The following is a 144179-nucleotide window of genomic DNA, read 5'->3' as shown; positions in this document are numbered from 1 at the left end:
TAGCCTTTGAGCATAGGCTTACACAAAAGGAATAATTAATCAAATTCAACGTGGGATATTCGAGCACACTGTATTCAAACCAGAAAATGGAAAATCTGTTGTTGCATGATTGATCTCATATTTATACTACGTCGACAGTGAATCGTTTAGCACATTAAACTTGCATTAGAAAATATAAAATATGTAAATCTAATGTATTGAACTGGTAACATGGTGGTACCCACAACATATAATTTTATTAATAATCCACACAAAAGACACGATTTATTGTCATTTAAATTTAATGCCATTTATTCAAAAATATTTACTTTCAAGTAGGGGTTCAAAACTGTTAAGGTAACAAAAATCATGCAAATAATTAGACCAATTTGACAGTTAGACAAAATTAAAATTACAAAGTTGTAAAATGATTTATGACTATTTTCAATTTTTTATTTATTTGCATTTGACGAATAGAGCTCATTAAAGGCCAACAGAGGTAACTGTTAAAATTACATACGTATCAAATAATTCTGCAAATAACTAATTGGTAAATTTTAACATTTTAATAATGAACAAATGTTTGTTTATATTTTATTCCATTTTTACACTATAATTATGTTAATCATTTAAAAAACAGTATGGATTTTTTTAAATATTACTTGATGTATAATGTAGTACTGGACTAAAGGTTCGATTATAAAATAAATAAACAGTTAATTAATTACATTAAAACAAACATTTTAAACGAAACAAAATTAATATCGTATCATATTCACGACGTTCTTTTTTCTCTCACATTACATTTAGATTTTTGAAAAGTGTAGAAATGTGTTTTATTCATATCAATAAAAATATTATTTAATACATAAATTAATTTACATTTAAATTATTATACATACTTATATACAGATAATTGTTATTATTTAAAATAACTATTATTCCTAACCCGTTGTCACGAATTAAACACCGAAATTAATACTGTATTTTATGAGAAAATAATATACCTACAAAATGGCGTGAAATATTGTTTGGGGCTAAAAAATCCGCGCGTATTAAATCGTGTTATGAAATAAAATAACATGATATTTAATTAGGGTTCACATTAACTTAAGTAAACAACATGTAAGAGTAATATAAACATTCGGATGATTGAAAAAACACCTTCAATCTAGATTGTAGGAGTTTTTTTCAATCACCCAGATTACAGCTATAATTACATTAGTAGTGAATTGTTTTTTTTTTTTTATTATCTTTACAATTCGAAGCTCGTCGTTCTGAGAATAACGTAATTATTTTGCATCGCTTTAAACTTCATAGTTTATCCTTAGAAGAAGTTTTCAGAAACGTCTAATGTTCAAGTCGAATGGTATGAAAAACATTTTACCTATCTTTAATGTTTTTGCAACGTTTTTGTTGAATAGAAGAGAAAATTAAGTTAGGACACGCAGTTGTTTACTTGCAAAATGACTTCCCTTATAATGGACCGACTGAAGTGAAATAAATACAATATTTAAGAATTGAATCAAGTAGAACAATTCAAAGCAAATAGAGCGAATTCTCGCGATATTAAATACCATTTGAGATTTTATAAAATGTATCCTCAAGCTAATATTGTTAGTAACTACAACTACGAATGTGTTTTGTTCGTAAAATAAACAGATAAAGCTACGTAATGATTTATAAATAAACTGTTATTATGTGTCTACGAACGTTGAACGTCAATTCTCAAAATGTTTGCTTTTAGCGTTCGAAATAGAAAACGTCAAATACAAGTTAATTGGCCGATTTTAGTTTTCATCGCAGCGCAGCAAACTTTACCAATTTACTTTTATTTAAAAATTCCTGATAATAATCGGAGTTTGTGTGAGATGATAATAATTGCGTTACAATAAATAATTTCGACTGAATTTGAAGGGTTAATCAAAAAGTATAAATGAAGTTCTTTTAAAGTTTTCTGTTTCAAGTCGTTAAGCGTAACACCAAAGACTAACATTAAGTAAACGCTTCAAAAAAATGAAATCAGCCTAAATGCTATGTTTATGAAAATTTTAATCTCTGACATTTTACTAAATAAAATCATAGACAACTACTGTCGACCAGTTGCAGTTTTAGAGAAATATTGATTTACTTTAGCAAGATAAAATAAATCGTAATAATAAAAATCAAATGAATTAGATAACAGAATTTGGACATTTGGACAGTAACCATTAAATGGTACGCGGTAATAACGAAATGAATTTTCGGAATGTATACGTTAATTGTAAAAAATACATATTTTTATCGCGGAATTGGAAGTTCTATAAGACTTTCAATTTAAATTTATGACGATCCTTAAATACCTCTTAAAATACCAGTGTGAAAAAAATAGAATCTGCAAGCAAAGAATAAATTTAATTGTGTAAAAATAACCAAAATGAAATTCTGCCACTTGTATCCATAATTTTTTATAACAAAAATACAACGTTGGGATTATTGATCTTATAATCTGTTTGCCAATAAATAATATGCCTATTTTATCATTAATGTATGTTTTTCTGTACTTAAATATTGATACGGAGCTATTAAAATTAAAAATTTGTTTTTGCTGTCCTAAAATATTGTTAAATATTTATATCTGCTTTTAAAAAATAACTACAGAATCTGATTATACTATAACTTACATAGTTGGTGGATCGCGTGGTCTTGTAAAAATACATACATATACATATATATAAATAATTTTGCAATAAATAAAAACTCAAAAGACGTAAGGTATTACGACTAAAAAATATTAAATAAAAAAAAAAATCTGAGGCCTTCGAAACAAGCAGAACCATTTTATCTTGATTTTTTATCGCCTTACAATCTAAAACTTTAATTATGTTTTAACCCACTCAGTTTGTAAAAGCGTTTTTTCAGATGCCCAAAAAGATAAATAAGAAAATATATCTTGTTTTAAAATAGAATAAGGATAATCACATCTCATTATAAAGGTACAAAGTCCACATTTCACTAATAACATAATTTACTTGCACGGGTTAGTATTTCAAGCGAATTCGCATAACGCCCTTCCTTTTACTAGCAAAAGCTGTAGAGATACCAAAAACACGATTTTAATATTAAACTGTCGATTGATCATTTTTATATAATATTATTTCGAATAAATTTGAATATAAAAATGACACATAGTAATTTGAAATTGAATTTTTCACTGTAATAATGACATAGTTGTCAAAAAATGAAATTAAAGGTGATATTTTGAAGCATTTTTAAAACAACTCTAGCGTACGGTTTTGTTCTATTGTACGGGACGTTTTTTTTATCGATATCATTAAAAATAGTGTTATGCTAAATTAGTGCAACGTATACATTAGTGCCACATAAGTCACTGATAATTCGTGTTTTCCACAAAACCTTTGAGTTTGCTTTTTGTTTTTATAAATCTCGACTTTGCAGGCATTACTTAATGAACAAAATATTGTTTTAACGGCAAATAGGTGCAGTTCGATGGTTATTTTAGTTTTAATACTGTCCCGAAAATACATAATTCATATCCAACTGGTATGCGATTACCATTATTCCACTCGCTAACAACTCTCGGTTGTTATGTGTGGTGATTTCGCACCGGACAGCGGCTCTGGTGACCCCGTTACATAACATCGCTTAAGCGGCAATTCTGGAAACGACGCAAACCGCTGTCGCATCCTGGTTCCATTAGCAGAGCTCAATTAAATACCATCCTGTCGTCAAATGGGTCATCTCACATGTCGTTTATCGCTATTGTTTTTACCGTCACAGACCCGGTGGCAGTACGACGAGTACGCCTCGCCCGTCCGTCCAAGTGGTGCGCCGCATTACAAATCGCAATACGATAGATTAACAGCGATTATTATAGAACTATTATTAGTCCGGTGGTCGGGTCAGTTATTTGGCGAAGCTAATCCGCTACGCGGGCCCCCGTTTTGCGATGTAACGGTACAAGTCGCGGCCTACGCACTCGGTCACGCCGTCTTTGGGGACGCCCCTCCCATCGAGTAGCTGGATCTCGTAAGTGGAATTCCGGAGGGGACGGTCAAAAATCCGCCGACGAGTATTTTCGGCGTAATAATAACATTACGGTCATTATGCCGAGGCGTTGTGAAACCGTTACCGTTGTGTCCTTGACTGAACAAAGAACGTGTCCATGTAAATTTATACCATTGTTGTAAAAAGTCTCAACCGCGCGGAAGTTGTTCCGTGCAAATATTGCCGGCCAAATCAAGCGGCTTCTGTTGGACCCGTCCAATTACGTTTTGCGAATCGTTCTACTCGAATGTGATGAGCCAGCGGCGCAATGCGACGAGAAACGTTATATCCTGTTTCAATTAGCAATTTCTCTGCGAACCACACGTCTCATTCTTGAAAATCATTTTTCATTGTTTTTTGCTCGACGTTTTCTAATCGATGCCAACAGTCATATTGAAATCAATATCGTCTGTGTCGTCATCATTCGAAAACTCTCGAAGTGCATTGTCGTCGAGGCCGTTACCACCGCCGTCACATTGCGCCTATTGGATCCGCACAAAACGTTTCTCATTCTGTTGATTGTTCAAAACTAGAAGATTACATTACACCGTTGATTTCATACGACACGTGTCAATTAGATCGCTGTTTTTTTTTTTTACCAAACCGAGAATGTATTTTCGACATTTTTTACTCGCAAAATCGTCATCACGGTCGATCGAGTCGACTGTTATAGACACCGTTTTTATCTGTGCAACACCGATCGGACGGAATGACGTAAATTCTGTCGGAGACTTTTCAATGTAATTTTATTAAAATATTTCTCGTCATACGACAACAGTCGACTGTAGTGCTTGTCAGCAGTACAAAGTCGAGTTTTATCGTTTTTGACCCATTCGGCCCAGGCAATTACCATAAATATATTTTATTGTCGTTCCGAGTGATATATTATTGTAACGGTGCGTTTACAGGCAACCTGTGAACTCGCGTTTAAAAAAATTATTAATAATAAATACAAATTATTCCCGTGTAAGCGACGGCGGCTAAGCGTAATAGGGCGATTGCGTTTTTTCCAAATGTTATTACGTGTCACGTACTACGGTCGATTGGATAATTTTAAAACGGTATTTAAAATATAGTCTGCATTTTTGTTTTGGTCACGCATACAGAAACTATAATGGATACACCTCAAGAGACCAAGGGCAGGTTTATGGTCACACGACAAATGTAGCGGTAATTTTTCGTGTGGTCATTTGTGTTGTGTGCACATCAGGCTGGTGTGTGTGTGTGGCAGTGAGATGATGTGTGCGTAGTAAAAAAAATAGATTCCCAAAACAGTCATCTTTAACGGTCGCGTCGAGCTCGACTCGCGCAAAACGGTATCGAACATAATACCTAAATAGGACAGTTGGTCTGTCTACATCCGCATTCGTTTATAATAACATGACCATTGCCACTACAACTGACCAGATAGTACATCGGTTGTAATAATAATGATTGTTGTTATTCAACCGTTGAAACATTATAACGTTAATTTTTTAACACTGATGTCACGACAACGCGATAACACAATTCCATATTGTCGCACGCAGTTACACCTGTCTTTTTATCTATTACTTGTCGATTAAAACCTTCAGATAAATAAGAGTAGTCTTTAATAAAAATCCAGTCCGGACTATTCATCTGCACCGGATGATTCTTTCAACGAGAGCCACTCAATTTCTCTTACAACGATAATTATGTCGAGAAAAACATTTTTAGTTTTCATATATTTCTTGATTTACCAGTCATGAATTCATTCCTCAGGATAATTAATTATTATTTTTTAATAAAGTCCTACATATTTGTCTAGTTTATAAAATGAAAAATTGTCTAATCAAAAAAATTACTGATTGATGACAACTTTTAACCCGCTTTTTCGCGGCTTACTACCATTTTGAAATTAAGTATGGCGGTTGTGCATGACAACATTTATGAATAGACACTTCTCGGCCGCACCTCTCCACCCGCCATAATTAAATACAAAGCTATATACCACATAAGCTAAGTAAATATGTATGTAGCTAATTAAAAAATTAATTTGATACTCTTATAAGGGATAAATTAAAAAATTAATAAATAATTAATAGATCGGGAAATATATAGGAAACAAAAAAACACCAAAAAAATTATTTCCTTGACATCATTATTATTTCAAGAGAGTGGCCAGCGTTAAAAGACGCACTTAGTATGTGTATGATACAATTTATAAAGTTTAATATGTAAAAATATTAAAGATATGTGCATCAAGTTAATTGTATACGCTGATATCAAATTCAATAACGTAGTCGGTTTTTTGTGTTGCTTCCTAAAAGCGCGCGATTTCAGAAGATTAAAGCATAAAATACATTTATGAAGTACAGGCAAAAAAATCTATGGTAAAAAAGTCCGACACGAGGAGTTGTTTTCAAAAAAATAACAAAGTTTATCATCAACACTACTAATTATTATTTCTATCGAATTTTGAGATGTGCTATAGATAACGCAATGATTATAAATACCGCTTGTGTTACAACGAGTTTTTCCGGATAGTGTAATTAACGAGGTATTTCCAATAAAAGGACGATTAACATTAAGTTCCGATTGGCTAGTTCGTCGTACACGAAGTCCATTCACGTCATAAATAATTTTAGTGCTTTAGGTACCTGACTGGTGACAAACTGGGACATTGGACAAATGGCGCCTGGTATGTAAACGCTCAGTATAACTGTCAAAACGAAACTTTAATGTGCACGACGCGCATTGAGAACACTGTGGACAATTATTAATAATTGAATTTTAAACAGTCCGTCGAGGTCACCGAAATACCGTCCGAATACATTTAATCACATAATAGTTAAGTTATTTCAATGATTATTAGGAGCCATGTAGAGCAGTGCTCATCAGTATAATTTCTTTTTACCTACTTAGCAGGCACGACGAAATCGTTGTTTGTACACCACTTATTAGTCAAACGTACAGTTAATAATAGACGGGCCAAAGTATAACTCATTTGAGTTTTCGCTCTGTTAATAATTGATAATATTTTTGCTCAAAAATTATATCAGCAGTTAAAAATTAATAAGCTACGAATTAAAAACGTTCCGTTTGCTTGTTCAGCGTCGGATTGCATTTTTTTTTTTTATCGTTAGTTACGGTTTGCACACATTAAAAATTAAGAGTTCAGTGAAGACCTTTTGATTAGTTATATATCAACTCAAATTATAAGTACGGTTAATTAGGTATAATACTTGTGTTTTAAATCAATAATTGAAATAGAGATTGTGGAAAACGCGTCAGACAATTCTTTACTACAATGGGATTTTCATAGCAACTAATAAACGAAATACTTTTTAAAAGACTAATTTGAATAAATCAAAAACTTTTTATGGTTTTACCTATACTGTGTAGCACGTGAACTAAATATTTTCCTATTGTAAAATTTTTAAAAGTTTTCTTTATCCTTCTTGTTATCGATTGTCAATAAGTTTTTTCATCACTTTATTCTTATTTGAGGGAACTATTACAATTCATGTAAAATGTTCACAGGTCAGTACTTCTGGATTATAGTAAAAAATATTTAAACATTCTATTATTTGAATTTCAGATCTGAATCTATGAATATTTTCAAGTTTCTTAAAACAATTCTCAAAAATAAGAAAACTCGATACAACTGCTTAGTTTACGTTGGCCACGCACATGATATATAAGTTCCGTAGGCGTTTTTGGTAGTATTTTTAAACTCCCATTACTATAATATCCCATTACATTACTAGCTGAAATAATATTAGTAAACTTGTTTCACAAGAATCATTAAGCTATGCATTTTATATTAATAACTGTTCGATATTCAAAAATACACATGGAACAAATATTGAACCCGACATCAATAAATTTTCATTGAATGTCAATCTGAACAATTTTTTAGATAACGTTTCAGTGTACGTTCGTTGAATTATCCAGATTGAGTATTTTTAAAAAGTATTTAACACCAAATATACGTGTTTGTTTTATTAATATTAGTATTGAAATATGAAATCAATATGCTCCTACTTCTTTAAGATTCCCTTTATTATCTATATAAAGTTTTTTTTTTTTTAAATAATTTATATATTAATTTTTATTATAATTTTATAGTTAATTAAAATTAAATTACTATAGTTTTGTATGTATTGAATTTCATTTATTATGAAATTTCAATGTTATCACTAAAAATTATTCAAATGAAATTTTTCTGATTGAAACACTTTTATACCACATAAATAATATTAAAAAGTTTCCAAAACCTCTATCCAATTAAAAAAAAAAAAAAACATTTGTTTTGTAGTTAACGATTTGTAATATGTAATATTTTACATATTACTAGATATTATGGAAATTCGATTAAGAATGTTCTTGTTAAGTACGATTTTTATATCTTATCGAAAATTGTATTATAAATAATATAACTAGTTACTACTAAATGTAATAATAATAATCTACTCTTACAAATCTTTAGACATTTTATTAAATTATGACACAATACAAGTAATTAAAGGAATTATTATTTTCAATAATCTTATGAGCATTTGTGATTTGTGTAAGATTCATATTAGAAAGGACTAATATTAACAGCTAAAACATTAAACGTTAAAGACTAAAATGAAATTTTACAAATGCTATGAAAAGCAAATGCCGATTATATGACGATACTAAAATATTTCCCATTAAATTTAATGTCGTGTAACATGCATTATATTTAGTATTTTTTAAGAGTTTTGATATTACCCTGTTATTTCTACTGAAATGAATTTAATTGATTTTATGAACTAGACTTATGAAAGATTATTACAACATAAATTAAAAGCTGAAGTTTATAGTGTTCAGATTTATTTATTTCCTTTGTATCCAGTAATAGTTCTGAAGTTCTGTTAAAAATTTTAACTCAATAAGTTGGAAAGAAACTACATTAAATCTTTTGTAGTTTTCTCAATGTTTAATCATTATTTTATGTTTTTGAATATTAAAAACATTTAACTTTACAGACGTAAGTACACGAATCAGAACTGTAGTAGTTATGAAATAAATAATAATAATAAAAATAATTGGTTCCTAAAATTTTTATAATTTGTTTAAAAGAACATATTTTCTTTCATATGTCAAAGAACTACAAAAAAATTAATTTTAACAGAAAGACAGGTCTTTTGCGTTTTGAAAATGTAATTTTTCACCATTTATATTTTAAAGTTTTCATCTGAAAAATGTCTAAAATTAGCATACATCTTTTGGATAATATCCACAGAAATCATTATATTATTGAAAAAAAAAATTGTCTGATTAAATTATATTTTTAGATAATAGTTATATTTAATATATATATAAATATATAGTTAAGAGATAGTTACAATACGTAAAATACACAGTAAAATTAAATTTTAAATTATAGTTATATATTAATTAAGAATTGAGTATTTTTAAATTCATTTCTTCCGGCAAAACATTAATTTCAATTAAGATCGATTTTTTTTTGTTATTTTCGAACGTGGTGATTACCTCATTCCGATTATTTAATGGCACTATAGGCAAGGAGGGAACTAAAAATATTGTTAGTAAAAATATTGAATCAATAACCATGTTTGGATTTTGTGTTGACAAATACAATTAATATCGTGTGAAATTTAATATCTCCAGTTGTTACAGTCATCATAGAAAAATGCATTAAACTGCACAAAAATACATAACGATATGTGTTTTATTGAAAAAAAAAAACAAAATAAAAACAATTCAAAGTCGAGATATGATTTTCTAATAGCATATAAAGATGTTTTACAATGAATTAAAACGAAATTTTAATATATGGAATAATACATTTTTTAGTCACTGTCGATTTATTCGTTTGCATAATTACAATGTTAAGAGTAAAAATTAAAATTATTTATAATATTATGTTTTAACAGAGAAAATAAAAGGTAATATTCTTGTGTACATATTAAGTGAGTTATTATTAAGTTATGATCTAACAAACACTATTAACATAGAGTGTGATTTATTAAGAATACTGCCTTTCCACTTTTTTTTTTTATATAATAATTTTTCTATAAAAATGTCAAGTAAAAAATTTGATTTATTTTTAATAAAAGTAAATATCAAAAGTAAATTTTAATTTAAATATTAAAAAGTTAGTATTCAGGGGAAACTTTTTAAATTTGATTGGGAACCTATTGTGATTATTTTATTATTAAATTGAGAATAATAAATAAAAATATTGATTAGATGATCATCAGTTATACAGTATTGCATATAAATATATCAGCAATTAAAGAATTAGAATAGATGATGTGTCTTAAGTCAATAGTCTTAAGATATTTTATTTTACTATCAATTATAAGTAATGAAACAATAATAATAGGATGTCATTTAATTTTCAAAAATCTCTCCTAAAATATTTACCATTTGAAATAATATGTTATTCCTTTGTGTTTACTTAAAATAAAAATAAAAATGAAATTTTAGTCTATATATTTGTATGAAAATGGGGAAGGTTTTTTCAATAATATATACTTAAAACTATTTTTTAGTTTATTAAAATGATATCTTGAATTCGGTAAAAGGCGTGTAATAACTTTTGGTGTACTTATTTAATCAAAGCAAAATCAATAAATTATTAAATGTTGTTTACACAGTTCGTATTATTGAATATTAATATTTTAGTGAAATCCTCAACTATTAAGCATATCACATAATGTCATATGACACAATATAATGCAATATTAGCCCTCTTGTAAAATTCCCGTATAGATTAAACAAGACTATTGAAGAATATTTAACAATTCTATATATATATATATATATAGCCAACGTTTCAATTTATTTCAAAATGCACTATTTTCCAAAGTAAAATACTATGTTATTTTGTTGTATCGAAGGTAATAAAATGTAGATGGATGGATTGAAAATGTACGTTACATGTATTACCAAAGTATATATTATTCTCTAATCTTATCCTGCGTAGCCAAAATTGAACGAGCATTAATAACTATTGTGTAAAGAAACGATACTTCAAATTTCTGGCATCTTTTTATGCGTACGCCGGACCCAAATAATATTGCCCCGATAAAAGCTGAGTAGTACTTTGCATATGAATAACACCGTAATAAAAATATTGGGTAACTACTATTTACCGAGGAAACTCAAAAACAATAGTTTTTCATGGTCGTTGTTTGGAAAATACATTTTTTTTTTTATATATTTACCAATAGTTCTTAATTATTACAGCTGTGTAGTTGTTATTCACATGATGTAACGTCTTACGCTTGTCGAACATGGTAATTAATTAATGTTCAAGTAGTTTCATGTTATAGGCATGACTTTGAAATATTATCAAGGAAACTTGATTATTTCGCTTAAACTATGTACTATATGAAACGGTCGTTGCTGTGCCGAGTATATGAATAAATTCTTTAGGGTTTGCCGGTAGTTGGCCCACCACCCGTTCCCCGTTGTCGGTATCGTCTTGGAAGTGATCATAGAACGTGTAACGTTTCATTAATTATAACGTAGTCACCTTACTCGTATATTATTAACAGATTATTAAAGTGCTTAAGATATTTTGAGAGTCAACGGTTATATGAGGTGCAGTTATTTGCCGTTACATCCAAAATTTCATAATATTGGTCTGCCGATTTTCCCTCCACCACACCATTATGTTGTAGCGATCCGTACAAACGGATTCTCGTGTTCCGACATGTTCTTATCTCTCCAACGGGTTAACGTAACGAACGATCTTTTTGTTAGCTGCTCAATACGCGGAAAAAAAGTGCATTTATAATGCAATACCGCTAAAATATAGAAATTGCCAAAATACTGTACTTATTATAACAATAGAAAAGCGCACGTTTCTGTGTTTTTTTGTTCAGCATAAAAGAATTTCTATTATTCATTATACGTCAACGAATATTATGTTCTAAAGTGGTGTCGACACGTTGATACAGTAACGCGATGAGGTTTAAACAAAATTACAATTCGTTTTTTAGATAAATGTATAAATAATGAGCTTTGCCATCAGCATGCTAAGTTCGATCCAAATATTTTATATCTTTGTGACTTTACAGAATGCACATGTGTCAGCAAAGTCGCTGATAATGGTTAGCGATGAATTCATATTGACAATTATATTGAACTCGATTTCGGAGCACTGGTATTGGTTCAAAACAAATGTTCTGTTTACCTTATAAGTTCAATTGACTCCAAATTCTGAACTTTTGCTAGGGTTATATCAACAAAATAAGTTATAATGAAATTCACTTACAAGTTTTCAACCTAAACAGCTCAACATTTATCTACTATTTTATTGGACTGATGTGATCACAAAATAAATTTCATTAATCATTAATCAATGTTATAAAAGTTATTAACGACGAAACTTAAATGAAATGTTTGTGTTGACAGATATTAAATAAGTTTTTTCAATTGACAATTGCATCGATATTATGTAATTCCTTTGTGAATCCTGTTTTCTGGAAACTATTATTATTTCATTCTACATTGAAAAATTAAAAACCTGTGAATGAATATTATTATTATTTTGTTTGATAAACAGAAAAATAATATTCCCTGTTAATAACTGTTGTGTATGCATATTACAGCTGAAAAATGCGTTTTGCTCACAAAAACTACAGAATGCCGTCATCAACTCTTTGACATTTCCTAGAAATCTACTAAATATGTGGAATTCTATTAAATATTCTATGATGTCATTATCAGTTTTGCTCATATATTCATACTTCTCTTATAATTTCTGAAACACATTCAATTTATATATCAATAGTTCGATTTTAATATTCTCATTTGTAGCAAAAAAACCATCGGAACATCTTCAAAAATAAATTAGAAATGTAAAAATAGAGATACTGATATGTTAAAATTAATCACAACGGAAATACATTAATTTAAAAAAATATATTGTTTATTAAATTAATCGTGCTCAATTTAGTTTGAACATCTATTCTTATAACGATTTCTCATTTGTGTGGACAAATTAAATAATTGATTTTTTTCAGGGTATCCGATTAACCTTTAAAACAAATGATTTTTCAATTTTATTTGGCAACATAAAATAAATTAATATATTAGTGTTTTATTGAAAACTATGTGTCAAGTAACGTTGACCTTATTGGATAGTAGAAACCGGTCATACAAATTTTAGAAAAAAAATTTTATTAGTTATTTTAATTCATTGCGCCGTCAAGTAGAATAGAATTTTGAAGCACTTTAGAAATCATTTATGTTCTATTTACAGGTCACGTTCTTGGCGACTCTTTTAACCACAATTTTGAAGAGTACAAAACATTTTCAAAACGAATAAACCATTGCTTTCTAAAACAAACGGATTTAAGGCAAAAAAACTCAATTTTTAATTAAAATATCAAAAGTATTGCCCAAATACACTTAAGTTAAGGACAGTTTTGTCGATTAAATTAGTATTCAATTATTTATTTTAAACAGAATAATCGTTATTTTAACCTCGTTGAACAGAAAATGTTTTCAAATATACTTGATAAAATTGATGAGGACAAAATGGATATTATCTGTTTATTTTTGCCGAATCAATTCAACTTACAAGGGTCAACGACATGGCTGTGCTCTATTGGCGAAAGTAGTATACAAATTTTCGGCAGTCGGCAAGCCATGTGGTATTTTAATATTAATATGCAAATTATACAATACCGGACAATCATCAGTTGAACTCCTATAGGTCTGAGCTGAACTCTACAACGCCTCCGGCACTTCGTAGGTTAACCGTTTTAATATCTATCCAATATTAAATACAAAATAATATATTCATACTGAAATATGATGAGAACATTATTTGAACGACAACTAATTTTATTATTTCGTAAGTATTTTCAACGGTCCAGGCCTTTTAGCTGTTCTTTTACCAAATATTTATTAAATTCTGTAATTGTTATCAAACTCATCATCCGAAATTTAATCAGTCCATAATGGACTACTACAGTTCATAAATGTACTAAATGTCGTTATCTTGCACTTGGGACGCTTTGATTGGTATTTATCTTAATGGATATTTTAAACGAATCCAAAATGTTCTAGCATTATACAAATTCTGCCTTTTTTAATAGCTATAACATTGCTTACGCAAAGCATATTGTTATTAAAAGCGAAATCTTCACTGGGGTCATCGTCCTGAATTCCACGGCGGTCATCATCGCGTATTGGTGAAAGTACCGGCTGTATTATATTACACATAATATGAATTTTTTTGCCATGCACGTTATCTTCTTGCGTTTGACTAAATAACACACTATCATAAGGTGAGTATATAAATTTTGATTAATGGAGTTAAAAATAAAACTATACCGAAAAAACATGATGCTATTTGTAACATTATAGTACAGTTTTGACCACCACGTCTTGAATAGGTTTACTGATTGATTACTAACGTCTTCTAATTACATGAATATATTTTCTCTGACTCAATACAATGAGTGAATTTTATTACATTTTTTATATCAAGATTCTTATTGGAAACAGTGTGAATATTATTTTATTATTATTATTATTATTTTAATAACTCTACGTATCGATCTTTACGTTAACAATTGTCCTTAATAATACGAATTGCAAAAGTTGATAACTACCGTATCAAATATATAAAAATTATAAACCATTAGTCCATTTTAGTTTAATAAACTAATCGAATTAATCCGATACCAATCGGTCATTAGTGAAATAAACGTTAATTTTGTTGTGTTTGCTTTCAAAATCCTTACTATGTAAAATTATACAGCGAGTTTATCCAATTATCTCATTTATTTATTGAATATTAGGCATATATTATATGTCGATTGAAAATATTTTGAACAAATATTTCATTTTTTCTGAATGTTAATTCCTTCTCAATTTTATATTTTATTGTATTTTATCGATTTTTATGAAAATATTTCAGTAAAGAAATTATGTTTTATATTTATAATCTAAATATTCATTAGTGTATACAAAACTTTTGACGAACCGAAAAGCATTACCTAAAAGAATATTCCTTTGTGTGCTGTACGCTTGAATAGATCTTGTCCGTCACACCTGAGAGGTTGTAAAATTTGGTAAAAGGTTTTACCTCAAAGTAACTTTTGCTTAAAGTTATTGTAAGTTTAATGGCTAAACCAAACTTAAATGGCCTTTGTGGAAGTATGACGAATTTAATTAAACAAAAACAATACAGTTTTACCTTTGTTAACCATAAAAGGGACAATATACCAAAAATCATTGCTCGCGTTTGATGATTATGGCCAATGGAATAACCATCAAAGCAGTAAAATAATACTAACGTCCAACAGTACAGTTACAGAGCCAGTAATTTAATGAGTGTTGTATTATTATATTACCATCCAAGTCAGTAACTACCCGAGCTATGATACTTTTTCAATTGCAATAATTATCGCCTTACCAGTAGTTCCATCGAAATTTCACGGTCATTAGACTTGCTAGGTTCATGTATATATATATATCTATGTACCATTGCGGAAAAGAACAAATAATATAGTGTTATTATGAAACAATATTATTAAACACATGGACTAAGTACTGACATGTGCGCGTTATAGCCAATAGCCTTACACGCGTATACCAGGTGAATGATTTACTGTTATAACGATCTTGGGTAGGTGGATTGAACTGAACATGATGTATATTACGTTAATAACATTGCGAGAAATTATAAAAAATTCGTCCGTGGATGCGAAAAGGTGTGTTCTTAAGAGCAATCATCAACACTGATGTACAGTAATTGAACAGACCGTAAACCGATGGCTGTTGTTAGAGACCGAAAGGTAATAATTATTTTCATCGTTTTTGACGTTTATATAGCACTAAATGTTTGAACATATGCCGGCCTGAAGTGTTTAAATTATTTTTAAACGATTCAGTGGGCATTATTAATTTACTTGAAATACGGTTACAGAACACGTAAAAATTAAATATATTGAAGTCGGTGGTTTTTGCATAATTCAAGTTTTTACATAAATTTACTAACCTAAAATGAAAAGTACGTGTTTTTTATTTAAATTATTATTATTTTTAAATTGTTCTACAAGATAAACTCATTTCCAAATTGTGTCATCGTGAATTTTTAAATGTCAGGTCGGTCATTACCAATTTATTTTAGTAATACGAGCTATCTAGTAAAATTGAAATGTTTTCGTATAAGGAAGTGAATAATCAACTCATTTTGATTTTACTAAATAAAACCGTTTAATATTTATTCACCATAAGTTGATTTTCAATAAAAAGTCTTGTGCGGCACGCATAATTCCATTACCACTGATTTCTTATTAAATGTTTCATAAATATGATTATTAAAATTTTTCTTCCGTCTTATAATACAAACACTAGTTTTAGCACAAGATGATTTTTAATTTAAAAAATTTTAATGGAAAGCTCTCTTTGGAAGTTATCTGTATCTGACATGAGCTGTGACGTTACGATCTTACTAAGTACACGCTGAATGATTTGAAATATATTTTGACTTTAAAGAAACTAATAAGTTTTCCATCAGATGCATGGAAAACCGCGTGGTAATAAAAAATGTTTTGTAAATGTAAAAATGAAAGTGACATTATTTTTTGATATTTTTATAAAAAATACATACATAGTACATATTTTGTAGACTTTCAATGTTATCACATTTGTTTCTGTTTTTTTTTCAATATTATACTTTAAAAGCTATCACTTGTATCAGAGAGGACGGAAAACCTACTTAGCTTAGCGAAACGGAATCGAAGTTTGGTACCTACGCAACGAAGCACAAAGGGTTACCGTCGGTAAGCTTTTGGAAGCATCGAATTGGTTATAATGAATCCCTAAAGTATTTATATACTTTTATGAATTTAATTTCTTTCTTATTATTGCACGCTTTACGCGTACATCCGTCTGTAATAGGCTTGTTGCGCTAAACACCAATGATGTTGTATTAATATATAAAGTTTTCAAGTGCCACATAAAAATCTCAGTTGCATTCGCTAAAAAAAAAAAAAATGACGATAAGATTATTTATCGACTAGATGTTCTTCAAATTTACGAAATTTGTTTAAAAAAGGTAACAGTTACTTCATTTGTATAGTCACTGATCATAATCCAGAGACACATGAAAATAATTGACTTGAATGGAATTCTGAGTCATTGATAGACAGTCAATTATTTCCTCTTTCGAGTATGATTCACTAAAATAAACAGCGTCTGAGTCCTTATATATTATGTATAAGATATTATGACTTTATTATCAAGTGAATGCGCTGTGGAGTGCTACTTTTTGCCAAGTAAAAGTCTACTATTGACGTCATTAACAAGTGGAACATTCAATAACTCAAAATATGTTTACTTTGAAGGAAAGTAGTTGAGTGTTTGAAAAAGGAAAAACACTTTTAGTGTATCGCTGTTATGTTTTCATTTCGTTAAAAACCTTTCAAGTGTTAGATCATGGAAAGAGAAGAGTCTTTGTACTCTTTGACAGTAACCAATAACTATAACAAAAGGACGAATTTCCTTTATAGATATCATTGTTTTTGGATATTATACCATTTTTTTAAGTGTTTAATATTTTACAACACGTGTCATTGGCAGAAGAAACCAAACATTATAATAATAATAAAAACCTCAACGATTCACAAATATAATTATATTTCATTCATTATTAAACACACTTGAGATATTTTCAGCAACAAGACAGTTTAACTCTTTACAGCCAATACATCTACAAACCATAGAAATTACCGTTAGACTAATACCACGTGTATATTATTTAGAGTTATGTAAAAATTTATATTATGATGTATGCTCTGTAATAACACTCACTTGTCAGTAGAAAATTTGTAAACTTGTGTTGTATTTCTCTAATAAATAGATATTGTATCAGTAACAGGAATAATAATTCATATTCAAAATTATTTCTCTGAACACAAAGTTAAAATAGTTTTGTGTGTTCTTTTTCATCATTAATTAATGTCCATTTAATTTTTGTTAATACAATGCGCATTTTTAAAAATATTTTAGATTTTAACAAGTTTATCATTTACATTATATTTCAGATGACTATTATTCAGCGTAAAGCAAAAATACCAATATTAGTTAATTTTTTGATGAATACAATAATGTTCTGGTAAAAAATATCCGGACAGTCAAAGAGATTGTATAACAAAGTTAACTAATGATTCATTTGAGGTAAAAATATTTCCTATGAATATGTTAAAATTGAGTCATTAAATGATAAAATCGAAAAGTTATTACAAAGAAAGTGAGCACATAAAGACACGATCAATCATTAATTAACATTGAACAAAGATAATCAATTAAAGCTTTTTGATTCTATAACTAAGATATATATATAAAGATAAAAAATAGTGAAGGTACAGATTAATTTTGTAGGTAATTAAGTTATTAAGGTCACATTCTTACAGTAAAAATAATGAAAACTGAGCACCACGTGGGCATTCTAGTAAGTATTACTGTAAATTACTAATTACAACAAAGCAAGTGAAAACAGTCTCTAATTTACCTAAAAATGATACATATATTTTTGTACATGAAAACTATAAAGCAGTCACGGGTATGATAAATGTCATTATATAAATTTTACGTCAACTATTGTTTTCTTTTGATAAGTATGAAGTGATTACTAATTTTTGTATGTATGAAATTTCTTTGTATTACTGCCACACTTACTGGACAATTGAATTTTAATGACTTTAATAAACATTATGTTTTATAATATTTATTTTTTTTTGGTCATACTACTTTTACTACATTCTTTAAAACACGACTGGGAAACTTTGTAATATTCCGTATAAGATCAACAATGATTTACAATAAAAAGTCAATAGTTCTCCTATATGATTTCTTTCTCTTACTTTTTGATTTTTAAAAATTAAACATTAAAATAACAGTGTAAAAGAACTTCTGGATACTCGCAGTTGCGCATATCTTTTGTACATAGTAATATATGTCAAAACCATTTGTTTGGCTATCTATTGTATTGTAACGAATGTGGGTTACATGTGGAACGGGGGAACCAAAGAAAAAGTTCAAGGTTAATTAATGTGATTTCCTGATAGATAAAACGCGGAAATCATTTGAGCAACAGATGTAAATTTGGTAAAATTTTTATGGTTATCCTGTAGATGATAACATCGATGATGTCGATGGCCAGGCGTATAGAAAGCGCTGGACTGTTGCGGAGAATGAGATAACGACGATGGCATATAATAGTTGTAACGTTCATTTCTGTAGTAATATTACTGTGTTAGTGGAGATAGTAATAAATATCAGTGTCAGGACCGTCTGTGTAGCTCAGTACACGCCGCGGTTGACCGTGTTGTGTGTACGGCCAAGTGCAATGCCCTCTGCAGCCTACTTTCTCCTTGCCCTTCCCCTCGGGCGACCGAAACTGTGTCAATGGCCAAGAACAACACGATCGTCATTGTAAAAGGCAGCGTTGTGGTATCCCCGATGCTCGTGCACAAGGTCTGAGTCATAAACCAATTATAATAATAATATTATTATGCCTACTATATTATGCTACGTGTGGGACTAGGTGTTTTATTTTTGTACTATTACATTCTAAAAATATAGAAAAACATAATGGATCTTCCGTTGATAGAGAAAGAGATAGTAGTCAACGACACACTATTAAATTTGTATGTTACGAAAGTTTGCCGTTCAATTATTTTATCTTATAATGTCCATATGCATTCAAATACTTTTGATGTACATAAATTTTATGACGTGCTGCTAAATAACAAAAGAACTTATTGTCAGAAAAAAATACAAAACCTCAAGACCCAAATGAAAAATAAATTATTCAAACAATTTAATTAAGAACGAAGTTTTTAACTAAAAGTTTTTTTCCCGTTTTTATTAAATAATTCATTAACTCATGAATGTTTTTAGCAATTACACTTTTACAAAAATTTAATGAAAAATCATTCTCTATACTTTTTCAAAACAGCTCAGTTGTAAAATTGAATAAAAACCACTTTTATGTGTTACTGACATTCAGACATAATTTGTATTAGGAAATATTAGAAAAATAGCTTTTTCGTAAAATTAAGTTTTTTTTATGAAGATACTGTACTTTTATTGTGTTCATTAAACATATTACGTGGCGCCCTACAATACTAACCTTAGAATTCTGTTCTCATTGAAGTACATCAATTCTTAAAACAATTTTAGCTCTTGCTATTTTCGATTCGATGTTAAAATTCATATACATTCTACCAGTGATTTCCTATTACGATGCTTTTTTTAGAGCCTTTTATAAAATCACAGTAAAACTATCTTTGAAATTATTCGAAAACTTAAGATTTTTAATTACATATATATTGACCACTTTAAAAAAATTACTAGATAACAACAAAATACTTTTCTGAATTTATAAATCTCAACAAAATGAGAGTTTAAAAATTCATTTAAGTAATTTTATATATGAATAGCTTTGTATTAATTCATCGTCGACTTACCATATCTCATGTCAATTTAATTTCTGGTAATGATTTTGTAAAATATAATATGTTATATTTTTTATTAATGTATTACACATATACAATAATTAATAATTATATATAATAAAATGAATAATTTTTTGATGGAAGAAATTCAACTTAAAAGTTTCATTTAAAGTATATGTATTTGATAAGATAAATTATTCGAGTATTTAAATATTTTATTTTCTGTGTGTCGACAGTAATAAAATTAAAAAAAAAAAACATTTTTCAAAAACCAATAAATTGTTGGTAGTGTTGCTATAAATGACAGTATAGAATGTCATTGGGTTGTTGATCGATCTAATCTTTAAGTTTAATCACTATTAATAATTTGTAAACAGTTGGACAACAATACATGGTGACTCTATTGTGTGGCATATATTTTTCTGTAATTGATACTTATACTTATCATTGGTTTTTAAAAACCGTTTTACTGTAATTTATTTACGAATCTAATTCAAATACTAAGTGGGTAATAATCAATTATTTCTTAACGAAGCCTATTATTGGAAAAGTTTTCAAATATATTTTATGAAATGAATGATATAACAAAAGCAATTGTTCAACTTATTAGTTTTTTTTTATTTTGTCTTTTTGTTTAATCACTGTTATTATTTACTCTAAATTGGTAACAACTTATGGAAAGTTTTTTGTTCTACTTAATAGGGTCACTTATTAGAAAGAAAATCTTTATAATGGATGACCTAATAAAACGCGCTCGTCTTGTCATTGTTACAAGGTTAGATAATGGTTTTTGGTTAAATGTGTTTTCATAAGAGCAGAAGCAGTTATTGACGTCGTGGACGTTGATATGTTAATGGTTTGGTTATAACTAAACTCCTCACAGCGCATATTGTATTTACGTTTGTCCGGATAGATAGTTTTCAAAAAACGTTTATGGAGATTATACTAATATAATCACCGTGGCTTTTTATATCCTGGTTTTTCAACAAACCTAGACAAGTTAAAACTATTTAGGCGAAGATTTTTTTTTTTTTTTAATGCGATGGACTAAATATCTAACACATATGTAAATTTATTCAATTTTTTAATGTACACGCATACCCAATAAGGTTTTGAGACTAAGTTATGAAATTAATACAGTACTTAATACTGACCTTAACACGGAAAAAACGTCAACTCCATCTAAAAAAAGAGCTTGGTACGATTTGAGTTTAAAAAAATGTAGCATTAATTACATTTTTAGACACCGTCAGAAAATATTACGCTATATCTTATACTTATTGTCTTATAATTTAAATGATAAAACGTCATTTTAATATATAAGCAAAGAAACATATTATTTTATTCCTAGCAGTGTTAAAACTTAAGTTCAATTAACGTAGGTATATTTTTCTATGTAAAATTCACCTATAGTCCAAAGAATAATACTCAATTTAACTGTGTCAATAAACTTGCAGTGCATTTAAAATGTTGAAAATACTTAATTTTTTAATGCAGTCACAGTAATCATTTAGACATTTGGCGAGTAAACAATAGAGAAACTAAATTTGTTATAAATTTCAACAGCATTGTTCACAATATCTGCTTAATTGTTGTTGTTATTATATATGCCAAAATAGTCTTAAATAATGTGTTGCCCTACCTATTTCTAAAATTAAGGTCAAACTTTGGTGCCGACAACACATTTCAAAGGCTTGACAACGATGATAATTGTTTTAGTAGATACAAAATTTGTTAAACTATTATATTCAAATGAACTTTAAGTGAGTACACGTTCAATGTAGTCCAACTGTTACAGTTGCAAAATTAATGAGAATAATTGGTATTATTTAATTACATTACACGAGAATATCTATAGAGTGTTCCACCATGATTTACTAATTTATCTATATGGACTAATACTAAAATCAGTAAATAAGTAGTAGTAATCCTATAAATGTTAACAAATATAAAACAGAGTTAATTGTTCTTAACGACCATTGGTTAGTGTTTGGTAATTATAAATCGCTACTACAGATAACTGTTCAAATATATATTAAATAATAAAATGAAATTTTATGCCGTAATTACACTAAAGAGTTTTCCACTCTCAGTAATTGTGTTGGTAATTTGACCTATATAATAATAATGCGATAACCCAGTGACAATATGGATTTGGCCTTGAAAATTTAGACTTGTACTCGATGACCGTTCGTGCGTTACCTATCTGCTTCATTTCAGTTGTGATCTTGTTTTTTTTTTCCGGAGAACGTGTTGAAAATTTTCCAGTAATCAATTTATCCTTACAAAGATTGTGCAATGTCTTCTAGGGCGTTCAAGGAATTCGAAACTATGATTAGCGATCACGCAGTTTTGTTAAATATTGAACACAATTGAAGTAAAAAAAAAAAAAGAAACAAGTGAGCCAACACAATTAAAATCCATTAAAAATAGAATAGTTGTACTTAAATGTATGATAATTGAAAAAATAAAATTTTAAAAATGTTGCAAAATTTTGTTCTTTTTTTTTGCATTACACGTTTATTTTTTGGTTTACCTAAGTTTTTAGATCACGTAATTAAATATTTAAATATTTAATAACTTGTGTTAAATAATAATGAATGTTCTTGACATTTTGCTATAGTTCTGATTTTTATTTTAATTTTAATAGAAAATCATTTCCTGTTTTTTTGTGAAATGTAAAATAGCAGGCCGATAATGAGGTAATTAAGATAATTAGCACTAGTAATGTTATCATGATTTTTAACTTATTACGAAAATAATTTCTTTAAATGTGTACTTGAAAATCGAGAAGTGGGAAAAACCTCGACTACTTGATGTGTATTCATAAATTTAAGTTTAAACAAATGTGTGCCGAGCAATAAACCACCTTGGAAAATTCAATTAAAACATGCAAAAATATAAACCGATAGTTGGATGTTAAAGAAAACCGTAATTTATTTTTATAATTTTATTTAATCGTGTATTTACAAATACTAAACTTTAAAAAGTATATTTTTGTCCCGCTATGAATTACGTAAATCTAACGAGTTTTAAGTAATTTAAATTAGGTATTAAGAAAAACCAAATTTAAATGCTAATTTATTTTATATGTTAAATAAATTAAATCAATAAGAATAAGCAGTTGGTTAACCCAGTTTTTTACGTATTCAATAATTAAATTTTATGCAAACAATTTCCTTAAAATTTGCATTCTTCAAATAATTAATAACGAGAAAACACATTTGTTGTGCATCGCTGCCTTTCAATTTTGCAGACCTTATTGGTTCATACAAAAACTTTTCTAAAACTTGACATGTATTATTCTCAAGGGTTTGTATTTTATGTCACCTTACTACCAGTACAAGTTTTTGTAGTAATTTTAATTTAGCTTTACGGAGAAGTGCTTTATAAAAGTGCAAACATGCAAACATTGTCCGTAACAGAAAACGAATGACTTTTATTTAAAATAATAAAAGAAAAAACTGCGCTGCACATTTATAAGTGCACCAGTCAAGTACTATACTTGATAACCTCGCTAATTAATCATAAACACCTCATGTTATGATTAATATTACGCGAGTAAATGTAATAGATATTTACGATAAAATCGCTTAATAGCTAAAAAAAAAAAAAACAAGGAAAAAAACTTTAGGAAATCGTTATGTAATGAAATTCAAAATATTGTCCTTGATAGTAAAATATGCACTGTAAATGAGTTCAATAGTTTATAATTACACAACGAAGTGCTTCGACATCGATTTAACACAACAACAGTGTGGACATAAAAATTTCCTTTTATGCATTATGTATATAGATGATTCTATTGATAATTTAATTTAAAAAAATGTCAAATCTTTAACAAGGGCATACCATTGGAAACAACTGATTTTCAACAGGAAATTTTTGTTTGACTATAGTTTTTAAAAAATTATTGGTTTATTATTATTATTTTTAATTACAAAAAAAAAAAAAAATACATAAATTTAAAATTGACATCTCATTATTGCTTACTCACTGACATTCAAAATGTATTTTTAATGTTTAATACTTTAATGTCACGATTATCACACAAGATAATTTTTTTTTTTTATTCGGTGTATATAATTTTTTTGTATTAAATCCTGAGATTGTAGCAATTCTTAACGCCTATTTATTTTACTGTTGTCGGGACTCGATCAGGGACTATTTTACTTCCGGAATGTTTCACTAGAGAAGATGTTATGTTATTGTTATTTCTTGTAGTAGTTTATACGGTAGTTTCCCCCTGTCATCCGTATCGCATTGCGGTCATACAATTTTAGTTTTATTAAAATCAGTCGTTTGTATATTCATAACAAATGAGTGTGCTTTATTAGTGCAAGGAATTTAATTAACACTGCGTGGTTTGGGGATGATAAATTGAGTTTTTTTACTGAAAAAATAAAAATTATTAATCTGTAAAACAAATAGTTATAATTAATTACACGATAAAAATAAAAATATTCAACGTTTTTCATGAAATGTAAAAGCAAAAAAAAAAAAATTCTAAAGTAATTGCCAACAATATGTTACAAGTTTTTGCCATACAAAATCTGCCGCTGACATTTGGTCATTAATCTATTTTATCCGTTCAAATGTTTTCCCGAGAGCAAATGTCGATTGTCCGTGACGCGCTGCGGCTCAATTTATCTTTACCATTCCTTTAACTGGTGACTGAAAAATCGTATGATTTATTACTTATATGGTTTTTTTTTTAATTTAACCGTTATATGCATTAGTTAAAAGTCTCAATAGGAGGTCTTCTAAAATGAAAATAACATAAAATCGTCTATGCGATTTCAGTATAGATTAGCCGCCCCCACAGCTATCGAGTCTGTAGGTCTTGGGTTAGATCGTAGCAACCCACAAATGACTAATTCTATTGTTTTATTTGTGTTCTGTCTAATGTAATAATGAATATTGTAAATGGTGGAAGGACCCGATCAGTCCTTGGCAATGCCTTCACCAAGTTCTAGGTTATGTCTGAGCAGTGATGTAAATATTTATAAGTCTTACAATATCGCCGGGTCATCATAATTAATATAATTAAAACGTAGTTAAGACCAACATCTGACAGAATAAATATCACTTAAGAATTTCTCTTCGAGTACAAGCTCAAACATTTCCAGTTTGATTTTTTTCACACAATCGTTGAAAACGGTCACTTATGTTAATCCATGTCATTATTACAACTAGTTTTGACAAGGGTTATAGTTACTCATACACACGCCACTTGACATAGCACAATTAGGAATAAAATATTTCAATAACCGGTTGAATTTTACATTTCTCGTCTCTAATACAATAAAAACAAATCAAATTAGTCCAAGAGGAAGTACAGAGTATTAACAAGTAAATTTTATTAGTTTCATTGCGAGTTAACAAATTTACACTAAACAAGTTGATAATAATGTGTTCATGCCCTAAAAATGACAACCTTCATTAAAATGTATACACCAATTATAATTATTTATAAGCGCAAAGACAATTGTGCAAGTTTTAAGACACAAAGTTTTCATATTAATAGCAATTATAACAACCCGCATGTGTGTTTCATAAGTGTAAGTATTCCTCTGGAAACTTTGCGATCCCAAGGAAATTGTGTCGAAAATATGAAGTTTCCACGAAAGTTTTAAAATGTTCAGTGAAAAACCTTTTGTTGGATAATTTCAACAATACTATGTATTAAAATATTTCTAAAACGCATTGCTAACGAAATAATTATTTGTGTATCTAACAGTTATCAGCCTTAAACAAATCTTACTTGATATTATTTGTTATAACATTATTTTTCGTGTATTTGCATTATTATGTATCGTTTTTTAAATATTTTTCTGTAGAATTAAAAAAAAGTATTGAAATTGACGTAAAAATTTTATTTAAAAAATAGAAATTTATAGCAATTACGTTTACGATTATTATTAGACCATACTTAGCATATATTATTTGAACAACACAATTTTTAACAACGAAAATACTTGTTAAGTTTCTCAACTAAAAAATCGATTATAAAGTAAAGTTTAAAGGAAAAAAATGTACAAATTATTATTTAACGATCAAATATTATGGAAACATGAATACAAATCGCTATATTACTACATTTTCGTGTAATTACTATCATACTCGGCTTATTTCCCATGTTTTTAAATGAATTTGTTCAAATTAAATAATTAATGCGAAGTAGTATAAAACTCAAGCAAAAATTAATGCTCTCTCATTATTTCGTAAAAAAAAAAAAGACACGATACTAATGCACAGGCAAACACTGGGATAGGCATAAAACATTTTTTAGGTGCTCTACATTCGATTCATAATAACATTCTGATATCTATTATCAACATAATTGCCGTGCGAATATATATTTTATAAAAGTGGGTGTATGCGCTACTTTGAGCAAGCGATATATAAAAAACTTAAAATGTGATTACCTTTCTTCCTTTGCACCAAATACACATAAAATATCAGTTGATCATCCTCATCTTGGCATGTCTTTTTTTTAATGATACTATTTTCTCAAACAAAAATAAAAATTAAGAATTTTGGCCAAATGTTGTAATCTTGCACGAATAATTTATTATTGACATTTATTTGCTACCAAACATAAAAAAACTAATGACCAATTATATAAAAACATAGAACAATAGTGATTAGTTTTTATTACCTAAAGTTTCTATAACGTTGTGTAAATTATATACATCTATCACATATCATCATAAAATATCATTACTATTAGTATTAATTAGTACTAACTGTATACTCTTAAAATGTAATTTTCTTGGTGTTGAATTTGGCTTTTTTTTGAATTCACCAAATCAAGTTAAAATTTTAATAAAATAATTATACTTCTATTATTATTATTATTATTATTATTATTATGAGTTGATATGTATATGTGCTGCTTTTATTTTGATTAATAATTTATCTACACTATATTAATATAATTTTGTTTTAGTGTTAACTTCTAAGTATTACTGTTCTTTTTATTTTAATTATGTTTTATACATATTGTCAAAGTATAATCTATGCTCATTTTAGATGTTATAACAAATAAATAAATAAATTCTTCGTTTTTTTTATCATAATAGTAGAAGTTCTTTTTTTCATTAATGCTATTTGTATACAAAAATATTTTTTAGGTCGACCACTTCCGGGCTATAATAGCCGCGTATTAAAGAACAAAAAAACTTTGATATCACAATATATCATATTCATCACTTGCAAAAACAAAGACTACTGCTGTATGTATGGCTTTAAAATTTGGTAGCTATAAAAGTGATACAGTTTCCTATATAAGACTCGTTTAAAAAATAGCCTATAAGTCAAATATATAAAAAAAAAAGAATAGGCTCATTGTAAGTATTTTAGTAGATCGAATCGGATTAGTAGTGCGCTGTAGAATAATATCAGTCATTAGCTATTAATTATGATATTTTGTTTCGTAAAGACCGATTGAATGATAAATAAATAAAAACAACGTAATGACTAGTTTATATTTAACACTGGGTCATGTACGAATTTTTTTGGCACGTGTATCATTAGGACCTACATTTTGTAAGATCAAAAACAATAGTATTTTAGTAATAATTTGTCTGTTCTTGTTGAGCAAACAAACCGCTATAGTTTACTTTACGGTTTTAGTACAGAGAAAAACATGTTACATATTGTGTATGTAAAGATTTAGCAAATAAAATTAATAATTTTATAATATTAAAATATTTATTGAACTTTGAAATAAAAAAATATGACTCGTAAAGATTTGAGTTGCGGTTTCAAATTTAATGTTACACCAACCCGTGTGAACATATTTAGATTACTATGATTTGAAAATATTTTATAACGAGAAAACGACAAGCAACAAACCGTTCGATTTTTTCTAATGATAATTTTTTTCACTCATTTGGGCGGCAGACAACTATAATTCCGTTTAAACGTATGCAATACATTATGGCAACGTCAGTAAAACAATAGATAGATGTTCGTAACGGGATCACTCTGTTATTAAGATTATTATTTATTTTTTGTAACGCGTTTCTGCAGAATCCGACGCCGAATTTCGTTTTATGAGCCTATTAAAATACCGTTCGAAGGTTGTCCTACGGTTTTACAGTAAAAGTCTGGCACGCCAATAAAGTGTGCAGTAAAAAAATAAAAACAACTGTAGAAAGGAGTTATTGAGACAACAGGACGTAATTCGATTAAGACTCGAAATAATAAAATTGGTCTTGTAAACTTGCGCGGTATGACATCCAAATGAAAACCGATGTCACACCACAATAACATGTAAATGTTGTTTTCGTTAAGATGTCATCGATCGGGTGCGTACATGGAGATGCCCAAAACTGTACATTGCAAATATGCAAACAATCTTAAACGGATTGCGAGGGCGAATCGTAGGAGCTCACTTTGGCAATTCTGTATTACTTAGGTGCACATTATGTCCTAATAGGCTTTCCTGGTGCTCAGGAAAATAAACCACTGTGCGCAAACATAAAAATGATTTATGTACACGTATAACGAGAACACAAAGCGACACTTGACCGTGAAACGTGTACGTGGTAGTACCTCTTTGTTTGTTTTTTATTTTTTTTGCCAACAGCCAAAATCATTACCGTGCGTAGTCCACAATAGCCTCCCTCCCAGTGGAGGTGGGACGGTACAAATTACAAATACGCTGACGTCGCCGTACAGCTAATATCGCACTATTATGTTGTGTGTCATTTTTTATGTAACGCGAATTTGCATTTCTATTGAAAACTGAAGGCGTGAGCAGGTTATTTCTAATGCGTGAGATGTCAAGTCAGTCACCTCATCTTACAGACCTACGATGTTTGAATGTATTACTTGACAACGAGCTATCGCATAAGTTCATTATTCCTATTACAATAATTGATTGCAGTTGCAAGCGTCAAGAACATAGTTGTGCTGAAGACTAAACTTCAACTTCGTTACCCTAATATTAACAATTTTTTGTAATTGCAAAAAAGAAATTTGGCAAGAGAGCCAAAAAAAAACATGATGACCGTATAGAATAGTCAGTCAGTCACCCCTTGTGGCATCATTTAAGCCACGGCAAAATTTAAATTGTCCAGTAATCAATCTTGGAAAAACTTATAAAAAATAATAAAATTCTTAATGTATTTTGTGAAGTTTTTAAAATTTATAAACAAAATACAGTTATATGTATTAAAATTACTTTGGAGAGATAATAAATATAGCTACCAATTATTTTTAATAATTTAAAAATGGGTAGGAGCAAATTTTATGTAGCCCTCGATGGCACTTCTTGTAAATAAAAGTCTGTTAACGTCGCATTTGAAACTATGAGTTTTTTTTTCATCATACACAAATGTCTATTTTGAATGATATCTAAAATAAGACACAAAAAGCTTACTGAAAAATGAAATTAGCAAATAGTTAACTAAAATAATAACAAAATACTATAAATAATGAGGATTTTTATTTTTTTGCAGTAAGGTTTTTACGACAGCCGTTTTCTTAAGAAACTAAAATTAATTATTTACTCAACTAGATCTGTCGTTCAATGAAAAACATAAAACTTAAAAGCATTTTTAACCAGAATGATGTAATGAATTTCCTTTAGTCTCATTGATTCGCATCAAGTATGCACTTACTGTAAGTGATCAATAAAGAATAGTGGAAGTATTAAAACTATAAACTACATAAAAGGTGATTTCAAAGAAAATAATTGTATATAATAAATGTCAGCTTTAAAAACGATTCTAAATAGACTTCTTCGTATTCTGCTAGATTTTATTTATGTAAGATTATTAAAAAATCGTTAAATGGTCATAGAAAATAAATGTAAAAAATCTACGGTCAATATAGGTAAATATAAATCTAAATAAAAACAATTTGGTTTACGATCAATCAATTTTTTAGTTGCATATTGACAGTAATATAGTAGATTTTAAAATGTATTTATTCTGTTTACTTCAAAACTGGTAGTAAAACTTTTACATTATATTTATATACAGTGCAGAACTTCTAAAGTTAACGAATATAAGAGATTAATCAAAATACAAACTTGACACATACTACGCAATACAATTTTAGTGTATTGGCCAATCCCATGTGATTTTTCATTTTAACATGAAAATATCTGTATGGTGTACATACATAATTGTCTCCCAACGGAAATGGCACTTAAATAAAGAGTTTGGTTGAAATTCACAAACGTTGTAAACGCATTTGTACCAAAATTAAGTTATTGGAAATAATTACTCATTTCCTAGGACTCAAGTTAATGATAAAGAAGGAATTAAACGAATTTTCCAATATTTCTGTTCCGATAATTTCATTCTCAAATTCGATATTAATTCAATCAACCCAATTGCAATTTTGCTTTATATTGTTTGAAGTGATTTATCAAGAAGTTTACAAGAAAACTTGATTAGACTTTGTCTGTAAAAAGGAAATGGTTGAATCGAAAAATGAATATATATATATATATTTATTTATTGCCGTGTAAGATTTCAATTAAGCTGATTATTCAAATGTTGAGTCTTAAAACTGTGTTATAACATCGAGCGTGTGATTCTTTGAAGTTTCCAGTAGGAGTATATACACAAAATCTGCACTGCTAAACGGTGTAATGACCTGCGCCCGCGTGTTAAGACTAAACACATAATAATAGTAAAATCGTGCGGCGTGACTCAACTATTATGTTTTATTGTATATTATGTGAGAGGCACACCCACAATGCGATTCTATATTTCGTTCAAGGGTAAAGGGTATGGAGACGCAATGATGGATCTTTTTTTAGTGCCCTTGAGTTATTGCTAAAACGCCATTCGAACGTTACAAGAGTAAAATATTGCGCTATTAATTTTTATAGCATCTTCCGAGCAGTGAAGTAATGCGATATTCAATACTTTTATTCACCTGATTAATTATTTTGTTAATAAGAATTACGCAAACATTTTGGCCAAGAATGATTACTTTTCATATAGGAAGGATATCCCCGTGTTAAAAAATGGGAAATTCGTAGACATAATTTACTATTATTTATATGGCCCCGTCAAGAATCATGTTATTTTCATTTCCAAGCCGCTTTTAAAAGCTTTTTAATGCCAAAACATCAATCTTCATTGTTAAGTTATTTATTAACAGATATCATTTTTTCTCTAAAGCAATAACTCGCATAATTTGGATACTCATAAGATTAAAAAATAAAGCACAGATATGATTCAGCAAAATGAAGTCGAGGCATGTTTTAGATTATTATTGATTGATATCTGACAGTAATTAAAACTATTGCTGTAAAACGCTTTAATGGGTATTATGGGAATAAAATAACAACAAATTATTATATTTACCGGAAATTACATAATTTGTGATTTAAGAAGCTAATTACTCATATAGGACGAGTCAATGAAAGTTTAAATGTTTTTGAAACGTTAGAAAAGTTTAAAGAATAGAAATATCGATTTTTTAGCTCGCAAAGTATTAGTTTGGATTTTGAAAAATAGTAAATGGTCGGAAAAGCAAATATCGAAATTATTATTAATAAAAATTTAGCAATAATCCGTTCAGTTTTCGAAAATTTATGTCAATATAAAGTGAAAAATATCAAAATTGATTGTTTTTAACTGCTGCAATTTTTTAATTATTTCCCTTTATTACGGGAAGTGAGAGAATTTTCCAAAGTACATATTGAATAATATCAAATTACTAAATATGTATTGTGATATTTTGACGTATTATTAAGTAAAATTAGAGTCCAATATGAGTGAAAAATCGTGTCTAGATACATAGAAAAAAAAATCGACAGAGTAAATTCAATGAAATCTCACCTACACATTGAATTAAAATTATTGATTTGACTCTCAATTTCGTAAAACTTAAGTTTTTTCCATAACTGCTTTTAAATTTGCATCACGTACATAATTATCATTGAAACTGCCACAACTTAAAATGTTGAAGTTTTGAGTTTTCAAACATATATTATGCTTGCAATACCTTAAAATTTAATGTTATATGTAGGCAAGTTAAGTATAATTAACTATTTTCATAAAATAAAAAGTTATTTGGTATCAAAATCACAAATGTTTTTGATTTAGCATCGTTTTTATTATTTCAGGGTATTAGTCGATAAATGAATTAAAAACTATATATTATTTCTGTAGGCTTGAGGATGAACAGGCGGGCTAGTTATACCTTAAATGGTTAGGTTCTATAGAAAACTTATGAATACAATGTTTGAAGCATAAAATATTTTTCACCTAACGAATAAATAACGTCAAGATAGGTTATTTTATAAATATACAGCTTAATTAAGTTAGAAGTTGTACGAAAACCAGGAAGGAATAAACGATTACAGTAATTTACCATATTCTAAATAAAGACCAGTACATTGGACCGGTTATCAGCAAGTAAAAACAATGAAACTCTATTAATTTTATACTTAATCGTCCGCTTTAATGTGTAATACTATTTCACCTAAAATGTTTCATGTAATCAGTAAAGAGTATATTATGACTCGTAAGTTATATTTTTACATTTCAACTGGATTTTCATTTTAATTTTACTTCAATCTGTATTACATTTAAACTAAATTCATAACATTTGTTATGAAAAATCAGTTGCGACGTGACCAGTTTGACACATAACAACTCGTACACATGAGAAACTTTATGCACTTTCTGTGCTAACGAAATATTTGACATAAACTTTCGTGTTGTCGTTTTGAACGTCTTAGATTCCAGTTGACCGAATGATTTATGTCGAGGGATCATTAAAGCAGTTGGGTAGTAAATAAACGGCTGAAGGTTGTTTGCCCAATAAATTTTCTCGTTTCACTGACTTGAAGCATTAAATAATTTAAAACCACCGCTAGATTAACTGCTTTAATTCAATTTGAGTANCAAGCATTAAATAATTTAAAACCGCCGCTAGATTAACTGCTTTAATTCAATTTGAGTAACATAAAAACGAAATATAGTCGCCACACAGTAATTGAACGTTTCAAATCGGCGGTACTTGACATTTGCTAACCAACGCGACACTCAGACAGCCTGTCTAGACAGTGGAAAACGGCAGAGGAAAAAACTGTTGAAAATTGCTACTTGAAGTGTTGCCAACGAGTTCAATCAAGCGTTCAGACGGTTGGCTGGACGTTTCTTCAGAATCGACCCAATGGATAGACGGGTTACGTCAGTGGCGGCGGGTAATAACGAATCTAAATTGAATAAATTTTGACGGACTTGAGCGATACCAGGGCGAGATGCAACGTCATGGCGGTGGACGAAAACAGATACGAATTCACGGGCAAGGACAGCGGCGACGTGCTCGACAACTCAATGACGCGGCGCGGGGGAAAATAAAACCAAGAGCGCCGAAAATACTCCAGCGAAAATACTCATCTGATACCAACGGTGAACAATGGCGGTGTATGTTTTGTATTGCCGTGTACAGAATTGTGTGCAAAACGCCTTATAATGTGCCGAATTAATCGTCCGTCGTTTTGGAAATGATTAACTGCTATGTGCAGTTTAATTATACAGTGCTTTGGTTCCGAGTAAAACTTGAGACTAATCTGTCTCGCGTACAGCGACCAGTATTTTCGTGACGGCTTAATAACGGAACCTGGTAGTCTCGCCGAGCATAATAAAGTATGTGTTCCAAGAAATCGAATAGGAAAAGAATAACGAGATGAATATCATGCGCGTTTTGCTATTATGTGGAGTTGTTGCGTGGTCGTTATTTATATAAAAATTCACTCCGTGAGCATTCGAACCACATGACAGCTTACCGGTAAAACTTGAAATTATTTTCGTGTAATGCGATCATTTCTTGTTAAGGGCCCGCGCCGGTACGCAAAATACACGTGAACGTTTATCACCAGTTTCTACCCTTATCAATGTTTGATACATGAATGTAAATTAATATTTTGATACCACGTTAGAAACACAATTTTCTTCCACGTTCGTTGATCCTCTTAATTAGCACTGCGTTCAGGCTTTGTTTCCAATTTACAAACTGTCGAGTTTCTCTTTAGTTATTAAGCAGATTATTATTGAGATTTCATTTGTAAATAAATCACACAACACTGAAAATCTTCGAATTCGGATAACTCATTAGTTTGTTAACTTCCTAATTCAAAAACATGCTTCAGTGAACATCAAAAAAAGGGTATTCCAAAAAAAAGGAAATTTACAAGCAAATCAAACAAGATCCTTTTCGTTGTAGACTCCTGAGTTATTACACTGATAAATAATCACTATATATATTTCAAGTTAAACATAATATTATCAAAAAATTGTTATAAGTAATAATAAAAAATTATACTAATTTCAATAAGAGTACAAATATTTGGCATTAATAGGATTTTTTAGGTATGAGAATTCATAAGTTTCCAGAAATTATCAACAAAAACAGTTCCTTGAATCCCGACGAAGAAAATAAACTTTCAAACGAAAGGTTTATTCTAAGTCAACGACTTTTTTTTAGATTTTTCTTTCTATTAAATTCACATACACAATTGTAAATATCATTTAATTACCAACAATTCAACCGAAAATGATCTATTCACAGTACAATTCACATGAAATGCTCTTTATATTTATTAAGACCTGTCATTTACACTTTTTAGAATTTAAGTAATTCAAAAATTTGAGACTGAAAAAAAAAAATCAATCCATTTCGAGTAAATATATTTAAGTCATTTGTTTTTTATTTATTTCCTAATTATTTCGAACATCTCGTAAATTGACAATTAGACATTTATGGCTTAACAAAAACTGTTATTGTATAGAATACTGTTTGTTCAGTTAAAAATAGAAAAAGTGCTTCAAGAAGTTATGATTTATACCAAAGTCCATATACGAATAATCCATAAAGAGCTATTGTTTTATGCGACCTATGCACTTAAGACAAAATTTATGTAATGTTCATATGTTGTTACGAAGAAAATATCGGTAAACATCGTCAATAATTTGAATGCATTTTATAAACTAATAAACCAACGTGCACTTTAATTGTCATAATAAGTAAATATATTATGTGCATTTATAAACAAATTGGATTGGGAAAGTAAATGGTAAATATTAGTCAACAAGGAAGATAAATTAAATTAAACTTGTTTTTTTAGTATTTTTGATGGAACTCATGAATGGTATCAAATGTTAGTTAACTTTAAAATATGCCAAGTTCCCTTAAGTTTTGCTCCAAGCATTATTGTTTTAGAATCGTTAGTTAAGTGACCCATATTATGTGCTCAAACGAAATCTCTCAAGACTTTTCCAGGACTCGAGAGCTTTTTAATCAGCATAAATTAATGTTAGATAATTCATTTAGCGCTGCCTGCGATGTTCTATTTAATACACTTCATTGACGCACAGCTTTTGAATTAGACTGATCATTATGTGGTTACTGAGAGGCAATGTTACCGTTATTAAAAGTTTCCAATATTAATTGGTTATTCATTCTGATTTATCTTGTTTTTGTTCAATTTTTCATAGCCTTGACCGTCCAGTAGGCTAAATAAAACTTATCTTTACAATATTCCATATCTTAGTTATGCTCCCTAAGCAAAAACAAACACTTAATAATTAAAAATAAATATTTTTATCATAGTGCATGAAAATGTTTTTAAGGTTTTCAATTTAATTAAATAGGATTTCTACAGATAAATGAGGTTAAATTAAGTTATCTTAAAAATTGTGCAAATATATCTGCGTAAACTTACTAAAATTTAACATCTAAAAACTAAATTTAAATTTGAACTCTTTATAGCTTATAATTTTCCAAAAATAAAATTTAAAAATCTAACTATTATTAAAATACCGACATTATTATTTAACAATAGTGATAACAACAATAAATTATGACTAAATTACCCATTTGAGGTGAAAAAATGTTAATCCAATTGAACAAACCAAAAAAAACTAATTATGAAACAAATACCAGTATTTTCCTCCATCAATATCATTTAGGTAATTTAAGGAATATTGTACATACTATAAATAAATTATTTTTCAATATAAAAGGTCTCATATTTTTATTTTTGTTAACCGGTTAATAATGATTTGTACAATTAAATACAGTATTGTCTGACTATATTCTTGAAAGTCATTCTTACGCGTAGAGTGACATTTCACTTCATAAATGAATTTTTATTGTCTTAACATATAGTTATTGGAAAAAGTTCATGTTTAAATTAAAACGGAAATATTAGTAGTTAACACAAGGGCACGTTGTATTTTTCACGAACCTTGTGAATTTGTTAGAATTCAAAATTATTATTAAAAAATATATATATATATATTTTTTATAATATTTTAATTTAAGAATAAAGTTATAAAATAAAAAAATGTTACTATTTATCATTGAGGGTTTTTTAGGGGACAAGACCGTTTTAAAAAACATCTTACTCAAAATAAATAAAATCGTGTTGAAACTTAAGAAATTACACTTTTCATTACGCTGACAGAAGTGAAAACTATAAAAACGATTTCGATTCATTATCGGAAAGATAATTGCACGTTTAGCAACTGCTGTATTATTACAACATATGTAGAATCGTATGAGACTATGAGTCAGAATATTATCAATTGTCTCACCGAGTGCTTTTGAAGTGTTTGCCACAAATCGTACCATTTTATGTAAACAATTTTCAAGAGCACTCTCCACTCGATATAAATATCAAAATACGCAAAGTTTTTTTATGTACTATAATGTATTCACGACATAGTGTATTCAATCTACGCGTTGAGAGTACTAAACAGTCGACTTGTGCATTTTCGTCACGAAAAATAAATTATCATTATGATATGACAGTAGAGGTGCAGTAGGATTGAAATAGAGTGTCATGAATGTCTAGTATAATCAGCACTTTGTTCGATTCTGGAATCGCAGAGATCATTAGTATGGCCATCGTGTGTGCAGTTGGGCGCATCGATTAGCCAGTACATCGTTTTAGTAAACTACCACTGCTTACATGAATGAATACTATCGCTGTTATTGCGTGTAGAACACACGCGCGCGTAAAAAATTGTTAGCCAAAAATAATTTAAACGTAAATTCGTTCGAAACTATATTTAAAGTGTGCGGTAGGGTTGATGAAACGATTAAAATTTCTATGAAGCCAAATAAGTATTAATACATAAAAGTGCACTAAATTTAGGTTTTAAATATTGTCCGGTGTACTCAGAACAGACAGCGTATAATAGACGGTAGTAAAATAATGTGTTGTTACACCTTACCATCGTGAGCTTTTGCCAATAACTACTGAACTTTAAATAATCACGAGACTGCCCACAAAAACGCACATATTACCAATAACATTAATTCAATAATTTCTATGTTTTTGCGCCTCTACTCGTTATGTAACTTATTGACACGTGAGCATTGCTATATACAATTTAATATAAATCGTGTTGGGAGCTTGCAACGGTAAAAATTGTGTTGATTGTACTTTGATAACGCGTTGAGTAAATAATTATTTATGTTAAAACGGACTTTGACGCGTTCGTTTTTAGAGATATTGACGGCTAACGTCAAGCAAAAGGGGAGTAAATCGAATTTTGCGGTTATTATATTTGCTTTTGATGTGACATGAAAGGGAAAATCGATCAACTTTAATTAAAATATTTAACAACAAAACTCAAAACTGAAATTTAAAGAATCTACTGTTTACTCGGTACATAATATATTCGGCCTTGACATGTGTCAACCTGTCTATCCCATCGTACACTTTACGGAGAACTACCAATAAAAAGTCGTGTACCAATAAGCGAGGAAAATGTTCAGCATCGAACTTACATTTAATAAAACTCATTGAATATCTTCAAGTGTTCACACATATAATATAAGTTTCTGGATCTATCATTTGCCAAATGTTCCTTTTTAAATCGGCTTCTTATTAACACTCAATCATAGGTTGTAATTAAAAAAAAAAAAAATGTTGTATTCAAAACCGCATGTCTGAATGTTTTTTCGACGGGTCATTGATCACGTTTATAAAAAAAATCATATGCATTTCGTAACACTAATCTATACTGTAATTATAGACGAAACTAGAAAGGTCAAGCTTTGATATATAAGTATGGGTTATTTGATTACAAAACATACAATTTATGATAACTATTGTCTTATTATTAAGCTCTACAGATAATTAACAATATTTTTTTATTAAATCGGTTTACTATCCGATGGCACTTAAATATAACTATTTGCCGTTTAATATTAAGAGTGCGTTACGAAAATATTTCATTGACTTTTTTATAACACATTCAATTTAATCTTGTTTACATTTAATATAGTTGCTTAAAGATACCTCACAAAGTTCCTTTATCTTAATGTGAACGGAAATAATTTGAACAGTTTTATATGGAAGTTACAAAATAAAGAAAAAAACTAGAATTAGATTGATACGTCACCCTTTTATAATATGAGACACATTATGTTAAATAAGAAGTATTTCGCCTTCGGAATCAGAGTTGATTGTTAAAAACTCAATAGTGTTTTACATGTCAGCAAACAAAACGGTATATATGATCTTGATGTAAAAAAAAAATCACGACTTCATTGCGTGGGTGTCCTAACTGATATGTGTTAGTTATGAGTTCCCGTTACTTGCCATGATGACTATCTTTTCGTGCACTCCCCAAATTAAAACAATTCCTTTTACATGTACATCCACTAGATTATGCTTTTCATCGAATATTACACTTTAGATGCAAGCTGATGTGATAAATATATTACCAGCAGTGTAATTATAAATTATAAAACAAACGAATGATATTCATCCTGAAATTTTGGCCGTCTAAAACAAAAAGGTTTCATATACTACACATATTGCAGCTAATTTTTATAACTTACAGGTTGGTTAGTCTATAAAATAAATTACACATTTCTTTTTTGAAAGAATAAACTGTGACAGTTCTAGACTTTTTATTGATTTTGGACAGTTTGAATTTTTGACAGAAATGTTACACTTTTATCTATGTTTTGAAAGATATTAGTTCATAGACTACTATTTTACAGTAGACAATCTAACAAAAACTGTTTTATTTTTCAATTGAGAGTTTTGATTGAAGATTGAGTTTTTTAGTTAACATTTTAAGGGTTGTTTTTACGTTACATGGTTACCGAGCTGAAAATGCAATAATTATTTTAGTGACTGTAGTTGCGACTAAACAATTCAACAGTAACTAAGTATTGCATTGTCATTAACATAAAAATCAATATGATATTAAATATTGAAACGTAGTATGGATAGCTCATTTGTTAACGTGACCGGTGTTTGTAAAAATGACGTGTTTAACATGTTTTTTATTCATCGTTGTTGTTATTTATCTTCAAATTTAATTATTTATACGTGCATATGTATATAAATAAATGGTTAATTATTAAATTACTGCATTTCTAGAAAATATTAGCCAATAGCTGAATAAAGATAACATCATACCGTTAAATAATCATCTAAACATGATGAACAAAATCTATTAATCTATTGGTGAATATAAGTGTTACATGAGCTATATGTGTTTAATTATAGAAATGGAAGAACATATTAAGTAGAAGTAACTACCGTTATTTAAATAATTTAATTTTAATTTTGATAAGCGTTTTATTATCACTAAGAAAAAACTTATATTACCTAAGTTATATAATTGATATATTAAATGGTATTTATTATAAAAAATGTATAATTAAAATGCCCTATTATAAAAGTATTACACTGATATTGAGATATTGTAATTTTTTACTAACTGATAGTTATAATTCACAATGCTGATTAATTTATGGTATTACTTAATTATTTTTGGGTTCGTTTAACAAACCATGTTTTGCTCAATTAGTTGACCAAGAACAAATAATTGAACATTTAAGTCATTGCTTCGATGTACTGTTGCAACAATGAACATTTAAGCAGAAGGACTTATTACCAAATCACAAACAGACTTGTACACATAATAGTCTTGGTGGACAAATCATTCACAAAATTAATATCGAAAACCACAAGCTAACAATGTCAACGATAAACATTACAACTACTCAACAATATATTTATAATGGTATCAATTTCATACGGAGAAAACTTGAGGTTCATGTTATTTATTTTATTTGTTAAAGTTTACCCCTCGAACTTCTTTAAGAAAGTTATAATTCCACCAAATAACTCAAATAAAATATTAGTTTAAATTTCACGGTCATCTTTATTCTGCAAAGCACACAGTAGTGAAACTACTGAAATTGTGCGTTTTTCTTTATCTCAAAGTATTACTAGTTAAATTGTAGTCATTATTCGATAATTAATAATCAACTGTCTGTACAAACGTGAGTAGTGCGATTGAGTCTATTGCATAATTTTACATAACGTGCGCACATTAATGTACACAGCGATAACATATTTTTTTGTAATCGCTTATCTATACTACACAATTACCAACTATTTGAATGGCACGAAGGCGTAAAAAACTACACATGGCAAAGCACTGTGTACAACATAATTAGCTAATGCACGAAAATTATGAAAATATTTTGTCTAATATAGATTGAAGAACAACTTATAAAAACTTATAATTAGATTTGGATAACTTTAGTTTTCATTAAGCTACGTTTCAAAAATTTTCTCTGAAATTTGCTATTTATAATTAATTTAATTTTCAATAAAACATAAATCAAACTATAAAGTGTTTCTTTTTCAATTAGTGTTTGTATATTTTTTGGATAGTGAATATTATTTTTCGTATTTAATAAACTCATTAATAATATTGTAAAATCACTATTAGTAATTAACACTAGATATTAATATCGATGCGTATATGTATGAAAATTTTATGACATCAATATTTTTAAATGACAAAAAGTATAATTATGGTGAAAAATTTAATGTCTGAAAAAAACTTGTGTCGTATTATTTAACTGGTTATTTTTTTTTATATAACTTTCCATAACTGCTTAAAAAACTAGTTATCATTTTTTAATGATTATTATTTTGGTGATAAAAAAATCTATGGGCTTCATAGATCTGTTTCAAATTGCACGAATGAAATTTAAACTACCAACAAAATTATTTTGTATAATAATATTTTCTATAAAAACGATTATCAGCAAATATAGTAATAAAATCTCATAAACAACGATAGCTAAATCTATCATAGAGTTGATAATTGAAAAAATACTAAAACGCAATAGACCGAAAAACTTCTAATGTATAGATCGATTCGTTGTCAAAATCAATTCTTATGCCTATTTCATATTTTTAACGGCCCTATTATTCAACCATTATTTTAACAGAATCAAAAATTGCGTTTATAGTTTCTATTTCAAATGGAAAAATGTTCTGCACCAGCATAACCTTCATACATTTATATCCTTTGCTTCTATCGCTATAAAACTTTAACTTTTTTATCGACGTTAAATAATTTTGAGGTATCGTTTTAACAATAGGTGCTACTGTAATATAACTGTTTTTAATAATTATACGTGGCAAGATACATTGCTACAAGTATGTCGTAATTATATCATTTACCCAGCTGACTTGATAAATTATGACGTTGAATTAATTTAAAATATAGTGTTGTTTATTAATGACAACGGAAATGCAATTGATGAATAAACTAGTAAAATGACTTTTGAGCTTATATGCAAACCTAAGCAAGTAAAGAATTTGATATATTTCTTTATTTTTGCTGAAGTGCATTTTGTGAAAACCTTTATTCTTAGTAATTCTTAAAATAAATTGAAATATTTTAGTTTATATATGTTTATTTTTATATATATAAAAAAAATGCTTTTAAATATTAGTCAAATTTATCAGTTCAGTATATTGAATTTTATTTTATATTTTCCAAAAAAGTTAATGGCAAATAGGAAAAATCTAATTTGATTCACAACATATTCTCATTTGTTATATATACACTACATTAAAATAAGTGTACATCAAATTATGTACACAAGACAAAAATTTTGAATTAAAGATTTTATTATTTATTTTAAATACTTTATTAAATTTTTTATAATCTGTAATCAAGACTCAAAATATTCACCAACTGGACTACAAAAAACTTTTGAAAATTTACATAATGTTATACATACATATCAAACCTAAAAAATATATTTATGCCTTGTTGTTCTAATAGCTGCAAGACATGTAAACAAGCAAAAGTTCTTGACGTTTGTTTTCTTGAAAAAACTATTGTTTTATTGCTCTCTTGAGTAACGATCTGTGAAAAAAGTTTTATAAGCTAAAAATATTTCTCTAAAAAAAAATCTTTAAGCGGCTGCACAAATCTTTAAAACTACAAAATACAATTTTTATAAATAAGTCGATTAATTTTAATAAATATGTGTAAAAATAATTATATGCATTTATAGAACGATTCTTTTAATATTAGTAACTCGATTTCTCAAAAAATAATAATATGTTGAAAAATTTATTTCTAGTATTTTTTATTTTCATATATTCTTTGATTTATCAATTATTGAGTATTTTTATAATTTATAAGTGTGTAAATTTTCTTTTACAATGGTAAAGTAGATACTTAATTAACTTATAAAGTAAAAATGAAGAAAATAACTGATCGATAACAACATTTTGATCCATTATTTTGTTATAACCGTAATAACTATTTTAAAATGTAGAGTGTAAATGAGGTGTGAGTTTTGATATTTTCATCATTACGCACTTTACTTATTTTCCTCTATTTTGTGTCTAAACAATTTCATAACTTACGGAGTACTACTTTAAAAGTTATTATTGACCAGTCCATTTCGTAAAAAGATCATTTTTTATGCTAGAAGGTAGTTCTAAATAAGTTGTCACTATAAAGAAAAAAGTGAATCCCTTATAGATATATAAGAGATGAATTGAAAAAATACTTAATAATTGATGAAATATATGTAAATAAAAAATATGAAAAATAATTTTTTTAACATAATTATTATTTTTTCACAAATCAAGTGGCTAAAATCGAAAACCTCACTCTGTTTAAAAATATGTTATTCTATCTGATACATTAGTATTTATGTAAGATCATCGATGTGTATCGATCATTAAAGATGAATAAACTTGTGATTTATACCTGATATATGTAAATTATAAATATTACTTATGCAAAATCGCTATTTCAATACTTCAATAGCAATTTGAGTAACATGATGTAAATTTTGAAGATTTCATCACTTAAAAAATCATTGGCTCAAAACTAACTCATATTAATATGAAAATTATTTTCAGTTTATAAAAATTAAAACCTACCTTAATTGCGTCGAGTTAATATTAAATAACAACAAAATGGTTTGAAAAAAGCTTTAATCGAATAAATTAAAACGTAAACGTTTGTTAAGGAGTTTTTATGTATTTTCATTGTTTAATTTAAATGTGAGCAAATGGAACTAATTTCTAAAATGTTATTTATTAAAATACTGGAACTTCCTATAACTATCTGATTACCCATTTAGGCATTCGAAGGTCTTTCATTGATACCATCTCATGCTACTGGAGATATAACATCGATCAAATATAATTATATTGTTTGTGGTTTCAAATACCGTTATGTATATCATTTATTTATTACTATTTAAGTAACCACGCAGTTAACGGTTTGGCAAAACAAACAATGGAAATAATAGCAATAATATTACTAATAATTGGGCGGGTTTTTACTTAATTGATCCAAAATAATTGTAAATAATACTTTGCACGACAAATAGGTCAATATCCGCCACAAGTCACCTTGAGTGATTGTTATACGTAAGTAATAACCACCACGATTGCCATTGAACCATTTATTGTCAGTTCTTGTCTGTCATCTTATTATAACTGTCTTTAAGCTCTGCCGGACCATTGGGTAGGTTACAGTAAATGTTAGCCCCCTCTTTGGGGTGTAAAAAACTACTAAAAAAAGTATTTTGTACGTAAAATATTGATTTTAACGATTTCTACTAAAAATTCTGGATTCACCACCGCCTTAATGAATATTAAGACGTTTTTTTTTTTAATATTTTACTTAAATACGAATGCAAATTTTGAAAGTTATAAAACTCGCGAGTCTTTGTAATTATTAGACAGTAAACAGTAACATTGATACAACGCGCTAATGATGATATTGATTAGAATCAATAACGTCACCATTATAATTATAACAGTTTATGCATAGAAAATAGATATATATATATATATACCGATGATATTACAATAGCTAATTCTCTATTTCAAAAAAAAAAAACATCGTGTTTCAGGTCAGAAAATGACACCATTGCGTGTTTTTGTTATCATATTTATGTTTTGGGGTAATGTTCATAATCTGCTGATGAAAATCAATTATCAATAAGAATAAAATTATTCACATTTATAATAAATTCAAATCAAGAAATGTTTTTATTTTTATAAACATTTTGCAAAATTGATAGAATTATAATAAACATTTATTAGCTAAATTACTTTTTACAGTGCATGACATGTTGAATGATTTTAATTGAAAAATTGGCATTCAAGTATCGTACAATTCTAAGTAATAGTCTTAGCACACAAAGCAAACAGTTATCACGACGAAAACATAAATTGTGCTACTGATATGTTTGAATAAATTTGAAACTAATTAAATAAAGCTAATTGATAAAATAGATGGTGTAATGTTATTTAAAAATGAGCATACGTTGAATGTACATGAAAATGTTATAATCGGTTTAATAATGTTGTTACACATTATTTGTTGTAATTTAATAATTATGTTGTATTAAAAAATTATTTTAAATTAAATTAATTTAATTTAGAAAATGTAGTCAAACCAATGACAACTCAGGTGTGTTTCATATTTTATGTGATAAAACAAACAATTATTATACTGTTGTAAAATCCAAAATATTATTTTATTTTTATATTGATTGCAAATTTTGAAATAATCACTGGAAATTATAAAATATCTTTATTTGAAGACTTAAGTCAAAAGTCTTAGAAATATTACTATTATATTAAATTATTTACAAAAGATATTTTCAAGTTCTGTATTAAAAAAAAAAAATTATTTGTTATGCAATGTATAATTGATCTACCGAGTAATTAAAAAAAAAACCTAGCACAGTGGGGTCGCGGCATAGTGGGGATGTTGCATAGTTGGGTCCAGTATAGATTTAATCTGACAGTGATTAAAATCACTATCATAAGAAACGCTTCGATGCAAATCAGTAGATAGTGTTTAATTCTAAGAAATTGGTGGATAATTACAAAAGCTACATTATCTGCTAGTTTCTTATTAATACCCTGATTAAGATAAAGTATGTCGAATGAAAAAGGGATTATTAAAAAATATTATTTCTCATAAAAAAATTGTGTTGATTCGTACACTTTTCAATGAGTTATAGCATTATAAAGTTAAAAATGTAACCAACCCAACCCAACATCAACTCCTATTTCCTTAATTATATCCAGATTAGTAATTATTTTAATTATATATTATATAATTTTTATAATTAATTATTTTCAAATTATTATTGATTTTTAATATGTTAAAAGTAATCATTTTGAACCTACTTCTTTTTGTTCTTTAAAGTGAAAGTTTTAATAAAAAAAAAATGAATTTATTACCATAACTTTTAACTCAACTTGCAAGTTTGAAATAAATATTATTAAATAGAAAAAAATNTTATAAGTAATTTATTTTATTTATAGGCATTTCATACACTGTAATAAATGATAAAAAAATTCCCACACGTCAATTTTACATATAAATGGTGTAATTTTGACATAAAATATCGAAAATCCGTACACAAATATAACATTTTTATCATTATTTATCCCAATTATCCATTAAATATGCTTTAAAAATTTTACAATAAGTGTATGTGAAAGCTTTTGGGGTATTTTTTTTTTTTTTTTTTTTTGGGNTTACAATAAGTGTATGTGAAAGCTTTTGGGGTATTTTTTTTTTTTTTTTTTTTGAGAGAGAGAATATCAAAATAACAAAAAAAAATTTTTCTTATCTCATTTTTATTGAAAGATTCCCGTAGTAATTTCCTAATTTGAGTAAGACTTATAATTTCAAATACTTTTTACTAGTGATGTTTTTTTTCGCTGTTACAATAAAAATAAATTATTTATTCATACACTCAAGTAAAAACCTTAGGTCGCAAAGTGATTTAAAACAAACATATGTTCATTTAAATTATTTTCTAAAAGTTTGTCATTATTTGGTTAGTTTGTTCACAAATCATTCAATAAAAAGTTTGCAATTATTTAGGACTAGAGTAATTTTAATAGGGTTGTCTTTAAAACCAGCGTTAAGTGAAAAAGTGTATAATTATTACGTTTCTCAATTGACGTGCAATTGGATTCCAAATAACATAGAATACATGTAACATTATTTTAATATTAAAAAATGTGTGTAAATATGTACATAAATTTAATATTTTTCTATATTAGAAGACAAAATTTATCTTCTGTAATTATAATGTTGTATTATAGTGACTGGTGGTATTAATATTTAAGTTTATATGAAAACTTTGAAATATTTATATTTAATTTGTATATGAAATATCTCATTAATTTAAAAATAGATCGTGAAATTTTTCAGTAACATATTTCTTTGTTTTATGAAATTTTAAATCACTATTTAGAATATATAAGGTTATCATCTTTTATAATGCTTTTTTCGCATTTGTTAGTCATAAATATTTTAAGAAAAGCTTAAAATTATAAAGAATAGGTAAAGTAAACAAAAAAATTGTCTCTATAATTAATGTGAAAGAAATCATCGTTGCAGTAAACAAGATTTTCTACGTTTCCATTGATAAATATTAACAATAACACTTGGGCACGAGGCATTAAAAAAAGAAATATTTAAATATGTTGAATATGTTTAAAAAAGAATTAAACTATTTAACAAAAATAAACATAATAAAATTTAGTTTATTAAGGTTATTTTAAATCACTAATAACAATAACAGCAGTGGTAATAAATAATATTTAAGGTCAAGGTAAAAATTATTGTCAGTATTCTTTAACATTGTCACACCCAAAAAATTTAATTAACCCCCCTTCTATATTGTTAAACATAATTATTATAGATTAATATTAAATTATAGAAATACTTAATTTAAACTTTTTATTTGGTTTTTATAAGTTCGTTTTTAAAATAAACATATTTTTATGTTTTATTTAAAAACAAACGCACAAATTTCTCGAAGATTCACTCTCACCATACAAAGTAAGATTGCGCCACGTCAACAGCCGATCTGACCCGTCGTAAAAATGTTTCACATTAAAAAATATTCATAGCTTAAAAAAAATTTCCTGACGCTAATTTCCTAAAAACTGAGTTCTTAATTTTGTTTATTAATGTTATATATTTGTTTATCTTGCAGTAAATTCATTTATCAAACATGATGTAATTAATTGTTTATTTTTTTATTAAAAATATAATATTTATATTAGAACAAATTAGCTCATAATATCTTACTAAATTCAAATTACATTTTGTTATAAATTCATTTCATAAAATAGAAACAAGTGTGCTAAACACAATTTGTTTTTATTTTCATGGTTCTTGTATTTTTTTCGGTAAAACATTTGTTTTAGATTTGTTTTGTTGTTAGAATTTATCGTAGTACTGTAAGATTTTCAAGATTGCTACAATAAAAATTTTTTGTCACAAATGTCTATGAGATTAGGCATTAGATTAGTTAAATTATTTATAATTAATATTTAAGAATAAAACAAAAATATTACTCGGAAACCAACTTATTATTTTGTTGTTGTAGTACTATTAAGTTTACTGTGACACTCGATAAACCATATAATACGAGTTTAAAGACAATTACAATATTGTAAAAAAAAAACTAAAAAAAGATACTTTAAACTGTTAGTTGTTTTTCTTTTTACGAAAGTAACTAAGATGTTATCTACCAATTCTGCAGGGGAGTATAAAAAAGTTCAGTAGGTTTAATGCAAGTAGACATTTTTGATAGTTCTCAATAAAATTTCTTGATAAAGTTAAAACTTAATTTTTCAAAAAAAAAACACAAATCGTTATATAGACTATGAAAAACCTATTTTTGAAATCAATACTGCCACATTTCATTTATTTTCTTAGAATGTTGAAAGTGTTTTAAATCAAAATAAAGCTGTTATTTCGAATTTTGTTATACGCATCATATGTTTTTTTGTATAGTATAAGACTAAATAATAAATCACATTTTAATTTTATAAATTGCCTTAGGTCATCTAGCAAGTAAATTTGATGATTTTTTCATTGTTAGTGATTTTATATAGAAAATAATTCACTTTATAATCCTCTTTGTATCACCAAATACCTCTAGATAGTAATTATTTTACAATAATTATGTTTACTTAATCTCATTACTTATAGTCTGGTGATTTTTAATCAAGTTCTTGTTATTGGGGCAGCTATTTTTCAGTTCATTTCACAGATACCAAACGACATTAATGAAATGTACAACAAAGGTATAAATACACGCACGTTAATTTTTTTTTTAACGAAATTAAGTTAATTTTTGCACGAAAACAAAATAAATTGCTATTTTAGAAAAAATCGAATATTTTAATTAATTTTAAATTCACTGTGCAGCGATATAATAAAAACAACTTTGTGGTTTTGAAATAGCTTCAATGAATACATTTGACAATACCAAGGTAACATTATCTTTTGGAAAAGTTAAAAAATATAGATGGACTACAAAAGAAAAAGCTTATTTTTTCCTAGAGAATTTAAAGTCAGATGAAATTATCGCGGTAATAAAGTATTTATATTCTTTTTGTTTGTCACTATTGCAAGTTTGAAAAACTTCAACTGTATTATTTTCTGTTTACCCATGACAGTGAGATTACTATTTTTCGAACGTGTTTAGTATCGATTTATCCTTAAAGCTTAACGTCGTTTTCGACTAGTACTGTCGATAAGAATTTACAATACAGAAGCGTTTTTCGCGTCAAGTTAACCAGCACATTTTCAGAGTCTTATTTGCTATATAGAAAATACTTATTCACCCAAAGCTAAACATGAGATTACAAAAAGAAAAACACTTCTCTTCAATCGCCCTCTATAACTTTTAGGAATGGTATAAAAACTCAATTTTTTTATATTTTCTACGTGTACCAGAAAATTTTATTTTCACCTCAATATTTTTGAATAGATTGTATTAGAACTTACAATAATAACCTAAATAATTCTTTATATTGGTTTTTAAAATTATTATCCAACTTTTCAAAGATCAAATGAGTGCAATAACCATTCTTAATGTTTTAAATCGATGACATTTCTGAATACTGACTGACACAAATATTATAAATATATTTTAATTGTTTATACTCTGAATGATTTTTTTAATATTAGCCGCTCGAATTCTCTTAAAATAATAAGCCATTTAAGAAAATGATTTTTGCAATTTTACTAATTGATACCTTCATTTTATAATTGTTATTTACCTAATTATTTAGAAAGATATCGAATGGCTAATATTAAAAGTCACTCTGTATAAAAAATAAGTACATATATTTATGTAATGATTAACTATAATTAATATAAATAGAAATATAATATTTCAATATAAAAATCCAATTACCACTAGTACTTTCCCTAGAAAATATGCCTATTTGTCATATTTTTTCTTTGATCTTTGTTTTTAATGACCCATTACAATAATTATTTTTAATACTTATAAGAATAATTTATAGTTGTACATATTTGGTTTTAACTACTTATTATAAAAAGTTTTTCAGTTTTGTTTACAGTAATTTCCATTATGTCAATGAAAATTTGAAATAGTTGAATTGATAGCTCGAATAGTTAATATATCAATAAACAGTTAACATAATATTTACAAAACTAAAATATAATCATTTTAAGTGTCCTTGAGATTTTAGTACCACGTATGATAATTTTATTTATGGAACTTACTCATATTAGTACTTAAACAAATCTAATAAAATCTATCATTTTTAGTAAACATTAAACTTTTCATAGTTAAAGGAGAAAAATGTTCTAAAATCAATATTTCTATCAAATGTCCAAGTAAAAACGGATATATTTATTAGAATGGATTCTACTATTAGAGTATGAGAAATGAGTCCACAAAAATAAGAATTATCTTTGTTGATAATTTGGTGAACAAAATCTCTGAAAAATGTAAACACTGAAACAATGGATTATCTTATTTAGTTACACGTCTCCCGAATGGTTTATATAATATTCACTCAAGATTTAAACAACTTTGGCCAAGTACAAATGATGCAAACATTTTTAAATGGATATATTATAATAACCCCGAAAATCTCAAGAATATTTCAATATGATTACTAAAATTTAATAAACGTCATAGTTGAATTTATACGTGTAACCTAAGTTTGCTTTTTAATATTACAAAGCACTTTTCTATGAAACTTTTTTTTTTCTGTTACTGCTATATAAATGTATATGTTCAGACATTTCATTCTATAAAAAAAAAAAATTGTAACATAACTTAATTCAACACATTTTTTAATAACTTATTTTCTTTTTTTTAAGCATTTTAGTCAACATGGATATTTCCCATTGGTACGCTATATTGAACATTTTTCTAGTTACAAAATTTAAAGAACTAAATTACTGCATAAATCTATCGTTTAAACAAATTTTTTATTATATTTTTACTTAGAGTTAAAAAAGAAATCTAATTAAATACAGTTAGAATGTTAAAACTCGTATAATGGTACACATCCTTAGAAATAATTTACCAACTCAAAAAAAAAACAAATATTATTTTATATATAAAAATTATTATAGTTATAACTATTAATAATAATAATTTTAATGAAAATAATAGTTAAAATAATAATTAATGATTTACCAAATAAATTATTTAAATTGTAGTAAAATTAAAATATATATATATATATATATATATACTAAATAAATGCAAGTCCTATAACATAAAATCTTAATAAGTCAACCAATTTACATTTTTAGAACAAATTTTGAAGGATAATGAAATCATCATGGACCAATTAAAATATGTAGAAATACTAAATTAAAATACCTCAAGACATTTTTATATCTTAAGTATCTATCCCGATTCAAACAGCCTAATTTGAAAATATACTGTCAATAAATATTTGACAGTAATGTGTTTAATGCTATTAATTTAGAGGTGTTTTTTTGTCAAATTTTTAAAACGAATCGTGCCAAACTTAAAATGATTTAAATTCAAATAAATTTTTTCTTTATTAACATTGGATTTTACTAGACGTTAAAAACATATATTAAATTAAAATAGATAAATTCGTTAATATTTTCGTTATATCTTAAATAGTGTAGCACAGATTTATTTTGTTTACATAAAAAGAGGTCAATGGATCTTATTAGGTAAAACATATGGACCGTCATGACGTCTGGTACGTGAAATAGCATAATAATTTTTTTAGCCAGTTGCTGAGAATTTTAAGCGTTAAAAATAGTTAATATTCTGCTGGTTTGTACTTAAGAAAATTGATACAACATTATTGTAAATATTTGTTAATCTAATGTTTACCAATTAATTTGGCCCCAGATTAAAGCATTGAAACGTGTTAAAACGACCATTGGAGGAAGTGAATGCTACTGTGTTATGGTAATAGAAGCGTATTCGACGGTTTAATGTTATTAAATTGGCGAAATTCGTATTTTGCGTTTGAAAGACGTTATTGATATTTTAAACAAGAACACTATCGAGGAAGTAGTTTAGTGTTTTTGAATTTCCAACAAAAATAAGTGTGAATCTCCATCCAAATTTACAAAATAAAACCGGTGCAGTTGACCTTGAACATTTCCAAAATAACAATCGAACAGAGGCAATGTGAATTATACCATCTAATTGTTGTTTTATATTTATTATTTTAGTATTATTAGCATAACACGAACGCTGCCGACTGTTTTGAAGAACTTGATCAGTCTTTGAAGGACGGAAATACGCTATACAACTTTCATAGTGATATTAACTAACTACAAATGTCACTTTTATATTTTCATTGATTTTTTATTGCACGCAAATCAAAATTGCCTGTTATATAACCTACGTGAAAATATTTTAATTATTATAAAACGACGGTGGTAAATAAACGTCATTCACTTGATCATTTTTCTCGATTATATTACGTGGTTTCCCAACAATTGGGTTACGAGGTGTTTTATTGGGACGTCATTGGTCGTCAAGGTTAGATTTCATCTTGTGACCGATTTGCACACATATTAAATTGTTCATCATTCAGGCATAATCAATTAAGTCCTGTAAACTGCGGTCCAAATATGACGCAAACAGACTCCGAAATAGCTTGTTCAATTTGTCACGCATCCATACAACAGATTAGAACACATTACACTGTATCTCAACATGCATTTAATTATGATATTTTATCTTTTACCTCGTTGTTCAAAACTTATGTCGAATAATGTATTGACTGCGACGGTCTCGGTTCCGTTAAAAACACTGTGCGTCCAATTAGAACTGTTTCGTCAAATACCTTTAAGGAAAAATCTTTTCGACAAAAAAAATATTAGTTACACACAAATATCTTCAATTATTTCGTACTAACCGCCGGATTTAATATTTAAATCAGTTTGAATTCGTTGGCCGTTATGTGTTTTAAATTTTTTATAAGTGTATTTAATTGTTACAAGCCACAATTGAATCATTCTTAACTGATGTCTCTCTAATAGTAGTAAATTTTAGAAATATTTCAGATTAATAATACTAAGTCGACGGTTTGTCGAAGTTATCCGGAAACAAAAAATTACTCTTTGCTGAACCAAAAAAAATAATGTTATTATGTGGATGCTGATTTTTTTATCAACGAATTAATCCCACGAGCAATATTTTATTCACCTCCGGGCACCGGGTAAGCCATTGCTCTGCTTTTGATTGTGTAAATAATGGTATATAAGTTTATTTATACTCTGCATGTCTATTATAATAAGTGAAAGCCTTTTTATTGTATCCTTTTATCTGGCCTCTGGCAAACGGTGTCTTCTTTTGTGGCAGGCGTTGCGCTGTTCCAAATCCCTTCATTCGGTTTCAAATTTCCGTTGTCAAGATATACTTGTTATGAAGATTTTTCTTAAGTGCTGTTTAGTATTAAATGAAAAAATAAAACATAGAGGTAAATGTTTTTCAAAACCCGAGATAGAGCTAAACAAAAGTATTTTTTTTTTTTTTGAATCTTTCAATCCGTACAAAAGGCAAATGCTCCAGTATTATCCAAACGGTAAAATAAGTTATGCGCGACCAAAGATATTTATAGTTAAAATACATAAAAAAGTGTTTAAAAAAATCCGACATTTTTTCTTTAAATACGATTTGTATCATAAATATAACTTTTTATAATAAATGTTGTATATATATTGTTTGAATAAAGAATTACAATGAAATATGAGAATGAGTTATAAATACTGAACATAATTACGATATAGAAAAAAGGCTTTTTAATAGTCGAAACAAATCCGTACAGTTTTTCATTTCCCGTTCAAAGTATGCCATTAATTTCTGTATACTTTGAAAGTTTGCGGTAGGGCCGTGGCAGAAAGCCGCCGAGTGTCCTCCAGACTGGCCAAATGACGCCTGTGACGTTAGGTAAAAAAGTCGTTATTATTTACAGCGATAATTTTCGTAATGAGTGGAGATTTTGCAGGTCGAGGGCAGTAAGACTGGGCTTCGAACGGTTACGACCGAGGTCAGTGCAGCGTGGGCGTGCCACTTGGCGTGTAACAGATAACGACGTCGGTAATAGGCAGTAATAGTGATGGGAGCGATGCGGTCGGCGTGCGATTCGAGTCGTCGGTTTTCGGCCGGTCCAAGTTGCAACCGGAGAAAAACATGTGTGCCGAGAGAAAGCTCCTGTGGGGGGGGGGGGAACTGCAAGTGCAGGGACAGGCACATACATAACATAACGCTGCCGCATATTATAACAGGTCGTTGCCCTGGTCCGGCACCGGCTGTTATGAAAATGCTTCCTAACCGGCTCTCGTTTACACGAGACTTTCTTCTCCGACACACTCGCACGCACAAACATCTTGGAACACAACAAACAGTGTAATTTGCAACCGCATCTTCTCGTGTACTTCCACACGCACATTGCCGGAGTGCGGTCGCTTTTCATTTCCCCTCGAATTTCCACTCTGCTTTTGTTTCGGGAAAACTCTCCGTGTGCAGTTGACCATTGCTCAACTATTGGCACACGTGTTTGATCCGTGTAAGCTATTAATGCTAATTAAATTCTTCAAATCAACATTTCACTTGGTCTGCGCATTAGTAATCCAATCAAATTTTGATCACTGCACTGCCCTAGTACGACGATATCACTAAGCCCTTCGCGGGCTTCCCTTTGGTAATTTATTTGTTTTAGTTTATTCCAATTGTTATTACCATTATTATTAATTTACTCAGAATTATGACTAAGCCTCGACGAGATAAACGAGTAATTCGAGGTATTGAAATCAAATCACGTACTCGTTAAACGAAATACAAACTCGGTTGAAATTAATGAAAAAATTTCTATGAAATCAGCGAAAAAAATAATAATTCTAACTCAATGCAGAAAAAAAAGAAACTAAAAAACAACTATGTTAAAAATAAACATTTAAAATGATGGATTGCAATTTAAATTTTAGAACTGACTTCAACGTAAACAACTATTTTTAACTCCGTGGAAAATAACCTCAGTGTTTTTCGTTTTCCATTAAAATGAAATTATAAATAATAATAACGTCTCCAGACAAAAGTAACAAAACATTAACCTCTGAAATTCACATTATGTATTCTGGGTAGAAAGGAAAAAATAGATTTACCTCGATTGCGTTATTTATTGAATTCATAATAAAAATAATACGATTGAGCTTTTTAATGTGACAAACCGTAAATAATTCATCAAAGACAACCTTTGTCAGTTACATAAAAATTATACGCTAATGGCTTAAATCACTATAATTCGTTTGAAAGCCAAATATAAAGTACACATAATGATTTCAAAGTACTTGACTTATTCACATTTATTCAACTATAGAAATTATCAATTTGGTGTTTCTCTTCAACAAAATGTTTTTTGAATTAGAATTATGATATTTTTATCGACAGTCTTTTTTTCTTTTAGTTCCAAGAAATGCAAAAAGGATTTGATATACATATATTATACAAGGTGATTGACTTATTATTAATATCAAAATTGTGTGTTTTTTTTTAGTTTTCTTGAGTAATATTTATTTGTCGAATTCGAAATGGTTACATTATCCCCTTTTATCTTGTATGAGTATAAACTTGGTTTATTTGGTGGCCATTTTCATATTTCAAACATTTCTTAAATGGCAAAAAATGTTCTATTGAACAATATAATTCGTCAATAACAAGTTTTAAACTGGTAATTCGTGAGCTATGTATATTTTTACACCTGGGCAGGAGTAGCGCAACAATAAAAAGGATGATGGTAAAAATAAAATAACTCGTACTTCATCTTAAACAAAAACATTAAAGTATTAACAACTTGCACAATACGATTGCAAAAGACACTATCAATCAGTCATTTCTGTAGTTAGATCCTTTTCTCTTATATGAGCTAGTTAAATATATATATATATTTAAGGAAAATGTATGAATATAAGATAAATTAATCATCATGTATACAATTTAATAATATTTGTAGTTAAATTGTACTTTCATAATAAAACACTATAAACTGCTATATTTGTTTAAGTGTTAGTCAGCCACGTAACTGCTGAGAGGTTCACATATTTGTTTTTTTTTATGTTGAAAAAAATATTTAATTTTTTATTCTAAGAAAAAATGACGGTACTGGGAAAAATACGAGTTTAATAATTTAATACGCTAAAAATTATTAAAGTTTTAACTAAATCCAATTGTGCGTATAATATTTGACGATAATAGTTTGTTTTAGTCGTTAATAATTACTTACACAAGTGTATTTTTAATGACTTTAGTAATATAAAAAGAAAACATGAATTCATATTTCTTACAATTAGTATGATATTTTAAGAACCCTTATAATAAATAATTTTTTAATTTTAAATAAAAATAACTTTTTCAAATAGTCACCTTTGAGAAGAAAACTATTTTAAAACTTAAGTTTTATATTAAGAAATATTTGTTGAATAAAATTAATTTAGCTAGTTAATTTTAGGCACTTTTATTTAGAAAGATTTCGTTTCTAATAACGCTTTTGTGAAACAAACTATCCAAAAATGTGTAAGGGTAACATTCCAAAAAACTTGGGAAATTTATACCTTTGTTAGTTTAAAAAAGCCCGGTCTTATATATATATATATATATATTGAAAATAAAGCATTACATAAATAAAGCAAAATAATGCAACATGAATTCGACGATAGGAAAAACTGTGATATTATTTATGATAATAAACAATAGAATAAAAATGCATTTTTGTTTTGATAAAATCAATGCCATTTTTAGAAAAAACGGCTCACTATGGGAAAAACAATCGTGACTAGACTTGTTATAGTAATTTTTATTAGCGAAGATAAATGATGAAAACAAAAAATATTAATAATGGCTATCAAACGTGATCCGTTTAACTTTAAATGAATTAAAATTAAAAAGAACATATATTTAATGAATACATATTATTCAACCGGTTGGTGTTGTCAACCCCCAACCAAAACGTTAGTTTTTTGGTAGTCGATAATCACTTTTCAAATTATACGTTTTAAGTACGGCATATGGCAGGTACTTGCAACAGCCATTCAAAATATCTAACAAATTAAATCTGCCATATTTTTACAACGAAATAAAAATAGTTTGATTATTCGGAGCGCATAGTGCTGGAACAAAAATGCATTGAGAACTTCTATTATGGAACTTATTTCAGCTAATTCCAAACAAGATAGTTTATCTTCAACGATAAATTATCCAAGGGGCGTACCCAACAGTGATATTTTCTGTTTAGCAAGAAATATCTGAAGAAAATTTGCCTGGAGCTACGGGTACGTTCGCATAAAGTTGATCGCGATTATACTGTTCAAAGATTGCTTTGTTAATTACGGAATACCAAAAATTAAGCACTTTATTATAAAACGATCACAATCGTGTTATGTTCGATAACAGAATTCTATTTTGTGTTTTAATTAAAATGTGAATAATGCATAAATTCGCAAGACTTTGGCATTCACACAATTTTGTACCTTAACAATTCCCTGAGAAGTCTGTCGACGAAGATAAGCTCAGTTGGTATTAATTTGTAAACCATTAGAACTCGTTTATTCAGTCTTAGGGTTGTCTGCGTGTGAAAAAAAAAAAAAAATTTCCTAACCCGACAATATTATTTTGGCGGAAATTCACTTTGGCTGTACATCATAACAACGTGTACTTAATTGTTATTATTATCACATAGCAATGTTATTACAACGACAGCGGCTGTGAAAGTTCGGCGTTCCATCTATCGCGCACTCGCCATCTCCAAGTGCCAGTCTAACGACGTTGTAATACGATGTTATGTTGTTCGTACGAGGGCTCGGCCGTGCACTTGACAGTGTACAATATCATAATTACTATTTGCATGTGGATCGTGCGTCACGACCCACGTGTGCTCAATGTAAGTCGTGTTTGTAATGGTAACACACCGAGTACGTACAAAATGGCTGAATGAATTAATCAAATAAACCACGGCACATAACTAGAACATCAGACTAATAAAACAAAGCGCTCTACTCGATTATGTGGGTGCTCACTAAGATGAGACACTCTGCCTCCCTAACAGACCCACAAATATATTTTGCCACGTCCACCGTTTTATTCTTAAATTCATCGAACCGATATGCCAGTTGGTTTTTCATTGGCCGTTTTCCGTAACGTTACACTACACAAATTTCAACTGTGCCCCGTCCACATTGTTGGACACAATAAAACATTGAAATTTTTTAACGCGCTCGGACTACCGGTATGTCAGAAGTTGACCTCACGCCGACGCGAGTCGTTCTCAGGAAAACATTTCCATTGCGTCAGCCTTATGCCATTTGATGTCCACCGAGTAATAGACAAAGTGCTGTAACACTTATGGAAGCAATAAACGAATAATTGTACGTCGCATTCAACACTTGAACGCAAACAAAATAACGTGTATTGTCTTTCTGGTAATGTTCGACAACCGCCGCGATGATCCAAAATAACTCGTGTTTATTTTCCATGAAACACAAAACCAAATCGGATTGTAATTTATTTATTTAAAATATTTGTAACGAGCAGTTCTCACTAAAAGTTTAGTAACATAAAGGATTACCGCATTTGAATGTTTTGTCAGTTTAATGGATCCGCCGACGAAACGTTCTCTGGCGAAATGTCTGTTTAATATTTAATGATAAAGTTAACGACAGTGAAAAACAAACAAAGTTTAACAATCTTTGCGACACAATCGGTATCGCACATTCGCAGCAGCGTATGACTACTTCATTCTTACTGGGTCATATCATTAAAGCCAATGCGCAAGCAAGTATTTGATTGGACATGAATAATGTTTACTATTCCGAGACGCATTGATGCCAATAACAAATAAAACGGGCACGGGAAAAGACAACGGTGATGGGTAATCCCGTAAATTTTCGCTGGGTTTAAATGTAATAACAGCCACCTAAAGCGTCCGAGACGTTCAACGGTGTGCAAATGTGCATTTGTTGAATAGTTCATTTTTTTCATGCAGTGTTTCTTTTCCGCAGAACCGGCCGCCGGTAAGTGTATGTAGGCCATAACTTTCACGGGAGGCCTACATTCGACGACAACGTCCATTAGATTGCTTTCTACGCGTTCCCAATACAGTGCAATGCCCCAGAATATCGTCGGCCGTGATTATTACCTCCGGTTCACGTGCTGGTACCTTCCTCCGCAGTACAACACCGCCAGTGATGATAACAATACAAGAGGTAATACACTGTACTACGAACCTGGTGAAAGGTTTACGGCGATAATATTATTATAACACATTAAAGGAAGAACAGCAGAGTTGTATGGTAGGCAAAACAGGAAGGGGTTACCTACTAGAGCTTGCGGTCGGTTTATTCAATAGCGCCATCGTCACATTGCATTCTTCCGTTTTCACTTGTTATCGCAATTATTAATACCACTGTAATGCATTCTATTTCCCGTAGTCGCCCACTCAAACTGTTCCACATAAAATCACTATTTTCGGGCAATAAGATTCCAGTAAATTCACTAATTGCGTTTTCTTCCTGAAATTTTCCATTGCACACGGTTCTTTCAATGTCGACCGCTCGATTTCTCTTAAAAAAAAAAATAAATCAAGTTAAGAAAATTATTTTTTAGTTACAATTGTTTCTCGATTTATTAGTTGTTAATAACTTTTCCAGATGATCCATTATACCCTTATGAGGGTGTCAACTATACATTTTTTTAAATGTCGACACACAGTAGCTTATAAAATAAAAAATTATATAATTAAGAAAATGAGACTGGTCGAAAACAATTTTTGATACATTAAAAATGTCACTTTTTTCGACATTATGAATTGGTTTAGATCTAGTATATAGAGATTATTTTATGCCACTTGCCTCGAATTGGTGAAAATAGGACTCGAGTCCAATGATTCGTATCGGTGCATTTGCACTTGTCCTTATGAAGTAAATAGGACAAATATCACGCTATCAGACAGTGACCGTAACCCGTGAACACGGCAAATCAATTACACCATTTTTACTTAACACTATGGAAATTAAAACAGCGCAGCTGGGTAATAAGGCGGACGTGCGGTAGCAATAGCGTTACGGTTGTGATTCAGCATTGGCTGGTTTCCGCGTTCCAAATGTAAAACAACCATCGTGCATCGAGTATCCAAAAATTTGCATTGGGCCTGGCCAAAAACTGGATCAAGATCATTTTTTCGTTTCTAGTAAAACAATTTTCGTACTTTGGGCAACTCGCCCGGCCGAACTGGTTTAAAAAAATTCAAACAGCCCATAAAAATAAAATAAAAAGTAATAAACTTGAATGGCTTTGGCAAATTTCTTTCACTGCCATGCTGGTGAAAGCTATCACTGCAGCTAAGGTCAATAACACCAACCAGCGATGTTGATTGCAGCGTATATTAATTATTTCGTGCAAAGACCGTAGTTTAGACCCCATTGAGATTGGTCTCTTGTTGGTATTGCTGACATAATTAATGATACCCAAATTAGAGGATCTAGTTTAATGGCCTTTTCAGATCCACTTGCACTTGATACAATTTACTTAGATTTAATTAATGATACTCCAACTTTTATTTGGAAAATAAATTACTATTCTATAATTGAAACGTTGAATGACTAAATGTGTTAACACGAAATTCTTGAAAAATCAATTTTATTATATGCGCAATACGAATTTAGTATATATCTGATCAAATGATATTCAACAGAATATTCGAAATACAGAAATAAGTATACATATTTTAGAATTTCTACCTAAATGGTATTTATGTAGAGATTTCGCAACATGAAAATCAAAGGGTTCTGTTACAAACATGATGTACAATAAACACCATGTTCATACTAGAGATTAGAAGCTTTGGGTTTTTATGCAGTCATTTGTAGTAATTATACCTTGGGAAATTACTTGAAATGTAAATTGAAAAGTTGTTTATATGTCAGTTAACAGTTTTACCAATTTAAATTTCTTATTAATCTTTCAGTCTATATGACTGTTGTTTACACAAATGACAACACATTTTTTCTTCTTAACGGAAGCATTATGCATTGTATTTATTAAAAAAGAGTTAATGGAAAATATCCAAACGCATTATGTAATTTTCTGTTTAATTTATGTCATGGTTATGAGCTCAGAAAATAAAACACTGGTTTCGTTTTACTCACATAATTTATGCTAAGTCAGTACATCTTTCAATAATGTGCACACACTAACAATAATTATATCAATACCAAATAAAGAGCGCATATTTATGTCCAGTCTTGAACTTGAACTTCTTTGCATTGCCCTTTTCCGGTTAGATCCGGTACACTTAGTTAATTTAGAATAAATTTTATCATTTATTTAGACCGAACGCGATCTCTTATAGTTGCAATTATTAATAACCACTCTAGTGAGATGGGCAATTAATTATTACCTGAGATAAATTACTTACTATTACTGTTATTTACTATGATAGGAAAACATGATTTAGATTCTTGTAATTATATTTAATAAGGAATTTCAAACCATGAAGCCCATGGGAGCGTTAATGAAAACACAATTTTCAACTTCATACGAAATGACTTAATGCTACAGAATTTTACCGGTTTAATAGCAAACTCAAGGATTAAATTAAAATGTTTGATACACTGATATTAGAGATCACTATGGGTAATTTTTAAATCGCATCAAGTACATATTTGAGTCAACAGCATTAATTATAAACAAGTTAGACTATTTGGAAACTTACAGTATTATACAGATAATTTACTAAGAATACTACCCTCATTTTTTCGATAAATAATAATTTTTTTTTTATAAAAATGTATACATTTAAATTTTATTTTATTTTTTATTTGATAATCACTTTTGAATCAGTACTTAGAGTGTTATTCTCATTTTTACACCTAGGTGGTACGAAAAGTATGGCCGGTAAATGATTAGTGATAAAACTAGCAGCATCTACACCTCACCTCTATTCATAAATTTAAAATGTTAATAACTTTTGAAATACTTGTCCAAAAGTTGTTATCAACCAATCAATTTCTTTATTAGTTCGTTTTATATTTTTTGAGCTACTTAAATAGTATATTGCCAAAAAATAAATTAATTTGACAGCCTTAATTTGACCTTAAGTTATAAGAGATGATTTTGAAAAGTCATTAATAGTTGATAAATCAAAAAAAAACTAAAAAATAGCAAAATTTATTTATTTTTTAAATTGTATTTATTTTAAAAGTAATCGAATGGCTTATGATAAACCTGTATACTCTGTATACTTATAAAAATCACATTATATACCATTAAAGACGTAAAGTTAGTATAATGACTTGATATTTCTTGATAACTCATTTACTAAATTTTAATATTATCACAGTAAATGTATAAATGCAGTTTTAAGACTAACAATCTATTATATTTTTAATTTATTTATTGATTCCCAAGAGATTATTGGTAAACGTAATACATAACCATGTGGAGATGATCATGTAGTAATATTTTTTAAGATTGCTTTATCGCTTGTACCGTAAATCACATGTGTGATTTACGGCTACTTTATAAAACTCCATCAAAGATATAACGGATAGCTAATAACTATTACGATCGATCTCATACCACAAAATAGTACCGCAATGATAAACAAGGTCATCGTTTCTACTAAGATGTCAAACAAGTGATTAAAACATCCAAATAGTAGCCATAGTAGTTTTATTATTACTATAAAATGGAATGTTGGTGGCGATTCCTTGTTTTATAACTTAATTGTTAATCGGTAACTATGACGAGGAAAAAAATTGATAAATATGACCAGAAAAATTAAATTGCGGAGAGTTGATAGTTTTTGATAAAATTTATTTTCCTATGTATATGAATTACTTTATAAAGAATAAAATCTTGATGAACTGACACTTTAAGGACCATTCTTGGTATTATTTTAATATAATAAAATATATTATAAGTTAGTCTTCTAGAGGTGTCGGGGGAAGAAGGTCACACCCTCTACTAGTAAAAATTTAATCGTTTTAGTAAGAAATTTTTTAATACATGAGGGGATTTTACCAAAAAATAATTATTAAGAAAAATATCAACAATAAAAAAAAGTATTATTCAATCGGTAAAAATACATTTTTCATTCCTTCTTATTTTTAACTACTGGATGGCTCTGATTATTTACTCTCGTGTGCTATTTGAAATACGAAATAAATAAATTTTAGATTATTGACCAAAATTGTGAAAATTCTCATATAAATAATGTTATTGTTCGAGGACTGCGATGATTAATCTGACTATGAACATAAGAGAGAATTGGAATAAAATTGTTCAAACAAATGTATCACGTTATTACTGCATAAAAAAATATAAATTATAATAATAAATAACACATTAAACTTTGGTAAAAGAAGAAAAATTTAAAGTCGTTTGTAATTATTATTTACTTTATACCGCCTTGCGTTAAATCAAACATTATAATATATTTTCACGTGTTAGAATTGTTGTAAGACGTATTATTTTTAGTTTAAAATAATATAATGTTTATCGTGTCAATAATATTGTGCTTTCATTTAATTTTGTCACTCCTGTGAATAAAAATAGTACATTCCATTGTACATAGTTTAAATTTATACTAAATTTATTATTTATAATCTATTATTGCTATAATTGGTAAATGGAATGCTTAAAATAGTCTAAACTAGGATCTAATTTTTAGGGTTTTGACGTCATAGAAAAGCCAATGAAATTATTTTTGCAAAGAAAATTTTTTTAATGACCTTTAAATATTTTTTTATACCTATTAACGCAACAAGCACTTACGGTAATAATTATTAATACATTTAAGTAAGGTACATAAATAAATAAAAATAACTTAAGTAATATGACACCGATGACATGATATTAACATATTGTCATTTTAATACCTACTAATAAGTCCATTGAGACGTGGATTCAAAATTATTTTTAGGGGAGGGTGCTAAAAGTCCTTTAGACATCTAAATCGATTTTTTATGTCAATTATAATCATTCTAAGCCCTTTTTCCTTTTATTTTAGTAGGCAATGATAGATAAAGGAGAGGGCGTGCGCCTCTTAGATCTACTACTGAGTCCATTGTCATAAAGTATATCAATTAATGTTATTATACTTGATGTAATAATGTATATGTGTGTATTGTCATGATATATTAGTCGAATGTAGAGACGAAATTTAATGAAAGAAAAAATGTTATTTTTTTTGTACCCATTCAAATAAAAACCGACTAGGCTGCAATATTTGTCGTCGTAGTGAAAACAAAAACAATAGGGTGATGCCTTTTGCATTGAATTAATGTACAGACGATAAATTACAATTACTTTAGCATGAATTGTCACTAGAATTAAAAAATAATAATAAAAATAATAAAACCATTGTAAAAAAATACATTGAATATGTTAAAGAAATGTTGGTAGACCCAATTAATGATGTAAAATTATAGTGTAAGCTTGTTTAAGTCGCAGAAAAAAAATATATAAATTGTACTTTGACCTTTGCTAGAACCGAAGTTTAATAATAAAATAAATTGCACAGTTCTAAGAAAGTTCAGTTTTATGATCTTTACAAGGCAAAATTCGTATTTAACAGCTACAAAATATATTGTGAGACTATTTGATGCGTACCGTGTATTCAATGTGTGAGATTAAAAACTTTATAACTTACCATCATTAAGAATGTCTATAGAGGTATTATGAAAACAAATACATTGTGAGCATTTTGAGACCGTTAAACGTTTGGTCACAATTGATAATGTTATGAGTTGACTTTTAAATATGCGTTGGAATATCTTAATGGTACGCTAAGAATGAACCGTTGAAATACTTAGGTGCAGTGCTAACTCATAATGGACACGTTTTTGACCAAGTATAATACTCTTTATTACTGTTAGTATTGTTACACTATTACTGAATACAAATTCTATCATATAAAGAAACACAATCTCCATAAAGTTTGCTTTGTCATCTTTTTATTTTATTTTTTTTCAAAAAAATGTGATGAAATTTAGAATTATATGTTATAATTCCACACACACACACACAAAAAACACATTAAAATTTGTTTTAGTAAATAATATTTTTATAAGTTTATAGAATAATCATTTATAACATATGTATTAATTAAACAGAAAATCTTTACTTAGTTATGTATATTCGGTGGTAATTCTAAATAGTAATGACTTTTCTGCTCATAATGTGTGGTAAGCTTTAAGTTAAATGTAAATACACAAACGGCTGCACAACATGATAGCCTACAGACATGTTCTATAACTATTAGACACTTGAGGAAAAAATCAATGATGTAACACAGTACGTCATCACCACAGTATCTAACTCAATAATAAAACAGTGTTATTGCCAAACATTAACAATGGCCGTTGGCGTTGTGAACTCCAAATGCGATAATAAACCCCTAATTAAAAACAGCATTATAGCAGCATTGTTGTAGAAGATAGTAAAAGCGAAAAGTACGTTTCAGTATTTTACTGAATAAAAGAAAGGACACTTTTTACGACTTGATTGGGTTCAAGAAAAAATATGTTCATTTTATTAAGGTGGTCTTTTTTTTATTTTTTATTACCGAAAGACGACCACTCTGTCTATAGGGTTAACTACGCAATCGATTTTATGACTAGGCGCCTCTACCAACTTGCTCAAAGTTAAGTCGCTTTGTGTTAAATTAACTGCACTTATAACATGTCGGTGTTTGGACATCTATGTAATGAGCCCGTACTGTACTATAGAACAGTTTTTAAGTTTGTAAATGTTATGTTTTGCAACTAATGGGAATCTGCAGCTTGACCCGATATAATAGAAGTATTTACCTTGAATCTATTTCATAGGTGTTTAATAGTGAGTTGTAAAAAAGATGGCTGATAAGTTCTGACTCTTACTTGTTCGCAAACAATTTCCGAAATTGGTGCGTTTTGTGTTATCTCGCACACCATAAGCGAAAATCTCGAATGCGATAACAAAAAATAATGAATACATATATTTGAAAGGTTTTTGTGAGATTTGAAAATAAAAATTATGTTATGCATTACTGAGATCAATACCCTGCAAGCGCTATAATGTTGTGCAATACATCATTGACATTGACCATCGCAAACACCTCGGACATTAGCAGCTGTTGTCGGTCATTAATTTTAAACATCTTCCCGTTCCAGTTGCCTCGATGATGTAATGATTTTCGTTCGATCAGTAGAATACAAGAAAAAATCACAAAACTGAATTTACGCTTGGAGTTTGACTATTGTTTTTATGACACTTAATCATATTGTTTCTCCAATAAACATCAATATTCGCAGATTTCGTATAATTATGATTACCTAATCGAACGAGTAATAATGTAAACACTAAAATTGATAATTAATATTCTTAAATAGTGTATATTAATGTTCAATGTGATACTAAATGTTTAATAATTTTATTTATAGAGGGAATGGTAAATTTGTCGTGTTAATGATTAAGTCACTTTGAACGGTCCCCAAAAGTGCAATTGCTTGTAAGGAAGTAGTCATGTCTGACTGCTATGTGTATAACGAAGGCACGCTGGTCATTTTGTAATCGGATGATGTGTTCTATTATTGTATTAGTGCGATTGCCAAGATTCAATTATAATAATATTATTATTGTAACTACTACGCTTCGAAACTGCATTCCATTATAACGGTCGTACATATTTATAATTGTTTTTAATATTGAAAATAATTACCTAATGACTTCTAGCATTATCAATGAATTTCTTTTAGCTGTCCTACATTTGACTTATCATAGTGACCGCACAATAAAAATAACAAGCTATTATTTCCAATTTTAATAAGGTTTCTAATATTTCTCACTGCGACAAAAGTTGTTTAACAATAATCATTGATAAAATTGCTAAAACAAACCTACACGCACAAAGTTATTTTTACTAAATAGGATGTGTTTAATCTAAACCAACATGATAAGGCAAGTATTTACAACCTATGGTAACTACTATTCGGATAGCCAATGAAAATGTAAACCTCGACACACGAAAAGTGTGCACGGATAACGCGACCCGTAGCATCACTATGTTTGTAAGTTGTATATCTGCTTATTCAACCACGTTGATATAAATTATTGTACACTATAGTAATACCATACGTTATTACGTCGAAAAGACGAGTGAAATCTTAAAAAAACTCAACCTAATACAATTTACAATGGTTTATTATTGAAATGCAATAAACGATTTAAGTATAAAAATAGAAAAGAAAATTGAGTGCAAAAAATATTATGTTATAAGTCAGTTGTTATGTGTGTCATGTTGCCACTATAGCAGTGTTACAACGACCCAGGACATTTGTGGGTCTTGTACCACATTTTGATGTTCTTTGATGCGTCGGATGTTACGCCATTTATAATTATTTCCGATACGTTGCATTGAGCCATGACGACAACGATTTAGTAAAAGATCATTAAAAATTTAATTTCAAAAGCAAATATAGCTGCTAAGGTAGAAGTACTCCGATAAAATGGCGCACTGATGACGTCAAAAACAAGTTTAAAAACTTGTACTGTCTACACTTTTGTTTAATACTTTGATAAACGTTTCGGATATGCTTCGAGTGCATAGAGATCGATCATTGGGCACGCTAATCTCTGACAGTCAATAATTATGCGTGACGTCATAATCCATGATTTGTTTTTAATATCAACAGAGAAGCCGCCAAAGGCTATAGACAAACGTCGAAAATCATTTTTCTGGCTACAATTACAAATACTCTAGATCAAAGCTGACACCGCAGACTAACTTCTCAGATCCAGACTATATAATATAGAAATTTTTCTTTTCTGTTTAGAACTGGAGCTAAAAAGATACTGTTTTAATAGCCACGCCCATCGAGTAGGCAATATCTGACAACTTACTAAAAGCTTATGCAATACTGTGGGTAATTTTCATCAGAATTGTCGACACTTACTTTGGAAAAGTTTAAATTGTTCGCTAACAAACCAATCATAGTGTTAAACCTAAAAAAAAAAACACCGTTTGCTCGTAGTTGGGATTTTACGGGAACTTTTAGTTTATGACAAAGATAATGATTAATGATCATTAATCAAGCGTTGTGTAAATTCTGAATACCTTATTGATTTAAATGGTGTTCCAAACGCAGTTGGGTTCTAAAATATGACCCTGAGTAAAGGTCTTTTTTTTTTTTTATTATAATATTAAAACCTTCGTTGCGCGTGCCGTTGTTTGCACAACTGTTCTTTGGCCGAGGACTTGATCTGCGCTAAACGACTCCAAAAGCAACTGAACACCATTCAGTCTTACGGCTGTGTTCAAGAAAAAAGTAAGCCAAACATTACATAATACCCACTGAAAATTGAAACATTATTTTTTGAAAATCATATGAATGATTTTAGAAATCTGGAATACAAAAGGTACGGTTTTAGATCATTCTTAAATTATTAGAATAAATAATTTTTAATTTATTGAGATTTTATATTTAAATATTACTACATTTACACTATTATAAGTACTCAACACTATTTAAATAATGATATTTGCACTTTGGAAAAGGGAAATAATACAATGAATAATTATGATAGATTGAGACTGTAGAATTATACCGGATGAGAGATTATCAATATTATGAAGAGCTAAAGTATTAATTAACACAGTTCTACTTTTAGAGAGTAAAGAACAGTTTAAGAGATAAAAAATAACCATGAGTTATCAATAAATTGTGACCAAATCTAAAATGACAAAATTCAATTATAAAATTTCTATTAAAATTTAAGTTGAAAAACCGGGAAGGAAGGGATATATAGTGAAACAAATTTTTCTGTACGGCTAAGGTTAAGCAGACCATTTAAATTATCAAATACTTAGAATAAGTTTTGGGAAATAGCAGAGAAAGTCTTTAAACGGAATAAAATTAATTGATAGTTGTAAAAATTTAAAACAGGAATTAGGAAGGAGGTTTATCATTTTATTTCCCAAAATATCTACACAACTAAGAATGTAGTGGAAAAGATCCGAGTTTCCGAGTAAATTGATAGAAGAGATTAGAGATTTGATTTTATAAATAATAGTAAAAAATTTCAGTGAGAAACGACTTACTGAAAAATGTTTACTAAAAAACAAACTTTTAGAACAAAAAAAAATAATATATTAACTCACATAAAGTTCAAGCTTATTAACTCATAGAGAAACTAAATGAGATTTTACATCCATGTGAATAAAAAAATGTACAAATAAATATATGAATATAAATAATTTTCTGTAAAGTAAATAAAAAGTATATATTTCGTTCGAATATTAAAAAAAATTGGTTTATTAAAATTAAAAAATTTAATAATGTTGAAGATTTCATTTGGATACTAAAAAATAAATATTCAAATTATTAAAATTATAAAAATCATCAAAAGTATATAGAACTATCAAAAAATTAACGAAAATACTACTTAAATTACTTAAAAATACAATTATGCACTTATTCAAAAAATCATTATATATATCGACTCAATTCTTTATTAATCTGATTTTGTACTTAACGAGCTATGCACTAAAATAATGAGAAAAAAGATACACATTTTTAGCTCTACTAATTATAAATACTTAAGACAAAATAACATACAGTGTACTCTTATTAGATGTCAAAACTTTTTATTGTATATATCTAAATGTGTTTTTTTAATAAACAACCCTCTTTTACTCAGAGCACTATGTAGTTAAGCAATGTACATTTTTCTTCCTAACTTCATTTTTACTGTCAATGCGTTTTTAGATTATTTTCATTTATTAACAGACAATTTAAGTTTTAATTAATTTAAGTTAAATTATTAATTTTTAAATTACATTAATAATTTCTGGCTGTTAGTATTTATTTTTTTTATACTAAAATTATTTCAATCATTTTTCCAATGCGATGAAGTTTTTTTAATAATTTCGAACATCAATAAAAATTAGCAGAGAGTATTATTATGCAAATAAAATGTAAGATTGCGTCAAAAAACGGTAAAGGTGGCCATAAAACTGGTTTTAAAAACTATCATAACAGCAGTTTATTTATAATGTGCAACGGGCTATTGACCTTCATTGAAACAAACTTAATAAGGTTTGAACTAAAAGTTTCTGTTTAAACCTACCATTAATTTCAGAAAATTTTTTTTAATTGCAAAGTCTTTTCTTGTACAATATTTTTATTCTGTATATCGATACAAAATAAATAAAACCAATTTTACTCCAACTGCAATTGAACTTGAAAAATAACATGTTTATTTGAATTACAAGTATTCTTTAGCAAAACATAATAAAATTTTTGAGATAAGTGACAACACACAATTGAGAATCGATTTTATTTATCGTTTTGAATCGTTTAAATAACATTTATGGAAACAGCCGTTTTCCGATATTAAATAATATTTTTTTGACTTACAACAATATTAGAGTAATATGAAGTTATATTTGTTCAGTTTTTTAAACATGTCTTATAATTTATAAGAGATGATTAATATTTTAATATTAGTTTTTATCCCTTAAAATAATAATTTTTTAACAAAAACAAAAAAAAATACAAACATTTTATTTGTTTATTGTACACGCGAATTACTTACATTTTCTAAAATTGGGATCGGAAATTTGAATAATATACACAAACGCACTACGCATAGAAAGTATATTTAAAATATTTCTAAGGCGTATTAACCTTGCCGTTTTTACATAAAAATATCTTTAAAAAACTCCTCAATCCACGAGTTTAAATAAATTGTTGAACATTCTGTTGTCGTTAAGAATCGACTCATTACTTGCGAATAAATACATATTTTTGTTATATTTAACATTCAAAACAACGGAGGAATTTATTATTAACTTAAATGGTAACGTAGTGAATTAAAAGAAGTTGACTTTGGGTTGAGAGTTTTACTTTGAAATTATAAGAGTTTATCGAAGAGATTTCTAGTCGGATTAAAAAAACATCCTAGCATAATGATAAAGAACTGCCGCGTGTCTTCCTCTGTCAATGCTATGTTTTGAAATTTGCAATCATTTAATACAGCTATAATACTGATGATATTTGTATAACGATATATATATTACAACATTATCTATTGTGAGTGTCATGATGATATGGTAAGCACAGTTAACGGATTAAAAGCTGCTTTGACTATATGGAAAAACAGAGATAGAGTACCGCGTTTTATAAGAAATAATCGATTGGTAGACAAACTATTGATATTTTTATATTGTTTTTTTCTTGTTGAATCTAAACGTGTTCATTGTGTATACTTATGTGCTCATCCAGTATACAACATATTGTGCCTTATTGTTTATTCAAATAACAAATGTACCTATCACAGCTTTTTGATAATGTAACGCGCTGTTATGTAGTCATTTTGTACATTCTCTCTGCACACCTCAACTTATATTTGTTTAATATGTGAAGATCCTCGTTGGAGATTTACATTAATTGTATTTATGTTTAACTAGATAATTTTTATTTTAAACAACTTCAGTTTTATTTTAGAACTCAAGGCTAGATTTCAAACCAAAATAGATTTAACGGTCATAATTTTATTTAAAATCATTAACCGAACATTAAAAATAACTATTGTAATGTCTTGTTTGTAACGTCTTGTATGCACATAAAACTGTTTAAACTCAAAATAACTTCATCTGTTTTGAAACAATTATTATTTACCACGATCAACACTTGTACATATTACAAATAAATTATTTTAATGACATAAATTAATAATCCACAATTTTTTGCAAAATGTCCTATGAGTAAATTTACAGAAAAATAGTTACAATTTATAAAACACTTAAAAAAAGAATGTTGTTTTAATTTATTATAGTAGAAGACGCAATTTATTTTTCTGACCTCTTTTTACAATGAAATTATGCAAAGTGTTTGCTTTATGCTCGTCGAACTCATTTTAAATGTTGTCGAAAAGACTTCACGATGGACATTGAGAGTTGTACATCGCATCTATGTTTATTATGCTTGTACAATTATCCCAGTGCATTGTTTATATTATAATATAAAATACATATTGTTTAAACACAATCCTGTAAAATATAGTCTTGTATCTTTAAAAAACAACAGTATTGTTCGTTTTTTTTTTTTTTTTTTACACTTTTGCTGTGGCACACAAAATCCTCAGTCGCGCGAGTCAATTGCAAACGAGCCATTTGATAATGAAACACATGTATTACAATAATATGATACAAAACATATATACATAGATGACTTGTATAATATTATTACGAATAACATATTATTAACGACGAGTGTATACGTCAGCATTCGAAATTCCAGAGGATCAACAAATTGTTGACTCTCATATAGGTGTCGAAAACATATACTCATAGGTGTTTTAGGCAGTGTTATTTACAAAAGGAAGAATTTCAAAATATACTTCAAAACGATGCGTACACTTAAGTTTGTAGGGTAAACTTACAAGACCTCGTTTGTTGTACTATATTTAGCACATACAAAAATGCTCACAAACATATTTTTTACTTGGTAACATATTTCACCACTATTGTACGCTTTATTTCACTAATGCTGGTTTGAAAAACATTCGACTTTGGCACTTATTAAAATAGCTAATCGTGAACTTTATATTGCATTACAAATGAAAACTTTGTGGTTCAAAGAGTTGAATTTTATTGGGAATATCTGCCCTTACAGTCGCTATACTTGCGCTTGTGTAACGCCCAGAGAATAAACGAAAAAACATCAATTCGTGTTTACTGTATGATGTTCTAAAATAATAGATTCACCGGATTGAGACTGGTGTTTAATTCTTTTTCAGCTATACTCGGTTGTGGTGCCGACAACTTGTATAAAAAAAACCGAATGCCATTCATCATATTAACAACGCATTAATAATACCTCGTTTTCACAATGACCCGGGTTAACAAATAAACAATAACCGCTTTGTTTGGTTAAAAATTAACATATTATTGCTGTTGCTCGGTATTTCGTAAGTGTTTCGAGCGAAACTATTCTATTTTACGAATAGTCCGATGGACTTGTGTCGTAGGTGGAAGCGAATATTTTCGGGAAGTGGGGGCGTTCGGGCGACCCGAGGAGGATACCGGCGGAAGGGGTTCGCTAAACGTTATCTTTAGGTACCAATAATATTACACACAATTATATATATTGTGATTGTAGTGATCATATTATTGTTATGACAATATATATATATATATATATATTGTAACACCGGAGTGTGAATGGAGGCCAAGAGAGGGGGCAAACCCCACTACGTCTCGTGTGACCGCCGTTACCATAATAATAATAACCGACGGACGACGGGCCATGCCGTTCCGTGTACGCAACAACTGCAACAGTCGGCCGTCGCATACGTCGAGAAGAAGTATACGTGACTTGTGCGCACTCTCTGTCGTCGGCAGTTAATATATTTTCTTAACTTAAATTCACAACCGGTTCGCCAGTGAAACCAAACAGAAGTTGTGTCTGAAATTTTAGTCGACTAAAAAGTACATCTCCCACATAAGCTGTACATTAGAATTTTATTTATACATTTTTTTTTTGTGTGCGATTTTTCGGTTTTAAGTGAATTTGGATTAGTATCAAACATTGACATTTCGATAATTATTATTTTTGTGTTCAACCACACGATGCACGGATAATCTTTAAGATTTGTAGCGATCATTTATTGGCGTCAACACCGTTAATATAATGTGAGTAGAACAATTAACAACTAGTAAAAAAAAGTTTCGTTCTTTGCAAAAAATATCCTATTTGTTTAATGTTCCTCCGGACTAGCATTAAAATCTCCGGAATTTGAGGTGTCAGTAAATATGTAACAACACGACCCTTGCACCATAGTATTGACGCCTCTTATTTCCCTTTTCGACAATATCAGTGATGAATATTTCATTTTTTTTTCCGGCAAATTTTTATTTGTTTTTTTAACAATCGTTCACCACGAGTGTTTTGCAATGTAATTACTTATTGTTTTAACGTACTGGGAATTTAGCGGCACAAACTGATGGGTTCATCGGCCCGCGAATGGTACTAATTATTGTATCATGGTTCAAGGTTGTTGCGGAACGCTCTTCTGCGACTACCCTTCATAAGGAAATATTATACATATATATTAATAGAAAAATTGGCCGTTTTTTGTGTTTAAATGCGTTTTAAGCACACACAATACAGATGTTTTGTCTTTTAGCAATTTTAAATTTCATTTCGTTTTCTGCTAGAGTTAAATGAATAATTAATTAAATATTTTTCTGGCGAGACAAAATTGGGTTCTCTTTAAAATCCGTTCTTACATAAGCATTATTCGTACCAAGACGTTCTGATTTTTTTTTTTTTTTAACAAAATCAACACTATCGTTTCGCATCTAGCGGTTCTTCGACGACGACGACGACGATGGATTTTTTTCATATTAACGGTATTTCTTTGTCGCAATAAAATACAATACGGTTTGTCGCCGTGTCGACTGGATTAAGTTCGAAATCCAAGACACTCGCTTTTTACGGCTGTTGCAAATCGTTGTGACATTAAAATTTTTAACAAATGCAATAATTGCCAATAATAGTTTAACAGCCGTGAAGAACCCATTTGTTTCTATTGTCGAAGCGCATTTCCTCCGAATACTCATACATGGATACTTACGCAATCGTAAACGTAGTGTAATAACTATACTATTGCCCACTGAAATTCCACTAGGTAATCATTGCACGCGCAAACGTCAACAGCCTGTCGGCAGATTTCACTCCAAGGTTACCCAAAGCAAATGTTCAGATCATGTTGTGGTGTTTAAAAGTACTTCTAGGAAAACAAATCACATTTTTTTTTTGTGTTTTTGTGAAGTTTCTGAAAATTGACACTCTTGAATTCTGCAAATATCTCTAATGGGTCTTTTTGTTATTTTGCATAAGTCGAAGATTGAGATGCGAAATTAATTGATATCTATTAAGGGGGACAATGCCCTCCTGAGCTTGGGATTAACCAAGACAACCGGTTGGCCGACAAGTGTTTAAGTTGTGCGGTAGAGGCTCTATATGGGCGATCTCGTTTGATCTAACCATTCGCACAAGATAATAATTATAATAGAATAAACAATTATTGACGTAATCACTGTGGTCGCAACTAGATATTTCACTGGGTTAACATTTTTAACAAATTTCTATTGTCAAATGGATTAAACTGGTTTTAAATGAGAGATGACCAACAATTTTTATATTATACGAATAGCCTTGGATCTATTTAAAGACTCCTTATATTGAAATTAAGTGGTTCTAAAATACGCCTTAAGATGGCATTTTACACGGTCTTTTGTAAGCCGTTATTTGTTTATTAAGTTTTGTTGAATACTATAATTTGATATTTTCCAAATCTCGGCTTTTTATGATGTTATTACATAAAATTACTTAAAAACTGACATACATTATGCCATTAGAAGTTTTTAATACCTGTTGCACTGAACGAAAATCAAAATATAATAGCTTGAAGAAAGGTTTGTAGTACGACCATGAATGAGGTCAGTTGCGCAGTTGGTTGAATTTTTTTCATCTATACTTTTTCTACTGTCCATTTTTACTATTTTTTTATTCGAAATTAATTTTTCTGTTAAATAATTTTGCATTGTGTGTGTGTTTCCGTAAACGTTTATATACATAGTTGATCGCATTAACACGTATATTTTAATTATTTAAATAAATAACCTTAATCAAGCGTGACCAAAGTGGTAGCCAAAAAGGAAGAATGCCAAAGGCTGAGCTAAAAAAATTTAACAATATTGTACACATTCTGAAATTGCACTGAAAATCACTGCGGCCGTCTCTTGTTATATAACCATTATGACGATGGTCATTATTTATTACACGAACGTTATGCAAAAAAAAAACAACAAGGAAAAAATACTTTGTGTAAACTTCACCTTGAGGGTGAAGGCCAAATCGAGATGCATACAAGATCCCACACACACAAACCATAACTATGTTGTAATACGTTATCATTGCTGAAAAACACGCGTGCGAACACAAACAAACATCCAATGTACACCCGCTTAATCGAACTCGGATGATCACTCTCATCAAATACTATAATTGTGATGGGTAAATGTGGTTTTTTTCAAACTAATGCGTAACATATCCAAGGCTTAATCTTCAAACAGTTTGTTTCTGAACAAAACTACTTTTAGGAATGAATACTAATAACAATTAACCAAAATGGCTCATAGTGTAGTTTAAATCGTTTTTAGTTCGAATAAAGTTTCTAAACTTTAAAGCTTGTAATATTGTGAGAGTATTTAGTTTAAGTTATCTGGAAAATGCGTGAGTGTGATCACGTTTTGTTCGGACGATCATGAAATAATAATAACTATTATTTATGATTACGCATTGAACTACTGTTAATAGCCATAGTGTACTTATACGAAACCATGTCAGTATGTTGTATGTTTCAGTGTATACGTATTTAATAATAATAATAATAATGTTCGACGAACTAACTTCGAAAAACAGCAATAAGAGATAACAACCGGTAACTGATATGATTATACGCAACCAGTGCTATTAAGATGTGCACGAGTGTCTTATGATGAACTTAACAAGTAGCTTTTAATTTCCATCGAAGGTCATTTGATACCAATTGTCCCACCTCATTTATTTGTCTCTAGTTTCACTTGTAGTTATTCTATTAATCGATTTCTACATAAGGTTGTATTTATTATAAAAGTATTTATATTCTTTTTTTTAAAGTTTCTTTAGAAATATGTGTTCTTATTATTCGGTCAGCGATACCGAAACTAATAATCGGTTAGATCATTGAAACATATTTGGTTTACAGCATTGTCTAACATATTCTTGGAAATATGTTGTAGATTGTTATTATTGATGTTGTTGATAGATTTCATGATTATTCCCTTAAAATTTAATAATTACAATATTTAACTAGTGTACTCTTTTTTTGTAGAAGAAAAAATGGTAGCCGACACTAGTAGTTATCACCACCAAAAGCAACAGCAACTTCAACAGCAACAACAAAAACACCATCAATTAGGTCACCATCAACAACAAAACAACATGCAATATTGCAGTGACATGGAACAATCAGGCGGACCAGGCAGTGTGCGTTATGACTCTGTCTCTCCTGGACCTGAATCACCTGGTGGAGAATCTTATCCTCCTGGTTACGATCTTGCGTCCCATTTACAGCGCAAAGAGTTTTTCGCTCAACGCAAACAACGAGAATTCATTCCAGACAATAAAAAAGATGAAAGTTACTGGGATAGGAGACGACGAAATAATGAAGCTGCAAAGAGATCTAGAGAAAAGAGGAGGTTTAACGATATGATTCTTGAACAGCGAGTAGTGGAACTAAGCAAAGAAAATCATGTTCTTAAGGCGCAATTGACTGCTATCAAAGATAAGTTTGGCATTAGCGGAGAAGCTGTTGTTAGTGTTGAACAAGTAAGTCTAACTATACTACGGATGATATTTCAAATTATATATTAAAATCAAATCATATACTAATCATTTTTTCTTTTGTATAGGTAATGGCTTCATTACCCACCAATGAACAGGTGTTAAGCATCACCAAACGTCCAAAATTATCTTCATCATATCCACAGAACCCTATCCCAACTTCAGTTATCCATCAACCAGTTCAATCGACTACACCAAAGTTAAATGGAAACGGTACTATGAGTTATTACGGTCAGTCCGACTGTGTGTTGGATCAACAGGATCGATCCAATGGCAGTAGTAATGGTAGTCTAAGTGGTAGTATGGTACCAGCAGTGACATCCGCCGCAGTGGCAGTTGCAGCAGCAGCTGGTTACTCACCATACACATTTACACCAGTTTTGCCACCACTTCAGCCACCATCTTTTGAGTCAGCAGCAAATAGCGTTCTTAACCTAAGCCGACGACCACCTTCTCCGTATGAATTGAGTAGTGGAAGCGGTGATGATACATCATCTTGTGTGCCCATTTCACTAGCTTTTGTAGCTGCTGCCGCAGCTGCAGCTGGATCTGGTCATCATAATAATAACAATAATTGTTTGCCTCATAAATTACGACATAAGTCACATCTTGGGGATAAGGATGTAGCAGCTACTGCTCTTCTGTCGTTGCAAGCTATAAAGCAAGAACCAGGAAACAGCCGAGCTAGCCCGCCCTGGGATGCCGAAGGTAGTAGCGATGAGCGTGACTCAGGAATCAGTTTGGGTGCTGAATGGGGCGTGAGACCGGCCGCAGGTTGTCCCACATCAGCAGCACCTAGAGCTGTTGCTATGCAGTCACCTCCAACGTCTGCCGCTACCGCCGCTATCGGTTCAATTGTAGCTGGTGAACCAGCAGACACTGTCGCTGCAGCTGTTGCTGCAGCTGCTGCCGCTGGAGCTGATGATACCAGACTTAAATCAGAAGTAGCCCGTTTAGCGTCTGAAGTTGCCAATCTTAAAAGTATCCTTTCCCGGAAGGCCAACACCGGATCGGCGAGTCAACAGCAACAACAACAATCCACCGTTGCTGTTAATTGATAATTTTGAAAGTAGTTCAAAAATACTTCACCCGAGTAAATCTGATGTGTTTCAATACAAATAATGTACTATAAATCCATCAAATGGTATTGATAGTGCCTAGTTTTAGTTTGAGTTTATTTTTAATATTTATTTTAGTATGTGACGCAATTTTATTGTAGATAGAAAAGTGAAAATGTGAAATAAAAAAATGTTATAGTATTGCCCACCGAAATTAATTAATGAAATTACTTAATTTATAACGTAATCATTCGTCAAATAGCCATATACCTAGACTATGCGAGAGTAGTGGTAATAACTTGTGTCCACCAAGGTGATAACCTTGGTTTTTTATCGTGTATTTCGGCTTAGGAAAGAAAGACAAAAGATAGATCGAAAAAAGTCGAAAAAATAAAAACATTGGAACGGACAGGATAATAGACGTTACCTTAAGCTACAAAAAAAAAAAAAAAATGTTAAAAAAAACAACATAAGATCTGTGATGTAAAATTTAATATTGTTATACGAACATTTTCGAACAATATAAAAGCCTATTAGAAAACTTATATAATACCCGTAAAACTTGTATACATAATCGTATTTTTGCTATAATAAAAAAAATTGTAATAATATAATGAACTGTGCATATATGTACTTAGCACTAATATCTAATGCTATGATAGTTGTTGTTTTTACGTCTTTAAAAATCATTATTCTTATCTAGAAACATATTAAAATAGTACGACGATTGTAGTTCGAAAAAAATTTAAATAATATTAAAAAAAAGTCTGTGATAAACGTTCTTATTACCCTTGTTCTGTTAGTGTTTTATTTTTTTTACTTTGTTAAAACTTAATTGATTTTTATGTTAAATATTTTTAAGTATACATTATTTTGTAACGATTATATAATACATTTATAAAAAAGTATATAATATATACTTAGTGTACATATTTTTATTATGGTTATAATTATTTTAAATTATATATAGTATATATAAATATATATATATATATATATATATATTTACGTAAGTTATGCATATTGTCAAACATATGATATTTATTTAATTTATTAATTGCTTATTATGTAAGTATTGTAGTTATACAGTACTAATTTTTCTTACTATTATTAATAATATTCTTATCAAAGATGTTTAATCTAAATATAATATTATTAAATTATTGTACTGTAGAGTGTTTATATTTAAACGGCTTAGATTGTTATTGTTTTGTACTATAAATATATTCAAATATATTTATTTTTAAAATATACGTAATGTAAGTTTTTATTACTAAGTATAAAATTTCAAATATATTTTTAACGATAATTAACTCAAAATAAAGCGAATTTTAATAACTACCAAATAAAATTGATGAGGGTCGACAAGTACTTAGTTACCATGAAATATCAACTATTACAATAATAGTGATCATTTCAAATCTGATTTTTAGTGACCTTAACTGTCGCATAGTAATTTATTATGGACAATACTTCCAAATAAAGTCAACTATTATCTTAATATTACTAACTTCTTTGGCTATGGCATAGCAATCATTTCCTAAATATTATGTTATTAATATTAAACATTAATATATTTGAAAATTTTTTGGAAAATTTGAAATCAACTATTTATACCAGATAATAATAAAATAAGTTATACTAACGTATAAACGAATTAAAAGTGTATAATTTTAAAAGAAGTATCCAATGGATCAATCGGTGTATTGCTTTAGACGGTTTCATTAATTCATTAATAAATTGTTAGTAATATTTTTATATTGATTAAGAACAGGTTAATCTCTGCATTGCTTTTGGTAGGTTGTTTGGAAACATAAAAAGACATTAAGGATGGCTCAATATATTTTCCCGCCCTTTCATATATTTTATGACATTTCTTTTTTTTGTCACTAGTTTGCATTTTAAATAAAAAGTTCAAAAATTAAAATTTTCTACTCTAAGTACAGTAGTACTTAATGCTCACCTGTTGGTTAACTGACTTTGAAATAAATAGTTGGCAATAAAAAATAAAGCTTAGCATTTATAACATTATAACATTAAAATAAAAATTATTTTCAATTCATAATTTTGTATGAAATTTCTAGAAGAGTCGTATTTAATTTTTAAAATAAGACAAAAGTTAAAATATAATGCATAATGGTCAATTTNAGGAATTCGGATAATTGGAGTTCTACTGTAGTTTTAATGCTCACCTGTTGGTTAACTGACTTTGAAATAAATAGTTGGCAATAAAAAATAAAGCTTAGCATTTATAACATTAAAATAAAAATTATTTTCAATTCATAATTTTGTATGAAATTTCTAGAAGAGTCGTATTTAATTTTTAAAATAAGACAAAAGTTAAAATATAATGCATAATGGTCAATTTGTGACCTGTTTAAAAAATTTACAATCCAGTGTGACCACGAAGTAAATCAATTCATCAACTAAGTATGAAGCCGGATATAAATATTTTCATTCATGCAATTGTTCATATTACTTCAATGTAACCATTCATTAAAATTCATGAATACAATTAATCGATAGCTATTTGTTACAAAAACAATGCAATAACATTACAATAGTGCTAATGCAAATTATATAATCGGAATCTATAAAAGAAGAAGGGCCTGATTAATAAACTGTATGTTGACAATAACAGATACATTATGAACCTATAAAATAAAATTAATTAATACACAAAATAAACAATTAGGTGAGCAGGAATCTGAACATTTTTTTTAAAAATAATTAAAAATGATTATAATAATACAACTCAATAATTGTTAAAAAAAATCTGTGTTTAAAAGTAGTACAACTTAAAAAAAACGATAATGATGTATTTTTTTTATGCATAACCTTGATAAAAATTGAACTAATTTTATCAGTCACTAAAAATACATTTATTTCAAAAGGTGTGAGAAAAGAAGTTAATTGATTACATAAGTCATAATTACACAAATGAGTTATTCAACAAACCTGATTTACAAAATTGTAAAATATAATAATAATAAGTTCAAAAGAATAGTGTCATCTTTTGAGAATATTATACAGAATATTTCTGAGAATATTCTTGAAGAAGATTTTTTTATGGTAATTTTACATCAGTAACCTCTAACACAGCCGTCCTGCAATCAAATTTTCGGTAATAAGTACGATATCATCGGCTCACTGTTCTATACTACAGTAAAAAAGTGGCTCAGCAGTAACTTTATTTATATCTCATAAATTTCGTGGTCTTTTATTTACTTATAATAAGTATCATTTATTTCTATAAAACCAAGGTTTTTTTTAAATTTCAATAATATGTATAGTTGTCAGTGTATAGATGTTTAGTAAGGGAAAGGGTATCTATTGTTCTCATTGTTTGTAACAATTGATATGTTTCCTTGCTTACTGAACACTTATACGTACGTATTTTTAATTCATTGGTTTAGTTATTTAACAGTAGTAATAAAATGGAGAATAATGAGGTTAATGAAAAATTAAGATTAACAAATAAAAAAATAAAAAAACTTTTATTTTCCAATCCATATTTTTAAGTCAAATAAAATATTACAATAAAAGTTAATAATACCAAAAATATAAATAAAAAAAAAATGTGAAAATGTATTAATAGTTATAAAAAACATTTAACAAAACGTTTGTCAATCAAAAAAATAATATACTTTTCTTGCACAAATAAAAATATTTCGTTAAAAATTATATAATTTAGAAAAAACTTATAAAAATGATGAAAAATTCGAATTGTCTTTTATTTTATTTTCATTTAGTTTTTATATTTTACAAAAAAAAAATTGTGTTATCAAATCTAAATAAAATATATTTCAAAAAATTAAAATTTATCAATTTTTAGATTAAAAATTAGTAAATAAATATTAAGAAATTTTTCGGTTTACTCCTTATACCTTATAAGAGCGGTAACATAATTTTTTTAAATAGCAACATGTATCAATCAGTTTATGTAATAAAAAATTATCTAATTAAGAAAATCACTGGCTGATAACAATTTTTTTACCAGTATTTTAAAAGTTATTAACATATTTATACAAATGTGTAATACTGTCGAGAATTGAACATAGTTGTACCTGCGCCTCTCTATTAGTTTACATTTTAAAATAGTTATGAATTTCAAAGTACTAGTCCAAAAGTTCTTATAGATCAGACATTATACTGATTAAATCTTATTCTATTTTGTAAGCAAGTTAAATAACTATTGAAAACATAGTAAACTTTATTATGAATGTACATATCTCATTATTCGTTATCTTATATATAATTTTATTTAAACTTTACATGTTGTTAAATAATATAAGCACAAAAGATAAACATGAATATACAGCATCATAATCATTTTGTTTTAATGATTATGTAATCATAATATTTTGCAAGATGTGGTTGCAGTAAAATTTTATATTTCAAAAAAGTTTTTAAGAAAAATTATACGTATTCAAAGTATACTTTATTATCTCTATAATCCTTTTAAATTAAATTTATTTGCTACTGGAAAGAATTTTTTTTAATTATTTACGTTTAATACTTTGTTTTTTTATTTCAATTTTCAGTATTATTATTAGAAAATAAAACTGATTGTTTAATTTATTAAATGAATATTTTCAAGGATAAATATAAACAAGATACTAAATTAAAGTGAAGTTTTTAACTTAATATAGATAATTAAAGTTTTCATCCGAATTCAATATCTTTTGGTTGATTTACCTAATATTTTTGGTATTTTTTTTTAATATTTCAATGTATACTATAAAATATTACAGACTTGCCTACATTTATATTCGTTTTAAGATTTATTGATTATTAAATTTGATAAGTTTGACTAATTAAAAATTTGTTGTTATTTCTTTTATGTTAGTTCCATGGTTTTGTACATTTATTTCTTAATTTAAATAAAATTTAATATTCTAATTGACGAAGAATAAATTATATAGGCCAAATTNCATTTAAATAAAATTTAATCTTCTTATTGACGAAGAATAAATTATATAGGCCAAATTCGTATGATTTTGATGACTCATAAAATTGTATAAGTTTTAACAACTTTATACTTGAATACACAAGAATATTGGTTAATATTTTTGCTAATAGTTTTGATATTATATTAAAGAGCAAACATATGTTTAAACTATTTATTAGTGTGTTGTGTAATATGCAGATTGCATTAGCTTCATTTAAAATCTTTACTATTATGATTAGATAATTATAATATTACCTATGGACTGAGTATACTTTTTATTTTATACATTCAATAAAATTCAATACATTTTTTTTGGATAGGCTCGATATAGTTCATCGATTTATTACAATTATGATTTTCACACAATATTTCACATTAATTTTCATCAATAAGATAGTTAATTAACTTAACTATTATAAGTTAATCATTTAAACATTTTCTAATAACAAGCTAAAGAATCTATTAAAAATATCAATTTTTCTACAAGAGAACTTTTTGTTTTTAGTAGTTTGAGCCATTGTATGTATCAGTCATATTTAAAACAAGCATTGGAGAGAATTCGTTGTTTAATTTATTTACATAAATAGAAAATTCCAATTTTCATAATTAGTTAAGATTGAAGGTTACACCTAACTTTCATAAAATAAATTTACATTAACTATATCATTTTTTTTGTGTATTCCAATATAGAAATGGAATTTTTAACTATTTATTGAAAAATTAACTATTACTAAGAGTAATAAATATTTTGGTGATTACTTCTGTTGAAAATTGTCTATAAGAGATCCTAATAATTATAAATAAATTTATCTATCAGCATTTGAATTCTTAAATTTGTAATTAAAAGCATGCATGTATGTTATGATATGTGCTTGAGAAAGAATCTAGCAGAATCCGGTATGGTCTAGTGGCTAGGATACCTGGCTTTCACCCAGGAGGCTCGGGTTCGATTCCCGGTACCGGAAAAATCGCTTTTTGCAACTTTAATTTATACAAAAAACTTAGTTTTCTTTAAAAACAAAATAAATTAGAGAAAACGAAATAAATATTAAGTTTATTTCATGATCCGGTATGGTCTAGTGGCTAGGATACCTGGCTTTCACCCAGGAGGCTCGGGTTCGATTCCCGGTACCGGAAAAATCATTTTTTGTAATTTTTATTTTTTCCAGAAAGTTAGTTTTCTTTAAAAAACAAAATAAATTAGAGAAAACGAAATAAATATGAAATTTATTTCATGATCCGGTATGGTCTAGTGGCTAGGATACCTGGCTCTCACCCAGGAGGCTCGGGTTCGATTCCCGGTACCGGAAATTTCTTTTAATCTTTTTAACGAATAACATTATCTTTTTCAATTTTTAATTTTAATAATAAAACAGAATATCAATTAAAACTTTCTTAACTTTCATGATCCGGTATGGTCTAGTGGCTAGGATACCTGGCTTTCACCCAGGAGGCTCGGGTTCGATTCCCGGTACCGGAAAAATCTTTTTATTACCTTTTTTAATCCAATGTTTGTATTAACCTTCGGCTGATCATGTGGGGTAAATAATTACTGAGTTTCAAAGTATGTTTTATAAATAAATTTAAATTGACTTAACCTTTTATTATTTAGTGTATTTATATCAGCGCATTACGTTAGTGGGTTACTATTCGACAAATATTTACTATGCGCAACGTAGTGTTTTCGTTAGTTTATAATTTGAAACACATTTTTATCAAATTTTTATTATAATATCGAAGTTTGTTAAAAATAAATTTACCTTGAGTGCTTTTAACAACAATTATACAATAAACATGTATATAATGTATTTTGTAATACAATGTAGTTTTATATTTTAGGATATTATTACATTTTTGTATATTACATCGTATATTAGAAAATACTAATTCGACAGAAAAAATGAAAATTAATACTTAGAAGTTAAATTATTTAATATTCTTTTGAAATATATATATATACTTTTATAAAAAATATGTATATAATTTTACAAAAATGTTGAATTTTAGACCAGTAGATTTCATTTACGGAAAATTATTAAGTCACAAGCTAACTAAGGTTAAAATTTGTATTGAATAATTTTACAATATTATGATTTGAACATTACAAAAATAAAAGCTAATTCCACTTAAAAATAATTTAGTTTAATTTTTTGACATTTTTATTGTACGTTTCAAAATCACCTTGGCTATAAAGAGAAAATATAAGGAAATTGTATAATTAAAAAAAAATATTTTTTCTTATAAGCAACTAAAAGACAATTTGGGCAATATGGGAGTACTACTCAAATGGCATTTTAAATTTTGTGTTAATTGGCAAGATATCTTGATTAGGCTCGATATATGGCGGTTATTGAGATTCAAAATTATATTTAAGTAACTGTAGTTCTGAAATCGAAATATTACTGAAGCGTCTGCATAAATTGCAATGTATTTTGCGCAGGGCCCTACAAAAGATTTCGCCAACACTACTCGAGATTTACTCCATAAAATTTTATTTTGGAGAAATCAAATTTTCAATCTTTGTCGTACAACATTTGAAATCTAGTAGCGTGTAAAGTTTTAATTTGAATTCTGCAGGTTCAAGATATGCATTACCCTCCGCACTAACTTATCATTCTTAGTTTATTTTTGCCAATACAATTACAAAGTTTTTTTAGAAAAGTCAAAAACGAGTTTAAAAACATCAAATTAGACTTGTCCAAAAAGTATTGAAATGCAAATAGGATAAAAATGATTTAAAAACTTTTCATTGTTTGTAAGCTAAGAATATTCAAATATGTAAAAATGAATACATTTTTTAATTTATCTCTGTTTTTTAGATTGCCTAAATCTTAACCTGGTTAATTATTGAAGTTGATTTATTATTTTTAAACATGCTATAGAAAAGTAAATACAATCAAAACTCGTCATTGTGAATATTTATAGGCATTCATATTTAAATGAGACCGACATCATTATCATAAAAGGTTTTAATGAGAAATTAATACAAAAAAATGCAAAAGGAGAAAGTAAAAATACATTTTTTGCTCAATAGAATTACTTTTAAGTTTATTTGTCATTCAATATTGTTAAGATATTTTTTTTATTAAATATAAAAATGTGTTTATATATATTTTGCATTTATTAAAGTCCAATATAAAAAGTTATTTCATAAGCAATAAAAATAACATTGATGTTCTGAGGTTTTTATACATAATTTTGTATTAAAATATTTAACATATAAATTAAATTTATCTTATAATAACATTTATTTATATTTTATTAAATAACACGATGTTTATTAATCTAATTTATGTTAGAGTGGAAGTATATTTAAAATTTTTAAGGAGTGATTAATCTGTATTTAAAAATATTTAATTAGTGAAAATTTTTTACTTCTAAAAAATAATTTGGTTTACCAATTATTTTATATCATGATGTTTTAATACTAGCCACAATTTCATTTATTAAAGGTATTTGATTTTATACACTTAAAAAACGCAATAATGAGAGACTATAAAAAAAATAACCAAAATAGTCGGTTTTATTTTTCAGTAATAAAAAAAGTTCATTATTATTTATAGTGTGGTAATTTACTTTATATCAAATCTCATAGTGTTTTTTTAATATCCAAGATTCTCTCATTTAAGAATCAACGAATTTTCTATTAGGAACAAAAAGTATATTTACGAAATATTTCGTTTTGTGTAAATGTATTTTTTTAAGGTTTGAGTTAGAACACTTTTTCTTTTTCTTCGCCTTAATTCCAATTACTTGGGATTAAATATACTAATATAAAAATTGATGGGAAAAAACAATTTCTATATGTAACCAGGGTTTTCATTTAGATAAACCATTATATATCTTAACAATAATAATTATGAATTTTAAATGTCGTCGACTCAACAACCACACATCTCATTTTTTGCTCAAAAAGAGTTAGCAGAATATTAAATTTTTATATTTTAAACAATATTTTTATTTTATATTATCTATATCACAATATCAAACATTAAATTTAATGAATTTTTACAAATAAATATTTTTGTGCTCTCTTAAAAAATTATGATATGGTAATTATATATATATATATGATATGGGACTTCCATTTGGCAGTATTAATCAATATTAGGAGCAGTACAAATTAAAATGGAGTACTAAAATATAATTATATATAATATTAAAACTGCAGATTATTTTTGCCGTTATGGCCATATTGTTGCCTATCATTACGCCTACACTCTAAGAATTTGTTTAGACTTAATATGAATAAATTTTATAGCTTTCGATTATTAAATTAGTTATTTAGTTATTAGAGAAAAAATAATGTTTTATTTATAATTTTTATCATAAAATTGTAAATTCAATTAAATTTTTTAACATTTTTTTGAAAGAAAATTTTTTGCTTTTATAGGTAAATTATTTAGTTGAGAATTTCTTGATTTATCAACTAATAATTAATTTTTATAATCATCCATCATTACTTATAGGGATGTCAGTTGTATTAGAAATACTGTGGCAAACAGATACTATGATAAAATAAGTTAATTTTAAAATTAATTTGATATTAAACCACTTTTTGTTTGTCATTTTTGTATATCATCAAAGTGATTTGTGGGTATATCAGTTCTCTTAAGAAACGTATCACATATATAAAAAATAATTTTGATTAATTATTCTGAAAAACAATTTATTTTTTAAATTTGTTTTTGTAAGTATTTTTTAAGAAAATAAACTCAACATATTCTTTTTAATATGTACTGTATAATCTGGTATGGTCTAATGAATAGGATATCTGGCTTTCACTCAGCTGCTTCGGGTTCGATTCCCGGTCCCGTAATCATAATTTTTACTGGTGCATGTTTTGTTGGTTGGTTTTACTCAAACATTAGGATGTATGTAAATGATTGATAAATTTTCATTTTAAATATAAGAAGAATGTATTTATTACAGTTTTTAATAAAAATAAAATAATATATGAGTAATTATGAATAACTATCATTGTTTATGTATAATATAATTGTAATAGTAGCTGCTTAAAATATTAAAATAAATACTAATTTATATGCGTTTTTTAATAATAATAATATTATTACATAATCTCTAGTAAATATGAACTAAGCTTAAAATTGTTTTTTTGACTAGTTGAATAGTAAGTTAAAACCTTTATTATTACATGATTTATTACACTAATCTCTCTACTATACATATGTTCCACATCTTAGAATGCATTTTTATTTTGTTTGAACATTAATCTAACATTATGCGTATACAATATTATGAACATCATAAAGATAAGGAATATGGTACATTTCATTAATTATTAATTATTGATACATATATCAGTTGCTTATGCCTACGCATTATTATTTTTAACAAGTAGCTAAACTCTTGAGTTTATTTTTGTATGCTCTTGAAATCCATTAAAATTATTTATCGAATTTTAGCCAAACAAATAAACTATACACTCAAGCTTGAGTAAGAATTCTTAAACCATTTTATTTAATAGTTATCTTTATTCTTTCTTACACCAGACATACTCTTGAATAAACCACTCTCTTTAAAGTTTACCATTTTGTAATAAAAATATCTTGGAAATCAATATAACTTTAGGGATGCACAAATATTTGAACTATTTCAATATGAAATTGTTAACGTAATAAGTAATGGAAGTTTATTTACACTTTTTAGTAAATAAATACACTTTACGAAGCTTTACCAAAACGCGCGTTATAAATTTGTCAAAAACTTATTCTAAGCTGCTTCCATAATTTCATTAAAACTTTTAAGTGTATTTTAATTATAAGCACATATTTATCATATTATCGAGATGCTAGTTATCTTATCTAAGTTAGCAACTACTTTATTTTATAAATATATATATTTTTGCTAATTGCAAGTGTTTATTGCATTGAACACACATATTGCACTGAAAGTGTTAGTTTACTTATTTTTTTCGATTTTTTTTTGTTAACGAGAGTTTATAAATAGAGGAAAATAACCGCATATGGTATCACGAAATGAAATCTTTTTCGACGGTTATTAATGACAGATTTAATGAAAAATACTAACCTACGTAACTGATTTATTAAAATTACAAAATCCTGTTAACCCAATGAATCACAATAATTGAAAAGTGTTACAAAATTATTAAATATTTATAGATGTGCACAGCGAAATATCATTGTTATTATTATTATGAAATATAAACAATTTTAAATTACAGTAACATATTAACATTAAATATATTTAAAAAATCCTTTTCTTGGAAGCGTTAAATCATCACCAAGAACCAAATACTGTTTTATAAATGTTTATCTGAAAAGTTAAATCTCTTTGTTATTTGTTAGTGTGTTTTGAATCAGTTACACTATTGATTCTAGCTCTTTTTATAACTTTTTTAAGTTTACGGCCTGGTTATTTGTTGGCAGCTATTCACGTATCGAAAAAATACATACATTTGACAGTACGATCATTGTAAACAAATACTGAGAGTAAAAAATGTGATAGGTATTATATCATTAATCATGTAGGATTAGAATATAATCAAGTTAGAAACATACGGAGCCTCATAAAAAAAAAAATGAATAATTTGAAAATACCTGTTTTTTAGCTTGTTCAATAAACCATTTTTTAATTTTGATAAATATATACACTTTCATTATTTTTATGTCATGTATGACAAAAAACACATTTAGAGGTTATGGTTTATACATTATAGGGTAAATAAAACAAAATATAAGGGTTATCTTGGTTAACTGTTTGACATTCATAGTAAGTAAAACTTCAAAACCAAATATATTTTATCGAACTTTATTAAGTAACCCTAAGTAAATAAAGTTGGGCACATTTCAAAGTTTTATCCATAAGTGCGAAATGAAAAGAGCTAAAAAAGATGTGATGAAGTTTGTAGAAATCAAATTATTGTTTTGTTAAATGTATTATGCGTGTACTGCAAACGAATAATAAAGTACAAAGATTTAGTATTTTCTGTTTACCAATAACTTAGATTTCATGTTGAGAATTCAATTAATACTTTCCTAAGAAATCCAAATTAAGAGAAATCATAGCATTTCTTGCCTTACAATGATGAAATAATTAAACCATTGCGTTTGCTTACAACAATAAATTTATTCTTTGAAGCTTCAACCATTACTAAAATCATGATAATCATTCTATATATAATATATTCTACTTAACAGTTCTGTTCGGCCGTTTACACAATTGAATATATTATTCTGGAAATATATCCTTCATTAATATCTGTCACATTTGACGTACACATTGATGATTAAACAATCTCGTGTCTTCCAAGGCGTCATTTATTTTACATTTTAAGTATAGCAGTCACTTTAATTGGCAACAATTCTCATAAACTAAATTCCATCTAGAAATCAATGTCGAAACGGATCAAAGTAATTTTATACTGTCAGTGCGCTATGTCACAAAAAAGCTTTGTTTCTGTTCGTTTAACATCTGTACGAATAATTCGTTTCTGCATTGTCATACCTAACACTTTTCATGATAAATATATCTTCATTGCATTTATCTTCTGAAACCGGAGATTCTGTGCCAGGGGTAATATTAATAAATAACAGTATTATACGATATGAAACTATTATTCTCTAAAAACAGATATACGGTTATAGCTGTTGGTGGTTTCAACATTCTACACTTGCTTATTTCGGCTGCTTACGATTATTATTTTATTTATCTCATGAAAATTTCAAAATAGTAATCAATCTTGTCAGTCGCATAACATTTTTCACTTGAGCCAAATGAAATAAACGGCAGACCATTATCTATTTGCGAGGGAAAAAGTTATTTTGCGTTTGCGATCAATGTATTTCAGGGTTGAAACTGTTTTCTTCAGCGATTTTATTTTTACAAGAATAATAGAACCCATTTTCTTTCAAAAAAAAAAAAAAAACAACTTAAAAAAAGAAACTTACACGCATCTATTTCAACAGTTTCCACCTTCTACGTTCAAAAAAAAATTACAATTTATAGATAAGCACACAATGTGTACACCGTGATTGATGATGTAGTTCAGAAAAACACGAAACCCATAAAATAATTTAATATTTTTTTCTTTAAAAATATTGTCTTAATAATAAAATGTCGTAAATATAATGTCGAAAAGTTCCCTCTTAAAATTATATATGATGAAAATACATTTTATGGCTAGTGAACATTTTAGTATGCATTAAATAAAAAGTTGAAATCTCATGTAAAATGACTGAGAAAAGGGCCTTAAATCTAAAACATGAATGCTTTGAGTACAATTAATCAAATATACCTAAATTATTGAAATGATAAATGCCAGTGGAAAAAATTATCAAAAATTTGCGTGTATTTAGATTTCAATTATGATAATAGAATTCCTATAATGATTTACAACGTCTAAATCTTGTAACATCAGAAAAATCGATGAAATTATAATCATTGTGACGTTATAAAAATGTGTTATTTTATAAATCGACTACTTTAATCTTATTACCACGATTATATAGATCGTGCTTATTACAAAAAATTCCAGACGAAAGGGTTTTGATAGTATAATCCCTTTTTTGTTATAAAAAGTGATAATCTCATTGACTGCCCAAAGGGTTTCATAATATTGCGACATTATCCAAAAAATAATAATAATTATTATAATACCATGAAATGTTTTTTTATATTAGGACATTGTTCAGGGATTACAATATGAATCTAGTTATTCTAGAGGTAGTTCTAAAATATTAATATTACTACCAACGAATAAATGTATAATCTCATTTTTGTCAACGAATTATTTGAATAAATTTTTATTAGGAAACATCCGCCGGTATATTTAATTTTGTAGTAAAGGCATCCTTGTGCGGAGTACTTACTGTAAAAGAGAGTTATAATACTCTTGAAAATATTCGTCAGCGTATCAAAAACATCATGTTTGTAATTATTATGTATTGGTTTCAGTTTAATTGAAAAAAAAAACATATATTAATTTGTCAAATAAAATAATTATGTAGAAATAAATGAAATTTATTTGAATCGAAAATGAATAAATTAATTATTGATTAAGATTTTGCTCTAAGTTAAGGAAATTTATTAATAAAGAAAGTTCGATGAGTATTGAATTAAGTAAAAATATAGTTAAATTGCAAAAAAAAAAAATAAGTAATTATATTTAAGTTATTTTAAGTAATTGAATTAATCATTGTCGTCTTGCTTGTTAAGACTTCTCAGAAGTTAGTTATGAATTGAATTAAAAATGAATTTTTCGTTCTATTAAGTGTACTGTGAAGTATTTTCTTTGTGCATTCTCGAGCAGTTAGTCGCAGCCTGTCGGTATGGAACGAGTTCTTCTTGGTGCGGTCGCTCAACGGAGAATGTCGGCGTTTCGCCGTCAACGATCGTCAAAATTTGGGGGTGTGGTGTGGACACTCCATCGCCCCACGGAGCGCGCCACCCTCGTAAGTTCTTCCTGCCACCACACACACTCGAGCGGCGGCCACCTTCGGCCGACGGTTGACGGACAACGACGACGGTAGCGGTGGCGGTGACTTCTCGCCGCCAACATCGTTGTCGACGCCGGCGCGGCGCGTCTTGCGCAACTTTTCGGTTGAACACAGTCGTCTGTGCACATGCATAAAACGGCGGTGCACTGACACTCGACGGCTTAGAACATGTTCCACGGCCGCCAAGGCCGCCGGCTCAATGAGAGCCGGCAAAGTACCGAGTAGACGTACAGGTCGCCACCGAATTCTGCTCAGGTAAATATTTCACATTAACTTTTAGTTATTTTGTTAAAACTGTAAAAAATCAACTGAATTATTATGAAAATAAATATTAAAAGTCGAGCTAATGAATTTGTTTAAAATTTCTAATCAACATTTATTGTTTGAAAACTATCTATTAAATTTTTATATTAAATAAAAACATTATTTTGCATTAAAAAAAAAAAACAATTTAATTAATTTTGCCGTATAAAATATGTTTAATTTTTTCTCGAATACATAATACCTAAACAAATATTTTACTTGATTGAGTGAATTAATTAAGTGTACTTAGCCATTAAAAATGCATCACTTTGTTAAAGATCAATAGCTTTATTATCATGAAAAAGTTTAATTCATTTATTGTTTAAAAATTTTATTTATATTAGTTAGCTAATATGCAACTCAAAATAAGTAATTTATAATAGTGGAAATGTGATGAAAACATCAATTTAAAATTGGGTTTCGCTATAAAATGTTTTTAAATCATCTTATTTTTAATTTTTCAATGTACTATCGCATAACTCTTCCTCGAATGTTTTTAAAAAAATATCAAATAGGCAATTCGTATTCAATTAAACATATGATGATCTTACATTTTCTGCGATATAAAATTACTGTGTATTAAATGTATATTTTGTGAATGTTAAATTATTATTATTATTATTATATGCAATGTTGTACTTAGAAACATAGTTCTTTATATTGGTTTTCACTAATAGTATAAAAAACTCTGTTGTTCCATTAATATTTTGTTGGTGTATTATTTGTCACAGCTGTCAGACTCCTCGCGGACTGGTCCAATAAATATAAATAACTGTCCTAGGCTATAATAAAATGTTTAACATTTTTAGTTAAAAAAAATGTTTTGTCATAAAACATAATCAGATTTATAAACTCATTGTATATCTATCCGTAAAAATATTGTAATCTCTTTTGTATTTAAAAACTTATGGAGTGGAAAAAGTAGAAAAACGCCCATTGAATTTTATCTGTTTATTTTCATTACAAAGTAAAAAACGTTACATGAAAAATTAGGAATACTGTCACCCATTTTTTTTATTTATAAATAATATTATTTGTCTACGATTTTTATTACTAAAATATCATATATTCGTTCAATATTTAGGTATAATGACTATTACACTAACGTTGTTCATTTTTATTATAAAGTGACGTGTATAATAAAACATTTGTAATGAAATGTTAGCAATTAACTAAAATTATTTAAGCACGTTATTTATTTATTCATTGTATAGTTTACATTGCATGGTTATTCAATGCGCAATTTATTGTCAGAATATTAAAACCAAGTAGATTTTTATATAACCTCCAGATATTTCTTTGAAATACGTTTCATAGTAAAATGTTCATATAATGTATTTATTTATCTAACGATTTGTTTTACCATATTAAAACTCAGCACTTTGTTTAACGATTGCTTCATGTCTTCTTAAAGTACTTGTTTGAAAATTTTATTAGTTGTATTGTAAAAAGAACAAGATTGATAATCCTTAAAAGCATAAAAAAAATGAAAAGGATTGTATCTTGTACCGCACCATGTTGGATAATCCACGGAATATATATTTACTAAATGTACTAATATATATTTAAAAAAAAGTTTGTTTTATCAGCTTACTAATAAGATAATCTGTAAAGGTAAAGAATGTAGATAAATAATGAAAAGTAAAACGTAGGGCACCAACTTAAGCAATGGTGTTTTATAGGTATACAGCATCAACCCGTTCAATGATTTAGTGTTCACTTTATAATAGTTACACAGAATTTAGCTAATCTAAAGGTTATCAGAATTACCATCAGATTTTTCAATAAAATTTAAAAAAATTGATCAGTTTTGCTTTTGGTTTTTTTTTAATATATAATTAGCTATATCGATTAGAATGAAACGTTGGTCTAGTTAATTATTTACACCCAGTTCGGTCATTGTACGTCCATTGAAAATTGTCTTTCTACGATGATAACAGTGTCGTACGTTTATTTGGAATTTATTTTTGAAAAATTATTTAAATTGATTACTTTTCAAAACATATAATAAATGATCTCTATTATTCACCTACTTAAATATTTATTTGCTCCGTAAATAAAATATTATGTTTATTTTTTAAAGTAATTTGGCCAAAGTAATAGCAATAATGTTTTTTTTTTCTTATGAAATAAAACCAATCTGTTTACAGGGTTTTCCCGAGACATTGAGTAATACGATTACTTAAAACGACCGTATTATTTATAGGAGTTGAAGTTTTTGATGCTTGGTAATCTGTAGGTTTTTTACGTTTAAGTCTCGTAATCCACGTGAAAATATGTTTCTAGTTAAGCGGTGGTACACTTTTAAATAATATATTACTCTCACATGGCACAGTTAAAGATAAAATATAAAAACAATACTATGTAGAAGATAGGAATATTCCTTAAAATTTTACCACGCAAGTATGTAANTTATGTAGAAGATAGAAATATTCCTTAAAATTTTACTACGCGAGTATGTAAAATCACTAAAACATAATTCCCCTGGCGTATCATTCTTAATGCATTTACCTAGTAACCTTTACCGCCCCGTGTACAATATTGAAACTTTACTTTATTTTTGACATTCGTGTAAGGGACAAATACGTCGATAGTAAAAGTTTAACAGTCTTGTAAATCAAAATCTTGAGCAATATTATAACGACAGATTTATTGAAACAGAATTGTTATAAAATAATCACTGACAGCCTTCTGTTTTATATTCTAGAGTGGAAACGAGGCGGTTGTTTTTTCGAGTATCGCGTTTACATTGCGTGTCACAATGTGGTGCCAAACGTTGTTATTGCAAATCATTGCGGTCCAGTTGTCGTTTTCAAGAGGTAAGTCGGTTATAGTCTTATAACAATCGTATTTCTATAGCTAGGCACATTCATTTTTTTATTATATATACGAGTCTCGTGAATGATAAATCAATCCATAACAAATTATTCCATGTGCATATACAATGAAAGAGTAATACAAAAGTTGTCTATACCGAACAATACACTTCTCATAGATTATGAAATGACTGAGAGATTACAACATTTGAGTCCACTCCAATGTATAGGGACCATGATGATGATGACGACGTCCAACACTTTGTGCTACATATCATTATATATTGTGCTCGTTAAAGGACCAATACAACGAATGATGTATTTTTTAGTAATAAATCACCAGCCGGAGTCGACAAGATGAAAGACTGAATTGGCCTATCGTGTGATATTGCGGTCTAATTTGTCCCATTATTTTAACTCCGCAATTTAATATTACACTACAAATGTGTGCGTCACCGTCCTTATCGCAGTTTCACATGACAACCGAGATTATTGTTTACATATTGTCGCAACAACCTTAGGAACTATGTCGGTTTGGCTCCTCGTTAATGGTTTATTATAGTAACCTTTTTTTATGTTCTCCAGCCAGAATTATAATGTCGCGTTATGGGTTGCAAGCCGGGATGAAAAATGACAAGAGTTCTTTATAGTTTATTTCAGAATTTTATGAAAATTAGCTACAACGTATGAGGCTTATACATTTTTTTTAAGTTTTTTTACACCCTTATGTACCACATTATGGAAAAGTTATTTACTACATGCGTATATTTATTTTGATACAAGAACACCTCAATATTCCTTTTTACTTTTATACGAATAAAAAGTTTACTTGTAAGTTTGTAGGATCTAGAAAAATAACGAATATTTCAGCGTGGTTGATTTTTGTTTCTATTAAAAAAAAAATTAACTTGATATATATTACTCATCATTTTAAAAATTTTTTAGTTTTTTTTTTTTTGAATTTATTTTACATCCAGAGATAGAGTTGAAAATCTGATGGCGTACTTTTACTTTAGTAACTTAAAATTAATCACAAATGATTGTGAATTCCCGGAGGACACATTTTAGAATACTCCCGGGTTCGATTATCAACAAAGAACTATCGTCCTTTGAACAAAACGAGGATCTTAAAACATTACAGTTAAGTTAATAATGTTAATATTGCAATAGAAAGTATTCGTTAAGTGTAGAATCAAACAAAACTTTTGTCGTTCCATAAAAATCACAACAGTTTAAGTAAATATCTATTTTCTCTCCAACTATTGTAGCATAAGAGTTTGCTAAACTATTAAGAGTTTTATGCACACAATTGAATTTATCTCATTATTTTTTTTGAATCTACTTCAGTTTTTATGTTTGGAGTGAAATTTATAAGAATTTGCCTAATGTTTTCAATAGTAACACCCAAAGAACAATTTATTAATATTAAGTCATTAAAAATGACTATAATCTCTTTTGCAGTTATAGATTGTCATTTGTGTTATGGATTAATTTTTTTATAATAGTTTTAAGAAAACGGTGATTTAAATTGTATGCCGCTAGAAGTACAATTAATGGTTGTATCTATTGCGCATGAAAACTCTGTCAATAATCTGAATAAAATCTTTAATCCAACGGGATATATTCAGAATTTTTTCAAAGAGAGGCAAATATTGTCAATTATTTTTAATTTCATCAATCGAAACACTTTTCTTTTATTAAACAACAATAGCTTAAGATGAAGTATGTACACTCTGTGTCCTCCCCTTGATCCACTACTAGATCTAAACGGTAATAGTAATTCACACTATAAATATTTAAACTTTTTTTAGGTTTTTCTCGACCGTATTATTTTTTTATTGTCTACAATCGATGCCTGATCAGAATAATTCAGAATTGAATTTCAACAAACTGTCATCTCGTTATATTAATGATTTTCTTGTGGTTTATAGATTTCTAATTTATGCAAAATGTATTTAGCGTAACAGTAACATTTTGTCAGCATTAATAGAAACCGAAATATTTCCTGGAAAACGGCCAGGGCTAAATGATTACAGAACTGAAACAGTCTAAAATTGTGTACTAGGGATCGTTGGTGGCATCATGAACTCATGTGTTTAAATTGTTTATAACCATTCGTGTAATTTCTTAAGTTGATCGACGTATTTCAACTAGAACCCTTCTGTTTCTTTGTAAATATGTCATTTTGAATTTTCTAGATGAATCAGACGGTTCTTATTTCTCGTAATAATAATTTATTTATCCTCAATTCAAACTCGATTCTTTTACGAATTGTTGACAACAGGAAAGTAAATATATCCCTCTGAAAATATGCATTCTGTGTAATTCACATAAATTATTTGATCCTGATAGTTACACGAAAAGAGTCTTTGGCATTTTATGGTATAACATTGTTTTCGAAAATAATAAAAAAAAATCTATTTTTATCATTAATTCGATAAATATCTAATTCATCCGAAAAGGATATCAACTATATACGACAGACGCTGTTTTAAATACTAAATATAGTGGTCAATTAAAGAGATCAGGATAATAAATCATTTCAAAACCTAAGAATGTTTAACTATAATGAAGTAACAATATTTACACATATTCTTTAATCTATTGCTTCATTATCAGTAAATGTATTAATATGGTAATTCCATCGCTCCAGACAGGTGATCAAGATGTTGTTTACGACCGACTCATTGGCAACCCACCAGGGTGATACAATGGATCACTCATCAAAGTGTTCTTTACTAGACGACACAGCGCAAATGGCAGTTCTAAAAAACGATGGGAATGAATGCCGTTTGAGCCAGCTGAGTCAAACAAAGAGGCGTCGTTTGAAAAAATCGATTGAAGCAAGGCACATTAGGATGTGGAAATCGGCTTTGGTTTATATGGCAGACCAAAAAAATACTATTAAATGGGCAAAGGAAATAGCTGGAGTCAAGAAAGCCGTGAGCAAGACTCAGCTGACTTTACTAGCGAATCAGTCTAATGTGAATAATGACACAATGCAATTAAATAAAAATGTTATTCAGATTGAAGATCGAAATTCAGAGGAAAAATATCTTAATGTCAGTCAAACTGACGATGTTCAATCCTCAGATTACGATTTCCAAGATTTTTGATTAAAAATATAAATCAAAAATTGTTAATATTAGAAATAGAAAACATTTTAGTAAATTCGTGTAGTAGTGTTGAGTGCGTGTGAAAATATTTTGTAAGCTAATCTTTTATTAATATATTATCACAATATTGATCTCAGAGCAATTCCCGATAAAATAGTCGGTCTGACATCTTTTTTGTTTATGCTTAAAGCTGGTTCATTAATATTAAGTCCCATTCAGATAAATATGAAGTTTGACTGACAAGTATAAATCTACAAATTTAAATAACTAAGTTCGCTTTGGTTAAGTGCATTATTCAAAAATTAATTTATTGGAATAAACAAACTTAGTATAAATGATTAAAATATTTTTAAAACCTAAGATAAAATGAACAAAACAATAATTATATGTTAATAAATTCAAAAAATTGAAAAATTTTCCAAAGATTTTATGAAGATGCAAAATACTCAAACAATTTCAAGTAAGTTAGTATTCTGACCAATCTAATTACTTTTATACATTCAATCAAATAATTTTTTTTTAATGATCCATAACTGAACTGTTATTAAATAATAATAATAATTTCGTTTTTTTTTTTGAAATTTTAAACAGATAAACAATTGCTTTTGCTTTTTAGAGTATTATAGCTTATATTTACTCATTTGAATAATTGAATAATTTTTAAAGTACTAATCTAGTGTATTCTTAGCTGAAATCTTTTGTTTTTGTTAAGAACTTTGTAACAACAAAAGGTCCGTTACAATACAATAGCATTTACATAACTACCAAAAACTGTTTTAATTTATAGTAAAAATGAAATTCCTGTTGAATTAGACCGTGTTTTTTCCGGATAGAAAAATACCATATTTATCAACATAATACGCTTTATTTAAATTGTTAAAGTTGCCAGTTATTACAAAAATAAGGCACGATGAATATGCACATGAATAATATTCTAGATTATAACAAAATAAATCTCTGATAATACTTGTATAACATTTGTATTACATGTCTCAGGATTTCCTTCTTTAATAAATTTGAAAAAATTTAGTTTAACTTTATAAAAAATACTTGTATAATTTAATTAAAAGATTTCTTATTTAAATTCATTGATAATAATTTATAATTAAGTAATGATAGAATTAATTATAAATTAGATGCTTTATTTACCTAAAATGTATACAATTTTTTTAAATTAATGTTTTAAATGAACAACGGGTATGATATATAAGTTGTATATATCGCTTACAGCCAATCAGCATCAAAGTACATATATGCGCATATTAAACGGGACTTTACTGTCTACAGTAATAAATATTCATCAATGAGATTTTAATTACTATAGAAAACATCACCTGACAATGCCTAAAGTTAGACGATAAAATTAATCCGGTCATGTTACAATTTATGCCCAAAACATAATTTATAGCAAAAAAACTCGATGACATTTAAATTTTATTCGAAAGCCTATATTATTAAACTACTGTTTATTTGCTTTAAAAATCAGACGTTGAAGTATATTTACTTTTGATATAGTTTAAGGTCATATTTTGAATTTCAAATGATCATTTAGTATTACCACAAAAATGTTTAATTTAAATACACAAATATTTCATAAAAAATAAAAAATAAACGTAATTATTGTTATTTTGTGGAATGCTTCCTTAATTTTCGAAAGTCTGAAAAAACGATGAAATTGTCACAATTTTACTACCGTATAATCGCGTGTGGTCCACGAAATGAATAGTTTAGAATTCTCTGTGTTATTGTATAGTATTAAATTCGTTTTACAGAGTTATTCGCCACAAGTGCATACAAACAGAAGTCTACAGCAAGTGCTTATGGTCCGTGTGACGGTTGGATTTGGGTCTGCGATTACAACAATGATCATTTTTATTCAACTGATGACGTGAACTATGTCAATTTCATCAGGTTAAGGTAAAATACGAATAAAACGTATTTAAAAATAAAATATTTGCTGAATATTTTTATAATTTTTTTTTAAATAAAATATACGCTATAAAATTAGTTAAATGTATTACGCTTACGAATTGAACATTCAATTGATCAATTATTCAATTTAAATGGTACAAGAAAAATAAACTAAATATTTTGACAAAGTTTATTTTAATATTGTTATTATGGCGTTAAAATTTAAATAATAATAATCTAATGTTATTATTATTATGTTTTCATTTCATTTTAATTAATTAAACTCATGATATTTATCAATTATATGCTGTAGGAAATACGGTAATTTGTCTATATTTGAATGCAACAATGGTAAACGTATTGAAATGATACAAAGATGCGACAATACAAACGATTGTGGAGATAATAGCGATGAATATGACTGTGGTTAGTATTGCAAAATTATTTTTATTTAGTTTTAATAAGTTTACATAAGTTTTGTATTGTATGGACTAACACTCCATATAAAAAATTGTCAGTAACATTATAATAATTAACAAACTGAATAAAAATAAAAAATATTCCAAATAATTTTTAAAAAATTCGGTATTTTAGTCTTTCATTAACATTCAAAAAGAATTCAGAATAAAATAACTTAAATATAATATTTATTTAAGTCATATCTGTCTTATTAAAACGCTAATATAATTAACTGGCTCGTTAAATCACTATAATTTTCTGTTAGGCGGTCTTTTTTATTATTGCTACAATAATTAAAGTTTAAATCGTTTAAACTTTAAGTAATTTAAACCAAAACTCAAAGCATTTAGAATCATTTAATAAAACTAGCATAAAACTAAATTTTTAACTGTTTTATTTTTATACTTGCTTTAGTGGTCATTAAACAGCTTTATTACTGTTTTAATTGTTGTGTATATTATATTTTACCATAAAACGTGATTATGCTAACCAAAGACACTATGTTATTGCACGTTCAGCCGAGTAAAAGTCATTGCAAGTCTTTGATTTTCGTACTGAAATTTCAGAATTTTACACTTGATGCAACAAATATTTACTATTAACTTTCCATAGACTTTAATGATAATATAATTAAAAATGACAATAAACAAAAAAAAATGTTCTACATAATAATATTTAGAACCTGTTGGGTACAAAAATAAATATGGATGAAACAAATGTAGGTATATCATAGGACATTTTCATTTTGAGGAAACTATCTATGATCATTTCACACTAATAAATCTCATAATTAATTTTAAAGTAGTTATAAATATAAATGAATTTTACTACTAATTACTAAGTTTCCAATACTTAGAAAGCTTCTCCTCAAATCATTTAATTATAATTCATTTATATATATATATATATTTGATATAAAGAGAAGGTACTCTATAGCCTATGGCTTAAATATATATTTTTTATAGTAAATAGTAAACAATTTTCATGCAGAACTTTGATAAAAAAATGTTACATTTTGTTATTTTTAGTTATTATCGTAAAAAAAGAGTAATTATAATATAATTAGTTAGTACAACTTAAACCATAAAATAATATTAAGTGATGTTATGATGACTGTAGAAATTGAATTCCGCCAAAATAAATAAATAAACTAATCCGTCAAAAAAAGTTACTTTTCAAAAAAATCGAGTTTGAAACAATTTTTCTGAAGTGACGAGTTATTTGTGTATTTGAGTTTAATTTCAAATTTACTGAATTTCTAAGAAAAATTACAAAGAAAAGTTTTTAGTTATTTTATTTCATTATTGATCAATTTTTTTTCAAACACAATAATTTAATATGTTTTAATCAATTTTTATAGAATTTTTATTTCGAAACAAATATCAACTTCCAAATAAGATTCCTGGTGTATATTTTTTCCATACAGAAAAAGAATGTAGCAGCGATATCAAAAATCGTTTTAACACAAAAAGTGAAACAGACGTCTCAGGGTAAATATTTATTGACTTATTTAATCTTGTACCAATTAAATAATACTTCAATATCCAAGTTTTGAAAATATAACTAAATTTTTACTGATTAAACATAGAAATAAAAACTATTATAAGATTTAATGAATTTCAATCAGAATTCAAATGGTTTTTTTTATTATTATTAGACCAATATAGTCGCTTAGGAATTATTAAAATAACAACTTTATTTTCAGACAATGTTTTCGCAATATTGCTGATTTTCTACTTCAATAAATTTTCATTAACGATTGAAGCTAAGTTATTAGTTTAAATGAAATGAATAATTATCAAGTTAATTCTATGATATGTAACTGATAACCACGTCTATTTAATAATTAAAACTAAGTGTCACATATAATATTCTTGACACTACAACTCTGCCAAGTGTAAATGAAATAAATCATTAAAAATAATTGTCTGCGAACAGATTTGTTAAGATATTTTATATTAACAAAATTAGTCATTCAACTAATGAGTGACATTTGAAGTAACCAAAAAAAAATCTACTTTGTCATTCGTTAGTATTTAAAAATTATGTGTCGGCTTTCAAGCGAAACATGTTTCTCTATAATTAATTATCCTAATAATATAACCATGTATAATTCATTTGTCATAAATAATTTGTAGATAATGTTTGAAAAGTTGAATAGACTTTTATGGAAATTATTTTTGACATTAATTATCAGAATAAAAAAATATTTTAATGATACATTTCTGATTAATCAATTACATATGTTGATGTTATTAAAATATATATGATTTTTACTAGGCGTCTAAACATTGGATGTTCAAATAATATTCGGGTATGTAGAAGGTTAATTCAGTTTGATTCCGAAGTAGGAGTATCAAATATAATCATACTAAAACAAAAAAATATTGATTGTTCACCGAGAAAACATCATTGTTCTGGAGATTTTATCAAGGTAAATAAATTTTAATTTATTTATCAATAAACTTTCATAGTAATCATATGATGATTATGAATGAATAAACATACAAAATTACTATTGTTTTATTATATTGAATTTTACTTATAATTATAAAATAGTTTATAGTTATAAGTATTTCCAATTTAAGAATAATATTAAAAAAAATTTATAGTGTAAAGCTTTGATCATTTATACTAAAAATTACCCCAAGATAGAATTTTCACTTGTTTGTAAAAATTATAAAATAACACTTTGTTTTCTATTAAAAATAGTACTTATTTCACATTGGCAGTGGTAGTTTAAAAATGAATATTTATAGCGACGAACAATAAAAATAAAAATAACAGCAATTAGTAGATTCAATCGATTGGGGTCAGGGTTATTAAAAAAAACATGTATTTCTATAAAAAAAAAAAAAAAAACGGTAGCACAGTGGGGTCGAGGCACAGTGTAGACAAGGCATAGATGGGACAAGTATAGATGATATTTGACAGTGATTAAAATCACTATCATAAGAAACGCTTCGATGCAAATCTTTAGATAGTGTTTCATTTAGAGAAATTGGTGGTGGATTATTCCAAAAGCAACATCAACTCTTATTTCTTTGACTATATCCTAATTAGTAGTTCTTTGATTTTAAAATATAATATATGAATAAATACTAATTATAATTATTAAATTTAGTATGAAATTGATATTCAATAATTTAATATTGTAAATTAAACGGAGAAATTATAAAAATAATAAAGAAGTTGTATTTTGCTTTATTTTTACGTGTATAAAAATTTAAAGGGCTTGATACAATAAATTTCAATAAAAACTGTTTGTTAATATAAATAAATACACTGAACTACAAGGAACTTTCTTCAGTAACAAAAATATACCATTCTAAATCAACTTTTCACGATGTTTTTAAATCTGCAATTAGACTTTTTCTATCACTTTTAAGTTTTAATATTATAAAAAATTAGTATTTACATATAAAAAATTCGCATCGAAGCAAAAAATTGGCTATTTAAGCTAACTCAAATTTAAAAATTATTTTTTCAACTTTAAAAAAGTAAAAAAAAAATTTGGTAAGTTTAATTTCTTATGTCTTATGAACTTTATTCTATGTCAATTAAATTATATAATATTCATGAAAGTAAATATATTCTCCTAATAAGATATTTTTAAATAAAATAAAATACAAAACCTAGAATTTTAATAGAAAAATAGCATATTTTTTAATACGGTAGCCATTTGCGCATAGAAGATAGGTCGTCGGGACAAATTTTTCTTTTTCATTTTATTGTACATAAAATAAGCTTTAATTTGGTATATGTTTAAAGAACGCAGTATTTCCGGAACATTTTCAAAAATTAAGTTGAAAAATTTAGTTTTTGTAAAAAAGTTGCTATTTTAACCCCCCCCTGTGAGCAGAATAAGTGTTAGATTTTCAAAAAAAAATGATATCAAATGAGAGANCCCCCCCAATGAGCAGGTTAAGTGTTAGATTTTCAAAAAAATGATATCAAATAAAAGGAAAATATCTAAGGTTTTAGTATAAAAACAAATTATGTTGATTTTTGAAAAAGTTATAGAAGTTTTAAGAAACAAAAGTGAATAAAATGACAAAATTTACCGATTTTTAAATTAGTAATTTTTTTGGATATTTTCCCCATTTTCGGGGAACAAGGAAAAATTTTTCAATTTTTAAGGGTAATGTCTTCAACTAGATACGATTTGTGATCTTTTGACGTATTATTGAAAGAAATCGGTCCAGTGAGAGCTGAGAAAAAGTGGCAACAGACATAAAAAAAAAAACACATCATAGTAAAATTAATACCTTCTCAACTTGGCATCGAAGCTAAAAAATATCTGTTCAAAAATTTAAAATATGCTATAAGATCAATGTAAAATTTGACATTTTCAATATTTTAAACATGTTAAAAACGTGACAGCTCTGGTCGAAATTTTCTTTCTTGAATATTTTTTCTGAAGAGTTTATAAATTAAGTAGTATGTACATTGAATGTATCAATTGTATAAGTTATCAAAATAAACCTCTATTTCCATTAAAAATTTTCGCATTATATTAATAATAATTTATGTTAATTAGTTATGAACTTTATAAGTAAATTACATTATTTTATCATAAAAGTAAAACTTTTTCTAGTCAGAATTAACATAAAAATGTTATTATTCGTAAAATTTATCATGGTCATAATTATATCACTGTTCAACCACTAGCATCTTATTTAATAATTGAAAAAATATTTGGATGCTACTAAATTATAAATATTGAAAACTTTTTTGACAAAATAATACAATCACAAATTATGTTCGGTTGCACTTATTTGATTGAAGTTGCTGACTGTAAACATTTCGTAAATCGTCCTATATATTTTTTTCTCGTTTTTTTATGTGACTAGTGAGGCGTTGGTTCAATGTTGTTGAAACACTTCACTTCCTTAACAACACTTTTGTTATTTTTATATTTTCGTGATAACGTGCGACCAGTTAAAAATAATACAAGCTTTATGACATATAACTTTTGTTATATTTCAACATATCCAACATTAAAATTAACTTTTTAAAAGAAACCTTTCCATTGTCGCATGTGGTTAAATCTGCACACAAGTAATACGCTCATAATACTTTGACCGTATTTGTCATTTTGAAAACTTATCTAAAGGTTTCATATTTGATAATTAATGATTGCAGATCATAATATTTCAGAAAAACTTTACTAGATTTAACATATTTTTCCTATAAGTTTGTAATGTCATAAAAACTATACTTTATTGTAATTGATATGAACTTCAAACAAAATTTTTTTCTATTATATTTTGAAAATTAATGGTTTTTAATATGATGAATGGCTTGAAAAATGAAGTTGACAGATAAAGCTAGCGGAACGGGTAGTATCATTAATCATTTTTATTGCACGTCATAACTGTAACATTGAAAATTCCGTAGATGATAGAGAGTAGAACTTTACGCATTCCAAACTTGCCCATTGTTATATGACCTTTAATTATGTATAGATTGATTTAAAACGTATTTCTGGAATTAAATTTTTATTTTATCGATGACATGTTTTTAGTATCCTTACTATTGATTTTACTTGGAATTTTGAGCTGTATAAACATAATAAATGTATCAACTATATAATATAATACTGACCCTTAATTGATCATTTTGACAGTCCAAGGCTGACAAAAACACTATCAAATTCCACAGACTTTCTTTACGACTTGAGTCCCCTAGTAACTTAGTTAATGTATGCATTGACTGTTTTATTATTTAAACTCACTAAATAAATATTGACTTTTTGTATCGTCTAACACAGTAAAAGTAAATTAATTTACGATACTTGTTGTTGTTTAAGGTTTTTTTTACTTTAAGGATTATGCTGAGTTTTTTTTTTAATTGAATAAAATACATGATTTATATTATGCACTTTTAGTAAGATTTTGATGTTTTTAATTGGTATATTATGTTAATGGATAGTGATAGTTACACTACAAATGATTTTGTGAAGTACAGATACCCTGTATCACTTTTGTACAAAAATGTTTACTTAAATTAGGAAGTTTTTTTTAATATAAATATTATGAATCAATAAGTAAAAATTGTCGCAGATAAATAAACATTTTTTTTAGTATATAATGTTATATACTACAATATGAGATAAAAAATAATTAAGAATTATTGAAACTATAAACGGATGGATATTATGAAATAAAAGCTTAAGTTATTTTAACTGATCATTTAATCAATAACAATAAACCAATTATTTTAATAAATTAATAAATATTGTGTAGTATAATAACTTATTCTAATTTAAATATAGCCTAGTTTATTAATAATATAAGTAGGTATATAAAAGTACAAAACATACATATTAATTCAAACTCCATTTTACCTAAAATTAATGTGCTCATTTATTTACCTTAATTGAGAATTAATCATATGGCACTGATAAATTAACGCCAAATTTGCATTAGTGACATAAGCTAATTTACTATATCTCGTACATATATTTTATGAAAATATAATTATAATAATAAAACTATAAAATCGTACTTTTTACTATCAACAGTTTAAAAAATAAGTAGCCATATATTAATTATAACATCTATGTCGATTTAATGATAATAATATTTTTTGTACTTAAATTTTAATTGAATTTAAATTTATAGGATTTATTAAATTATAAAAAGGAAATTCAAAACTAAATATAAACTTGATATATTTTTTTCAATCCAAATATTATTAATAAATTTTTTGCAATTATTGTTTACTTTATTTTATCTATCATTTGCCATATTCTGACTCCTGTATCCTAATTACTAATGCATTTCGTCCTAAGTCTTTCTCTTGATCTTGTTCCTCCTATCGTTCCTTCAATTATTAAACTATAATAATATAAAATTATTATAGAAGCCATATACTTCTCTTGATCGTGTCTATTAATGTTCGTATGTCATCTACTGTTCTCAAGACGTCTTCATTTGATCTTCTCTCAGTCCAGTCTATTCTACAACTGCAAATCTCCAGAGCTTCTAACATATCTTTCTATTTTTTATTAATTGTCCATGTCTCGTTTCTATATAATGTAACACTCTATACGTATGTTTTTATGACCCTATTCTTTATTACTATATTCATATATTTTGATGTTAGTATTTTTTTCTTTTTAAGGAATGTATTTTTTACTTGACCAAGCTTGCTTTTAATCTCCCGTTGTCTGTTTTAATGCTGCCTAAGTTTTCAAATAGTCTACTTGAATAATTTCTTTGTTTTCTAGTATAATATTCGTTTATTTTTTTAAATAATGTTTAAAACTTCTAATCGACCATTGTAAATTTTGTCATTTTTAGTGTTTTAAACACGTTTAAAACGTAACAACCCCGTGTAGCTTATACTTAATTATTGCGGCTAAGAAACAGAACTAAAGAATTTCCATTAAATTACAATCTATCTTTAATAGAATATTTTTAGGAATAAATTTTTACATAAATTACCCATTTTTTATATTAGGCATTACGATTTTTTTTTGTCATATTTTTTCATAATAAGTGTTATTTATAGCTTCTTCCATTTCATCGGTAACATGCCAAACGCAACCATAATAAATAAAAATATTGTGATAGTACTGTTATATTATAACTATAATTATAGATAAGAAAAAGACCATTTCGGAAGTATGAAATGCATAAATATCATAAAAACTATATGCGCTACAGGGCTAAACAGCCAACTCCTACATAATAAGGTCAACCGTCTCGTATTTTTCACGGATAATTACATTATTTTTACTATCCATATTATTAATAATAGTTCATGTATATGAATTTCCGGATCTGTCCATTATTTACAGACTATTATTTTGATAGTTATGTTATATTATACTTCTCATCTAAGGTTTTCAATAATAATTATAGGTGGTAATTCAAAATGTTGTATTTTAGTTATGATTTTTTAGACAAAATTCTATTTTATACTTAAAATAGTAATTTTTAAATTGATACGCTTTAAAATTAGAAACAACTTATATAGATTATTAAATTTTTTAAAAGCGAGTAAACTGATTCTAAAATATTCATGGATAGTTTTTGTTATTCAATTATTCAAAGTAATTTAAGCACATTCAATAATATGTGGTAACTTTATTAAATAAATCAGAAATAGTTTTGTTCCCCGTCTGTCTCTAATGTCCAACTTATTTATCAAGAAAAACTGATGTATAAAAAGTATACTTAGTACTTTTGTTTTTATAGAAATCATGTCTCTGTGAAGAATTAACCGATTGTTTTGACGGAAAATGTGAAAAAAATTGTACCGACAACTCCGATTTCAACCAGATATATTGCTTTTCTCAAGAAGCTACTAGATTTCCACCAACAGGAAAAAAATTATATGAAAAATGGGAAGCAGCACCACTACTTTCGACTTATAATATCAATCATTGTAGTGGATCACTTGGAGCGTGCGGTAGTTCATGTGATTCCATATCTACTGAATGTGCGTAACAACCAATTAAACATATCATGATGTTTTATTTAACAAAAATTATTTGTATTAAATTTATAGACGAAATTAACTATCTAAAGACCAAAAGTTCTTCACCTTATTGCCATAAATATAGCACCCTGAATGACAACACAAAGCTGTTCATTTGTGGAACAAGACATCAGTTAAATGAGGATAATACCATGTAAGTGTGTAGCACATTATGTTAACGATATTATAGGGAAAAAATCCATAGTTAATTGTGAACAATAGATGCCTTAAAAATGAATTGATTAAAATGAATACCAAACAAAATAGATTTTATAGTATATATGATAACAATAACAGTTTTCAAAACAATAGTCATGAATTTTTCATATATTGGCTACAAAACTCTCGGATAGCTTTAACTTTTTTCATTTCAATAGAAACACAAGTGCAACTATAACTCAACTTGACATTATTTTTGTTTGTCAACACCTCTCAAGTGTAACAAAGAAACATGTGTTCCTTGTCAGATAACAAACTCTTGTAACAATAAAAGATTAATGGCTAGTGATTCTCGTGAAATAAAACGTGATATAAACGAAACTAGAATGATACAATTTCATAAAAGGGTCAGATGGATTACTCTTATTAATAAAGGCCAAAGATTTAGTACACACGCATGACAGATTTTGTAAATAAATTGTGACTACTGTAATATCCTGTCTGTTATAAAAATAAGAACCTATGTTTGTTTTAATGTAACACATTAACACTTCTATAATTCCATAGATTAAAATATAGATTTTCTTATAGAGCATTTTTATTAAGAATGAACGACGTATTTTAAAAGATAACAGAACTTTCAAAACATTAATTTATAAAAAATTCAGATAAATTCCATGTAAAAAATATAGATACCTCACATATGCCTATTTTACTTGGTCGCACACTGATTTGCTTGGATCTTACGACATCGATGTATAAACTTTAATCGGCTAAAAGTATCAAATGTTTAATTTTGTGTGTCCGGTATACTGAATACATTATCATTTTATTATAATATAAATATATACATACACACACACACACACGCATATATATATATATATATATACTGTTGTTAGTGGCGCCGCTGTTAGGTGTTAAAACGATTATTAAAAAATTAGTCATGGTAAAAAGGTAAAGGAAAAACGATTATACGGCTTCTAAGATGTATGATTACGAACACGATACTCAATAAACTGTACTAGTAGTACTTAGTTAAGGTACCATACTACCATTATTAATAATATATTAGCTATCACGAATGAGTAACGGTCATATACGAATAATATAATTTCCTAAATTATCATTACAATAAAAATCATGATTCTGACTACCCACAATTACATGTGATTACACTAGGCCTACACTTCAGAGTGTGCTTTAAAGGTATGATAGTATGTAATAACATCTAAAAAACCGAACATCATTATTTACAACTTTGTTTTGATTAAGTTGATTGTATCAAAAATAATATTATTACGTAGAATAAAAAACAATGGGGTGTAGCCAGGGAGAAGCCTACGGCCCCCTGAAATTCATGTGACGATATAAATTTTTATTGTTCTTCTAGAAGCATTTCGAGCAAACACAAATATCATCAAAAAAATTCATATTAGATTCTCTGGAAAAAAATGTTTGGCTACACCAATGAAATAATAATATTTTTATTTTGTATTTACTTTAGTTTCAGCCAACATTATTTGTATTTATATTAGTTTTATATTATTTTATGCACTACTTAGAATATTTGAATTAGTAAAAAAATTTTCAAGAGGAAATATATTTTTTAACTATTAAAGTAGATCTATTAAACAACCCTATAAATTATGTTTTTTTCAGGTCAATTATTTGCGATTCACAAAAAAATAAACCATTTAGTCCAATGTGTAATATGGATAAATCGTTACTGTGCTGTCATAGGGAAAGTAAAAGCTTTGAACAAATTAAATGTCGTGAGTCAATCATAGAACTAGTCGAAAACATAGTCGAGAGTAAACAAGTGAGCGTGTTATAGTAAATTATTTAATATCATCAGTTTCACTGTATTAATAATATTATTGCGTTTGTGATCAGTAAATATAAACATACTGGCTATACTATAGCAGGCGAAGATATAATTATCAACCTGGTGCTATGAAGTTTTTTAAAATTCTTAATTTAAAAATGATAAATTAAATTTTTTTCTTTAAAACATTTTTTTTATTTCAAGTGTAACTTAAATTAATCTCAAGAATCAAAATGAATTTTAATTAAAATTTTTCAGTTATTTCTTTCAATAAATTAACTAAATTATCTACTATATAAAATAATAATAAAGTACTAAAGTAACTTTCAAAATTAAGTTATTTCAAATTTTCATATTTTTCTTTAATAATATAACGAATAAATTATTGTTTTATCATAATCAAGTACACTATAAAAAACAATTTAAATACATGCTGATCGTTAATAACTCACAAGATGCTGTTATGCAACAAAGGATACCGACACCATTAGCGTACACAAGTTCATATTTTTTATAACGAATATTTTCAATAACTAATTTTACGTCTGATAAATTAGTTTTGAATGTAATGTTATATTCAAAAAGTGATTTATAATATTCATTCGAGAATTTTCATTTAACCGTAAATTAGTTAAGTTTTCAAAGTGATTTAAGTCTTTTAATAGAAAAATTAAATTAACTTCGAGAATCTATTGAGATGAATAAAATTTATGTGCGGGAAATATATTCATTAAAACGATTTAAAGAAAACGCATTATTATTAAATGCAATCAAATCTAATGATATGTGTATGGAGCTGTTGGATTAATTATCTTAAATAGTTATCAAAAAACACATTAAGATGATAACAAGAGAAAAATAACAAACAAGTGCTGTACAAATTACAATATCATCTTTAATTACAACAAAACATCATTCACATCAATAAAGTATCAACAAACGTGTACTTACTTCAAAAACTGAAGTCAATTTTACAAATACAATTTTTTAAATAAAATAATGACTGGCTAAATTTTTTAACGCGGCACAATTTTTTAAAATTAAACTGTTAATTTGTCAATATGTTTGTAAAATGTGCTTTTAGAAAATGGCCTCAGAAAACACACTTTTACTAAAACAATTGAAATGTTTCGTTTAAGTATAATAACTTAACGAAAACTAACAAAAATTCTACTTAAAAACTTACAATATTTATTATTTTTTTTATATATATAAATATATTTTATATGGTGATAACATTGTAATAAAATAATGTTTACGAATTACTTATTTCGTTTGTGATAGAAAAAATATTATACGTTCCTATATTTAATATACTCAATATTTTATAAACTGTGTATATTATTTGATAATTTACCTACCTATATGTTTCATTATTATTAGCTTCGATGCGATGGTATTAATTTTACTATGATGTGTTTTTTTTTTTTTTTTGTGTCTATTACCACTTTTTCTCAGCTCTCACCGAACCGATTTCTTTCAACGATACGTCAAAATATCACAAATTGTATCTAGTCGAAGACATTACCCTCAAAAATGTCCATCGTTCCCCGTAAATGGGGGAAATCTCCAAAAAAATTACTAATTTAAAAATCGTTAATTTTTTCAATTTTTTTTACATAAAACTGTCATTATTTTTAAAAATGACCAAATCAATATAATTTTTTTATAGATGCGTGATGTCTTTACCTATCATTTAGCATATTTTTTTTATAAATCTGACACTTTACCTGCCCCCAGGGGGAATTCAAAATGACAGCTTTTTCAACTTAACTTTTGAAAGTGTTCTGGAAATACTGACATTTTTAAATATATCTTAAATTAAAGCTTATGTAATATACTTTATTATGGAAAAAAAATTCCGAATGCCATTTTTGTATTAAAATTCTTGATTTTATATATTACATGCTTAACTTTATATTTATATAACTTTTTGAAAAATGTATGGATCAATACAATTTCTTCACGAGAAGTAGTATTTATATACATCTTTCATTCGACATATTTTTTTTTAAATCGGACCATTTACCTATATACAGGTGGGTACAAAACTAAAAAATTCATATTGAAAGTAGAACTTTTTCAACTTAATTTTTGAAATTGTACCGGAAACTGACACTTTTAAATATAACTTAAATTAACGCTTATATAATATACTTTAATATTAAAAAAAAAATTTGGACTTTATTTTGTCTTCACGGTAAAAACAGACATCAAAGTTAATTAAAAAAATCGATTTTTTGTAAAAAAAATTTATTTTTATATTTTAACTTTATAAAACTATAACTTTTTGAAAAATCTATGAATCATTATATATATTTTTAAGATAAATACTGTATATATATTACACTTATAAATCATAAAACTTGTAATCAGAATATAAATAAGGAAATAGGAGATCATGTAGATTTTGGAATAATCCACCAATTTTTTAAAATTAAACACTATCTACAAATTTGCATCGAAGCTTTTTTTATGATAGTGATTTTAATCACTGTCAGATATCATTATACTGGACCCAACTATGCCACGTCACCACTGCGCCGCGACCCCCTGTGCTGGGTTTTTTAAATATTATTCTTTTATTTATTGTTATCTTTATTATTTCATTATTTACATTGTCTATTTATTATCTGGACATGTAGAAAAACATCCCTGATAGCACTTTTTTTTTTTTTTTAATAATGTTATAATAATGATTTTATAATATTATTTTTTTAAATTGCTATTGGAGGATAAGTAATACAAAATTAAAATTACAAATCATTATATTTAGTTTAGTTTTATGTTAATCTAGTTATGGTTTACACTAAACTTCAGAATATTATAAAGGAAAAATATAATAGAGGTAAGAGTAATCTTTTCATTCTTCATATTCGGAAAAAAAGTTTTTAAAATAAACATATTTTGTAATGGCTTAATTTGGAATTTTTTATTTAATTTTTATATCATTACATCATTTTAGAAAATACATCAAGCCAAAAAAATGTATAACAAAAATAATGTGAGCCAACTCAGTGCCTGGCAAATGTAAAGAGTCGAAACTATTTTGTATGTAAAATATGAACAAAATAATGGTTAATTAAGAGAAAATAAATATTCTTAAAAATTGAGGATGCTCAATCCTTTTGATTAGTTGTTTCTGTAATAATAATATTCGATTCTGCTTCTGACGGTATTACTTTGATATTTGGTCGTTGATTTTCACTAAAGCTATTTGTATCCAATCTACATTTATCTACTGGGGGAACATGTTCTCTCCCTTGCCTTCTTAATTAAATTAACCACATATGATGTGCTTAAAGAACCAATGTTTGATGTTAGAATTTTTTTAGGATGTCCCCTCCTTTGATTCCAATAATGGCGCTTAACTATAGCTTATGATACGCTAACAGGACCACTTTTAAGAATCACATATTTTTCACGGGCACATATGTCCCTCTATCTCTTTCTTCATAATCATACATACTCTATTGATATACGAGTTCAGTGCAGTGAGAGAGAAGAGATTACCGAGCTGAGTGGATAGAAAGGCATCACGCAAAACAAACGGTTAGAACGTTACAAAATATGTTTCACATTAAAAATATTCACATATTACTCATTATTTAGATAAAGAGAATAGACATACACTCTCTAAAAGTTTAATTGAATCTCTTTAATAAATTTATTGATTCTATTATGGGCTATTAAAATCTACATGGGAAACAGGGAGTATTTTGACGCCATTATTGTGAATTGATATTGATATAATTAAACTCATATAGATCAAATGACAAGATTCTTAAAGTATATTATTAATTATTATTAAGAATGATGATAATTGTATTACCTTCTGGTACAATGTTAGAAAAAAACGTTTAGTGGCGTAAACATTTTTTATTCAACAAAATAACAATCCAAAAACTAAAAGTCGACATATTTTTTAGTATTTTAAAAATGTGAAACATTTACCGATAAATATGTTGGAAATTTTAATATCCTCGTTATTATTATTATTTTTTTTTTTAGTTTAGGATAGCAATTAAATAAGATCAGTAGTCTGTGAATAAGTATTATTTAAAACAAAATTGATTTCAACTTTCGGATATACTTGGATTATAAAATAAAATCAATTTGATAGTTTAATCTCTCCAAATAGCCCTATTTTCGCGGTTAAATATGATAAGCTTAATTAAACACATCAGATTTTTCAGACTAGGAATATAGTATAATTTTCTTTCTTCTCGTGCATTTCGTCTTTCCATAAATTTCTTTCCCTATTGTTCTCTGCGAGATTTTCAAGCTCTTTGTAATTCCTTACCATCTTCTATTTCATTATTCCACTAACTTCTCCATAGTTTATTAAGCATTTAGAACATCAACAATGAATGAAAAATTACAACATAAATTATTCATATTTTTTTTTGTAGTTGAAAAATGTTCATTTGCATAATGAGGAGATCTGTCTATTGTAGCAATAATTCATATAATCTATGATTTTTAACTCCATAGATTACTCAATACTAAGTATAGTTAATTACTTATTCATAACTTTTTATTTAAGTTTTACACTCTTCCAATACATTTGTGTTGATTAAACAATAAATATCGTACAAAAATCTTCAGCTAATGATTTATTTAAAAATTATTGTTAATACGCCTTAAAGGTATCCCATTTAGTTCAATATTATATAGTAAAATTAAATCAACAAGATTTACTTTAAAATATAGAATGCAATGTGTCTTGGTGTAATTTTATGAAGAATTGATTTCATTTCACTAAGCTCATTAAATTGTATATTCTAGATAGGTTATTAACTTAGAGAACGGTAACTATTTGACACAAATTATTAATTGCGCGATCTCAAATAACATTGACGACATCAAATTGTACTAGTAGTGGTGATGAGCCGTATATTTAAAGAAAAAAACAAACAATAATTCACTTAAAAAACAGTACGCCCAAGCGTATGTAATCCACAATTGCGATGAAATTATCGGTTACTAAAAGATGCGTTGACGGTATCCAGACGAACGTTCAAGGCGCTAACACGGGACGACTTATATTTGGGACGGCTCCGTCGTCGGACGTGCGGCACTCGCTGGACTTTGTACTGTGTTGTATGGCACGTGGTGTTAGTCATATACACGTTGTTGGGCGATGGCTGATGAAGGTGGGACGGGTCCGTGTAACATGAAACGACGCAGAACCGTGTCATGTTGTAACTATAAGTTGTCTTAACTAGGTCGGAGAAGGAGATGTTTAATGATAAAAATAACAAAACTTGCACCTCATCTCTAATCATTACATTAAAATATTAAAAACTTCTGGAATACTAATCCGAAAGTAGTTACTCACTGGTAATATTATTGATTAGGTATGTTAATTATGTACATTATAATTTAAAAAACTAATGTTGACAATCGTAAGTGGTATGAGGGATAAACTAATAAAATTCCTCATGGTTGATATACTGAAAAAAAGCTGTAGCTAAAAAAACCTCAATATTATAATTATTTTTTGATTATATAATAAGTGGTCAAAAAGTATCACTTCTATAATTTTAAATTGAATTTTTGTTTAGCTTCTCAGTATGATTACGATACTTTAACATAAATTCTGATAAAATTTAAGGTTATCAGAATTTGAAACTTTAATAACCCTATAAGAATTTGTATAAATGATAGTACTTATAAAGCTACACATTAAACATTTTGAAACAAAATTGATGCCATTAAAAAAATGAACGCCTAATAATTAAAATCTAAAAAGTACGATGCAGGTTAACTGTCAAGATACTAAGCCATTGTAAAATTAAAATTTGACTAAACACAGAACATTCTACACTTTTTCCAAATCTTGTAATACTAATATCTCAGTCAACATTAATCAGTCAACATTTTATTTAAACAATTATCCATGCAATAGTAAAAAAAAAATCCTAATAAGATCCCATTTAATTTTTGAAAGTTACTCCTAAAATTGAACCTTAGGAATACATTTTTCTTACGATACATTTTACATTTACAATGGATTATAAAAATAAATTTTAGTCTATAATTTTTTATAAAAAAATCATTATTTAACGAAAATATAGGGGGATATTGTTATTAAAAATCACACCGCTGTGTCTAAAAGAAGATAAAAAGGATTAATTTGCGAAAATTAAATTATTATTTTTTTTTACTGTTACATCGAGAATGGTCTAAATAATATTTTGACTGATTGATAATTATCAAACTGGTTATAACCAGTTTTGTATTATTACTTTTTGAGATATTAGCATTTAAAGATTTGGAAACTGTGTAAAATGGGCTGTGTTCAGCGACGCTCTATTTTTACCATAACGAACAGATGAAAAACGCGACATTTCTTCAACGTTGCCGCACATTTCTAGCCTACAGATAAAAATTACATTTACTCTAGTTGTATATTATTCTCCATATAGAATTAAAACAATACTATTTGGTTCCCATTTAATTTTCGAAAGTTACTCCTAAAATCTACAATTAGATATAATTTTTTCTTACAATAAACTTAATATTTAATGGGTTATACAAATACATACAATTTTAATTTGATATAATGTTATAAAAAACATCATATTTAACAAAAACATACGGAGAATCATTTTAAAAAATCACATCTTATATTTTTTTAATCGCGAATAGAATTCACTTATTTTCAAGTTATTTTTCCGTATATTTTCTTGAAAATGTTGTTTTCCTTTATATTATAGCTTTGGGAAATATTTATTTATATTTGATCAGTGGCATACATTATAAAAATTCATAATATTAGAAAACATGTATTTTTTTGGCTCACACAAAAAACACTTATTCAGCGAAAATTCAAAAGTTATTCTATTTTTTGCATTTTTGACTCGAGTACATGTCATAGGTTAATTTTGGTGTAAATTTACATGAACTCATCCTTTATTTAAGTTTTGAAGTAATAGTAAACTTTTTTGGCATTAAGTCTGAACTTTTATAACTTACTACATTAAACAGGATGTTCAGTAAGTAAGGGAACAGGTCAGTTGTTACAAACAATGGGAACAATAGAAACCCGTTTCCTTACTTACTGATCATTCTATATATTAAATTATTTCTTATTAGTTTTTTTTATAAGTCAAAGACAAGTAACTTTAGCTTAAGTACTAATATAAGTAATTTAAATCAAGAGTTGAAATAAATGTATTGCTTATGATGGTATCAAGTATGCACTCAATACCCAAAACTAAATCCAAAACACATTTCAACCAAACATAAGTTGTTATTTTTTAAATAGTGACACTATTTTATATTTTAAATGCAAATATTGGTTTTATTTTTACAGCAAATGAACGAATCCTCGCTTTTATTCACAATGATAGGAAGTTGCGTATCTATTGATTACCATATCAATGGTGACTTAGTTATAACTGCTAATCCTTTGGTTAATAGCATTAAACAAATAAATCAAAGTATTTTAGGTAATTTTCAAATTAATAAAAATTGTTTTGTTGTATAATTATAAACACAAATTAAAAAAAAAAAAATTTAGATGTATTATGCTGTAAATCGAATAATGCAGCCATTGACTGGTTACATGGATTAATTTTCTTTTCTCTTCAAAATTCCTTCAAAATTGAAGTAATATCATTAAATGGTAAATTTAGACATTCTTTGACCGACAAAAAAATACACCAACCTAGAGATATTACAGCGATTCCAACTAAACGGATGATCATTTGGATTGATTATGGTGAGTAATAATTGACCATACTATTTTATTTAATGTTTTACATTTACATTGTTACAATGATATTTTAAATAGTGTTTTTAAATATTACTATATACTAAAAAAAAGTTTGTTACTTTAAGTTTTAGTTAAACTCTCAATGAAAATGTTACTATAAAAATATTTATTAGCACGAAAGTAATGAACTATAGTAGTTGTCAAATTTTTATAATAGCTTGAGGTAATTANAAAAATTTTCAAAAATTATTTAAGAACCAAAACGTAATATTTTACTACATATTGCTAGTTTCACAATAATTACATTACACGTTTATTAAGTCCAGAAGATTATTTTAGTTATTAGTCGGAAATTTAATATGACCTGGTTTTTTGTACTATTGTCACGTTTTGTGAACAATTTTTGGTTTAACTTTTTATTAACACGCAAAGTATAAAGAGTTATCGGTAAAAAAAATCATCACACATTCCCTCGAGAATGTTGCTATTTTTATTTTCAAAGTTGATAAGATATGCATAGTTATATAGTTTACATATTTGTAAACATTTTTATCTTTCAAAACCTTATTACTCTACAAGCAAACTTTTAAAATTATTTATTTTCCATAGATTCATTTGTTTGTTGATGATTATAATATTTAAATTATACATACATTACCTATATGATATTTTTTTATCATTAGTAATTTTTTAACTATAGCATTAAAAATAAAAAAATTAAGAGTACAAATCTTAAAAAACTGTAAAATCATGAAATAATGATTGAAAATCTAATAATTTGATGCCATGACATTGATTTTTCTATATTTATACATGTAAAACATTACGAAATATTTAGCAAAACAATTTAAATTTTTATCACTTTTATGAAATAACCTACGACAAAATAATTCTCAATGATTGTTTTCATTAAGAAGTATTTGTTATAACACGAATTTCGCAATTTTTTTTAAATAATTAAGTTTGAGAACTAATTTATACAATAGAAAATTTGGTTTTTAGCACCTAAATTATCCCCTATAATTTTGGCATTTTGTCTATATAAACTTTAATATTTTTGTTAAAATTATCTAACAAGTATAAAAGTATATTAGATCTCCTATAATTGTTTATAAATTTGGATGTTATAAATACAAAGTATAAAATACAAGTGACTTATTTTTGATTCACGAGAAAAGTAAATTTTAACTGATATTCAAATGAATAATAAGTTTAAATGTAATAATTGTAGTAGAAGGAAATATAAATATTATTTGTATTTTTATTATTGAAATCATATGCTTCTATGTGTTACAATTTATTGAATAATTTGAGTAAATCTATCGATATATTTTCCTAGACTCTAAAGAGTCTTAAATTTAATTAGAAAGGATTAATTTACATTTAAATTTGGTATTAATAAAGAAACGCAAAATTAAATTCACAATAAAATTGTCAGTATAATTGTTTATGAAATTTTCTTGCTCTTCTTGGACGATATTTAAGGTGTTCAGTTAATTAAGAAAATAGACTTCTATTGTTATGATTGTTTGTAACAATTAACCTGTTTCTTTACTTATATTGAGAATCATTCTTTATTAATAATATTAAATCTTAATGAATACCATATTTTTAATTGGGTTTGAGGAATAAAATCACTATTTTATATTTATATTAAAAAATTACATGTTTTTTATGCAGTATAATTCAATGATGTATTATCTCGTTTTTATAGTTTTTGTAAGTTATTCATATAAGAAATTAATTAAAACCAAAACTTTATATCCAAATTATTCTACTTAGGTTTTGTTTTTGAGAAATTTATTTTAAGTTTTTATATCTTGGGTTTAATTTGATTGAATGTATCAAAATTTGAAATAGTTTATGATCGATGTTCTCGACGCTGTTAAAAAAAAAAAATATGCTCATCCAAAACTGTCCAAAGAAATTATGCGCCATGAATTTTTCATCATATATGTAACAAAATTTACGAACTTGAATAATAATATCTGTTTTCTATATGACAAAAGAATTTTCGTTGTTATAAAATTTGAATAAAAAATAAAATCTTATGTTGATATATTAAATTCTCGTTTTAAATTGATATGATTTATTATTTACTACTTTAAAGGTATGATATAGAAAAACAAGTATTTTAATTATTTATAATATTATTTTAATATTTTCTTTATTTTTACAACTCATTGAATAGTAGAAGAGAATCCGGTATTGCAAATCATGGACATGGATGGTACAAATAGGAGAATATTAGTTAAAGATAATATAATTACTCCTTCTGGAATAGCTGTGGATTTATCTAGTGACACAGTTTACTGGGCAGATATTAGCTTACGAGCCATTTTTTGTATTTCTTTGAATGGAAATAACCGCCGAACAGTAAGTCTATTTTTTAGTTAATATGCTATTATTTGTATATATATATATGTATATATAAAATATATATATACTTGTATAATTAGGTAATTAAAAGAAAATTATCTGATCCCTCCGGGCTAGCCATCGTTGATCAACATCTTTACTGGGTAGATTGGTACACAAAAAGTATTCAATCTGCTAATAAGGAAACTGGCGAGGACTTAAAAATCATTAGGAAAGGTCTTGGTTCTGCCATTAAAATTAAACGGTATAAATGACTTAGGACTTTTTTTTAAATCATGCAAATTATCTAATTCATTAATTTTAAAATTACTCTTACAATTATAATTGATTCTATGAGTGCTAAAAGGTGATTAAGTCCTTTCAAATTACATGGACTTAATCCCCTTTAGCTCTGATAGATAAATTATACTTCATCAATATGTACAATTCTTTAAAAATGTTAATTCTTAATTTCAACTCAAGTATTATATCATAATATCATTACAATAAGAACATATCTCAAAAAATTTTGAGGTAAACGACTTCAAAATTTTGACTTTTTTTAATAGCTATATTATATTGAGAATTATTTGACTTAAAATTATTACAAGTTCACTGTAATTTTCATTCATAAACTCTCAATCATTAGACATAAGATATTAGAGTTCAGTAATACTAAAATGTCAATAAGCATAATTTTTGAGTTATATCCTTATTGTACATATATATTATCATAATTAAAACTTTGAAGTAAAATATTTAATGTAAAAATATTAATGGTTTTGTAATTTTTGTTTTATAATGATATTATAAAAAAATTGTTTTTATTTAGCTCTGATGAAGGTAACATTGTTTTCGGAATATGTATACACAAATTTTTGTGGCTTTTTTTTAGTTCAATATTTTTTAGTTTTAAATTAATATTTTAAATATGTTTTTTAATTTTTAAATTTTTAGCCATAAGTGATTAATTCTTATTATATATTTATAAGAAAAATTTACAATTTTTAAGTCAAAGTCCTATTTTTAACAGACTTCATCAAAGTTTTGTTCCGGAAATTATTAATAGTTGTGGCGTAAATAATGGCAATTGCTCTCACATATGTTTGCCCATGAATACTAGTTTTATATGTAAATGTCCTTATGATTTGAAGCTTGCTAATGACAGGTATCGTTATGTTAAAGATTGTGTAGGCTTAAGGTGTAATATTAAATAGCATATTATTCTCAATTTCAGTCGTACATGTGAAACAACAAATGAAATATTTATTTTAATGAATGGCGTTGATAGATTGCAAATAATAAAACTAAATAACTTAACTTACACTCATGACGAAATAATACAATTAAACCTCTCTCAATCAACTTCAAAAGTTGATTGGGACAATGGTTTTATATTTTGGTCTGACCCTTGCAAACAGGTTATTTCCAAAATTGAAACCATTTCATCAAAAATCAACATAATTATAAATCATAGAGTTGGTAAGACTAATTTTTCGAGAACATATTATTTATTTTTTATACTTATGTTTAAATATAAATTTTTATAAAATATTTGATTTAAATACATTAATAAAATTCGATTTTAAGTATCTCCTTCGGGATTAGCGGTTGATTGGATAACAAAAAAATTGTATTTTACTGATTCTGTTGAAAATACCATCGAAGTAACTGACTATGAAGGTCAAAATAGAACTATTGTTATATGGGAAAAGCTTGAATCGCCGAGGTCACTAGTTTTAGACCCATCGAGTAATATTTTATATATTTTTATTTAATTCTGTGACTTTTATACTATTTCCGAAGTCTTAAATGACTATTTACACCTACAGCGAGGTATATGTACTGGATAAGTACACATGAGGCTAAACCAAAGATAGAAATGGCTGGTATGGATGGTTGTTGTCGAAACACATTCTTTGAAGGTAATTTAAAAAATCCAGTTAGTCTAACGATCGACATGTTCACAAGGACATTATATTGGGTGGATGTTGAAAAACGTACAATAGAGTCCTTTCCGCTAGACAAAAAAAACAAAAATGAAAATAGCACAATCATTCTGCGTTAGTATACAAATTAAATAATGTTTATTGTAACAATTATAAATAAAAGCACTGGAAAACGTATAGAATTACTATTTTTGTAGATTTCAATATCCTTCCATATTATTAAATTTTAAATACCTTTTGGTTAATTTATTTAATTAAATTATGCAATGGAAATTATATACAAGAAACATTGTCCACGTTATAATATATTTCAAAAAATTGTTTTAACATTTAAAGTACTCTAATTTTTGTGTCAATCAAGAATTATTAAGTGTTAGTAATAAATAGACTTATAATGCTTAAAATTAACTTAACTTTTTATAAGTGAACGTGATTTGATATTTTCTGACTTTTATTTGTAATTTTTCTAAAATAATATTAAAACTCAAGTGTATAATTCATATTATTACTAATTAAAATTGTCAAAGAGACGTTTTTATTTTTAACTATTTACAATATAAAAAAAAATTTGAAATAATTTTGAATGATTTAAATATTCCTTTGTTATACAAAAAATGATAAGATCGGTCAGTTTTCACTGAAAATTATATAATTTTTGCCAAAAGGCCAATCTCTTTTAACTCTCTTAGAAATCAAGATTTAGGACAGTTTTTATTTTTCACCTTTAAATACATTGTACAGGCATGATGCCAGAATTATTTAATTATTTTAAAAGGAAGAGAAAGGTCAAGTTAATTTTTTTAAGAGAAGAACCACAATAGTTTTACTTTTGTTAATAATAACAATTTTATTGATGATATCAATATTTTTTAGTAAATTACTGTTAAATATAAAATACAAACTAAATACTAAATAAATAAAATTTTAAAACTAAAAATATAACCATATGTTGCGCTATAATATATTATCAATTAAATTTTATAATCAATAAGTGATATATAGTCTGTGGTCAAACTGACTACTACAAAAACAACAATCGAATATGAAAATAAATAATAATCTATAATATCTAATAAGATGTGTAATTAATATAGCATAATATAGCAAAATTAATATTTTGCACTTTTAAGTAATAATATTTAATTTTTTATGGAAATTTTCATTAAAAAATGCGAGAAATAAAGAATTATATTTCATAAACATATTAAGTTATTTTAAAAATTCAAACTCCAATTAATATTAATAAAAAAACCTCAAACATTTTATCAAATTTAAAATATGTGTTTTTATTTGTATAAACAAAGCTGTCAACCTTACAAGTTCATTTCTTGATGAACTTAAATAGCTAATAATTTGAAAAAATTTGTAATTAAAAAAGTTTGGTTTTAATTTTATTTTGTGTGTTATTGGGTAGGCAATGATAAAATCATTCTGTATACATTTTGCACAATTTATTAAGAAAAAGGTGCAAGGATTTTCCAGTGCTCAGTTTGGAGCAAATTATCACTACTTTTCCATTTTATCATTGACAATTTATTTTTATCCTTTTTTTTTAAATTAAACTTCAATAATTTTTACGTGTAATTGTTTAGAGTTTAATTCAACAATGAGTCCTCATGGTCTTGCTGTGAATAAATACTATTTATATTGGACCGATACAAATACGAATACCATGTATAAAATGAATAAAACACAAAATTCACAAGTTACAATTGACGTTATACGGTATCTAAAAAAAAAATTAACTGTACGACTTTTTATTAATCTAAAAAAATTTACAGACAAAACATAACAGGATTTAAGGATATCCAAATATTTAATGATAGACAATATATAGCTCATTCTTTTTGTCACTTTAACAATGGAGGTTGTTCACACATATGCCTATCATCACCATTACGTAATCGTCGATCTTGTGCATGTCCAATAGGGTACACTCTTGAGGTGCGTTGTATTACAATTTACTAAAACTCTCATAAAAAGCTTTTACTTTTTAATTACAGCCACAAAACAAAAAGAAATGTGTCATATTTCCTTCCAAGTTCATTTTAATGGCTCATTCCTCGAAAATTCATATGCTATCATTTGATACACCTTACTTTAAAGATACAATACTACCTATAAAAAATCTAAAATCTGTAAGTCTAATTGGCATGGACAATATCAAAGGTTAGTTATATAAAAATTTTATAGTGAAAATGCATTATTGAAATAATGTATAAAATTATATTCCTATAATATTTATTAAAATACCTTTATTTAGCATATCATCATTTATTTGAACTTTTTTTTTTTTAATGATACTCAATTAATGAGTAACTTTATTATTATATCTACATATTGGTTCTAAAAGGTTCCAACTACAAAAACGGATATTTGTTTTTTTATATTCAAAAAACTACAATAGAATTCTTAAGTGTGTTTGAAACATGATTAAAGTTTCTTTAAGTAGAATCAGAGATTTATTTTAAGATGTAACTCAGATGATACTACCAAAATATTTAGTTTTTCTACAGTAGATATTTGAAAATAGGAATTTGTTTTTATTATTGTAGATTATCATTCTAGACCCAAGATACAGATATATGAATAAATATGATATACTTAAAAAATATAGTAAAAACGCGATTTAACAGAGAATATTGTCCAAATTCTTTTAGTTCCAAAAAATATTCTATATTATATCCAATAAATCATTCAAACAGCTTTTTGAAAATGATATTTGTACCATTTAAATTATATTTAAATTAGTCTATTATTATTTTTAAAATGTTAATTAAATCTTACAATTTATTTATTTGCTATTTAAATCGTGTATAATTATTTTACTTCTACATCGATTAAATTAAGATACTTCTTTTTCACTACTTTATTAAGAAAGTCAATTAATGAAAGTTATAAAAATCTATATTTTAGTGATGTCTTTTGAAAAATCAATAAAAATACATTTGAAATTATAGGTGACGTATACTGGATAGATTCTGTTACTTCAGCCATATTCAAAGTAAACGTGCAAAATTTCAGTAATACTGAACTTGTATTAAGTAATAATATTTATCAACCGGAAAGCTTAGCCATAGATCCGATGGGTCGGAGATCTAGCTTAGCTTCAATTTATTGGTCAGATTATAATAGAGGAACTATTGAAGTAGTAGACTCAGATGGACGCAATAGACTTATTTTAGTTACAAATATCATAGGAAATGTAAGATCACTTGCAGTTTACCCAGACTTCAGTTTTTTGTACTGGTGTACTTATAGTAAAGTAGGCAAAATCGAACGCGTTGATTTTGATGGCTCAAATAGGTAAGTGAATTCATAGTATTTTCAAATATACAGAGTGTTTAGTAAGTAAGGAAACAGGTTAATTGTTACATGCAATAAAATGAAATTAGTTTCCTAATCTACTGAAAACCCTATACAGAGTGACTTTTTTATCATAACCCACTCAATTATTCACAGAATAAAAATAATTTAAATATTTTAGCTTCGATGCGAAGCTGAGAAGGTATTAATTTTACTATGATGTGTTTTTTTTTTTTTTTTTTTGATACCTTAAATATGATTAAAAAATCAGTCCGTATATATGAAAATACTATAGATTATATATAAAATCTGTGGTTTATATTACAAAACTGAAGAGTTACAAAATATTTTTCTGGGAATTTTCTATAATTTGTATATCTAAACAAATATATATTCTATGGAGTGTTGAAAATTAAGGACCAATTTTATAGCAAAGATTAAATCAAATATCTGAGTGTGTGTAATCAAACATTTTTTACTGTTATTATAAAAAAAAATACAACAACGTGCAATATTAATAGCTAAATTTTTAAAATTTTAAGTTTGAAAAAGAAACTATTTAATTTTTTTTTGTATTTTACTCGTAAATGATGTGCCATAAAATATCCTTTTTGAAATACTAGGTCAAAAATAAAATATTTTTTACATAAGTTAAATATTAAAAGACAGAAAAAAATATTTAAGTTTTAATGATCCTTTGATTTTATGTTAAAATAAAATATATATTGATAGTTAACAGATGTTATATGAGTATATTTCAATATTATATTTTTTTAGTACAAATTTTTTTTGTATTTTTTAGGACTCTTATACGAAGCAGTGAAAAACTAGCTAGTTGGCCAATTGGTTTTAGTATTGATAAAAAAAATAATAGGCTATATTGGACTGACAATTATTTTGATACTTTGCAATCGACAAAATTAGATGGCAGTGATTGGATGACTGAAGTCACTGGAAATAAGTATCCATTTGGTGTACCTTTTAAAGAAAATATGTCATTTTGGTTTGATATAAACACTAATCAATTGGTGAAATCTAATCAAATTCAAAGTAAATATGTTCAATCAACGATAAATTATCTTTATTGGGTTTTTGATATCAAGTATTACGAGGTAAATACGTTTTATTTAAAGTCTTTTTTAATTATAATCTGTGTATTATGTACTTGTTATAGCTTTATAAAACTAATCCAGATATTGTCAACGTCTGTGACATTGATAATGGAGGATGCTCACATATTTGCATGCGAAATTCTCGTGGTTTCAAATGTACATGCCCCATTGGAATGTCACTTAATCCTCATACAATTTTATGTGAAGTTGAAACAGGTGATCAAATTTTATATGCTGCTAAGTCAGAAATTGGTTTAATTCTTTTAGATGGTAGCAATAGTCTACTTACACAAACGTTGAATATATCAGGGGCCAAAAATTTAATAAATTTAGATTTTCACTGGAATCAAAAATTAATTTATTACAACGATATTGAACTCAAACAAATTCGGTAAGTGGACAATTGAAATGTTTGTATATTTGAAGTTTCAAAAAGTTCATAGTTGAATATAATTATGTTTTGAGGAAGCATATACACCAAAAGTAAATTAAGTGTTTCCTTTGCTATTGATTTTTTTTAGGTCTGTTAGTATGATTGAACCTCATAATGAAAAAGCGATTATTAATGAACATATACGAACTTTGAATAATATTGCTGTCGATTGGATAGCCAATAATTTATACTTTACTGATTCAATAGAAGGAATTATCGAAGTCTCAAAACTTGATGGATCTTGTAGACGTATAATTATACACGAACCTAATGAAGAACCTTGGTCCATAGCAGTTCATCCTACTCTAGGGTAGTTTTAAGATAAAACAATAATAATAATAATAATAATAATAATAAGTTTGAACAAAATATTAAAATATTTAAAATGTTTGTTTTAATTTTTTAAGACAATTTCTTTTTTATATAATAATTAAACATTAAATTTAATCAATTTTTAGTTACATATTTTGGAGTGATTGGGGAACAGTTCCAAAAATAGTCAAATCCTTGACAGATGGTTCTCATAGAGAAGTTGTGCTGCAATCATTCATTAATTTTGCAAACAGTTTAACTATTGATTATGTAGCAAATTTGATTTATTGGACTGATGGTGTAACAAATAATCTCGAAAGATGCGACTTTGAAGGAAAAAACCGTGAAATACTCATTTATAATAACGTCCGTCCATTTGGTATAGGTTTAGTAAGTCTTCGAAAGTTTATATGAACGTATTCAATTTTTTGTCAAATATATACAATAGAACCTTAATAATCAGGACCTGATTATTTAAATTTATGAAAGTCTGATTTTAGAAAAATAGTTAATATATAAATAAGTTAAGGTACGTTATATTTCTTTAGCTTACATTTCTAAAGCCTTTTTATGAATAAATTTGAAAATACTGTTTAATAAAAACACAAAACTCTAAATATTTAAAATTAAGATATTAATATATAATCACCGTAAGAGCTAGAACTTATTTGAATAAATATTATATAATTACCTAAATTTTTATCTCGGGTAAAATTTAGATCTATCTAAACATGTTTATCGAAATGTGATCAGATAATTTGAAATTATACACCTATTTCAATTTTTAAACGTTATATAACGTTAAATTTCTATATCATTGAAATTGAATTTTTCTATGAGTCGTAATTAATATATATGGTAGTAATAGTTTTGAGATCATTATACAGTGTGTTCAGTAAGTAAGGAAGCAGGTCAATATTTATAAACAATGAGAACAATATATACCCGTTTCCTTACTTACTGAATACTCTATACATTCTCTTTACATAAAGAATTGATTATGTCAAATTTTGTTTATTAATCATTAATATAATTCCCACAAGACTTAATTGTTTGTAGAAGAATATTAAAACATTGTAATAGATTATGAGATATTGCAGTACTAAATACTTTAAACTCTATAAAGATATAAAAATGATTGTTAAAAGACAATACAGTTAATATTTTTGGTTACTTTTCTATAGCACTAATTCTCTATTTTTATTTTTGTTTATTTTTGCCTTTAATACAAAATATAATTATTATAAATGATTTAATAGGTTTTTACACGGGTATAAAGTATAATCATTATTTTTCTTATAGTTTTAATTATATATCAATGTTTTCTAAAAATTATCCTCAGCGCGGGTAATTATAATATGATTTTTGACTTTTATAACTCAAAATCATTGTTTAGGAATGTTATAAAATTTAATTTTATTCATTGATTATTTTATACACTAAAACTTCATTTAATATTTTTCTCTTTTAATTTTAATGAAATAAATGATAAGTGAAATTATTTGATGTCATCAATATTTCGTCATTTGCAAAGTATGTCAAAAAGTTTTGTTTTGAAAATTTTGCCTTCTAACTATCATTGTTAAGGACTAGTTATATTACAATATTTTTGAATTATATGCATTTTAAAAAATTTTTAAGTGATTTTGAATAGCTCTAAGTTTGTGCAACTTTGTCTTAGAATCATAAATTAACTTAGAAATATTCTTCGTAAAAAAGGGATAAACCCTCATAATTTCATAAAAATATAACTCTGGAACAACATAAGATACAGATTAATGAGGTTCTATAGTATTAATAATTCTCATTAAATATAAGTCATTGCTATTAAGGACTTGATGTTTTAGTTGGATAATAGTATATTCTTCTTCAACTGGTTTACTTTACAATTGGAACAGAGAGACTTGGATGCTTACTCATTTGAAGCAAGAATGGATACTAATAAAAAAGAACCGATAGACATCAAAGTAATTTCATCCTCAAGACAACGTGGTTGGAATCCATGTGCAGTCAATAACGGATATTGTACCCATCTTTGTCTATATTTGGGAAGAGACAAACATTATATTTGTGAATGTCCTGATAAAACAGACGGCCGTGATTGCAGTTTAAGTATGTAAAATAACAAATCTATTTTTTTTCCAAAGTAGTATATAGCTTTGTATAAGTATAGTATAAGCTTTGTATTAAAAAATAGTTTAATATACTGTCAAAAATCTGTTAAATTTTATATTCTTACAAATATGAAACACCCAATTGTTCGTTTTAATTATAATTCTTAAATTTTTCTAAAATAACTAATTAGTAATTTGAATTGACAAAATAGAACCATTGAAAGTCGTAGAAGATATTAATGATAATGAAGATCAATATCAAAACTGCTTAAGCCTTTTAAAGTTTATTTGGAAAGCAATGATGTTCAAGTATACTTTATTAAGCTTTGGTGTCTTATTAATTGTTCTGGGATGGATGTAAGTATTTTATTAAAATTCTACACTAACCATTAATAATTAAAAATAAATTTTATTTATATTTAAATATAGTAAGAGGATTATAATTTTTTCTTTTAGTTTAGTTCGAATTAGAAATTAAATTTGACTAAATCTTATGATTTGATTCGAATTTAATCTTAGGTATAGAATTGTTTCTCTCATATATTCCAAATAGAAACTGAATTATTTTAAGTATTAATTTTTATTGAAAAATAATTTACCATATAAAAGAAGGGTTAAAAAAATAAAATCCATGTTATTTAGCTTAAAAACATCTGAGTATATTTTTAATTTTCATGTAATAGCGCTTTTCGAAACTTTTCGGGGGACTGTTATCAAAAGAATTTTCTCTAAAAAACAGTTAATTTTTTTTATTGTGCTCCTATGTTATATTTTATTTACATTTACTCTTTGACTTAATGTTTTTAAGTTTTCATCATTAATTTAATCTAAAATTATTATAAAAATATAATGTTTAACTCAAAATTCTTAAAAATTAAAAAATCATTAATGGAAAAAATCATTTGTTATTTTTTATTGTTTATCTCACTATTTGTTACCTTATTCAATTTTAAAGTACATTGAAATTAAAAACAAATAAATAATATAAATAATTATATTTTTTTAAGGTTTACGAAGCAGTTCTGGATCAATGTCATTAATTTTTATTACGAAGAAGATGTGAGTGATGAAAATTTAAATAATTATTAATTTTAAATAGTAAAAAATCAAAGAATTTATGTTTGCTTTTAACTATTAAGTTAATTTAATTCAATTTGAATTTGTTTGTATGTTTTTTTAATTAACTCAATGAATTTCTTTTTTTAATGTTCATTAAATAAGATGAACGAAGTAGCTCTATAACTAAGTTGAAGAAAACATCAATCAGTCACTTCTGTACACACACTGTCAACAAAATCTACTATATAACATATTAACCTATTGATATTTTTACTACTTAAAGGTTCCTACAAAATTGTGTTACGTATCTTAGTAATGTTAGAATACAACGGCGGTTAGAAGGCAAATTGGTTTAAGCGCCCCTAATTAATTTTTTTAGTAAAATCAAAGAGCGTATTATAATTTACATTGTTGTTTGTTATAACAAAGAAATTGATTTTATTATTTTTGTCAATTAATATGACCAATACTGATGTTAAAAGCCGTATTCAAAATATTTTCTGCTAATAACAATTAGTCTTCTAATTATCGTTTTATGAAATAACATAAGAATAACTAATATATAGAATGTAATATTATAAAGAATATATAAGTAGACATTTTAAGAGATTCTCATTTTAAAGTACCAGGAAATAATATTTTATCAATAAAGTGTTGGTTCTTCTCATATACACTAAACGCATCAACTATCACTTGTTTTCAATAAAACGAGCGATGTTGTTAAAATTGCTAAAAAATTTGCATTTCAATAAATGAAATTTTTAACCGTTTAAGTTAAATCAAAAATTATTTTTAAAATTAAAACTAAATAAGTAAAGTAGTTACTTAAAAATTACTGTTCAATGTTATAAGGATATTTTCATTCTAAATATATTTAAAATATCTATAAAAATCGTACCAATAATTCTCAATTTTGAATAATACGTTTCTTTATTTTAAGGCCCTCATACATTTTAATTTAAAATAAATTAATAAAGCCAAAATTAATTAAATTAATTAATTTAAAATACTTATTCCTAATTAAAAATTAAGTGGGATTTATGTAAGCCAGTATAGGATCATAAAAATAAATGTCAGGCAAGACTTAAATATCATCGGGTTAGCTCCACTATTAGATTAGTTATTTATACTTTTCAAAACATTAACAATAATTTTAACTAAGTTTACAATAGGTTAGGTGTCAGGTTTTTATGTTTTGTTATAAATATGTGTGTTGGTAGACGTAAGTAGATCTTAAGTATTTTTGATGAATTTATCGGTTTAGCCATTTTCGACTTTAGTCTAAATGATGATACATTTTTTCAAAAATAGCATTGCTTGTCATTTTGTTTAAATAATGATTATTTTACTTAACTTTTTAATAGGAAATTCTAAAAAATAATTGTTCAATTGTAATTGAAAAATATTTTTTTATTTATTGGTAAGGCTCAAGTTTATTATTTACCAGAACCGTCAACTACATTATGATTTTTATAAATTTTCGCATATTTTTAACTTAACACATTTTAAAATACAATTTACAATTTTTATTTAATACATATTTATGGACATTTCGTTTTATTATTTATGCTACTTTTACATCCATAATACGTAGACTTAAAAGTCGATTGACTAAACCGAATTAATTATCAGGCAATCGTGAAATGTACCTAATATATTTGCGTTATACATACGTTATAATGAGCCCCAACGTAAGAAAATAACGCAAATATACAAGTAGTCTATATAATTTTAAATATTAATTACATTCTAATGTTTAATATATTGTATTAAGATTTTGATTAATTTATAGAGATTGCGTGCGATTCTAAATATTTAGTAAACAATTTTGTGTGAATTATTGTCTTTCTATTTGGCGTGTTTTAGAAAATATATTTTATTCTAGAGATATAATTGGTTAAATTTAATTAAGTTCCATAAATTATAATTATAATTTAGGTTTAGTCTGTTTAATATATATGAGTGCAAGTTTGTGTTCATTTTTAAAATTATATTAATGATATTTTTAATTAAGCTAAAATACTATTAGGGATGTTATTATGTTAAGTGTACCAGCGTAACATTATTTTTGTGTTTTGGAGATAAGTAAAACAAAAGTATTTATAGTATTAAATTATTTGAAATGCTTTGATTGATACATAAAAACCAGTAGTTTGTAATTTTAATAATTATGGGTGTGGATTTCTTTTCATTTTTAAATTAATATTTTATTTAATATTAAATGTTAAACGAATAACTATAATCATCGAGTGTCTGTGTTTTAGCTGTAAGAGTTTATAGAGTTTAAAGATACTAATTCTATAAGGTAAAAAGCACCAATATAATTTTAATAAATTCTTTTGTGTAGTTCTAGGCACACAATTGAAATTTGTAATCTATTAATTAGGTTAGAGGCTTTTTTGATTCTCATTTTAAATTTAATTTATATCAAACAACACTCAATCATAAGGAGTGCGGATTGATTGTAGTGAAAAACAGGGACGTTAACTTCAATGTAAGATTTCATATTAAATATTCATAATTTATATTTAAAAAATAGTATATTTTTATCTTAAAAAATAAAAGTTTAGATTAATTCTTGATAAATGTATTTATATTTTATATTTGGTTTTGCAATAAAAAAAAACTATATTAATGTTAACTTGACCAATACTTATGGTAATTTTACTTTTACTTAAACGGTTGTAAGTATATTTTGAATCTTAATAAGAGAAATATCAATTTTCTTACATTTACAGTTTTAGTCCCTGGTTTAAAGATTTAGCGTTTGATATTAAATAATAAAGTATAAGCATAGTTTGTATTTTAGTTCAAAGAAAAACCTCACTATCATATAGGACTTTCATCAGATTAGTTTTAATCGGTAGATTGAATACGTACTATTTTAAGTGTCTATATAAGTAATAAATTTAAATTTAAAATAATAAATTTTTTAATTAATAAGCACTTCAAATTTATTTTAGAATTTTTTCACAAACCTGATTATTCTAAGAGTTTTTGAAGATTTGTTCAGGTCAATTTTAAAAAATGTACTAATTCAATTAAAACTGAAACTTTAATTTTGTAGCAGTGGTACCGATTCTTTGGCTGATGGTGTTAATTTAACAGAATACAAGATAATTCTTTAGCTATGCCCCACGAAGTATAGTCGAAAATATCAGATCTAACAATTACTTCATTTTTTCAACAATAATGGTTCAAATTTCTTCGTCAAAATAAAATTTTCCATTACCATCCCTAATAGCTTAAACTTATAGCTAAACTAATAGCTATTAACTTATATTTTAAAATGACAACCCCATTGAAAAATCGAAAGTTGGTATAAATTCGGGTTATAATGAATATTATATAAAAATCAATTTTCCGTGTAGAGCAGCTCAATAAAGAACTATTAGTGTTTAAAAAAATAAATAATGATTAACTTTAATATTTTCGGCGATATTTTGTGAGATGTTATTAAGAAGTCACTCTGTAGTGGTATATTGTAAAATATATCAGAGCTATTGTTCGACTATATAGTAATAGATTCATAGACACTTCAAACAACTATTAAGCTTGAGGACTTTGCATTGAAGTACCCACCTCCTCACAACAATTTTAAAAATAGTAGTTTCAACAATGTAGATCCGATGCTCATGTACCTTGTTCAATCAGTTTTTGCGATACTAACTTCTAGTTCAAATAGTAACGTAATACTTTGAGACCTGTAGATAAAAACTTTTGGAGCATAATTCCTAGTTCTGGAGGACATTTAATTCAATACTAAATAATTTTTTTCCTCTTTTTTTTTTGAATAGCTGCTTAAAAAAATCTTGAAATTTATAAAATTTTTGATTTTTAAAATTTTTTAGCATATTGAATACTTTGATAAAAATGATTTAAATTATTGATTGATATTTTAGTAGTAATTTATTGTACTTTATAATAATTATTTCAATAAATAATGAAAGTTATGATTTTTTTGTGTAAAGTAAATAATATGATCATTCGACAATTTTACGGATAAAATCCACTCATCATCAATGAGACCAAAGAGAACTCTCGTTTTCATATGTAACGTCTAGTAGTAATGTCTCCGGGCTAGAATATGTCCTAAAATATACAGTTAAGGAAAAGTTTCATTTTTAAAAATTATATGTGTTAGTTGATATCGATGCCACTGGTCTATAAGATTAACAGATGAAATTAAAGTCACCAAGTCCAGACCTATTGCGTTTATTAATTTTTATTATTTCAAATACCATAAATTTTATAATTTATATACCATGGTCACTATAATAATACGCAAAAAATTTGAAAAAAAAATTTTTAGTTTAAATATTACATTTAAAGATTCAATTGAACTTATTTGTACTAAAACTGAACGATACCGCCAACCAGAGTGCCCTCAAAGTATAAAATAGATAAACGTGCAAGACAAAATTGTTCTAATGATGTCATTAGAAATCTTCACGTAACCTTATTCCTATTTATTAAGGTAATTCGTATATCATTAAATGCCTTTAGTTAATATAAAATAATTTTTACTTATGGTTTATTTATTTAATATAAAGTATTGATTGATAAAATTGAAGAAAAAAAACATATTAAGTTTAAGTTTTAAAATATATAATGAATTATTAATTGGCATAGTAATTTTTCAATGATTTAAAAATAATTGACAAAATAAACAATAAATATTTAAAATTTGTTAAAATAAAATTTTATGATTTTATTAAAATTCAATTTTAATTATCAAAAAGATGAAATCCCTGTCTTCCATGTGAATTAAGTATAAATTCCCTGGGAAATTAAAAAATACAAAGCAAAATTATCAATTTTTTATTTTACATTTATATTTACAATTACACATGAACTTAATTAAAATTAAATATAATTAAAATGATTATAAAATACATTGATTTTACTTTAACATAAAAATCAAAAACAATTTTATTTGTATTTACTTAATTTTAAAGCATCATCAGAATGTATTAATTACAGTAAGATAAAAAATATTAAATTTATATATTTAAAGTTTACATTATTTATTGAGTATTATAGTTTTATATATCTAATAATAATGTTACAAATTAATTAGTTTTATTATTATCTTGCTTGTAATTGTTCTTAAATATTACTACGTTTGATAAATTAGAAAATAATATAAATTTGACAATGTTTTATTATTTTAAGAATTATTAAATAAAATTATCTAAGTGTGTATGTGTTTGTGTATTGAGTTTATTCAACTAAATTATTGTACTTCATGAAAAATTAAATTAAAATAAATGTTAAGTCACAAAAACCTAAGTTTGTTAAAATTCTATTATAACACTTTAGGTAATGGTATTTCTCCAAAAATGGAAGAAGTGTAATTTTTTTTAATAACTTCTTGCAGTAAATGGGCATGTTTTAAATCTCTAGTTTCACACACAACTTTAACCTGAAAATCAAAAAGTTTTGATATATTTATCACACTTTCGGGCAAAAGAACGTATGCATATATTGAGGAATAGAGATGAGCTGAAGAATTAAGTGTTCCTAAGTTTTCAAAAAAAAATATTACCAAACTAGTAGTGCCTAAATATTTAATTATGTGCATGAAAAAATATATTATATGCATATGTATGTATAATATATATACTTATTTTGCTCTAAGTATTTATTGATTACACTAGTTTACAACAAAATTGACCTATGACTTATGATAGTCATTTTTTATGTAAAATCGTCCACTGAGTCTGAAATTGAAGTCCAAAATACAAAAAGTAGAACAGTTTTTGAGTTATTGCGAAATTAGCGTTTTTCGTGTACCGCGAAAAAACGTTTTCATTATATTCTAAATATCTTTAATTGCATTCAACCGATTTTCATTTTTTTTACATAAAATTAAACAATATTAAATTACCTATAACTTTTATTTTAAACAATTTTTAATTTGACTTTTTTGTCGTTTGCTATCCACGAATTTACCACTGAAATTTTATCATTTTTTTCAAAATGTCAGAAAAAATTCAGAGTTTTACGTAAAATTCACCAATAAAAAATAAATTTATCAACAATAATTTTAATAGACGTTATACTCTAATACATAACAAAGAAAATGATATATTATTTTGTAAAATTGATAAAAAAATGAAGAAGTTATGCGCGATTGAAAAATAAAACAAATTTCCTAAAATCAGAGTTTTCTAATTCGATGCTATAATTTTTTTTATAAAATATAGGAAAATTACTCACAATACTACTTTTCAAAACAAAATTTCGATTTTTTAAATAACTTAAGGTTATTTCATATAGTTTTATTGGGACATTTTTAAATTGAGTTAATTTTACAGTTTGGTGGGGTTGTGATAAATTTTCGCATTTAAAAAAAAATGATAATTCTCTAAAAATATTAAGTAATTTTCTATAGAATTAATAAAATTGAAATTGTTTTTGCATGGATTTAAAAAATTATTTTAAATATAGTAAATTTAACATATAATCGATAAAATAAATAATTAAGTTTTACAAAAAAGAAAACAATTATAATTTTCACTATATTTTTTGTAATTAGTTTTATGATAACCAAAGAATAATTTTTATTTAATTAAAAATAGGACGCATTAGTCTTAATATTTCTTTTATATGTTTCATTGTTTTCTCTTATAAGAAACCAATAATAGTCACCCATCATTGTTTCATCCCAAAACCCATAGTAACGACATTCTATATCATTTATTTGTTGATAAAAACGTTCACCATGCTCATCGCTTTCATTTCCAGATTTTCAGGAAAAAATCTAAGTGTGCATGAAGAAAATGTATTTTCAATGACATGTTCACCCCTATTTCCGATAAAATTAAAAATATACATGTTTCTTTTATTCAAAAAATAATAAAATTATAAAATGTACTGTTTACCTATTTTTGAATAGTTTATCAATAAATCGTCTACTATTTCTCTATAATTTAAAATTTTGAAGTTTCCTAAAAAAGAATATACAACCAAACGAAACGAGTTTGGTTGTAAACGCATCGGACAAATGTGGAAACACAGTTTTCAAATAAGTAAAGGAATTTCCATTTTTATTTAAAGCTTTAACAAAATTTTTAAAAAGTCCAAGTATAATATGTAAAGGTGGCAGGATTATTCTATTTATATTAACAAGAGGATTGAATTTGACATTTTCTTTGTCCACTGTTAAGTTTACTCGATCTGGCCAATATTTTCGTGTTTAATGTTCTTGACGTGCTCGACTATCCCATGTACACAAAAAACACATGTATTTTGTGTATCCTTGTTGCAAGCCAGTTACCATTGCAATGACTTTAAGGTTTGCCCAAATTTTCCAATTGTGTTGATTGTAGTTGATTAGAGAAAGTAATTAGAGATAGCCATTGATTCATACGATTCTTTCATATTTACAGCATGCGCTAATGGAATTGAAAGTTTGATGTTTCCTTTGTGCAGTAAAACTGCTTTCAGACTTAGTTTATTGATATCAAAAAACAAACGCCATTCGGTTGGATCATATGGCTCACCAAATTCTTTAAACAAACCGTAAATGTCGTTACAATAACAAACATTGTTTTTTTTTTTATATAATATTGAGCATAATATTTCTGACGACTTCGGTAAAATGTAACTTTTACTTGTGATTTTAATCAATTTTATTCTTGCAATCTTGACGCCAATAACTCTGATTTTTCCTTTGAGAGTTTCAAATGTCTTATTAAATCATTAAGTTCAGTTTGGGTAAAAAGCTTCGGAATTTTTTCATGTTGAAAACTAATGTCAGTCTTACACTCGGCATGATTACTTGGTTCGGGCGATTCACTATATTCTTTTTTCCTTTTGGAAAAACAGGATATTTAACTGAGAGTGAATGTGGAACTGGTTTTGACATGATGTTTACATTTTAGGAAATTTGTTTTATTTTTCAATCGCGCATAACTTCTTCATTTTTTTATCAATTTTACAAAATAATATATCATTTTCTTTGTTATGTATTAGAGTATGACGTCTATTGAAATTATTGTTGATAAATTTATTTTTTATTGGTGTATTTTACGTAAAACTCTGAATTTTTTCTGACATTTTGAAAAAAATGATAAAAATTCAGTGGTAAATTCGTGGATAGCAAACGACAAAAAAGTCAAATAAAAAATTGTTTAAAATAAAAGTTATAGGTAATTTAATATTGTTTAATTTTATGTAAAAAAAATGAAAATCGGTTGAATGCAATTAAAGATATTTAGAATATAATGAAAACGTTTTTTCGCGGTACACGAAAAACGCTAATTTCGCAATAACTCAAAAACTGTTCTACTTTTTGTATTTTGGACTTCATTTTCGGACTCAGTGGACGATTTTACATAAAAAATGACTATCATAAGTCATAGGTCAGAAAATTTTTTTTTATTTGTAAACTAGTGTTATTAATAATTTATTATTATTTTAAATAACCCCGCAAATGAAAATTTTGTAGTTGTACAAAAAAGCCTTTAATTTTTTAATTTTTACACTAAAAATGTTTATTAATATTATAGAGATCGAGTTTTATATTTTTACTTACTCTGACACTGAACACATCATCTGACAACCATGCTCGTTCATGAATAATATCTTTAACACACACTCCGATAGTAGCTAATATTCTACAAAGTTCAGCAATACCTCCTGGTCGATCACTCAAAGTTGCATGGAACTTGACCAATCGACCATCAATAGCTAACCCTCTATCTAAACATCTACCCAATATAGAAGTATCAATGTTTCCACCACAAAGCAATAAAACGACTCTGAAATGAAAAAAGTTGTGATGGTGTCACGTTTTCATAATCGTGAGAATTATTTTAATAAAATACAGACAGCACATCCGCTGCCTGAGACTGGTGAATTAACAAATAATATTTATTGCCAAATCGGCAATAGGTGTAATTATTATAAAAACCCAATAGACCTGACCATCGTCGTCAGTCGACTCCAGTGCCTTGTGTCATTCATCAGTCTCAGTACTCGGTTGTCGCTGTCCGGCTTACTGTTTAAAGTAAAGTCTTTGTTTATTCCTTTTCTAACCTATATACTCTTTTCCTCGACATTTCAGAGTACTTGTGTCTTGCACTTCGTCTGCACCTCATACCTAGGTGTTACTCTTATTCTCCCTTCCTATAACAACAGCCTTTCGACACCCACAGCTAACCCGGAGTGTCAGCCGAGCACGGTGACTGCTGTACGACAACACGCACGTGAATACCTAGACAGCAGGCACCACCTCCTCATATTCATCTTCGTACACACACTTACACATAGTTTTACATTTACCTTTTATCCTTTTCTTTCCTGTGTTACGACAAAGTGTATTACTTATTATAATTATTACTTCTTAAATAAATGTAATTTTTAATATTAAACGTTTTTGTATTACTAATATTCATAAATATTTACTCAATGTATATGAGTCGTGCGGTTATTCTTACATATAATTATTTGATTTCATAAGAAATACATTAAATTAGTCGGTTACTTAAGTATAGATAAACTTTTTGACAAAGATAAATAATATTTTATGAAAATTACATAGAATTCCTATTTACTAACTTTTTTCCAGCAAGTTCTTCCATCTGACCAGACAATGCTGCTGCTAAACCGATAGCACCCGCACCTTCTACAACACATTTCTCTGATTCTACTAATCGTAATATTGCTATAGATATCCATTCTTCAGTGACAACAATCTAAAAATTAAAACAAAATAAAATATTATTTTTATATAAATCAGCGTGACTATTTGTATTAAAATATTTTACCATTTTATCGACTAAAGGAGCAGCGGTAACAAAAGCGTTGTACCCCACCATGGGTACCGCCAAACCGTCTGCTAACGTTGATTTGCCTTCAATAGGTACGGGCTTTCCATGTTCAAGAGCTTTGGAAAAACTAGGAAAACGATCGGATTCTACTCCCTAAAAGACAAATATTTTCTATATTAGGAATTTAAACAATAGTCATTATATTATTCAAATTACATGCAATTAAAAATAGTTTAAACGAATATCAGAGTAACACCAATGCAGTGCATCGAAGTTAATTATTATGTCACTTTAATTCAAAAAAAGACGTTAAAATTCTATAACGATTAATTATTTAAATAGTTATAGACTAAACTGTATATTAATCTTATATAAGTAAAATATATTATTTTAATAGCATCTGAGGTAAAAAAAACTCATATAAAAGAAACCAATTTTGTTAGATAACAGAAGACTAAATTTCTGAACTAATAATAAACTAACTAATAAACTGTAATAGGGACTTTTCAATTAAACTCTAATATCGCAGAAGTACTGTATTAATTAATTTAAATACTTATATTTATGATAATAGATTTCGATTTCTAGATAAATAATTTTGTTTTCTTTTTTAAATATCTATTTATATATTTTTATTATAAAAATAAAAAACAATCAATTTTACGGACTTTCAGTTAAACAAAGAATATATTACATAAATTTATCTTAGAAGTGATATCATAGGTGATGTGAGAGTGTATACCCCTTACAAAACGTTTATTACAGCCATTAGTGGTTTGCATTTTTAGAATAAATTGTAAACTTTTTTACTCATGGAGACACTTAAACACATGTATTGACAGTCGGAAAATTTGATTTCACATACCCCTAAAAGTTATCTGAAAACTCACTATTATGGAATATACATAAATAAATTTCCTAATGTACAAATATCGTTTTTCTAAAGACTGTGAAAAGTAATTTAATTATTCAATTAATAACTACAAAACCTTCAAATAGTGTATTACTTATGTTATGTTAAGGCACTTATTTTGTTTTCAATCAGAAGGTCAAAGTTATTTTAATTTATATGTTTTATAAATCATTAGTATTTATAATAATATTTTGGAGCTATTTAACATCTCGATTAAATGTATAATGATATCAATTTTATCATTTTATACTGCATTATTACTAAATTACGTAGTTTATCACCATGATATCATTTTTAGACCTAATTAACAAAATGATAACTGTATGATTGACACTTATTTCACTATTGCATAAGATAAAATTAATTAATGAACACGTTCACTAAATAAAGATCCTATAATCATATCTGAATTTCATTCTAATTCGAAAAACTTAAATAAATATAACTAATAATTTCACTTACAATAATCTGGCAATTTTTGTTTAAAGTTTTTACTGCTAATGAAACACCTGCTAGCAATCCTCCACCTCCAACGGGTACCACAATCGCGTCAGCATCTGGAACATCTTCTAGTATTTCTAATCCAACCGTTCCTTGACCAGCCATTATATTTGGATGATCATATCTTAATAAAATAAAAATGAATAATATGACTCATGAATGCTGTAAGTTTTGCACAAACCCATTAATATAGATAATATTCTTCTCATTTGACATTTTGAGAGCTATTTGTTTGGATTCCTTCATATTTAAGCCTTGTACAATGACATTAGCGCCAAAATTTCGACAAGCTTCAATTTTCATGATTGGCGCTGCTGTTGGCATCACTACAGTAACCGGAATATTTAGACGTTTTCCGTGATAACTTAAAGCTTGCGCATGATTTCCGAGAGAAGCCGAAATCACTCCTTTTCTCTTGTCTTCTTCCGATAACATCATGAGAGCATAACAAGCTCCTCGTTCTTTAAAACTATAG

General features: G+C 27.1%; 4 protein-coding genes and 4 non-coding genes across 13 annotated transcripts in view; 7 read left to right on the top strand and 1 right to left on the bottom strand.

Annotated features, from left to right (window-relative positions):
* Nucleotides 1–68425: 68425 nt before the first annotated feature.
* LOC126899935 (nuclear factor interleukin-3-regulated protein) lies at nucleotides 68426–79886 on the top strand. 2 transcript variants are annotated; one of them, XM_050675220.1, is made up of 3 exons: nucleotides 68426–68537; nucleotides 77064–77560; nucleotides 77644–79886. In XM_050675220.1, exons 1-3 carry the CDS (start codon nucleotides 68510–68512, stop codon nucleotides 78631–78633), a joined length of 1515 nt encoding a protein of 504 aa, XP_050531177.1. In that variant the 5' UTR covers nucleotides 68426–68509; the 3' UTR covers nucleotides 78634–79886. The 2 variants fall into 2 exon arrangements, with proteins under 2 accessions (XP_050531177.1, XP_050531178.1); XM_050675221.1 differs by lacking the exon at nucleotides 68426–68537 and adding an exon at nucleotides 73430–73815.
* Nucleotides 79887–84477: 4591 nt separating this feature from the next.
* Nucleotides 84478–84549, top strand: Trnae-uuc (transfer RNA glutamic acid (anticodon UUC)). Its single transcript has one exon. It is a non-coding gene; the product is annotated as a tRNA-Glu (tRNA).
* Nucleotides 84550–84649: 100 nt separating this feature from the next.
* Nucleotides 84650–84721, top strand: Trnae-uuc (transfer RNA glutamic acid (anticodon UUC)). The gene has a single exon. It is a non-coding gene; the product is annotated as a tRNA-Glu (tRNA).
* A 101-nt stretch (nucleotides 84722–84822) lies between these two features.
* Trnae-cuc (transfer RNA glutamic acid (anticodon CUC)) lies at nucleotides 84823–84894 on the top strand. The gene has a single exon. It is a non-coding gene; the product is annotated as a tRNA-Glu (tRNA).
* Nucleotides 84895–84992: 98 nt separating this feature from the next.
* On the top strand, nucleotides 84993–85064 carry Trnae-uuc (transfer RNA glutamic acid (anticodon UUC)). Its single transcript has one exon. It is a non-coding gene; the product is annotated as a tRNA-Glu (tRNA).
* An 8100-nt stretch (nucleotides 85065–93164) lies between these two features.
* On the top strand, nucleotides 93165–113391 carry LOC126899936 (low-density lipoprotein receptor-related protein 2-like). Of its 2 annotated transcripts, none has more exons than XM_050675222.1 (10): nucleotides 93165–93318; nucleotides 96074–96185; nucleotides 101071–101215; nucleotides 101523–101635; nucleotides 103029–103158; nucleotides 103949–104102; nucleotides 109876–110119; nucleotides 110189–110312; nucleotides 111980–112139; nucleotides 112214–113390. In XM_050675222.1, exons 2-10 carry the CDS (start codon nucleotides 96128–96130, stop codon nucleotides 112214–112216), a joined length of 1131 nt encoding a protein of 376 aa, XP_050531179.1. In that variant the 5' UTR covers nucleotides 93165–93318; nucleotides 96074–96127; the 3' UTR covers nucleotides 112217–113390. The 2 variants fall into 2 exon arrangements, with proteins under 2 accessions (XP_050531179.1, XP_050531180.1); XM_050675223.1 differs by lacking the exon at nucleotides 93165–93318 and adding an exon at nucleotides 98836–99758 and having other exon boundaries at nucleotides 112214–113391.
* A 5488-nt stretch (nucleotides 113392–118879) lies between these two features.
* LOC126900102 (low-density lipoprotein receptor-related protein 4-like) lies at nucleotides 118880–134446 on the top strand. 4 transcript variants are annotated; one of them, XM_050675564.1, is made up of 20 exons: nucleotides 118880–119602; nucleotides 119674–119874; nucleotides 122063–122244; nucleotides 122328–122491; nucleotides 123239–123394; nucleotides 123464–123708; nucleotides 123817–123978; nucleotides 124059–124289; nucleotides 125768–125900; nucleotides 125957–126119; nucleotides 126179–126344; nucleotides 127136–127481; nucleotides 128284–128593; nucleotides 128656–128984; nucleotides 129115–129336; nucleotides 129485–129728; nucleotides 131186–131450; nucleotides 131665–131809; nucleotides 132460–132511; nucleotides 132674–134446. In XM_050675564.1, exons 1-20 carry the CDS (start codon nucleotides 119440–119442, stop codon nucleotides 132692–132694), a joined length of 3900 nt encoding a protein of 1299 aa, XP_050531521.1. In that variant the 5' UTR covers nucleotides 118880–119439; the 3' UTR covers nucleotides 132695–134446. The 4 variants fall into 4 exon arrangements, with proteins under 4 accessions (XP_050531521.1, XP_050531522.1, XP_050531520.1 ...); XM_050675565.1 differs by having other exon boundaries at nucleotides 122060–122244; nucleotides 123260–123394; XM_050675563.1 differs by having other exon boundaries at nucleotides 122060–122244.
* A 3141-nt stretch (nucleotides 134447–137587) lies between these two features.
* Nucleotides 137588–144179, bottom strand: part of LOC126900103 (L-threonine ammonia-lyase) — an 11844-nt gene continuing 5252 nt past the window's right edge. The window contains exons 4-9 of the mRNA XM_050675567.1: nucleotides 143886–144173; nucleotides 143666–143828; nucleotides 142288–142443; nucleotides 142079–142215; nucleotides 141054–141279; nucleotides 137588–137936 (exon numbers count right to left, since the gene is read on the bottom strand). Coding sequence (XP_050531524.1) covers nucleotides 137820–137936; nucleotides 141054–141279; nucleotides 142079–142215; nucleotides 142288–142443; nucleotides 143666–143828; nucleotides 143886–144173 — 1087 coding nt within the window. The 3' untranslated portion in view covers nucleotides 137588–137819. The remainder of the gene's footprint in view (nucleotides 137937–141053; nucleotides 141280–142078; nucleotides 142216–142287; nucleotides 142444–143665; nucleotides 143829–143885; nucleotides 144174–144179) is intronic.

Source organism: Daktulosphaira vitifoliae, unplaced genomic scaffold, assembly GCF_025091365.1.
Source record: "Daktulosphaira vitifoliae isolate Bord-2020 unplaced genomic scaffold, ASM2509136v1 Scaffold_2, whole genome shotgun sequence".
Taxonomy (NCBI): domain Eukaryota; kingdom Metazoa; phylum Arthropoda; class Insecta; order Hemiptera; family Phylloxeridae; genus Daktulosphaira; species Daktulosphaira vitifoliae.
Note: the sequence above shows the minus strand (reverse complement) of the source record. Positions and strands in the feature narration are given on the sequence as shown.

Coding starts and splice junctions, on each gene's coding strand:
- LOC126900102 (XM_050675563.1), top strand. CDS start 119,440: ATGCAAATATTGGTTTTATTTTTACAGCAAATGAACGAATCCTCGCTT. Junction 127,482..128,283: donor GATTTTGATGGCTCAAATAG/GTAAGTGAATTC, acceptor TGTATTTTTTAG/GACTCTTATACGAAGCAGTG. Junction 131,451..131,664: donor CGGCCGTGATTGCAGTTTAA/GTATGTAAAATA, acceptor TTGACAAAATAG/AACCATTGAAAGTCGTAGAA.
- LOC126899936 (XM_050675222.1), top strand. CDS start 96,128: ATGTGGTGCCAAACGTTGTTATTGCAAATCATTGCGGTCCAGTTGTCG. Junction 104,103..109,875: donor GTTCTGGAGATTTTATCAAG/GTAAATAAATTT, acceptor TTGTTTTTATAG/AAATCATGTCTCTGTGAAGA. Junction 110,313..111,979: donor TTAAATGAGGATAATACCAT/GTAAGTGTGTAG, acceptor TGTTTTTTTCAG/GTCAATTATTTGCGATTCAC.
- LOC126899935 (XM_050675220.1), top strand. CDS start 68,510: ATGATTTTAGAAATCTGGAATACAAAAG. Junction 68,538..77,063: donor AGAAATCTGGAATACAAAAG/GTACGGTTTTAG, acceptor CTTTTTTTGTAG/AAGAAAAAATGGTAGCCGAC. Junction 77,561..77,643: donor CTGTTGTTAGTGTTGAACAA/GTAAGTCTAACT, acceptor TCTTTTGTATAG/GTAATGGCTTCATTACCCAC.